At 44.3% G+C, this 144,179-nt stretch overlaps 3 protein-coding genes across 4 annotated transcripts; all 3 read left to right on the top strand.

Moving 5' to 3' along the window:
* Positions 1-33,251: 33,251 nt before the first annotated feature.
* On the top strand, positions 33,252-94,303 carry LOC146058470 (uncharacterized). The gene is made up of 5 exons (XM_083170761.1): positions 33,252-33,275; positions 35,376-35,450; positions 46,559-46,669; positions 80,293-80,383; positions 94,164-94,303. Exons 1-5 carry the CDS (start codon positions 33,252-33,254, stop codon positions 94,301-94,303), a joined length of 441 nt encoding a protein of 146 aa, XP_083026887.1.
* Positions 94,304-95,295: 992 nt separating this feature from the next.
* On the top strand, positions 95,296-103,882 carry LAPTM5 (lysosomal protein transmembrane 5). 2 transcript variants are annotated; one of them, XM_083171128.1, is made up of 5 exons: positions 95,296-95,420; positions 95,500-95,628; positions 96,296-96,388; positions 100,958-101,056; positions 102,701-103,882. In XM_083171128.1, exons 1-5 carry the CDS (start codon positions 95,319-95,321, stop codon positions 102,773-102,775), a joined length of 498 nt encoding a protein of 165 aa, XP_083027254.1. In that variant the 5' UTR covers positions 95,296-95,318; the 3' UTR covers positions 102,776-103,882. The 2 variants fall into 2 exon arrangements, with proteins under 2 accessions (XP_083027254.1, XP_083027255.1); XM_083171129.1 differs by lacking the exon at positions 100,958-101,056.
* A 14,488-nt stretch (positions 103,883-118,370) lies between these two features.
* Positions 118,371-137,807, top strand: MATN1 (matrilin 1). The gene is made up of 8 exons (XM_083171127.1): positions 118,371-118,461; positions 120,788-121,134; positions 130,880-131,102; positions 131,216-131,341; positions 131,496-131,900; positions 132,288-132,440; positions 132,556-132,636; positions 137,541-137,807. Exons 1-8 carry the CDS (start codon positions 118,371-118,373, stop codon positions 137,591-137,593), a joined length of 1,479 nt encoding a protein of 492 aa, XP_083027253.1. The 3' UTR covers positions 137,594-137,807.
* Positions 137,808-144,179: the final 6,372 nt, after the last annotated feature.

The following is a 144,179-nucleotide window of genomic DNA, read 5'->3' as shown; positions in this document are numbered from 1 at the left end:
CTCTCCCCCTCCCTGGGGAAGGGATGTGTGTTATTAGATGCTGCTGGGGGGGTATTTGTGAGTGGGGTTAAGGGGGAGTATATGCCTGGGTGCTGCTGGTATCTGGGTGTTGGTAGCAAATGCAAGCATCAGTTGTTCACTTCCCGGCTCCTGGTATGAACTTACGGCCCTGTACTGTATGTGTGTATTTTGGATATATTTCTTAGATATGTAACATGATTTGGATAAAGATTGAATGTGGGGAGTCCGGATGTTTAATGGGTAGGGCTTATTGCTGTGTTACTGCTGTGTTACAGTATAGGGATGTCAAATCAGTGGCTTCTGGCAATATTATCAATTCTATTTATGAAAGATTGAGTGGTCCATATACTAATGGGAGATAAGGGGGTCACGCGAAAAAGACAGAGAAAATAAATGTACATACAGTATGGCTTCTCAATATGCACTAAAGGTTCGTCTTCAACAGCGTCCCGGGTCCCAAGGATACATTGCATATGTGCGTGGGTGTGCCAGTGACATCACCAGCATACCCACGCAATGCATACTTGGGACCAGGGCATCCGCTGCGGATACCGGGGGATGAGGTAAGTATGAAAAAAGGTGCGTTGAAACAAACAAACACAAAAATAAATACTCTGAAAACCTTTTAAACAAAACATACTTTTTTGGCTGAGGGGTGGAAAATTTCAAGTTATGCCACTATAACTCTTACTCGAAACCTTCCGAAAACTCTTAAAAACAATAGACCAGGTTCAGATATATGTCATAATACATCTAAAAAAATATTCTAAATGCCATTTATACACAACTGCACCCCATAATTGCACACCCAATTCATCTTTGTGGGAGGAGCATAATTGGACTTTAAACAAATAAACCATTTTAGCACAGCTAAACCCCATTATTAACAATGCCACCCTTATTTCTACCCCACGCACAGCCATTGCACTTGTACACATTTTTACACTCTACCAATAAAGGTGATTCCGGATATGGGTGTTAAGTAATTGTAATTTTCATGGAAAACTTATATTGGACAAAAAGAAAAATAGTGTTGCCCTGCAAACTAAAGAAAATAACATACAGTATGTTTTATGGAGAAACTATACTACCATTACATAAATGCAATTGAGTTGTTTTTTTCTTGTATTAGTTAGTGATTTGTGCACTTAAAAATTGGCACATAGAAGAGGCAGCAACTGGATACAAAAACAGTGGTGGGCATTCTGTGCCAGTTGGCATGATTCATCTATTTGATTTAAGATGGGCACTGCAACAACACCTCTGGAGGTGGTTTGTTTGCTCTATGAAGTAGTAATGCACGTGAATATTTAGTGTGTATTAATTGTTAACAACATTTTTTTACCATTTTCTTTCAGGATTTTTAAAACCATATACAGTAGGACACGTATAAAATAAAAGGATATTTTGGAAAATGTCACCAAAATGATACATTTAATGCTGCGTGACATTACTATTGTTTGTCAACAGCACAGTAACACACATACAGTATACTCATTACAGTATTGCCTTTTTCTTTATTTTTAGGGCTTACCGGCATTGTCGTGATGTTGGAGTGATGGCCTCTTTTTTGACGTTGTCTTCCGGCTGACTGCGGCAGCTGCATTGTTTATGAAGGAAAAAATTACTGTACTATTTAAATGTAATATACGATAAACAATGTTATTACTAAACAAACCTACAAACCACATTTATATTTGCAAATATTATACATCTCACATATTGATCGTGTTTATCATACATTTACAGTATAGTCATGTTCTTCCTATTTTATGTTCTGGACTAGGACCAAATACAAAACTATACTTTTTAAAAAAAAGTGGCAACAACTCTGTAAAAGATGTGCAAAATTCCAGCATCGCTCACATTTATTATATACAGTATATTCAAATAAAAAATGTGCAAAAAAATATATTTTATATATATTTACTATTTAAGGTAAACTTACAGTTCATTATGATGAATATACATGTTTGCTTGGCAATTTTCACACCTATTTTGACAAATGCACTTGGCAATTAAAAGGAAGACAGGGAGCTGCTGTTCATTATTTACAGAAGCTCCCTGAATGAACTTCAAATACAAAAAGTGTTTTTGTTTTTAATTTTTTAGTTTAGATATGCTGTAGTTCCACAACATGATAAAACACAAAAAAGAAGGTATATACAGTAAAGGCGGAACAATTGATATAGGCTGGCGAGCCGAGAGCAGCTCTATCTGTAGACACAAATATTATGAGTATAAAAAGGAGTGGGCCAGTGTGTTTCGACAGTTGCAAATGCAGTCGGTACATGTTCCACCTTTGTCCAGCCAACCACATTGCTGGATCTCCCACCTACATTGGAGGAACCGGAATCCGAGGCCCGACCGTGATGTCCAAAATTTTTCGACCCCCTCTGTGCTCCTGTGCAGCCGCCGGAGGGGAGCTGACAAAAAAAAAGAGCTGCATGCAGCCAGAATGCACTTCCTGCTGGACCAGTGATCCAGACCGGCCAATCATTCACATTTCCATGTGCTGGCAGTCCTAGGGAAGAGAGCGCCAGATGAGGAGCTTTAGGGGAGCGGCAGTGTACTCACTGTCAGATTTGTGCCTGGTACTATAAGCATTATGTAAATAAGTGGCTCTGCTACTATAAGCAGTATGTGTATAAGCGGTGCTGCTACTGTGGGCAGTATGTGTATAAGCGACACTGCCAAGACGGACATTATGTGCATAAGTGGCACTACTACTGTGGACATTATTAGTATATGCGCACTGCTACTGTCGGCATTAGGTGTATAAGTGGCACTGCAACTGTAGGCTTATTTTGTATAAGTTGCAATGCAACTGTGGGCATTATATGTAAAGTGCACTACAGTGTGATGTAACGATAATGCGATTGTGCTACTGTGTGGCGTAATGTGAATTGGTGGTTACTACCATGAAATAAAGCCCCTTTCCTTGTGAGACCACACCCCTTTAAAGCACATGGCAGGTCAGGCCCAAATTAATAGTTTGCGGAAGGGTCCCTAACACCCCAGCACAAATGCTGGAGTCCCTTAATGGGAGATAGGGGGAGGGGGTTGGTGTGAGGCGGGGGACATTAGTTTTACCACCTCTCTTCAGGACCACTTTAAGCACTCTCAGAAACAAAGAAACAGAAAATTAGGATTAGGAAATGAGATTTGTGTATAAGGTTTTGAAGTAAATCCAGCTACACTAAGTTGACACAAGCTCAGAATTTGTTTATTGGTTTGAGAAAAGGATGTCGTCCATAGTAAATAAAAGGCAAGGCGTTGGCACCACTCCTACATTGAATGTGTTGTGCAACACCACAACACTGGAAGTTCTGCTCTGAGGTCATAATTAATGTGCTTCAGAAGCAGTTTAATTTTTTTTTGCATACAGAAATACACTTATTTTTTACACATTTGTATTTTCGGGATTTACTATCCCAAAAATACAGCAATTCGTATTCCTAAAGATGGGACATTCGTATTTGTATTTACAAATACTAATGTCTACACCATCGATAGAATACGACAGGAATCACCATTCAAAAGAATGGTGGTTCCTGATTTACTAAGCAGCCGTATTGATAATACGGCTGCAAATTGGCGTGAAAGAGCCACGAAAATATGGCAGGAAAATACACCTTGATTTCCCTGTCGTATTTGCTATAAAAATCAGGGAACCAGACAAATAGGGGTTCCCCAATTTTTTACAACCAGCCCTATGCTCCAGGTCTGGGGCTGGTACCCAAAATACGGGGGACAAAATGACTAGGGTTCCCCCGTATTTTAAGAAGCAGCCCCAGGCCAAACCAGCCAGCAGGGTAATGTCACAGCCGGGGGACACTTATTATATAAGGTCCCGTGGCCAAAACATTCACCCTATAGACCAGTCAGCCTGGCCAGGGGCCCTGGGGGAGTGGGGACCCCCCAATAAAGGGGTCCCCCCCCTCCAGGACTTACCTTACCAGGCTGAAGCCTGGTGCTGTCCCCAGCGGCCCTGTGTGGTGGCCACCGGGCTGATTCTGTGTAAAAGAATAGATGAAAACCTATTGTTTAAAACTGTGGAACTATGAGTCCCAGCAAGCCTCCCCCCGCAAGCTGGGACTTGGAGAACCACAAGTCCCAGCCTGCGGGGCATTAAAGGGCCCGCTGGCACTTGTAGTTCCACAGTAATAAAAATAGTACAATAAATACACACTGACACAATGAAAATAAAACTTTAATACATCCATTACACACATACTGATACTTACCTATCTTGAGCCCGTAGGTAGCCCCCTGGTCCTGTGTCGTCCTCCATGTCCATGTAGGCGGTCCGTGTCGTCCTCCAGGTCCCTGGCGGTGTCCGGGTCCAAAGTAATCCATGGTGAAGCTGTGCAAGGAAATCCTACTCACCTGGCCCTGTGGTGAAGATCTCTTCTCTTGATCCGCCGAGCGACCAATCAGGCGGCCAATAGAAATCATCCTGAGAAGAGGCGCAGAGTATGAAACATCTCTGCGTGTCTTCTCAGTCCGATGCGGAGAGTGCGGGGAGCGCCGGCAGCTTGAAGAATACCTGGACTACGGCGGATCAAGAGAAGAGATCTTCGCCACAGGACCAGGTGAGTAGGATTTCCTTCCACAGCTCCACCATGGATTACTTCGGACCCGGACACCGCCATGGACCTAAAGGACGACACGGACCGCCGACATGGACATGGGGGACGACACAGGACACCTGACACCAGGCCCGAGGGCTACCTACGGGCTCAAGATAGGTAAGTAGCAGTATGTGTGTAATGGAAGTATTAAAGTTTTATTTTCATTGTGTCAGTGTGTATTTATTGTACTATTTTTATTACTGTGGAACTACAAGTGCCAGCGGGCCCTTTAATGCCCCGCAGGCTGGGACTTGTGGTTCTCCAAGTCCCAGCTTGCGGGGGAGGCTTGCTGGGACTCATAGTTCCACAGTTTTAAACAATAGTTTTTCATCTATTTTTTACACTGAAATCAGCCCGGTGGCAACCGCACAGGGCCACCGGGGACAGCACCAGGCTTCAGCCTGGTCAGGTAAGTCCTGGAGGGGGGGACCCTTTTATTGGGGGGGTCCCCACTCCCCCAGGGCTCCTGGCCAGGCTGACTGGTCAGTAGGGTGAATGTTTTGGCCGCGGGACCTTATATAATAAGTGTCCCCCGGCTGTGACATTACCCTGCTGGCTGGTTTGGCCTGGGGCTGGTTCTTAAAATACCCCTAGTCTGGGGGTGGTTGTAAAAAATGGGGGAACCCCTATTTGTCGGGTTCCCTGATTTTTTATTACCGGCCCCGGCTCCAGCCTGATGCTGGTTACAGCTGTGGGGGGACCCCACGCCGTTTATTTATTTATTTATCTATTTTTAGGGTGACATTCTATGGATTGAGATAAATGCGCATGTTTTCATATCGCACAACTTCGCACTTTTGAAAATTGCAAGATTGGCCCGTATTTCGCATATTTAATGAGATGCGAAAAACGGGCCAAATAGTGCGAATAGGTGCGAGTTGGTGCGATTTCTTTAGTCCTGAAAATGTGCGATTTTCATGTCTGAAAATCGCACGTTTGCAGGAAATCGCATTTTAAATAAAAAAAAACCAGCACTGGGTCCCCCGCCAGAGCATAAGCAGCCCCGGGCTCATTGAGCCGGTGCTAGTGACATAAAATCAGGGTCCCCGACAAATAGGGGTCCCCTTGATTTAATGAAACCAGCACCAGGCTCAAGGTCCGGCGCTGGTTCCCAAAATACAGGGGAAAAAATGACTAGGGGTCCCCCGTATTTTAAGAACCAGCACCAGACCCAACCAGCCAGCAGGGTAATGCCACAGCCGGGGGACAATTATTATATAAGGTCCCGTGGCCAAAGCATTATCCCCGTGGCTGGTCAGCATGGGCAGGGGTCCTGGGGAAGTGGGGACCCCCCCAATGAAGGGGTCCCCCCCCCTCCAGGACTTTCCAGCCCATGCTGACCCTGGGCGGTGGGCATCGGGCTGTTGGAAAGTATAAAAAATAGAATCAAAACTATTGTTTTCTACTGTGGAACTATGAGTCCCAGCAAGCCTACCCCGCATGCTGGGACTTGGAGAACCACAAGTCCCAGCATGTGGGGCATTAAAGGGCCCGCTGGCACTTGTAGATCTACAGTACAAAAAATAGTTAAATAAAACACACTGACACCCTGAAAAATAAAAGTTTAATACACACATAACACACACACTGATACTTACCTACCTTGAGCCCGTAGGTCGGTCCCTGGATCCTGGGTCTGGGGTCCGGGGCTCCTGGACAGAAGAGTCCGGTTCCGGGGCCTTGGTCCTGGTTCCGGGGCTGGTCCGGGGTCCTGGGCTCCAGGGCTGATGTCTCCGGGGTCCAGGATCCGAAGTAGTCCAAAAGGGGTTCCTAAGGAAGGAAATCCTACTCACCTGGTCCCCGGCGACGACCTCGGCATCCTCTCCGGCAGACGCGGTGCTCCCGGCTGGTACCCGCTCACAGACTGGAGAGGCGCAGAGATGTTCATCTTCCGCGCCTTTCCTCCGAATAATTCTATTGGCCGCCTAGCGGCCAATCAGGAGCCGAGAAAGTCGGAAGGACGTCCAGTTGCGTTACTAGGGGGGGGAAGGGCTTACATTCCGGGTCCAGGAGGACCTGGACTAAGGTAAGTCAGAGGGAAGGGGAGAGGGGGATCGGCGGGTGGAGGCGTTGGGTGGTGACAAGAAGCCCATAGGCTTCTATAGGGTATCGCCACCCAAAGGTGGCAATACCCCACAATGCGGTGACGTGGCGTCTGGGTTTTAATACATAGGAAAATGTGGTAAAACGGCGGTATTATTATATGTTAATGTTTAACCATTGCTGTATTGTCAATCAATTTTTAGTAAACTGCAATTAGAATTACTATTGTGTCATTCATGATTATCCCACATGTATACAACCAAACCTTATTAGATTGAGCGCAGCACTATCCCAAATATATCTATTTTGGTTTCAACATTTTTATTGTTTTTTCAATGAATACAAGATATAAATCAACAATGGTATAATCTTAGTGAAGTTACAAGAAGAAAAGTATTGAGCGTCTTCATCTTTGGTAGTGAACAGCAAACCAAGACCTCCATCTCTATATATGTAAACAGTACGGAACATAATATTTATCTTCTAAAACATTTTGAAACAATTTGCAGGCATTTGTTTCGTAAACCCTACTATTCGTGTATCTTAGATATATCTAGTGTCTCATGGGCATAAACTAATGAAACATCTGACAAGATAAGACAGAGGGGGGTAGGGGGAAGATTGCATGGGAATATATTAACCTTGATATAGACTTTTCCATACTTTTGGTGTAAAGGGGGATTAGAAAGATATTTGGGAGTTGGAAAGGGGATGGAGGGGAATAGTAAGGGGGGGAGGAGCTGTAGGAGCGTTGTGTTGGGATAAATCTGTTTAGGTCAATATTTCGTCACCAGCTATTCGTCTCAAGTCTGCTAAGTCTTCTCAGGCAGGCTTAGTTGTTTCTTATACAAGTTTATATACTATGGATACCACAGTATATTATAGAATATTAAGGTTCAACGTGGGATGGTTTATTTATTAGTATTTTTTTTTTTGACATGTTCAGTTAGGCAATGAGGTGGAGGGATCCGGAAAGGATATCTGTGATCTAAGGGATGGATCCAGTGACTCAACATATATGTTCCATTTCTGGAATAGTTTAATTTGAGGATGTGTTGTGTCTAGAGACACTGTGCGGATATCATATAGCAGAAGCTGGAATAGTTTGTCCTTAAGTTCAGCAATGGTTGGGGCTGAGGATTAGATCCAGTGGATGAGTATCACCTTTTTCGCCATAGTCAATACTGTATAGAGTATTGGTGAGATTTGGGTAGGTCTGGGACCTAGGTTCCAGTTTTGAAAGTTCAAGCAAAGACAAGCCGCTGGATCTGGAGCAAATTCTATATTAGTAATACTCTTTAACATATTCAAAACCTTTCTCCAAAACCTGAGTATCTTGTTGCACGACCAGAAGCAATGATAGAATTTGGCATTCGACATCCCGCATTTGTGGCATTCACCCGTTGCCTCCCTATTCATATGTTTTGTTTGAGCAGGGGCATAATATAGATGGTGTATAATTTTAAAGTGGACTTCTTGAAGGTAGGTAGAGTGCAGTATTTTCATGATAGGAATATAGTTAGATAGAATCATGTTTGCGGATGTGGGGTGACATTCTATGGGATGATATTTCTGTTTTTTGGCGTTAATTAGTAAACAAAATGGCGACATCGCATTTTTCCGTCAAATCGCCTATTTAATAGGATGCGCTAAGGGACTGAAATCGCATATTATGTGTGTTAACGCATGCGGACCAAAAGTGCGTGATAAATTCGCATTTATATCGCATCCAGATGTTTTCGTACAGAAAAGTATACAAATCGCTTATTTAATGCAATGCTTTTTCGCAAATCGCACTTTTTAGGTGTCTAATAATCACACTTATTTCAGACCAGGTTCTGTTTGGCGATTTGGCCCAGAACTCACTTTGGTCAAGTGCACACATGGTTAATTTTAGCACAGGTGCCCTAATTTTCACTCAGAAACACCCCTACATAAACCCCAACATCATTAAGGACACCTGTGAGGGTTTGAGACATGGAGATTTTGCAGAGTGGTTTGGAGTTGCTTATTTGTGATCTGGCCCATTTGGAGGAGCTGCGCAGGAGGGAGGAAGCTGCGCGCCAGATCCAGGTAGCCCCCCGACTACTGCGTACCCCACGTATGTATCGTGCTCGGCTGTACCTGGACTCCCTCTCGGATCAACAGGTTGTGGGGATGTTTAGGCTGAACCGCATTAACCTGTTGGACTTATATGAGCAGGTGAGAGATGATTTGGACCCTTTTGGGGGAGGCAACTATGCAGTGTCTGGGCTGCACAAATTAATGTGTGCCCTCTACTATTTGGCCACAGGCTCCACTCAGTCTGTGACCTCATGGTCCTTGGGGGTATCACAGGCCACTTTCTCTAAGCATTTTACTCAAGTGTTACTTGCTTTAAAGAAGTTGTGGCGCACATACATCAGATTCCCCAGTTCTGAGTTGGAGTGGCAGGACCACAAGTTGGCTTTCTATAGACTCTCAGCATTCCCTCACGTGCTGGGAGCTATAGACTGCACACACATTGGGATTAGGGCACCGCACGTGCGGGGCCACATCTACGTCAATAGGCGTGGGCGGCACTCCCTGAACGTGCAGGTTGTTTCCAATGCTCACCTCAAAATCCTGAGTGTTGTTGCAGGCTTTCCTGGGAACTGCCATGACGCCTATATTCTGAGACACTCAGCCCTCTGGAACCGATTTACCGACCACCAAATGCCAGAGGGCTGGCTACTAGGTAAGTACCTTTTTACATATTACCCTGTCTGTCCTTATTTGTACCTGCTCTAATGTGTGTGTTTCCTGTTTCACAAGCATATTGTTCTTCTACCAGTGTCTCCTGTTTGCAATAAACACATACCTTACCATATAAGGCAATCACTTCATATCTGTGTTTTAGGTGACTCAGGATATGGGTGTGTTTCCTGGCTCATGACACCTTTGCACTCCCCAGAGGGCCCTGCACAGCAGTATAATGAAGCCCATATTGCAACCCGCAATGTGGTGGAGCGCACATTTGGGGTTTTGAAGAGTCGATTCCGGTGTTTGGACCGGTCATCGGGTACGCTGCTTTACCACCCTGCAAAAGTAGTGATGATCGTCCAGGCTTGCTGCATGTTGCACAACATAGCCCTGTCCCAACCTGCCTATGTGGAGGAGGAACATGCAGCAGTCGTGCAGGAAGCCCAACCTACCACACCTCGGGTAGTGAGGGGTACGCAGAGGGGGAATCTGGTGCGCACACTCATCATCAGCCGTTACTTTTCTGGTAAGCACATGTGCCCTGTATTCCAAAATGTACCTTTGCTGTAAGTGTACTCATAAACAAATTATTTACCAATACCATCTGTTTCCACTCACATTTAGCCTAATACACAGAACCCAACGGATGCAGCTGGTGGTGCTGACCTATCCCTTGCTGGTATCAAGCTTGTAAGTACATGTATGAATGAAGTTTGCTGTAAAACATGGCTCACTGGTGTTGTGGAACTACACGTGCCAGCATGCCCTGACACACTATAACCATTATAGTCCAAACCATGAGTGTCAGAGCTTGCTGGAATATGTAGTTCCACAACCTTTGACGGGCCAGGAGTTACCCAACACTACTTTACAGCAATCCCATTGTCATATACCATTACACTATGTCATAATTCACACAACAATTGGTTCATAAATAATACACTGACAAAATGGTATGCGGTTAGACATTTTTACTGCAGTAAACTATGTCAGAAGAAATCTGCATTTTTGTCAGTAAAAAATTAAAACTGTCGGGGGATGTAACAAGATGTATTGCATATTAGATGCAAATTACAAAAGTATCAAAAATATTACCTATCTTCTCCCACCATCAGGCCACCCTACACCACTTCTTAAACCTGCACCCAGGCCACCACGGGTCCTAATACTCCGACGGGGTGGGGAAGTGGGGGAGCCACTTATTGGGGTGCTAGGTACACTACTGAGAGTTGATGCTGCTGCACCTACAACATTGCCTTCCATCTGCTGTAGTTGGGCCTGCATACCTATTAAGACATTGGTCTGCGCTGTGCATGATTGGCTTAGTGCAGCTATACTTTGCGCAAGGCTGCCAATATGGCTATTCTGTTCCCTTACAGCAGAAGTTAGATCTGCAAAACGGGTGTCCATGCTATTAGCAATGCGCACATGAGTACCTACACCTACCCGTACACTACGTGCAATTTTTCGTAATTGAAGGAACGTGTCACGCATGTACCCCTGGATGTTACCTATTTGCAGGCTTTGGGAGGCCATAAATTATATTTGTTTGTCCTTGAAATTGACCAAGGAGTTAGCTACTTGGGAAGCAAAAGCTGCTGTATGGGGTGTGTTTGTGGGTGGGGGTGGGTTGGGAGACACCCCACTTGGGGGAAGATCACTCTGTGATGAGGTCTGTATTTCCTCCTCAGCCGCAAAGGTCTCCACGGGTTTGAGAATGATGTCCATTTCGTCCAACAGCATCATTGAAGAATCTGTTTGATGTGTTCCTAGTTGTATAGTACCTGTGGATACAGATGAGGAGGTAAGTACTGATGCATATATAGGCCAGACTCTCTTCAGTACTGTTTTAGAAAGGGCTTGAGATGCTGGACGCACATACCTAGGGGTCTTATGTACTTACACATGTACCCCGATACAGCATGTAACATTGACATTAATAATAAGTGAGATGGCTTGGTCAGATTACATTCATTTCCGTTGCAATGTAGCAGCAGGAGATGAATGTAGTGTGACATATTGTTGATGTGACATGGGTGTGTGTACTGTATGTGTAATGGCCTGTTTTTTGTTCATTAACCTGCTTCCACAGATTCTGCAGCAACGGGCCTTCTTGTCTTGGATGCGTAAGCACTTCGGGACGGACAATCTGTGAAAGGAAAGATGGGCAGCCATTATGTACCTTGCAGTGGATAAGCATTCACGGCAAACATGCATTGAAATTACATTAATGGACAATACTTCCTTTGGTTAAGGACTACATTATTTGGTCCCCACATTAATTGACATCTGTTTTTTACCTGATTATTTTGTTAGAGTATTATTAAACTATTGGACACATTACAACTGTTGGATAATCTGTGGTATGTAGCCATGGCAGCTAAACCACCAGTACACCTATGTGTTTTTGGCCACATACATGTTAGGCTGCTAGAAAGAATGTTACAGTGTTGATCAATATCAGCAGTTGTGGAACTACAAGGTCCAGCACTATGAGCAATTTGAAAATAGGAGCAGGCAATTTATTGTGCATGACCTTGCTGGGCTATGTAGTTCCACAGCAGCACTTTACATAGCATAACAATTCAAGTGAACATTACAGTTTGAAAACATTGGCATGTATGTTTAAGATTGCATGTGGTCACACTTACCAGCTCTGGATGGCATTTGCGGCCTATCGGTATCCGCGACGTGCATGCCAGGCAGGACCTCAGGGGGTATGATTCGCTTCAACTTGACCTCATAGGACGTGTAGCAGACAGTGGTGGGGCTTCCTCCGCCAGTCTTGGTGGCCTCCTCCAACTCCATGGCCATTTTACTTTTCAGCTGCCTTTTGATGTCATTGAATCTCTTCTTGACATTTCTGACCAGGCGCTTGTGCTGACTTACAGCGTTCACCGCCTGGGTGATGTCCTTCCACATAGCCCTTTTCCGCTGTGCAGTGGTCTTGTGGTGAGTTTTCCCAAGTAACCGGTCAAACACAGGCATGATAGCCCGGACAAGCGCAGCATTTTCCTCATAGGAAAATCTGACCTTTCGGCCACTTTTTGTGCGGCCAGCTTCTACCTCCTCCTCCTCATTTTCTACTCCAGCCATGTACCCCTCCTCCTCCATGCCAGTGTCTTCCTCCTCCACACCTCCATCTTCCTCCACCTCTGACATGTTGCCCTCCTGCAGCTGCTGTGGGGTATGGTCAAGGTCTTGGCTATAGGATGGGGATGCCAGCGGATCCTCCACCTCCTCCTGCTGGGGCTGGATGGCCAGGGCTTGGTCTGGGGCTGGCCTTGCTGTGGCCATGCTGCCTGCCACACTGCTGGCTCTCCCACTTGGCTGGCTGCTGCCACTGCTCCCTCTGCCACTTCTCACTCTGCCACTGCTCCCTCTGCCACTGCTCCCTCTGCCACTCCTCACTCTGCCACTGCTCCCTCTGCCACTCTTCACTCTGCCACCAACACCTCTTCCTCTGCTCACACTGCCACTGCTCCTCTCCATGGTCCTTACTTCCTATCAAAGAGTGAAATGGCGCCAGTGCCCCTTTATATAGGGGGTGTGATGCATAATGGAGGTGGGCCAATAGGTTGGGGGGTTCTTAGTCATGCGGAGACAGTTTTGTAAATCGCACTCCGGTTGGTCCAAAACTCGCACATGACCGGCGTAATAAATCGCACTTTTTTGTGACTTAAATTCGCACCTTTCAAAAAATGTGCATTTGAAAGATTATATTGGCATTTGAGAGACTCAAATGAAAAAATTTGGCCTCCAGGATCATAGAATTTGGATGCAAGATCCAGTCCTTTGCGTTTCCAGGATAGGAAAGTGGTGTTGTGTAGAGAGGGGGGGGGGGGGGGGGGAGTTTGGGTTGCCCCAGATAGGAATATACGGTGAGTTGTGGGGATTTCTGTTCAGTTCCTTGTTAATTTGTAGCCATGCATCATAAGTGCCTTTGAACAATACATGGTTAGTGATATGATTAGGGATGAGTCTAATTTGGGAGTAAAGAAGTGCACTGGGAGAGTAGGGGGAGAAGATAGCTTTGTCAAGTGCTACATCTGTGTAGAAAAATGTTTCCTGGAACCAGTCCGAAATGATTTTGAAATGGACTGACCATGAGTAGTGTTGTATGTTTGGGATTTTTAGGTCTCCGAGTGGTTTGGGTTGGGACAGTTAGGCTATTGCCATTCTGGGTTTCTTGCCGCACCAGAGAAATTTGGACATCAGTTTATGTATGTTATTGTTCGTTGAGTTATTTATGATGCAGGGGATGAACTGAAGTATGTAGAAGATTTTTGGGAAAATGCAGCTTTTAAGTACTGCGGCTCTACCTAGTAAGGAGATCGGGAGTTTGTTCCAGCAATCTAATTGCGATGTTATTTTGGCGATAAGTGGGTCAAAATTTACCGAGAAAAGTTTATGGGGGTCTCTAGTGATGTTTATACCTAAGTATTTGATATGGGATGTTTGGATTTAAATTGAGATAATAATGGGTTGGAAGATATGTTTGGGTTCAGGGGAGAGAGTGGGAGGAGTTCCGACTTGGTTATATTTATTTTATAGCCTGATATGGGGCCAAATGACTGTATGATATCCATTATAGCTGGGATGGATGTAAGGGGGTTAGAAACAAAAAGTAGCATGTCATCCGCGAAGAGGGATACTTTCAGCTCCACTCCGCGGATTGACAGGCCTGTGAAATTTGATGAAGATCTAAGGGCAATTGCAAGGGGTTCAATGGCCAGGGCAAATAATAGGGGGGAGAGGGGGCATCCCTGTCTTGTTCCCCTCGATATAGGGAAGGGAGGGGAGAGGAAGCCTTTACACGCAATTTGGGAAGAAGAGGAGTGGTATAGGGTTTTCAGGAAGGATGTGAATCGATCAGGAATACCAAATTTAGTCATGGTAGCGTAAAGGTGGGGCCAGAGCACTAGATCGAAAGCTTTTTCCGCATCTAGTGCTAGGATCATGTTGGGGTTATCCGTGTTGTTTCTGTTATCAAGATTGTGAGTTGCTGCCAGCACTTTCCTGATGTTTCTGACCGAGTGCCTGCCTTTGATAAAGCCTGACTGGTCCTGATGGATAATGAGTGGGAGGATGGGGTTTAATCGGTCGGCTAATATTTTTGTAAGTAGTTTGTAATCATTCTTCAGTAATGATATAGGGCGGTAGGAGCCAGGTTTAGATAAATCCCTACCAGGTTTGGGCAGGACTTTGATTATTGCTGAGTTGAACTGAGGAGGAATTGTGGCATTAATTAGTATGTGATTGAAAACTGAGACTACGATATCTGGAAACATGCGGTAGAAGTCACCTGAGAATCCATCAGGACCAGGGGCCATGGCTGTTTTCAGAGAAGCTATGGCTTTTTGAACTTCCTCTATGGTAACTGGAGAAGTCAGGGACTCAGCCAGGTCACCAGGGAGCTGGGGGAAGGATAGATCCGACCATATCGATTGGGTAAGTTGGGGCGATTGAGGCTGTGGTAGTGTGGTAGTGTTATGGCTATTTTCAGGGGATGCTGAATAAATTTCTGTGTAAAACGAAGTCATAATCTGGGAGATTTGGGCATTGGTTGAATTAAGGGAGCCATCAGGTAAGGATAAGGGGTTGATTAGCATAGGGGGGTGGGAGGAATTTAGAATATTTGAGAGTAGTTTTCCTGTTTTATTTCCGAATCTATGGAATTTATAACTCGAGTTAAATTGGGTTTTTGCGGCCATATTTTGTAGTGTGGCGTCAAAGAGATTTTTTGCTTGAAGATATGCGGATCTGTTATGGGGATCTGGGGATCTTGCAAAAACTGCGTAAGTGTCAGCCAGGTTTTGCTGCTGTTTCAGATAGGAAAGTAAGCAGTCTTTTTTAAGTTTTGCTTCATGTTTCATAATGGAACCCCTTAGAACAGATTTTGCTGTCATCCAGAATGGGGGGGGGGGGGTTGGTAGCTAGGTATGGGCTATTATGAGTGTAGAAGTCATCCCATGCTTCTTGTATTAGGCTGCGAAAGATAGTGGAATTTGTAAGATGGCCGGGGAATCTCCATGATTTGTAAGAGGATTTTTCGGGTGAGGTTCGGATTGTGCAGTGTATTAGTGCATGGTCAGAGAGAATGATAGGATTAATTTCTGCGTTTTGAATTTGTGGGAGAAGGGCCTGTGAGACACAGATGTAGTCAATATGGGATAAGGTGTGGTGGGCAGCTGAGAGGCACGTATATTCTCTTTGTGTGGGGTGAAGATTACGCCATATGTCTATTAATTGTAGGGATTTCAATAGGAAAGGGATACCTATCTTGGGTGGATGTCTGTGGGTCGGGGTATTATTGGATCTGTCTAGGGTTGGATGAGCTGTAAGATTAAAATCTCCACATAGTATCATAGGTAAAGAGGAGTGTGGGAGAAGGAGGTTATGTGTGTTTTTGTACAGTGCTTTGGAGTATGTGTTTGGGGCGTAAAAAGAGCACAGAACATATGTGGTGTTTGCTATTTTCAAGTGTACTATTAAGTACCTACCCTTAGGGTCCACCTGGGAAGATAACACCTCAATATTTAGAGATCTCGAGGCTAGTATCACTATTCCTCTAGCTTTGCTATTGTAAGGAGCCGAAGATATCAGTCTCCATTTTAGCATTTGGAGCTTGAGGATTTCGGGGGGCAAAAGGTGGGATTCTTGAATGCATAGGATGTCTATTGCTTGTTTCTGGGCGTACAACAATACATTTTGTCGCTTGGCTGGGGAGTGTAAACCACCTACGTTGAAGGATCCTATCTTGAGATCAGTCATTGGTGTCTGAGATGAGACGACAGAGGACCTGGAATCTGTAGCAACCTTGTTCAGGAACAGAATATTTCAACATCCTATCTAAGACACATGGGGGGAAGAGGGGGAGAAAAAGAAGTACAAGACAAGACATGGGGAATAGAAACATGCATAAACTTAGAAAAATTGAACAATAGACTTAAGTTAACGTATGTAAAAAGAAGTAACTATGTGTGCTATTATCAGCACACTGCTTTTAACTATGTAAGTTCGGGACATAACAGGTGCTCCAGGGACCCGATATATTAGGATATGGTGCATAAGGCAGGGGAGGGGGGTGTATGCCCGTACGGTTATGAGGGGTGGGGTGTAGGAGAAATGCATGAATATGGAGGGGGAGTAAAGGACATTTTCTGCTATCGGAGTAAATGTCAGGTATATGCTTCTTCAATGTCCTTTGGAGCGCAAGTTCTAGTTCAACGACATTTTGTGAAGCTTCAGTTGGAGTCCAGGGCTGAAAGCTAGGGTTCTGTGGGGTAGAAACTGGAGTTGGTGCGCTGTCAGCTTGTCAGGCGTATTGTAGTGCAGCATCTATGTCCTCTGGAGAACGATTTGCACATCATAAACATATTTGTAACACTGTATCTGGAATCCAAAGCTGGTAACAGGAGTTCTGTGGGGTGATGAGTACCGGGTTGTTGTCCGCAAGTGAAGGAGATTGTCAGGCTGGGATATCTGTGATGTCAGCAGCTGCGGCATTTTGCCTGTCTTGCAGAAAAGCCTGAGCATCCTCAGGGGTGGGACACAGCGTCTTACAGGGATTGCGGGTGTGTGTGAGGCCAGGGGAGGGCTCCCAAAATGCGGATGGGTCGGGTGTGGAGCGGAGCAGTGTGTTCAAGCTGCTGCCTGCATGAACCCGGAACCGGAAGTCTCCAAATATATCTATTTAAATTACACATATACTAACAGATTATTATTGACATAGATATTTGAAAAAATATGTAAAAAAAAAAATCATCAGTTTGTAAATTTGTAAAATAAGACCCTGAAACAAAGCATCAATGTTAATTTATTTTTTAAAAGAAATGAACCAGCATGTGCCCATTTTGCGCATGTGCAGAACAAGTTTTGTGACATCTCTATCAGCCCCCTGTCAAAGGACAATATGGAACACAATGCCCCATTTTGTAGGCCTGTATCATCGAATGCAGAATGTATGTAAAAGGCACCTATCTCCTAAAGACACCTCCTGCTGCATTATCATTTTAATTACATAGACTTACACCAGGGGCGTAACCAGATATTCGTAGACCCATAGCAAAAGTTTGTAAGGGCCCCCTATTTAGCGACTGATGGTGATAAATGTATGTAAAACATATTACTTAGACAGTAAAGATGGGCCCCCTTCAGCTCTGGGCCCCATAGCAGCTGCACCCCTTGCACCTATGGTAGTTACGCCCCTGACTTACACAGCAGCTTCATTAGGGCTGTGCAATTTCTTAAAAAAGGGTAAATTTACTAAGATGGCAGTTCTATTGAAAATGGAATGTTGCACATAGCCACCAATCAGATTCTACTTCTTATTTATTTAGCACCTTCTAGCAGATAATAGATCCAATCTGATTAGTTGCTATGAGCAACATTCCACCTTAGTAAATGTATCTCTTAGTTTTTAGAAACCCAGGGTGACATTTAATAGGATGTGAAAATTTGATTTTTGCGATTTTTACCCCAAAAACTGACAAAATCGCACTTTCCCAAATTCGCATATTTAATGAGATGCGAAAACCTTTTTTTTTTGCCGCAAAATCGCACATTCTGAATGTGCAATTTTTAGTCGTGCCTGGAACTCGCATCCAGATGTTTTCCTATTAAAAATATACAATTTGCATATTTAATGAGATGCGAAATCTGGAAAATGTGTCTAAAATTTGTCACGTACTGTATGTAGACCAGGTTCTGACAGGCGAATTGGCCAAAACCGTCCAGGTTACCCGTCCAAGGCTGACCAGCCACGGTGCTCATGTTTTAGCCGGGGGACCTTATGTAAAAAGTGTCCCCCGGCTGTGGCATGACACCGAGGGCTGTTGGAGCCCGGTGCTGGTTTCAAAATACTGGACCGCCAGATTTTTTGTACCCCATATTTTTGGAACCAGGACCGGTCCAAGAGTCCGGGGCTGGTTTCAGAAATATGGGGGACCCTATGCTTTTTGTCCCCTGTATTTTTGGAACCAGTTCCGGCTCAATGAGCTTGGGGCTGGTTATGCTCAGGAGGGGGGACCTCACAATTTATTTATTTTTTTAACACAAATTCGCACATTTCCTCAAATTCGCACATTTTCATGCCTAAAAATCGCACATTTTCATGACTAAAATTCGCCCATTATAGCACTTTATCGCACGTTTTTACCCAGGAATATGCACCTCATTAAATATGCGAATAAATGTAAAAGTGCGATAATTGGCAAATTTGAAAATGACTAAAAATCGCATTCTATTAAATGTCACCCCCAATCACTAAACCCCCTAAGCATTGTCTCTGTGTAGTGTTGGGTCCCTCAGAATTTTGATATTATACTCACTCTTGTTACACAGATGCATCCACAAACATCTAGCAACCTTCCACATTAAACAGCCCTTCTAGTTACTTCATGCCATGGAATGACTCTGTAGTGCCATCTTCTTTTTCCTTTACAATGGAAAACATTATGTATGTATGTATGTATGTATGTATGTATGTATGTATGTATGTATGTGCTAAGTGGTCAGCCCCTGCACTACATTGTTGGTGCTGCAGCCGCCATTGGGTACTACGGAAGTGTACTGTATAATATCTTATCTGTTGAGCAGAAATGTATTATACAGTGCATGTACTGGATGTACAAATTGATGTGAACTTTTTATGATTGTGAGTTATCTTTGTGAAGTAAAAAGATGTGTATATATTTTCTCATGAGAGAATTAGTAGCTTGCCTTCACTTACAATACAGTGTATTTAAGTTGATAATAGATGTGGTGTTCAGTATTTGATTGACACATAATGGTAATGGTGTATTACTTGACAGCTGTGTTAAGAGATGTGTGATATTTTTGTTCAAAAAAGAAAACAGCTTCAGTTAAACTCAAAGACTTTTCTTTGATGCAGTTTATATTGTAGTCAAGTGTACCATATTATTTGACATGACATAAACTTGTATTATGCAACAAAAATTTATTAAATTATTAATGGTCATAAAAAAATAAACTTTATTGTTATGTTTCTTACTTTATTAAGTCATTATGTGGGATGTAAATACTGTATATGCATTATAGAAATGTATTAATTTCTATACAGTAATTGTACCTCTGGGATGTAGTCAGCATCCGATTGTCAGGGATCTGGTACCCAGCCCTGCCAAAATGTGTCTAGAAGTAGATTAAAGCAAAACTTAAACTTGAGGCTCATTATACCTTGCAAGGTGGAATAGACAGAACAGAGACAAAGCATTGATTGGTACAGTGAAGACTTAATTAATAGGCTACATCTCCTAACCTATATAGATGGCCTCCAGCTCAAAATACTTTACTGTATTATGTCTATTCAATATTCTCTCTGTCGTATCCATTATGCTGCAGCAGAAAGGAAGATTCTACTTGGACTAATACATACAGTATGTAAACAATGGATGTTAGAGTATTTACATTTATTTATAATATGTATAGATCATGTGACTGTCACGTTTATTAATAGTATTTTCAACTTTATATTTTCTTCTGTATTGGATACATCATTATATCATATTGTTTACAAATAGAATAATGTGACCCTTGCATTTCTAACTAAATAATAATAAACCAAAACTATACGCTACAGTTGGGTATATAGGTTCATATACATTTGTGGGTACTTATATGTTATTTGGGTGCCCACTAAGCTATTTGCTTAGTTTTCCGCGTCCCCTCACGGGGCTCGCCACGCTTCGGGCACGGTGGCTCACTGCGCTCACCACACTATATAAAATCAACTCTATGCTGACATAGATAGTGGGGGTATGAGCGTAGTAACTATAGTGGGCGCCCAACTAACACATAAGTACCCATTTGTCCTTCTTACATACAAGGTAAGGCTATTAAATGACAAGACTATACTACTAAAAAATAAACCATACTACTTGAATTAAAAGAAAGTGCATTGACCTCGGATAATCCGAAACAGTTATGAACATTTCACCCTGCCGTACAGATAGTTCGCTGTCACACAGCAATCGAAGGAGTGGTGGTTTTTATGTACGTCGTAACAGTTAATTCAAAAGTAGAGCAGTGTTTTGACTTAACATTTTTGTTCAATTGAACTAAATGTCCACCAAATTATTTGTGGTGTGCTAAAAGATACTTATGGGGCAGCATGACATTTTTGTGTTTGAGTGGCACAAAAGTTTAAGTGACCCATGAAGATTGCAATGATGATGAACATTGTACATAAAAACTATAAAAATTTGTAAAATTGATCATCAATAATAGCAGAAAATATAAACATTGACAGAGAAACTGTTAGGCAGCTTTACATCAGGATCTTAAGATAACAAAAGTTTGAGTTAAGATGGTTCCACGGCTTCTCACTGCCGAGCAGGAAAAAAATAAAAAGTGAATTTGTACATAAATGTGGGAACAAATTCAAGCATTTTTTTAGTTTAGATAAAATTATTACCTATTATTAAAATTATTACCTATTATCAGTATTTTTAAGCAGGAACTCCGTTCCTGAACCTCTAACTAAATATGACACCATCAACTCCTGAACCTGTTCTGGGCCAAAATGTACTTTCCATAAGATAAGTTTTATTTGAAAGTCATCTGTGAGTGCCTTTGATTCTAAATACAAATATTAATCTCTCTCTCTCTCTTTCTTTCACTCTCTCGCTACTGTATCTATTTTTATGTAGTTGAGGCACCCCCTTTCCCCAGAAAAATAGTACTGTCTATTATGAAACATTATTGCTCTAGTCTAGTATGATCTTGAGACAAAACGCCAATGGAACCTGTTTTGAGTGAACCTGTTTTGAATCAGTTACCAAGGTAAGGATGAAAATGACAGAGTTGTTGAGACAGAAGACAGATAGTGAATTACAGCTCGACTTTGACCAGTGGAAAATAAAATGTATTTAATATAATTAAACATAAATTATGGAATCAGACAGCATTATTTAATACCCACACCTCATACAGTATGTCTGCCATAGACAATACTGCTGTGTATTGAGTTGATGCATCTTGACATTTAAGCAACTGAACATACACACTTACTGTACATCCACAATGTTTGTAATAGAATTGCTATAAATGAGTCCCTTTAGGTCCAATTTTCATGATAAACTTAAAGCAAGGGACCAGAGGTCCCAAAGGGAAGAGGAGGCATTACAAAGCACTAAAAAAGAGCTGCTACCTGGGTAGTGTTAGCAGGCACTGCCAGGGGTGTGTTGCAAAGAACAGCCACTTAGAGGTGGGATAGTCAGTCCCACACCAAAAGCAAGAAAATATCAATAGACAAGTGGTGTTTGGAAATTTATACAAACAATTTATTAAACATTGAATTGAATGATATAAAATAACTGATAAAAATTGAAATAAAATAAAGTGGACACAGATCGTAAAAATAAAAAACATCAATCAAAGTACAGCTTTATCAAAGTTTGCCCAATTTGGATTACAATTGTGCCTAGCCAGGCACCTTACCGCATCTATTGAGGACATCTGCTGCAATGTTATCCTATATGGATCACAAACCTCTAGCCATCGTCTTATACTGTAACTATTTATCGCCTGTGGGTAACCATTATACAAGACTTTATTACGCATTTGGCTTTCATTTGAACATACTGTATATGGCGGCAACATAGGAACGGGACTTTGATTGATGTTTTTAATTTTTACGGTCTTTGTCCATTTTATTTAATTTCACGTTTTATCAGAATATTTAAGATCATTCAATTCAATGTTTAATAAATTTTTGCATATATTTCCTAGCGCCACTTGTCTATTTATATTTTTTTGCCATTACAAAGGACTCACGTCTTCCAGGGGCTTGCAGCCAAACTCCAAGGTTGGCATGCCTCACCTATACCATTACCCAAAGATCTCCTAGTAACGATAGACAGTTGCTATGGTGCCCAGCACTTATGTTGCATATAAGGGCCCAGTGTAGCTGCTACTGGTACAGATCCAGCATCCAGCTCACTCCACAGTGTCTGCGGTCTGTAGGGAGCTTAATGAGTTCCCTGCTGTGTGGTTGCCAATACCACAAGTGATTTGAAGTCCAATGCTTTATGCGCATGCCAGCATTCTTTGGCTCAAAAATGTATTCTGTTCAGAGGGTAAGGTAACTATGGTGGTGGTAGAAGAAGCAGCTAGCGGTACGGTGAGAAGAGAAGAACGCGAGATGGATACCACTCCCTAATGACACCATCCAAACTGTCCAATACAGTTCTAGTAGTATCTATAGCTAAACAATTACAACTGTATGGATAGACTGTTTACTGAATGAAAGAGCACATCTGCATGGGACTATAGAGACTAGCCATAACAAAATAACACCGACAATCAAAATTGTTTCAGGTTAAGAGAAAGTTTCTAATTGATATTATCTTACATTATCTTTCTTCTTCTGTTGTCTTCTATACCTTGCACCAGTGGTGCAAGTAGAATTTTTTTCTTGGTGGTACTGATAGCCTCCACCAAAAATGGGCATGGTCATGTGTCATCAGGGGGCGTGGTCACACAAAGCTAGAGGAGTGACTAAATGACAATAGAGGCGTGGACACAGGAGACAGGGAATGAGAAACTGGGAATGACTGGGGGTGGGTTGGCTCTTGCTTGGGGTAGAGCCAGGCAGCTTGTGCTTACAATAGTGGAGCCTGCTCTTCATGCTGTCGGCGCTGCTGATGCCAGTCAGTGTGACAGGCTAAATCAGCAGTAGCCGGTAGCTGCATACAGCACCAATCATAACGCTGGGTGGGCGGGCTGCGGATGCATTATATTTAGACTTAAAATGAAAATAGAAATGACAGTGGATCAGGGGTAAGTGGTACTGGGTACCTGCAACATATTTCTTACAGGTACTCCGTACCACGCCGTACCCCCTTACTTGCAACACTGCCTTGCACCTAAATTCTTTTTAACAAACCGTAAATAAATTGAGATTACTGTATTAAAAATATCTGTATTTTCTTCTGGCTTACAGTATGTGCTACATTTGCAATGGCTAATTTATTTATACAAGGTGCCTGGACAATATCTCTCTGACAGCTAGAGAAACACCATCATGAGCCAAAAGAGAAATTAACTACTGGCAACCTCATGGGAAAATAACCGGTAAATATCAGTGCATTATAGTAATATAGGACTGTTCTCTCCTAGTCAGTGGTTTTATGAAGATTGTGTATGTTTACAATGCCAAAAACAAAGCAACAAGAAATAAGTGGTGTTGTAGATAATATATAAAATAACAAACAATGTAGATAAACAATATACATAATGTAAATATTCACAATCTTTGATGTATATCTAATACATAGTAGGCAGGGCTGCCGAGAGGTATGCTGGGCCCCGGTAAAATCCTTTTGTGGCCACACACCCCACAATTAGGCCACACTCCAAAAATGTTTAGTGGGTTAAAAAACACTCAAGGAGGGAGTGTTATGAAGAGCGAGTGCAAATAGCATGAGTGATTATAAACGTCTAGGTTGAGGGGTTGTGTGAGCTTTGCATAATTCAGTTAGGTAGTGAAACGTTTAACAGGCTAGACATGTAGGTAATTTAAATAAGGGGAGTGTCAGGGTTAATCAGACATTTCGTGAGATGCACTAGAAGATTCCATCTCTTTCTCTGGAATTTTTAAGTCACCTTTTTGTCCCCACCCGTTTTTTTTTTTTTTCTTTGCCGGTTGGGGTTTGTCAACCTATATTTGTGGCAGGAAAAAACAGTGGTTATTGCGCTGCTGTTTTTAGGGTGCGCTCTTTGCCCAATACATTGTATAAAGTGGCTTTCCTACCGGGGTCATTGGGGTTTGGCTGTCTGGCCGGCTCTATTATGGTGTATTGGGGAGAGAGTTGGAGACCCGGCATTTGTTGGCGTTGCCAATAAATTAAAGAATACCATGTCGTTTACATGAGTGTCGGTGTTAAGTCGTAGTGTCACTGTGGGTCTGGACGTTCTTTCTTATTGCCACCATATTTAGTTTAAAGATTTAAATAAATTCTGGTTGACCATATTTAAAAGGCACTTCAGTTGTCCGTGTCATTATTTCTAGTTATGATAGTTAATTAGTGATAAGATTATTAAGAAATGATGTCACACAACACACATCTACCAATAGAAAGTTTATTGTCCCCCTCAGCTGCAGCACACCTACAGCATGTGCTGTGCTGACAGCAGGCTCGGCATGAGCTCTCATGCTGTCAGTGAAACGCTTATGCTGAACCTGCTGTCAGCATAGCATATGCTTTAGAGGTGTGTGCTGCTGCTGCCCGGGAGGGAGGGAGAGGGAAGGGGGCGCAGAGGGGGGTCAGACCAGGGCCCCCGCCGGGCCCCTCCAGCAAGCCTGGGCCCGGGTAATTAGTACCCGCTCCCCCCGCCTCTCAGCGGCCCTAATAGTAGGGCAGATGTATTAAGCATGGTGAAGTGATGAAATGGTCGGTGATAATACACCAGCCAATTAGCTCCTAACCCTCTGTATCAAACCCATGCCTGTAACTTGACAGTTAGGGACTGATTGGGGCAGATGTACTAACCCCCCACCCCCCTTTGCGCTTCTGAAATAACGTCCCGCTTCTCCTGCATAACGAGGAGAAGCGGGCACTCGTTATGGGGAGATGTATTAACATCCCCCATGCCGATAAGGAGAGCCGTTATCCCCAGCGTTAACGGCTCTCCTTATCGGCTCCCTCGCCGCCCCGCACATGCGCACTCGCCGTCGCCCCCCCTGCCCGGCTTACTGGGCATGCGCGAGATCTCGCTAAAACCGCGAGATCTCCAGCGCAGCCCAAGCCAGACACAGGGCTAGCGTTGTCCCCATAGTGGGGGATAGGACAACGCTAGCCCTGAGCTGGCGAAGCGGCAGGGGCGATATTAACGCCTTGAAGGCTGTTAATACATCGCCCCGGCCGTTAATCCCTGGGGGGGATTGCAGGGACAGCCCCGCCGAGCGTAACTCGGCGGGCTGTCACTAGCGCACGTTAGGTGCGCTAGTAATACATAAGCAAAATCGTAATCCCCCACCCCCCCCAGTTAACCAGCGTTAAGTGCATTTTTGCACTTAACGCTGGTTGATACATCTGCCCCATTGACTGCTGCATTATTACCTTCCACTTAACTGGGTGCTATGGACATCTTCCCATTGGGGCAGATGTACTAAGCCTTAGGTGATAAACTGGACGGTGATAATGCACCAGCTAAACAGCTCCTAACTGTCAAATACAGTCTGGGTTTGGTAACTGGTACCTCTGCGCTATATAATTAAGCAAGACTGACATGGACAATTATTTCACAATATTAGCTGAACAAATACAAATATTTATTATACTGTAACATGAATACATTCAATATGTTAATAGTTTTATGTGCATAAATATAAAAATAATGGTGGATCTGTTTTTGATTATCTCAAATCAAGCATTAATGCGTAGTTGAAATAGATGGTAACCTCCTTTAAACAAGAATGTTAATTGTCCCTGTATTTGGACATGTTATATAGCACTTGGACAGTCCGAGCATAGGGCCCAATTCAGAACTCATTGGTGGGTTGCGAGTTTGCAGCCCGAGAGATTATCGAGCAAATGGGCATATACACGGTTAGTAGTGCGCATGCGCAAGGTCTCCCTGCGAGGTCTTCGCACAATTTGCTGCCAGCATCAGGCTGCCAGTTATCCAATCTCCTCTTGGATTAACTATAGGTTTAAAAAAAAAAAACTTTCAAATCATCAGTAAGTTTCTCAAAAGCAAATTTTTCTCTAATAGGCAAAACCATATTCACTGCAGGTGGGGAAAATGTAACATGTTCAGAGAGTTAGATTTGGGTGGGTTGCAGTGGCTTATCTATAATGGGTACAGTGTGCGCAGGGCACACTGGTTCCTGAGTCCCAGGGGAGCCGACACTGCACACACACTGCACCCATTCTGGTAATACCCTCCAGAGTCCAGCAGCTGCAGGAGCGCAGCAGAAATCAAAGGAAAAATGGCAATCTGCACCTGCCCAGTGGAGCAGTGGAGCACTACAATGCGGAGACCCTACTGCTTTCAGTGCCGCTCCTGGCAGCGAGGAGAGAGCCTGGCGGAGGAGGCTGCACATGGGCCTCTTCCTCTCTTAAGATACCCCTGGTGGGGTGTGTTCAAACTGAAATTGAAATGTAAAAAATAAAGCAGCCAGTATTTACCCTGCACAGAAACAATATAACTCACCCAAATCTAACTCTCATGTTACATCTGCCCCACCTGCAGTGCACATGGTTTTGCCCATTAGAAAAAGATTTTGCTTTTGAGATCCTTACTGAATAACCCCCTATGTCCCCCTATGTCCGAACAATTATATACATTTTCAAGTGCACTGCCAATATGCCAATCTTAATAAATAAACCACTAAGTAAGATCACAATTAATTACTAGTCCTTCAGCCTTTCAACACAGCTTCAACACTGGGGAACACAAGTAGAAATAGGAAAACAAGCATACAGAAAGGCAAATTGTGATTCAACCAGGATAGGATTGTGCCAAGGACATTATTGTGCCAATACACCCAATAATTTAGCACATTAATCAAGTAGCATGTAGCACTGATATAGTTACAGGAGTTACAAACAATCCAAGCTGGTAGGGAAGATAAGAAAGATAAAATCAGGGTGGGCGTAGATTTCATCAACTGTCAATTGTTAACTGAAAAGCAGAAGTAAAGAAACTGTGGCAGACTGATCTTGGCAGGGCATGATGGGACGTGTTGTTCCACTGCAGTAAAGTATGCTGAAAAGTCTGTTCAAGAAAGGTAATTGAAAAAAAGATTTTTCAAGATTCCGAAACTGAGCTTGCAGGCCATTTATTTTATTTACGACACTCACCAGCAAGAACATTGATAAATTATTAATTTATTGCCCCTGCAAATAGAATTACTGAATAGTTTCACCTTTTCCACTTATATTAAATGACCTATGTCTCAATTTTTGCTGAATTTTCCTTCATTTACAAAGGTGCAGTGAGTCCGATGTTTTGGCCCATGTAGATCAATTAATTAAGGTGGAATATCGTAAAGAAGAAACAAGGGGATCCTGTCTATGAATGTTGTTAATCTGCGTAGACTCTCGGATGTGCAGATGTACTGAGCTCAGTCTGTCACACCCAAGATGTTCTCATGCTTTTGCCTGCGCAGAGAGGTAGGTATGTTACCTATAAACCAGCCGCAGCAAGGGGATATGAGTCTCATTCAGATTTGGAGGACAAACCATTGATTGAGAAAGTCGTCCAAGACCTGATGGATGCTTTTTCCTAAACAAACAACTGTGCAGGTCTCTTGGGTCTAGCTATTTCCTACCACACTGATCAGCTATTACCCACCTCAGGGGCAGAGGAATGTGCAGATTCCGTTGACACAGAGAGCTCTCTCATCTGAACAAGTCATACTACAGCCTGAGCTATGTAACCTGAATACAAGAAGCTACTATGTGCAGCTGCGACAGAGGCAGAGGTGCCCACTTGGAATGTCATGATATACAGTAGGAGAGGAATCTGTATCAGACACAGAGTGCACACACTCATCATTACATGACAGTTTTTTTTATCTCTATACTACCATTTATTGATCTAATGTAGCTTTGACATACATTTTTACTACACATTTACATAGCAAACATGGTTGCTATGCTGTCATATTTCTGTTATCAATGACAAGATTTGTAAGTATCTGTCATATTCATTTTGTGTACTTTGTAACATTTTAAGGGACTCTCCCACAATCGGTGTTTTATTTTTACAGTTTGTTGCACATGACCCTTGTTACTTATTTTCAGGGCTGGTCCTAGACCATGTAGGGCCCATGGTGAAGTCCCTTTGGTGCGCCTCTAAAAAAACTCATACTCCCCAAGCTACTTCTCCCTGTCACTCCAGCCTTCTGCCTTTCTAGGCTTCTGTCCCCTGTCACTCCAGCCTACTGTGTTTCCTATCTCCTGCTCAATGTCTGTCCTACCTTCTGCTCCATGTCTTTCCAGCCTCCTGTCACTCCAGCATCCTTCCCTGTCACACCGGTATGCTTCCTCCTGTCACTCAAGTCACCCCAGCATTTTCTTCCCTTGCTATTGTAAACACCTGAAGAGGGGTTACCTTGGATGCGGTGGGGGTTGTGCTTCCCCGATCCCACGGGTTTAAGTCTGGAGTCTTCTCGTGATGCAGGACTGGACACAGGACAATGGACAACAGGATTAGGTTGACCTTTTATTCTAAAACCGGTCACTGCGACCGTCAACCTCTTTCACGTAATGACTTAACAATATTTTCACAACATCACAGTACAATAAAGGCAGTATACCTTAATCTATGCAAAAACAACATGAATATTCCCAGTATACTTAGATAATAACAATGTATCCTCCACCGACTATGGGGTCACTCAGTACCTGGCCTATCGCTGTGGCTTGGAGAGCCAGCACTAACCCCCGCTGGACGGGTCTACTATTTACGTTTGACTGCAGTGATAGGACCAAATGCGAGTGAACCTTACTACACACTGTACATTCACAATTTTATGTCAACAAATCATCATCAAATAAATACACAAGCTAACCCTGCGTACCCGGGTGCACCCTCTGTTACTTTAAGACCGGTCAGTCCTGTGATAGGGCCTATACATAGGACTTAAGGTAATTGATTACTTTTCTCGTGGATCCTATAGGGGGTCGCAATTTGGTGCTTGGCCCACCAGGTGGCGGTATTGGTCCACAGGCAGATCCTTCTCAGTCACTGGTAGGGGTAGTTGGCAATAAGGCAAGGAGGCCCGGGAGCCCTTATAGTCGCTTATGTTTCCTTGCGTAAATGAACGTGACAAGTGGGGCTTCAGTAAGGGTGCAGACTAAAACAGTTAGAGTCATCCTACAAATCTATAGTGGGTGCAGTTAAGTGGCTACACAGCCCAACAACTTACGCAGGTACTGTTGCAGTGGGCAGGTCTCTTCCTCTCTTCACAATATACGGGGGTGTCAGTATCACTTGCCCCAGGGGCAGACTTACGTTTGGGAGGCACTTCCTGTGCTGATTTGAAGTGAATCACTCCGGCGCTGTGCAGTCTTCAGGAGCCACACTCCTTGTGGTGTCCTGGCGGCAACTGGTTCCCATGATGACCTGCAAGGGCCACAGGCCTCTCCGATGGCCCGGAGCTGCTGGCTGCTGGGGGAAGGTCAGCGGGGGTCACGCAACACGCGCGCCCCGGCCTCCGGCTGTCTGTTGTGCAGGGGGGTCAGCGGGGGTCACGCAACACGCGCACCCCGTCTCTCTGCTGTGGCGTAGTGCTGGGGAGGTCAGCGGGGGTCACCTCCGTCCAGCCCGCTTCTCCGTGCCCGGCTGGAAGGTGTCAAGGCGCGCCGCGTCTTCTCTCGCTCTCCTCTCCTGGAGGTCGGCGGGGGTCACCCGACGCAGACGCGTCTCCGGGTGTTTTGTGCGGCTGCGGCAGGCACTTCACTCGGCCTGTCTCCTCCACGCTGCTGCTGGGCTGCCCTCTTGCTGCGCTTCCTCCCTCGCACGTGAGTCCACCCTGCCCCTTCCTCCTACCACGCTGCTCCTATATTCCGCCCCTTCCTCCTCTTCCCCTGCCAGTCACTCCGCCCGTCACTGGGGGTTAACCCCTTCACTGTCCTGGGGCTTACATCCGCCCATACTTTTTCGTGGTCGTGTCCTCACGCCACACTATCGGAGACACAAGTCCAAACCGTTCAAAAGTTCTGAATCAATAAAGTCTCTTTCATAGTCTACATACTTTCAGTAAGAAGGGCAACCTATTAACCGTTATCACAGCAAAATTATTAAGCGAACAACCTACACATACATATTTTGCATAACATTAGAACGGCATTATACATAACGGTAGGACACATTTAGATACAATGCTGATAGTGCCCTAGGGCATGGGACTTAAATTTTGCGACCATGCTGGTAGTGTACCCACAACACAGTTGGGCCTCGTCTGGTATTCCGCCTCCGTGGACTTCGACCACTGCCCTCGGTTTCTTGGTGACCATGTAGGGCTCGGCCTCCCAGGTATGGCGGACTCTACGCCGTGGACGTCTGTTAACCATAGGGGTGCGGTAATTCCACTCCTCTTCAGCGACCGGCTTCTGTCCTCTATTGGCGGGGACGAGGTTCACTTCTGAGAATGAATGTTGCGAGACTGGCCTGAGGGAAATCGACGCCGCCATCTGTCCACTTTGACGCCGATGAGCACGCCTGCGGAAGGGATACCTGTCGAGGTCCGGACGGTTTCTTCTCGCTGGCAGCCCACCTGGACCAGTCACGTCCACCGCCTTGGCACCCTTTTCCTCCTCTACCACGTCGAACTCCACCGTCTCGCCTTCTCTGAGACTGTACGAAGATCTCCGCGAGTGGCTCCTCCTAAGGGCTGTCCGGTGGACAAAAATGTCATCCCTCGTGTCGTTCCGGTTGATGAAGCCATACCCCCTTCGGACGTTAAACCACTTGACCGTCCCTTGGGTACGCGGGGCCAGCACTCTCTCGCCCACTTGGCTCCCCTGGACACAGATGATATGCTGTTGGGTGAACTCTCCAGCCTGGTCTTGGTTAACTGGTTCTTGCTTTAACGCTGCAATCAGCTCCTCAGGGCAATTCCTTAATATGTTCATGCCCAGGATGATGGGGGCGACTCTTCCTTCCCCACAGGTGATCACTAAATACCCCTGCCTGGGTAGCCATGTTCGTCCAATCTGTAAATCGGCTTCCCAGTACCCGTTGCAGATGACCTCGCGGCCATTGGCAGCGACCACCTTCACCTGAGTGGGGGGCTGTCTGAGCGGTACTTCTTTCCCCCAATACTTTTGGAGAGTGGGTAGCTGTATCATGGATACCTGTGACCCAGTGTCGATCGTGGCCACTGCCTCTATCCCATCGATCACCACTGGGATCCTCGGGCATTGTCCTACATATTGGGCCCACCATTCCTCCGGGTCTGAGTCTACTCCCGGCGTTCTCCCCGAGGTTCGGCCCTCTCCCTCGGGGCATTGGAGTTTAAATGGTCGGGTGAGATGCAGCTTCTCTCGACGTGCCCGGCCTCCTGACAGTGGCGACAGATGGGTCGACCTTGATGGTCAAATTGGTCCGAGGCTCGCCTCCCATATTCCCGAGGCGGGTCCCATCGCCTCCGGTTTGACGGCTGCCTTTCCGCCCTCCATCTGGCTTCCTCGTGGTCCGACGTGGTCTGTTGCACCAGCTGGCGTATGTCCCGCTGCATAGCTGCCATCCCGAGGGCCAGGTCTTCCACCTGACGTTGGAGGGCCTGCTTTGAATCATCCGCTGGTGATTGGCCACCCTGACTGGCTGGGCCCTTCAGTCGGCCGACTTGTTCCGAACTCGAGGCTACGGCTCCTCGGGCCCCCACCACCTCCGGGTATTCCACCTCGGGGTCCACGTGGTTCCCGACGGTCAAGATGGCGGCGTTCTTAAAATCAGCAAAGGACTTCCCCGACATCTGCATCCTTAGGAGTCGCAGTTGGGTCTTAATGTTGGAGTTCGACACCCCTTCCACGAATTGGAGTGTGAGCGCCTCATCACTGTTACGCACCTCATCCTTGTCGGCCGCTTGGATGAGCCTCAGGGTCTTTTGTAGACTTATGGCGAAGTCCCGGAGGGTTTCGCCTGGTCGCTGTTTCCGACCGTAGAGTTGCATCTTCAACTCTGGGAGGGTGGCAGTCTCGAAGATCGTGGCTAGCCGTTCCAAGATCTGGTCGGTGTCCTTCCTTTGGTCGTCCTCCCATGATTCGACCTCGCTGAGGGCCGAGCCCGTGAGTTGGCCGATGAGGATCTGTACCCTCTGCTCTTCTCTCGGGGTGTAGAGCTGGGCCATAGACTTCATCTGGTTCTTGAAGGCTGTGAATGTGGCACCCTTGTTGGGGTCCCCACTGTATGTCAACATCCATGGAGCCCCGAAGTAGTAGGGTAGTGTAATGGGAGCGTGAGATCCCGTCGCGGGTGCAGGTACTACCACTGGGGCGGCCACCTGTGGTTCGGCGTTGGGGGGCACAAGGGGTGCCTGCCCGCCCCCGGCCTGTGGGGTGTCCATCCTGGGATCGGATTATACTCCGCGTCGACTTAATCCTGTTCGTGACGCCAGAGAATTGTAAACACCTGAAGAGGGGTTACCTTGGATGCGGTGGGGGTTGTGCTTCCCCGATCCCACGGGTTTAAGTCTGGAGTCTTCTCGTGATGCAGGACTGGACACAGGACAATGGACAACAGGATTAGGTTGACCTTTTATTCTAAAACCGGTCACTGCGACCGTCAACCTCTTTCACGTAATGACTTAACAATATTTTCACAACATCACAGTACAATAAAGGCAGTATACCTTAATCTATGCAAAAACAACATGAATATTCCCAGTATACTTAGATAATAACAATGTATCCTCCACCGACTATGGGGTCACTCAGTACCTGGCCTATCGCTGTGGCTTGGAGAGCCAGCACTAACCCCCGCTGGACGGGTCTACTATTTACGTTTGACTGCAGTGATAGGACCAAATGCGAGTGAACCTTACTACACACTGTACATTCACAATTTTATGTCAACAAATCATCATCAAATAAATACACAAGCTAACCCTGCGTACCCGGGTGCACCCTCTGTTACTTTAAGACCGGTCAGTCCTGTGATAGGGCCTATGCATAGGACTTAAGGTAATTGATTACTTTTCTCGTGGATCCTATAGGGGGTCGCAATTTGGTGCTTGGCCCACCAGGTGGCGGTATTGGTCCACAGGCAGATCCTTCTCAGTCACTGGTAGGGGTAGTTGGCAATAAGGCAAGGAGGCCCGGGAGCCCTTATAGTCGCTTATGTTTCCTTGCGTAAATGAACGTGACAAGTGGGGCTTCAGTAAGGGTGCAGACTAAAACAGTTAGAGTCATCCTACAAATCTATAGTGGGTGCAGTTAAGTGGCTACACAGCCCAACAACTTACGCAGGTACTGTTGCAGTGGGCAGGTCTCTTCCTCTCTTCACAATATACGGGGGTGTCAGTATCACTTGCCCCAGGGGCAGACTTACGTTTGGGAGGCACTTCCTGTGCTGATTTGGAGTGAATCACTCCGGCGCTGTGCAGTCTTCAGGAGCCACACTCCTTGTGGTGTCCTGGCGGCAACTGGTTCCCATGATGACCTGCAAGGGCCACAGGCCTCTCCGATGGCCCGGAGCTGCTGGCTGCTGGGGGAAGGTCAGCGGGGGTCACGCAACACGCGCGCCCCGGCCTCCGGCTGTCTGTTGTACAGGGGGGTCAGCGGGGGTCACGCAACACGCGCGCCCCGTCTCTCTGCTGTGGCGTAGTGCTGGGGAGGTCAGCGGGGGTCACCTCCGTCCAGCCCGCTTCTCCGTGCCCGGCTGGAAGGTGTCAAGGCGCGCCGCGTCTTCTCTCGCTCTCCTCTCCTGGAGGTCGGCGGGGGTCACCCGACGCAGACGCGTCTCCGGGTGTTTTGTGCGGCTGCGGCAGGCACTTCACTCGGCCTGTCTCCTCCACGCTGCTGCTGGGCTGCCCTCTTGCTGCGCTTCCTCCCTCGCACGTGAGTCCACCCTGCCCCTTCCTCCTACCACGCTGCTCCTATATTCCGCCCCTTCCTCCTCTTCCCCTGCCAGTCACTCCGCCCGTCACTGGGGGTTAACCCCTTCACTGTCCTGGGGCTTACACTATCTTCCAGACTTTCTCTTTGACACCCTGCTGCATGCTTGTTTTCCCTGTGCCCATATGAGCCAGTATAAGCCTGGGACTAAGGGGCAGATTTATTAAGCTTGGAGAAGAGATAAACTGGAGATAAAGCGAAGAAAAGGTAAAAGGAGATAAAGCACCAGCCAATCAGCTGTGTTTGAAAAAGACAGTTGGGAGTTGATTGGCTGGTGCTTTATCTCCTTTTACCTTTTCTCCGCTTTATCTCCAGTTTATCTCTTCTCCAAGCTTAATAAATCTGCCCCTGAGTGTGCTACCTTGGCACCCTAGGTGCAATTTAAAGAGGGGGCTGTGGCAAAATCAAATACAATGTGTGACATGCTATCAATCTATATGTGCTTGTTAAACCCAAGTATCATCATTCTTGAGTAGGGACAAACTATATATCTGGAAACTCCCACCCCCCTACATACATACACACACACACACACACACACACACACACACACTACACACTTTAGCACTTTTACCTGGAACCTCCCCCTGTGTGGAATAATTATTGCCATAAAGTGCTTTATTATGCACGCCCAATATGCTATTATTTCCTCAACTGAATGTCCAACCCACCAGATTAGCTAAAATTCTAATTAGCTACTGACAGCTGTAAATGGTGGTATTAATCTCTTTTGTCTGAATCATTGTAAGTGGGTCTGAATATATTGTAATAGATTAGTATGGTGGCCTATCCATTATCAATTGTCCCCTTATCATTAAGATGAGTTGCGTCAGTGGATTCTAAAATAGGGCAATTCAATAATGCCATCTGAAGATGGGGGAAAATCAGCTATGTCTGTGCAGTGCCATTGCAATACCTTTGCAACATTTGGCCACTACCACTGCTATAGTCTCCGCAGACCCCATACAGGTCAGAGATGTGCAGTTTAGGTGAGGCAGAGCCTCACCTGTCATACTAAAATGAAAATAGCAAATGTTTCCACTGATTTGTGCTATGACCAGTTATACAATGTGCTACTATTATCAATGCAGTATGACAGGTGCCAACCGTGCAGCACTCCACTGCAAATAAAACAAAGGAGAGGCAGAAATGAGCTCTGCCTCCCATCAAAAATCTTATTACTGATACCCATTGGTGTCCTGGAGAAAATCGCCCTGTTTTTTTTTCTTGTTCTGTATTACAGCCCATTGCCCACCAGGTGATGATGCAGTCAAATAAATTACTACAACATTTGGTGTCTTTATTTATCTTGTTTTTATTGTAATGTCAGTCTAACCCATGGGTATCTTTGTGTCTGTTCTAGGTACTGTCCATACTTTTCTGCCAGGGTGCGGTAAACAAAGAGAGTATATCAGATGAGAAGCTGATAAAGAACCAGGTATGCCCAAGTTGTACTAGGCACACCCATTACACCTCACCACCCTGGTGTACCACATATTGCCAGCGGCTGCATCTTTGGACAAAGTATCACTGGCCCAGCAGCTTAGTTACTACAGTTATTCCAATCAACTATAAGTTAGTTCAGAGGCCTGGTGGTGACACTGACATGCATACAAAGCTGTATTGAGCAAAGCATCGAATTGCAAATGCCGGCAGGATGCATCTATTTAAAAGAGACGTCTCCTGCTACATTGGCATCGTTTCAGGACACTAACAAAGATGCAGCATTGATTTGAACTGCATCTATCTCTGAATCAGGCCCAACAAGTTTTTGGCAATCTAGCAGGACTGTAAATGATACAAACAGCATACCAGAGTTACAATGACATTGTGCAGTGTGACAGAAATAAAATGCAAAACTTAGATTAAATGAAAATAATCATAAAGTGGCAGCATAAAAACTGCACAGGCAAATGAGTACATACTGTAAGTGGTACAAATGAAGACTAGTATTTTTAGTTTATTGAACATAGATATGGATAACTTTATTTGCAATGGATGGGATGTGGAAATAATGTTATTTCTACGGTGAAACCGCGGAGTAGAGAGTTTTTTAAGAAATAACAAAACTTTTTTTCTCAATAAGAACTGTATTAGGCAGTAGTAAAAGGAAATCTGAAGAAAAACGCGTAGGCAGCAAAAATTTGGATTTTGTAATGATTTCTTATGTAAATTATGCAACATCTATGGACTGGGATGTAAAGGGAAAACGTCGGACAATATAATGTCACTGTATAAAGCCACTGTAATGGAGTGCGTCTTTTATACTCTGAATGCAAATCGAATCTGACTTCTTGTGAGATTTAGACCAGAAAGCGTCTGACTTTTTCAGACCAACTGAAATGCATTTTTTAGTATATCAGTTGTGCGGTGTGAGAGAAAGGTCAAGGCCATTCCTTCTCCCAATATATTTATGTTGCCCATTTGTATATGTACTATGTGTTTCCTGAAATTGTGTACTTGTAATTGACTACATCATTCGAGTTGTATGTTTAACATGGGGGAAACATCTTGATCCAAATTTTTACTGAGCTCTTGTTCTGAGTAGAAAACATTATTTTCATGAAATTGAATACTAATGTATTGGCAAAGTTTGCAAAATGTGCAAATTTTGTGGAAAAATCAGACATTTCACAAACTCTGTTCCCTTTACATCCTGGCCATGATCTCCAACAGCAGTGTGTAGATTATCATTGTGCAGCTAAACGAAGCCACTATAAATATAATTATCTGTCACAGTATATTGTTCCTCACATCACTAGTGAACTATGACTTGTGCTGTGTACACACAGTACAATCCAGCATGAGATTATGACTATATAGTCAAAATCGCATGCAGATTGCAAGCAGATTGTATACAGATCGCACAGGTTTTTTACCTTGCGATCACGATGCACGCTCCCGTGACAGCACAAATCAAAACCCAGGTAGACAGGGCAGCAATGACTATATAGTGCGAATCGAATGTAGATAGCATGAATTGTATGTAAAAAGTACAGAGTTAGCAAAGATTGTATAGCAGTCGAATCTTAATTCGTATAGCAAGGGAATCTCACAGTGTGTACACACCATTGGACAGCAGGACCCCCCTAGGCCATGAACAGCCAGAGTGACCTGGCAAGGGAGGGCCCATGCTCCAACTCCTAGCCCCCAGCCTCACTGACTCTTTCTGGTGTGTTCAAACTGATTGCAGCATTGCTATCAGGACTGAATTAGGCCCAATGTGTGTACAAGAAAAGACAGTATAAGGACCAGATCTCACTAGTGAGATTGGACCAGGGGCGCTTAACAGGGGTGGTCAGTCCTGTACAGTAGAACATAAAAAATAAGAAGAATAAGCAGCGCTAAAAACTTTATCAGACTGGGTGATCTATCACAAATACATGTATTAAGTATACGAAAGTTGACTGAATAGCCAGCATTTAATATGAACATAAAAACAGATAAAATAGATTATTGGTTTTTAATATTCCCCACCAACCGTTTTGTTATGGGTGTCCTGGAGAGTCCTTACTTATGGTCCCATAGATGGTGAAGTAAATCCCCAAGTGGTCATCCAAAGCGAGAACAAATAAGGTGCAGATTTTGCCAGGAGTGGCCCAGGATGGCACAAATAACCAGCTCCTACCATAGATCCTTTTGCAGGAAAAAAAGTCCTTGACCTCCAATGAAATAGAGTGGATGATTATTTGTATCCAAATTGTCCAAGGTATCCAAAGTATGTCCAGATGGGGAGGTTATGGTCTGCAATCCAGGAACACAAGGTTGGGGGAGATAGCAATGTCCTCCTTACGCATTTCACTAGGCCTGGTAGCTTTATCAAAGGTTCTTTGAGTAAAACTTTATTATGCACACACTAATTATACAACTATACTCACATATCCAGGCTCCAGCGTTGTCTCCGTCTATCCCCTCCGTCTCAAAATCACCTTATTTGTTCTCCCTCCGGATGCCCACTCTGGGATTTACTTCACCATCTATAGGCCCATAAGTAAGGACTCTCCAGGACACCCATAACAAAATGGTTGGTGGGGAATATTAAAAATCAGTAATCTATTTTATCTGTTTTAATTTCACATGTTCATATTATATGCTGGCTATTCAGTCAATTTTAGTATACTTAATACATGTACAGGTTGAGTATCCCGTATCCAAAATGCTCGGGACCAGGAGAATTTTGGATAACGGATTATTCTGTATTTTGGAATATTTTAATATTTCAATGATGTATTTTTAAGTATCTTGCATTTATGCTGTATAAACACATCAAACACATGAAATGCACACAAATATATTTTATTTGTTCAAAAAACAAGGTTTCAAAACATGAAACAAAATTTGTGTACTATCTCAGATATTGAATTTGAATGCCAAGCAATCATTGTCTTGTACATATATAGTGGCAGTTACATATCATGTCACCAGTAGTGCTGTTACAAATGTCCCCAGTGAGTTTTAGCAAAGAAAAAAAATTTTTGTCACTTTCTGGAATGTATGGTTTTTGGAATAATTCGGATAACGGATATTCGGATACGGGATACTCAACCTGTATTTGTGATAGATCACCCAGTCTGACAAAGTTTTTAGCGCTGCTTATTCTTGTACTTTTTTATGTTCCAATGTGTGTACAGGCTTGAGAATGTTTGAAGAGAATGAAGAGTTTTTGTGCACACCAGCGGAGACCCAGTATTTAACCAGAGGAGGGGTTTTATTGAATATAAAGAAGGTACAGCCTAACGATTATACACACTGATAGATGGAGAAGAGCTTGAGCAGAGCAGAGTGTCATACAACTGTATTTAAGCACTGAATAGCAGTACAGGATGCTCTAACTTTTTCTGCAACAGTAGGTAATCACAGATCTCACTTAAACTAAATGGAAAACTACTGTGGAACTCTCACACAGTCCCAAGATGACTCTGCATATACTCATCACTAGCATCAGTGTCCATCTTGATACCTGGAATGAAGCTTCCATTGAGGGACATCTAGCAACATGGAGTCTGTGCAGTATCAAACTCCACTTTCAATATTCACAGTCAAGTGCATGTACCTAAAGGCATACGTAACTATGTTGCATCTAAACTGAAGGAACTGAAGAGACACTACTTGCTAGAAATAGGATGTTGATTGAGGTGGTATCATCAGACAACTCTGCTTATTGGCAAATTCTTAAATTTTTCCCTGCACAATGTATGACCTTAGGGCTTAATTCATGATTATACACAATGTCTATGTTTTCACAATAGAGGTATTATCAGCAGACTCTGCTGCAATCATACTACTATGCATGTGTCAAGGTACTGTATCTTTGCAATTGCACACACACTGAGTGATTAATAGGCTAGGGATCATTAGGAGGAGCTAACGTAGGAGTGGTGGCACAAATTCTGGAAGATCATTTTGAGGCGTGTATCTGTCTTCAACTGTAACCATGTACTTAGAAACATAGCGTCAGTCTTGCTACTGCCACGGCCAGTCTGTGCAGTCAGGTCAACCCTAGGGGTGACATTTAATAGGATGCCTGAATTTGCATATTTAATGAGATGTGAATTTGTGGCAAAAAAATGCAATATGGTACGATAAGGTGTGATTTTTTTTCATGAAAATATGCAAATTTTAGTCTTGAAAATGTGCGAATTTTATTAGTGTACAGCAGATTTCTTATTCAGCCTGGGATAGTTTAATGTGACCAATAACTGTGGATAAAGTGTCTCAGATAATCAAAAAGTTAAAACCATTGAAGGCTTCGGGGACCGATGGGTTTTCAGGGGAATTTGACAAAATTTTGATAAGATTAGTAAACCCTTTGCGGAGGCATTTAATACTATATTGAAGGGTACCCCACTACCTTTATATTTTAACTCGGCCATTGTTAAGGTGTTACCGAAACCGGGTCATGACATGGAGGAGTCTGGATCATATAGGTCCATATCAATTCTCAATAATGTCTACAAACTATTGACAAAAATCATGTCAGAGAGACTTAAGTTTATTTTACCAAGGGTAGTCTCTGTTGATCAAACTTGTTTTATTTTTGTGCGCCACTCAGTGCGTAAAGTTTTGGCAGTGGTCCAGCACTTGGAGTAGATTAGTGGTTGCGGGGACCATGTGATAATGTCCATGGATGCTGAAAAAGCTTTTGATTTGGTCACCTGGGATCAACTGTTTGAATCCCTAAGTATCTTTGGATTTCCGCGTGAATTTGTGGAACTCCTACGTCTGCTTTACCATAACCCACAGACATTGGCGGATTCAGGGGGGGGGGCACCCAGACACGTTCCCCCTGTCATTTTGTAGCTGAGGACCAGGACTTTCCAATGAGCCCAGCCCTGTGTCACTATGCCCCGTGTCACTATCCCCCCCGAGAACCAAAGATATCGCCTGGCAAAGCAGTAAAGTTTTTCCCCATAGGATAATATTGGACCCGTTAATTCCGACCCCCACCTGGTTCCAACGGCTGCCATTCCCCTTCCCCCCTGGCATCACAGAAGCTTGTGGTTGTTCTCATTCGGTTCCAAATCACTGGGCCTTCAATATGAGATATAGTGGGTAAACCGATTTTTTTATTTTTGAAATGTAATTTAATGGCTGTTCATGTTCTTTGAAGGCAAATTACCCTTGAAACAAACATTCCAGTTTCTCTGGACCAACATCATTCAAAGCCCACTTAAAAGTTCTTCATTATGATACTTGTCTTATGTAAATGGGTCAGTTGGTTCCGGAGATATAGCTGGTTAAATTAGATAACTGGTTAAAGGGACTAGGCTAGTGTAAAAGGGGCCAACTTTGGGAATGCCTTTTCTGGTGTGAGAGGGGTATTATTTTAATACAGCCAGGCTCTGCCACTGTCAGTGGCTGTCACTTCTGCCTGGCGGCGGCTGTCCCCCATTTATCGTGAGCATGTATTCCCCCTTGGCAATGAGCATGTAATCCCACATGACAACGAGCATGGAACCTCTGGCAATGAGCATGGAACCCTTGGCAATGAGCATGTAGATAAGCAGCACTTATGTAGCATAATTTTTAATAGGCATTATGGTGTTTGGCATAATACATAATGGACATAATGATGTGTAACTTAACGTGAAATGGACATTATGGTGTAAATGTGTAATGTGCGCCTTTGGTGGACAATGTCCCTGTTTATGAAGCATATTGTGAATTTTGGCTTAATCTATGTGGCATTATGTGAATTCTGGCTCAATCCATTTGGCATTATGTGAATTTTGGCTCAATCCGTGTGGCATTATGTGAATTTTGGCTCAATCCGTGTGGCATTATGTGAATTTTGGCTCAATCCGTGTGGCATTATGTGAATTTTGGCTCAATCTGTGTGGCATTATGCGAATTTTGGCTCAATCCGTGTGGCATTATGCGAATTTTGGCTCAATCCGTGTGGCATTAGGTTTGACACAATCCATATGGCATCATGTGTATTGGGCAAGTATAATGGGGTCTAGTATTTTGTTGCATAATATGTAGAAGTTGTATATGGTGTGGTACACTACACTCAAGGACATGCCACCTGTTGAGTGGTCACACCCCCTTTCCCAGAATGGGCCTCCAGCGCACGCACAACTACATCCTTCACTTTTGTCGCCATGGTGGGCCTGCGTACTTTAAATGCCAGTGCCTTTTTTAAATCCCATTCCCACCCTCTCTCTGCCGCTCTCTTAGCATGTACACTGGCACCACTAACGCCGCCCCTCCCCCATCAGAACCCTCTTTTATCATGCCCCCCCCCCCCCTGTCATTTTATCCTGGATCCGCCCCTGCTCACAGACACAAGTAGCATGTAATGGCTATATATCCTCATACTTCCAGATCCAAAAGGGGACCAGACACGTTTCCCCTCTGCTATTTGCACTGGCACTGAAGCCACTAGCTATAGCAATCCGCTCACATCTGTCATATAGCCACTAGCTATAGAAATCCGCTCACATCTGTCATTCAGGGGAATTACGGTTGGCTCTACTACCCTTGAACTGTGTCTGTTTGCAGACAATATGCTATTGTTTGCATCACATTTGCCCTCCTCTCTCCCGACAGACTTGAATCTATTATAGGAATTTGGATCATTTGCAGGCTATAAAGTTAACCTCCATAATTCTGAGGTTCTTCTAGTATCTCCACCATCTGCGCTTGGGCCCTCATGTCACTTCTCTCACAATTTAAAATCAATACCCAATCCATAAAATACTTGGGAATTAATATCCAGAGTAAACTGTCTAAGTTATACAAGAGTAATTTTGGCACCATTATCACCGGCATTTTGAAACAACTCGAAGCATAAAGATTTCTCCCTCTGCCCCTGATGGGAAGAGCGACGGTACTGCAATGCATTTTATTCCCGAAACTTTCAGATTGCATTCAGATAATACCTATTAGATTATCTAAAATGGACGTAGAAAGGGTTACTGCTGCATTTTTTAGATTTATTTGGCTAGGAAAAAAACTTGTATCTGCAGGTTACAAGGGCTTGGGAATTCCCCTCCTGGTAGCTTTCACTCATTCAGTTTTCTTGAGGTATATCATGGATTTGCTACAGGGCACTGACAGCTATACCCATAAATCTCTTGATGCTGAATTGTTCCCTACATTTTCTACAGCTGCGCTACTGCATGTCCCTAAGACATCTCTACCTCCTCTGGCCATGCGTGATGTATTGTTCACTGACACATACAGTACCTGGTTTGGCTTGCTATAGATAAAAAATTGGTCCATAGACATAGTGTGATGCAATATACCATGTTTTGGGGTAATGCCAATTTTGTACCTGGCATTTCCATGTCACCATACCTCACAGGGAAGGAAAAGGGTCTCTCAGCTATAAGAAATGTATTTGACCCGGGCGGGGGTATGCTTTCATTTCAAGATCTGGTTTCCAAGTTTTCCACCAGTAATAGTTTTTTTATGTATTTACAAATTAGGCATTATATACGAACCATGCATCCTCCTATGGTGAGGGAGAGTACCCAGGACCTGTTGCACACTATTTTCATACTCTGTTCCATTGGTCCTTACAGAATTCGTTATATTTACTCAAATATCCTCCCGGTAGATCCTGATACTATATGGTTAAAGGCAATGGCCCTTTGGCAAACTGATATCCCATTGGTCCCCTCTCCTGATGTCTTACTTAGATAAAACAATGAAAATTCTACACTCTGCAATGCTACAAGAGGTGCATTTCAAAATCCTGCACCGAGCCTACATCTCACAGGTGCAGCGTAAACACTTTGTGCCTGGGGAGATGGGCCTATATTTGAAATGTAGAAGTATTCACTCATCATTTTATCACATTATGTGGGATTGTGGTAGATTAAGAAAATTCTGGGATAGAGTGATGGGATTTATTAATGTGATTTGCCATTAGCAATTGACAAAAGACCGGATTGCTATGCAATTTGCTAACTTCTCCCTCTGGAACCTGAGGGGCCATACGACGGAATTGGTCCCTTTTTTGACCATAGTGGTCACAGTTGCCAAAAACGTTATATTACGGTCCTGGACGTCATCCTCACCGCCGTTCCTGTCTTTAGTTAAGGCAGAGTTGATGAAACTGCTTTACTTTGATAGACAGGCAACCCTGCCTGATATTGAGAATGGGTTAAAAGTTTTCATAGGAAATGGGGAGTGTTTATCAACTCATTGGATATTTATATTAAGGCACAAAAAAAATAAAAAATTTGAGGGCACTACCTGATGTTTGCTTTGTTCAATAACCTGAGACATCCTGAAGGGACTTCTGCTGGGGAAGGGTGCTATTTGCACATGTACTTAATCTTTTCTTTCTTGTTATAATTTTGTATATTTATTTTGGAAAAATGGTAATGTGCCGACTGCTTTTGAGCTGGACTTGAAATTGTTTCTTGCACCAATGTATGCTATGAAACGCATACTTTGTCCATATTTTTGTACTACCGCGATTTCTCAATAAAAAATTGTGTTAAAAAAAAGATAACTGTGCAAATAATGACAGCACCCCTGTAATTTCAAACACACGTACAGTAATACATGGGGGAGCAGTGGTATTATCGCACATACCATGTCTCCCCCATAACAACCATATAATCCATCTTTCCATACTTGCTTACACTGCCAGAAAGGCTGGGAGGCTCACAAAAAATCAGGTGGCCCTGGAAAGGTGGGCAAGTCTCCTATATCCCTCCGCCCTCTGCACCCGGTCCTTGGGCACTAGTGAGCGGAACAATGGGGACCCAATGATGTAATTGGAGCTGAATTGCATCATTGTAGCCCTGCATCCGCTATTCAGTTTTTATGGTTCTGTATAGCGAGGGCGAGCCACGATGATGCATTCACGTGGAGGGAAAAAGTCACGGTAATGCATTAATGTGGTCACGCCCCAGTCAGCCCACCTTTCCACAGGCGACATCCCATTCAAACTGATCTGTCTTCCCCCTCCCAGGGGAAGGGGCAGAAAAGTAGGCAAGTATGCCTCTACCATACAGAGCTTTGCTAATCATTTTATGTCACACGACAATTATTGTGTAAATGTGCCCATACACTAGCCGATTCACATGCAATTTGTGATCTATTCATGTGATTGCGGCATCCAATCACATGAAAGGCATCCAAATCGTATGTGATTGAGAGGGGTGCCGGACGGGGTCTAGACAGTCGGGATCCCGACAGGTATTTACCCGACGCTGGGATCCCGACTGTCAAAACACCGTCAGCCGGGTTCCCGACGGCCGTCGGCTATTTTCCCTCGTGGGGGTCCACGACCCCCATAGAGGGAGAATTGCAAGCCACCGTGCCCGCGGCGTGGCGAGCGCAGCGAGCCCGCAAGGGGATTTGTTGCACTCGCCATGCTGTCTGGGTCCGGCCAGCCGGGATCCCGACGTCGGGATAATGACTGTCGGGATCCCGACTGTCGGACCCCTATACCACACCCAATTGAGAGCAGGTCCGATGTGATGCATGGCCCCATGCAGAAGTGATCTGTTGGATCGCATCTGAGCCTGGCAAGATTGGCAAGGATTGCATGCGATGTATTAATTGCGAAAGGACTGCATATGATATAAAGCATGCGATTCTGTCACCCAGGAAGGTCCTGGGTGGCTCAAGGGGGGATTGCAGTTGACTTTTCCACTCGATCTAGTGCAAGGGGCCATAAAGAGTACAATCATACCTAGGAAGTGTAAATACATTGAAAAAGATTACCAAAACCAAAAGAGTACCAACCAATCATCACCTAACTGTAATTTTTTAAGCACGGGCTGTAAAATTACAGCTAGAAGCTGGTTGGTTATTAGCAGGGCTCAAAGGTCCTTGAGATGTGGTGAAACTAATTTCTCCTGCCACTGCCCGCCCCCCCCCCCCCCCCCCCATCCCCCATAAGGTGGAGCCAGGGTTTATGGCACCCCTGCAAACTAAAAAAATGTGTGCCCTACCTACCATACTTTATAAAGAGTCAGTGGTCTCACAATAGTACATCCAATTCAAATAATGCCACACAGTAGCAAAATCATGTTCACATTACAACATATGTAGTGACCCCGTTTCACATTACACCACATGGTAGTGCCCCTTATTCACATTATGACACACATTAGTGTCATAATAAGTGTCCCTTATTAAATTGTCACATTAGTGTCATAATAAGTGTCCTTAGTAAAGTTACACTACATAGCAATACTCTTTATACATGTATGCCACATAGTAGTGTCACTTACAAATAATGCCCACAGTACAGATGGAGTCGCTGTCATTAGACCTGCTCCTGGCCATCTGCCGCCATTCGCCAGCCTCCAGAAGGGGGCATGCATGCACAAGACATTCGCACACCCTGTTTTCTGATGGAGCCCGCTGCTCCCTGCAACCCCCCCCCCCTATCCCTGCCCATCTCCCTGAAGCGCAGATGGGCAGGGATTCCGCCATCTTCTGCCAAATGAAGGAGATGCTCGTGCGTACCCGTCACATGCATCACCTCTCTGCCAGAGTTCGTCAGCTCAGGGAATATGGCGATTCTCTGGGCTGGCTGAGAGTCTATATCTGTAGTATTGCGTATACACATAATCCAAAAAGCAGTAGTACCAGTTACACATATATGTCTCTGTCCCTGCAGCAGCTTCATCTCCTCTTTTCTTCACTTCAGCAGTGGGGATGGTATGACATCACATATGACATGGGAGAATAGGTACAGGTACTGATACAGGATTTTCTGTTAGAATTATTGTGCATGGCTGTGGTGGAGGTGGAACTGAGTTCCCACTGCATTAGAGGGAACTCTATGGAACTCTATTAACCCCCACTTTAACCCCATACTTTATCTCTCTCCAAGATTTAATAAATCTCCCCATTGTCTTGTAAACAGCAAAAATCAGACCTTAGCATTATAGTATGCATAGTTTATTTTTATCATCTGCTTAATTGGCTCTTTCTTTGTATCAGGCAAATGCAATCTTGTTAGTTGTAACGTACTCTCTTACAATATGTAAAGGAGAATTAGCACAGGAAGGAAGCTGGGCAGAGTTTGTACATCTAACAGTTTTCTGCCTCTTCACTATTGTCTAACAGAGAGAAACACCAGCAAGATTAAACATGACACCAGATCCATCCAAAGAAGTCCTCAAGCCCAGTAATATCAAGGTTCGAGCTGTGGCACATATCTTGGCCATATACCATGGGGTGAGTCATATAAAGTACATGTCTATTGCTTCTATGTATATGTATATATATATATATATATATCTATATAAAAACATATATATATATAAAAGATATATAGATATCTCTATCTATATAGATAGTTAGATAGAGATATATATCTATATATGTATATACACAGTATATATATACAGTATATATATATATATATACTAGGTGATTCATCGCGCCCTACGGGCGCTCTTCACACCGTCGTAAGGGGCTGCGCCCCCTTAATTTGTGAACGTTTGTATATGAGAAATATGGTTAGAATTGTATTGCAACTTAGGTGTCCGTGATTTGCGGGAGGGGGGGTCGCGGAGGGTGCCGCGAATTGCAGGAGGGGGGGTCGCGGGGGGTGCCGCGAATTGCAGGAGGGGGGTTGTGGGGGGGTGGATGCTGCGAATCGCGGGAGGGATTGCAGAGAATCGCGGGAGGGGGGTCGCGGGGTGGGTTGCCGCAAATCGCGGGAGGGGGGTTACGGGGGCGGGGGTTGCGGCGAATCATGGTTGGGGGGGTCGCGGGGGGTGTGCCGTGAATCACGGGAGGGGGGGTCACGGGGTGGGGTGCCGAGAATCGCGGGGGTGTGTGTGTGTGCCGTGAATCGCGGGAGTGGGGGTTGCGGGGGGGGTGGGGGGGGGTGACGCGAATCGCCACAAGAAAAAATCAAGACAGAAAGGTCAACACATGTAAATGTTGACATAAGTGTGGCACTTCATTGGTGTCCATGTCGACACATGAGAATGAATATGAAAACATTCAAAAAATGAAAAAAAAAACTTCAAAAACTCATGTCAACCTTTTTCATTGTCGACCATAGCCATGTCAGTGTTTTCCATGTGCAATTTAATTCTGGAGCTGCCGCAAATCGCGGGGGGGTGCCGCGAATTGCGGGAGGGGGGGTCGCGGGGGTGTGGGTGCCGCGAATCGCGGGAGGGGGGGTTACGGGGCGGGGTTTGCGGCGAATCATGGGAGGGGGGGTCGCGGGGGTGTGCCGTGAATCACGGGAGGGGGGGTCACGGGGTGGGGTGCCGAGAATCGCGGGGGAGGTGTGTGTGTGTGTGCTGTGAATCGCGGGAGTGGGGGTTGTGGGGGGGGTGTGACGCAAATCGCCACAAGAAAAAATCAACACAGAAAGGTCAACATATGTAAATGTTGACATAAGTGTGGCACTTCATTGGTGTCCATGTCGACACATGAGAATGAATATGAAAATATTCAATAAATTAAAAAAAAAACTTCAAAAACTCATGTCAACCTTTTTCATTGTCGACCATAGCCATGTCAGTGTTTTCCATGTGCAATTTAATTCTGGAGCTGCCGCGAATCACGGGGGGTGCCGCGAATTGCGGGAGGGGGGGGGGCGCGGGGTTGGGTGCCGCGAATCGCGGGAGGGCGGGGTTCACAGGGGTTCCGGTGGGGGGTTGCCGCGAATTGCGGGAGGTGGGGGGTCACGGGGGTGCCGCGAATCGCGGGAGGGGGGGTTGCGGGCGGGTGTGACGCGAATCGCCACAAGAAAAAATCAACACAGAAAGGTCAGCACATGTAAATGTTGACATAAGTGTGCCACTTCATTGGTGTCCATGTTGACACATGACAATGAATATGAAAACATTCAAAAAATGAAATAAATCTTCAAAAACTCATGTCAACCTTTTTCATTGTCGACCATAGCCGTGCCAGTGTTTTGCATGTGCCATTTAATCCTGGGGCTGCTGCGAATCGCGGGGGGTGCCGCGATTTGCGGGAGGGGGGGTTGCGGGGGGTGGGTGCCGCGAATCGCGGGAGAGCGGGGTTCATGGGGGTTCCGGTGGGGGGTTGCCGCGAATTGCGGGAGGGGGGGGTCGCGGGGGGGTGCCGGGGTGCCGCGAATCGCCGGAGGGGGGGTTGCGGGGGGTGTGACACGAATCGCCACAAGAAAAAAATCAACACAGAAAGGTCAACACATGTAAATGTTGACATAAGTGTGGCACTTCATTGGTGTCCATGTCGACACATGAGAATGAATATGAAAATATTCAAAAAATTACAAAAAAACTTCAAAAACTCATGTCAACCTTTTTCATTGTCGACCATAGCCATGTCAGTGTTTTCCATGTGCAATTTAATTCTGGAGCTGCCGCGAATCACGGGGGGGTGCCGCGAATTGCGGGAAAGGGGGGTCGCGGGGGTGGGTGCCGCGAATCGCGGGGGGGCGGGGTTCACAGGGGTTCCGGTGGGGGGTTGCCGCGAATTGCGGGAGGTGGGGGGTCACGGGGGGTGCCGCGAATCGCGGGAGGGGGGGTTGCGGGGGGGTGTGACGCGAATCGCCACAAGTAAAAATCAACACAGAAAGGTCAACACATGTAAATGTTGACATAAGTGTGCCACTTCATTGGTGTCCATGTCGACACATGACAATGAATATGAAAAAATTAAAAAAATTAAAAATAAATCTTCAAAAACTCATGTCAACCTTTTTCATTGTCGACCATAGCCATGTCAGTGTTTTGCATGTGCCATTTAATCCTGGGGCTGCTGCGAATTGCGGGGGGGTTTGCCGCGAATCGCGGGAGGGGGGTCGCAGGGGGGGTGCCGCCAATCGTGCAAGGGGGGGTCGCGGGGGGGTTCTTTTTGCCGCGAATCGCGGGAGGGAGGTCGCGGGGGGGGTGTTTTTTCCGCGAATCGGGGGGGGGGTCACGGGGGAGGGTTTGCCGCGATTCGCGGGAGGGGGGGGGTCGCGGGGTGGTGGTTATGCTGCGAATTGCGGGAGGGGTCGTGGGGGGGTTCTTTTTGCAGCGAATCGCGGGAGGGGGGGTCGCGGGGGTGTTTTTGCTGCGAATCGCGGTAGGGGGGGTCGCGGGGGAGCGGGTGTTTTTGCCGCGAATCACGGGAGGGGGGGCGCGCGGGGGGGGGGAGGTTTTGCCGCAAATCGCGGGAGGGGGGCGCTCACCTGGTGGCTGTGGAGTAAGAGTGCTGGGCAACATGGGAAGGCAGTGGGTGTCTGGCACTGTCTGTGGGCTCACTGGGCTGGTTCTCTGTCACATACCTCCCAACATGACCCTCTCCAGGAGGGACACAATGCTCTTCTTTCTAGACTTCCCCTTAATGAATGATTGCCATCACCTGTTTTAAACAGGTTAATTTCTCAGAAAGGTGTTCAGCACAGATGAAGGCAATCACACATTAAGAGGAAAGTCCAGGAACAGAGCGTTATAGACACAGACACCCACTTTGAGTGACAGATGTAGCCAAATATATAGGAGATATATATATATATATATATATATATAATAGAGAAGAATAGGAGCGGCACTTCACAGACTGGTTACGTGATGATAAAAATCCTTTATTTAGCCCAACAGCGTTTCGGGGTATATCCCCCCATCTTCAGGGACTTGCAGTACATTTTTGTTTGGACCCGCAGTGGCCACGAGAAGGCACACACAGCAAGGCAGTAATTGGACAACCGGAGTGCCGGGCATCTCCCTGCTATATATATATATATATATATATATATATATATATATATATATATATATATATATATATATATATATATATATATATATATATATATATATATATATATATACATATATATATATATATATATATATATACATATATATATATATATATATATATATATATACAGGGTTATTCAAATGTAATGTTGCAGTACAAAAACTGTGCAGTAAATGGGATACTGAATAATCCAGTAAGGTATGGGTGAGGTGGGTTATCTTTTAGGGTATGTACTGAACATAGCTTAAGCTGCCCATACACGGTCCGTTTAACGACTTAATTAGTACACATCGCATCGCATTGCATGCCTTGTGTATGCAGTGTGCATGTGATGCAATGTGTAGCTAGTACAAAAAGTATGTGCAGCACATACTTTTTGTACCGTACTATGTAATGCGCGGGAGCGCGCATCACATAGTACAGAAGAACGGAGCCGGTCCACAACGGACCGTGTATGGGCAGCTTTACTGGAGTATCCAGTTATCCAATTTACTGCACAGTTTTTGACTTAAAAGGGTATACTGTGAATTTTGAATCACCCTGTGTGTATCTACATAAGTATAATTGAATCATGTTTGTGTGTAAGTATGGATGTTCCCCAATAACTCTAAAACACTTTTGTATTAATTGTCTTCAAACTTTGCACACTTCCTTATCATGTTAAGATGTAAGTTCAAAGATGGGTTTAATCAGACAACCCCTTAAGAGTGCTGTCATAAGGGTCCATGCTATTTCTGTTTTCATGCATTGTGATGTGTTGTTGGAAAGCTTAAGACTTTCTGAATACAACCAGGGGCCCCCCACCCTGTACAAATCAGAATCGTCCTGGATATCATAATGCTGTGTCCCGTATTGATTCCATATGGAATGTATTTTGTCCTGTATTAGGTCTGTGGATTTCAGAGGTGTAACAGGTGATGGACCGGCAACTGTGTGAGGTAAAACTCTGCAATAAGTCAGTCTCTACCAATGGTGGGTTGGCCAGGGGGGCAGGGTGCCTTGTGCCCCCCAGGCCACTACAATAATGCAGAACAAGGTCTGCTGCTGCATTGTCTACATACACCTGTCACCTGGGAAGGATCTTTTCCTGCCTTACAGCTGCCAGTATCAGTCAACTGCAGCTGCTACCAGTAGCTCACGCTCACCCCCAGGAGTCTAAAAGCTGAGGGTCACCTCTTTCCATGGGTACAAGAATTTTAAAAATCGGCCCTTGGGAACCGGAGATATCTGACTTCAAAGCAGTGGTCCCCATCCAAGCCTGTTAATTGCTCTTCCCAGTCAGATATTTCAGGTTCTGTCTGACTTAGCGTTTTTCTGAGGGTATACTCCAAAAGCTGGGACTCTCCCCATTTGAAGGACACTAGTAGCTTGTCTCTACTGTTCCCAGAACCATAGATATCAGCCTTCCAGCAGCTGGTTACTACTCCAGCTCCACACACCTGGTATGTAGTTTTATACACTCATTAGCAGATTGCTCTGACTTCTGAACTCTGATCCCCTAGTCCCCAATACCATTTGGTAGGTGGGATTCTCTAGTTTTTAATTCCATTAAAATCTTAGAAATCTATTTCCGGGAACTGGAGATATCTGCAGTCAAGCAAGCTGTCCTCCCACCAGAACATTATGAATAATAAGCCCACTCCACTATACACCCCTCCCCTGCATATTAAACATCCTCTACCACCCTGGAAGTTATGTATCAGGGCCCCTTCATTCAGCCCAATGCCTCTTATCCCACCCCATCTCCCACCATCTGTGCAGTAAAGGGGAAATTAGTGGAAATTACTGATCCAGGCCCTACATGCTGAGCGGCTGATATAATACCCCCTACCACCCGTGGGACATCAAAGCTTCCCCCACCCCTACCACTGGAGGATCGGTAGGGGCCCCAATACATTGCTATTCCCAGGGGCCTACACTGCTGTTGATGCCCCTGTATGTATATATATGTATGTATATGTATATATATATATATATATTTTTTTTTTTATTATTATTATTATTATTATTATTTATATACATTTGGTCTATCTATAATACTTTAACTGACCCGGCATATACTGGGTCACCTAAGTGTCCATCTGCGTGCTTTGCTCCGCCCCTCTGGAAACCCCCTTCTGAAAATCCTGCGTTTGCCACTGGCTACAGACTGCTGCTGACTGCTGTGTTAAGACCTTGGCAGGCATTTAGCACAGGAGCTCAGTGAGGGGTGAGGCTTATCAGGACTTAGGGCGGGATGTATTAATATACAGCGCATATGTACTAACATATGTGACTGGCATCGTGGTGCGGTGATGGAGGCCCCCGCGATACCTGTAATGTGCTGTGCGGGGGTCTCTGTCACCTCAGTGGCCGCCTCCTGGTCACCTCACGCCAGGGACAGCTAAGCAGGCTGTCCCTTGTGCCTCCTACTCCCCCGGCAGCCGGAAGGACACCCGGCTGCATTACTAGGGGAGGAAGGGTTTACCTTCCGTCAGGGCCGGATTTGTGCCTAGGCCCGTGAGGCACCGGCCTCAGGGCGGCACCAATTAAGGGCGGCAGGCTGGCTGACATTCTGTTAAATGGCACAGCGGGTGGGCAGCGGTGAGTGACGAGCGCCGCCGCCGCATAGATGAATTATATGTAGGCGGCAGCGCCACTAGTCACCCGCCACTGCCCACCCACTCTGCCATGCACATTACATCACCTCTGGTGGATGGGTCCGACGGTCCCCCTGCGCGTCCGGAAATGGCTCAGGCTCACTGCTGCCGGCTTCCACCCATTGGCTACTCTACACACACACACACAGTCTATTGGCTGCTGTGTATCCAGCAGCTGAGCTGAGCAGCGCGCAGATCCTCCCTGTGCTCATCACAGTGTGTGAGCCAGAGAGAGACTGACGGAGACACTGTGCTAATCACTGTACAAATAAGTGCCTCCCTCCAAGTCCTCCGTACAGTGAGCAGTCCAGAGTGCTTAAAAAAAATATTAAGGTGGGCTACAGTTAAATTTTTATGAAATATATATGTATAAATAACAATGTATATACATATATGATTACATTAAAATTGGGGGGGGGGGGGCGCACAAAAATGTTGTGCCTAGGGGCGGCCTGACCCCTAAATTCGCCCCTGCCTTCCGGGTCCATGAGGACCTGGACTAAGTTAAACCAGAGGGAGGGGGAGAGGGGGTTTGGCAGGTTTGCGGTGGAGGCGGCGGGGGGGGGGGGGGCGAAAAGAAGCCCATAGGCTTCTATAGAGTATCGCCACCCAAAGGTGGTGATACCCTACTATGCGGTAACATGGCGGTGGGGTTTTAATACATAGGAAAATGCAGTAAAATGGGGGTTTTACCGCATTTTCCCCTCAGTACATCCCGCCCTTAAATAGGGCGGAGCTGCCCAAAATGTATTTGAGCACAGGCAGGCTGGGTGCAGGCTGCAACTTTCATGAAGCTCACTCCATACTAATCTACCCTCCCGAAATGCATGGGAGGGTCCCAAAAATCAGGTCCCTCTGCCAGTCAAATACCAGCATTTGCGGCTCTTTGGGGAGGGGTTAAAATGATATCTTCATTTAGTACCACACTTTCCCCAAAGAGCTGCAAATCACAGCATTTACCGTAATGGGGCAGGTCTTAATGACAGCAAGCCCTGACCCCCGGAAAAGCTTTATAGAGTCTTGAGACAATTAAGGCAGGCAAGTATGGAGCACACCCTCCTCCCCAGGGCCGGTGCAAGGTTTCTCTGCACCCTAGGCAAATTGTCAGTCCAACTCCCCCCCCCCCTCCTCCTCCAAAATACAGAGCCCCTCAGGTGAAAAGTGCAGACACGGCATCTTGTAAGTTCCATAGCCTGATAATTTAGCTGTTTCTGGGTTAGGGTATGCAAGTTTGTTTGGTGGATTGGTTTAGGCGGGTATTAGGATAGAATAGATGCCATTTGCATGCCATCTATTCACATTAAGTTGAGAGCTTGTGGGAAGCTCAGCACCTCCAAAGGTGCCAGGCATGTCTCCATCTGTAATGGCGGCAGCCGGGATTGCCCAGTATGTATAATGATGCCGGGGAGTCTGTCCCGCTCAAATAGGGACGTCAGCAGAGCCATACCCCCTACACTTGTCAAGATCATGCATGCTACTCCTGCACCGCTGCACCCTGCCTACTTCCTAATAGAGTCAGCATCCCAGCGGTCTGGATTCTGCTGGCATCCTGACTACTGTTATAATATCGGCACGCGAAAGAATCAAGATGCTGATGCCTTAATACCATCAGCAAGTGATTGGTGCGTATGCGGAGAGCAGCAGTGGGCACCTGGGCACTTAGAATGTTGGATTAAGCAGGCTGCATGGTGGTGGGGTTAGGTTTAGGTGGTGGGGTATGGGGGTTAGGTTTATGCAATAGTAGGGATGGTTGGACAAGGACGAGATGGGTGATAGAAGAGAGGGGATAGAGGATTAGACTGGGGTGGGTGATAAGAGTACCAGAGGGGGGGGGGCTAACAGAAACAACAGGGGGAGAGAGGGGTGTGATAGAGGACCAGAGGGGGGGGGAAGGGTGAAAGATGGACCAGAGGGGGGTGGGTGAAAAGAGGACCAGAGGGAAGGGTGATAAGAGGATGGGGGGGGTGATAAGAAGAACAACATGGGGAGAGAGGGGGGTGATAAGAGGTCCAGAGGGGGGTTGGTTGATAAGAGGAACAACAGGGGGAGAAAGGGGGTGATAAAGGACCAGATGGGGAGGGGAAGGTTGGGCATGGGTTTGAGAGCAGGAGTTCTTAAAGCTTTGTGACAGCCATCACTTTGAATATATACCTTGTTCTGTCAGGGCTTCCTCTTCCTGTTGCCAGCAGCGCATGGTTCTACTCCAGGGCTCCGGGTCTCCCTCCCAGTCAGTGCAGGTTTCCTCTTCCTGGCACCAACTCTGCTTCACCACGGGGGAGGGGGGGTGTTCTCAGCGCTGGCGGATCAGTCCCCGGCAGCTGGCTCAGGGATGCTGCTGCTGCTCCTCCTCGAAGTCGGCCGAAGCTCAGCAATGATAAGAGCTAGGAAGGAGGCGGGACTGATAACAGCTGGTGTAAAAATGCGGGGATATGCCGGGTGTTGGGGGCGGGGAGGAGAGAGAGTGAAGGGCTTGTGATTTGGTGAATATGCAATGGGGGGCGGGTGCGGAGGTCAGCCTGTGAGCCTGATCAAATGCATGGTGTGTGAGCACAGCGCACTGTGCAATACAAATCAGGAGCTGGCTTACACGCAGCCCTGGTTATTTAAGTAACATTTAGGTAGCCGTGGCATCTCTGTTAATCGGGACATGGGGGAGCTGACCTAAGGGATAGCAAACACTAATTGGCAGCGTATGGAGCCGCCCTCTAGTGGCCGGCGCCCTAGTCAAATGCCTAAAGCTGCCTAGTGGTGGCGCCGGCCCTGCTCCTCCCCTACGTACCCACAGTCCACTCACTCCTGAGAGATAAGCCCTGCCACCAACAGACTTGGAGGAGCTAAAGATAGCAATGCTGCCAATGCTGCTGCCCTAGAAAGAGAGAGGCTTTCAACTGCAAGGACAGGAGACCCACTTTAAGCTGATGATTTTTACATTTAAAGATTCAGCTATTTGGATAAAAAGGATTTCCTCTATAATGTACAACTGCCTCATCTGCAGTTCACATGGTTTTGTCCATCTAAGAAATATTTTGTCTGAAAGAGTGAACTAGAATAAGGGCCTCAGTTCCTGCTGAAGCCTGCACAAAAATAGCCCTGTATATATATATATATATATATATATATATATATATATATATATATATATATATACACACAAACAAGATGAAAAAAGGCGCCCAATAGTGTAGTATTGTCAAATCAACAATATATTTATTGGTTAAAAATGTGATATATCACTAGTACATTCAGCGTACCATAAAAGTCCTCAGTGGTGGACTTAAAACCACATGGTGTAAAATAATCCACACTGGCAATATTGCAGGAACTATTTGTGCTTTTTAGCGGAACACTCACGGATACCACAGCAAGGTCTCCCCCGCTAGCGGCACTTCCAGAGGAATCCGGCGGTCAGCACATCGGCTTGTCGGCTCGCGTCACCTGCTTTCAGAATCGCGTCAGTTAGGCCATGCCCCTACGCGTTTCGTCTGAGACTTCGTCAGTGGGCAGCAAACTTGGTATACCTGATGACGGTTATTTAAATAACTGAAACTTTGAAGACTTTACAGTAGTCATTTTCTCTTTTCATCTAAGGAACGTGAGTGCCACTATCTGAAAATGTATATATATATATATATATATATATATATATATATATATATATATATATATATATATATATATATAGTCCAAAGAGCAAACGCACCCGCTAACTTGTAATGATAACCTGTGCCAGGTAATGATAATATAGAGGTATGGTCCTGTGAGCAACAAGACCACCGGCACCAGGAATGAGGAAGTCCAAAACAGGAGTACTTTAGTGCATATTTAATGCAAACATCTTCAAGCTCATATGAATCAAAGCATTTAAACAACACCCATAGGCATTAGAGACACATAATCAAATTCTCACGTCTCCTCGATGGCCGTTTCGGTGCATAGGCACCTTCTTCAAGAGGGGTTGACAAGATACTGAGCAAAAGATCAGTGCTATATAGGGCATGGAGGTACACTCACCTGCTGCCACCTGGATCAATCACGTGCGCCGAGCGTCTCCGCTCCATGTCACACCCGCACACATATATATATGTAGCGAGTAGTCGGCACTTACTCTCTGTTGCAGTGTGAAGGTGCCCTGAGGGGGTAATGTCATATGAAGTAGAACACCGGCACTCACTCCTTCCAAAAAATTTCAAGGACACTCAGAGGTGCATATTTGCAACGTTTCGGGCTTTTTTATTCAGCCCGTCGTCAGGCATTACAGAATATACATATAAATAGTGGTATTGTCGCAATCAAAAAAATAACCCTCCTAATGTCACTTAATTGTGAGTCCCAAGACACATTCGTACTCTAAAATTGTACACGTTTAAGCACTCTTCCTTCGTTCCAGGGCGGCAGCACCTCTCCAATGGGTTTCTGTTCGCGGAATACCCTTTACAATGATCTAAAAAACAAAAGTGAGATGGGCGCCTCCTTGTGCAGTATGTATGTAATAAAATGATGGTACTTGTGTATTATCACAGCGCTCAAATTTCTTACGTATGGCACCGGAGGAAAATTGCATCGCATGGGCAATTGTAACGGCCGTGCGATGCGTTGCGATCCGATTTTCCTATGTCATTTGTTCACTGCTCTCTTAGCCCCGGGAGATCACATTGCACCTGCCGCATATATAGGGTGTACGATGCCATTACATTAGCTATACAATTATATCATTGTATGACATACAATGAGGTTTTAGGCACCCCCCCCACACACACACTATCCACGCCACCCCGAAGCGACGCGAGCGCAGCATGCCACGCGTGGGGAGGCGGAACGCATCCTCCGACCTTTTGATACCCCTACTATCCACATCGGCGTGGAGTTGATTTTATATAGTGTGGCGAGCGCAGAGAGCCACCGAACCCTAAGCGAGCATGGATAGTAAGTGTATGAAAAGGGTAGGATGCGTTCCGCTGCCCCTCGCTTTGGGGTGGCGTGGATAGTGGGGGGGGTGCCTAAAACCTCATTGTATGTCATTATTGTATACCTAGTGGCATTGTGGACTCTATACAATATAAATAAAAGAGCACTGAATAAATTACATAGGAAAATCCCATCGCACAGCACTTACAATGGCCCATGCAATGCGATTTTCCTACGCAGAAGAGCCCACTTAGCAAATAGCTTAGTGGGCGCCGTGATAATACACAAGTACCAAAATGACTCCCTCCACCACATAGAGAGAGACAACAGCACCCCTAAAATTCAAGGAGTACCATTTCTGGTGGTATTCCACCACTGCTTGATACGTGATTCAATTATGGGTATCCACCGTCTATCCGGAAAACTTCTTTTAAAACTATTGTATTCCTCTCATTGGCAATGCACAAGGGAAACAAAAGCACAAGAAGAAAACACTAGTGTAATACCATTTACACAGTTTATTCGCACAACAAACACAATAAAATATCCGTACAATATAAAAAAAAAATTTCAGCTTATCTGATGTAAGATGAAGTCAGTCCATCACCAAGCAATATAACCTCGACGCGTTTCATCCTTGCCCTTCCTGCTGGACTTCCTCAGGAGTATATATATATATATTTATATATATATATATATATATATATATATATATATATATATATATATATTTGCAAAAGAAGAAGGAGAAAGCGCACAAGTGAGTATATATATAGGTGTAAAAACTTTACTAAATAATAAAAGCTCACATACATCGAGGTAAACAGTATCTTGCTTGCCAGCAGAAGATATACCAGCTCATCAGCGCAGGAGGACGGTGAACACTACGGGTAAGGACACCGCTGGATACGGCGCCCACACCAAGTAGTTCAGAAGCCGCACACCGCCATGCTCAGATGTAACACGCTAGTGAGCACGGACCAGCAGGGTACTTCAGGATGCACGCCCAACTAGTTTCGTCAACAAACTGACTTCGCCAGGGGGTGTGTCTCTACTCATACAAGGGTGATTTATATACATATTGACCGCCCATCACAGTTGCCGAAACTTACATCATAAATTAACGGAGGTAAATAAAAGTTCAAACAAGTATATATATATATATATATATATATATATATATAATGTGCTGCAATATTTCTGTGGAAGGCACCGTGGCATCTTTCAACTACGGCTATATCCAGAGTGCCAACCATTTCACATTTGTATATATATATATATATATATATATATATATATATATATATATATATATATATATATATATATATATATATATATATGTGTGTATCCCCAATATTCCAACTCGCGCTGAAGCCTATTTCACAAAAAATTTAAACAGTGTGTCACAATTATATGCTTGGCAGCCTCACCACTAAGTTCCCTGAGGGGTAGGGAATGAACAAAGCCCAATATTTTTACCCAATAGTGGTATGGCGCCTACAACAAAGTTCAATAGCAAACTTGCAATATCCACATCCAGTGAAGTAAAACAGGAGGTGTTTTTCCAATACTTTGTTTATTTTTCTTCACAGGATAGTCAGGTAAAAACACTTGTAGAAAATTCCAATGCGTTTCGTCTCACAGAGACTTCATCAGGGGAATAACGGTCTTGTGATTCCTTTCTTCTTTATATTGATGTTTTCCAGAATAATTTAGTGTGAGGACATGATAATCCTTAAACCTATAGTAGGTGTATATATCAAACTCAGTTGATATATTTGGAGTAAGTCAATTATTTTGGCCTATAGAAAAACAGGTCTTTGAATTTCTTGTCGGCCTCCTCTATTAAGAAGGTTACCTATAATGAAACAGGTCTGAGAGTGCCTGTCATCCTCCTCTGAGTCGGAGTTAAAGATTCCTATGATGTAACAGGTTAAAAAACTTCTATGAAGCATTAGTAGATTAGGATTCTTTGGAACCGCATGGATAAAAAGGGTTTATCCATGCGGTTCCAAAGAATCCTAATCTACTAATGCTTCATAGAAGTTTTTAAAATAAATGTTATTGAGAATGTTTGATTGTCTATTTGCCTAAATCTGAGCACATGACAAGGGGGTGGGAATCTCAATAGCGCCCTCTACATCTCTTCTTTGGTCTTTGTTTTCATCTCCCACTAACAGGGGAGATTTTGTAGAGGTAGTCGCTTTACACTATTGGAAGCGCTTTCAGGGTCAACCCCCCATTTGCATATATATATATATATATATATATGTATATATGTATATATATATATATATATATATATATATATATATATATATATATATATATATATATATATATATATAAAGAAGAAATACCCTTTCAGTGCGCTGGAAGTTATGGGCGGGTGGCAACTTATGTTAGTCCCCCCTGTTAGTGGGGGAATGAAGAGGAAATACAGATGTATGGCACAATATGGCACACCTTGGACTCTGCAAAAGTCACGCTTTGTGATTTTTCAAAAAATTTGCTTCTCTATTCTATTACTTTATACAAGTTCTACTGCTTCAGAAATTTTTTAGACTCTATCTAGTTGCTACATTTGGAAAAACAGCTAAGCCGTGTTTTACATGTTGTGACAATGTTAGGATCCGCCTCCAGCGGATCTGTGTTATGCGCAGATTTACATATTCTGTGTGTAGTGTCATGTTCTCCCTGGATTCTGCTCCCTGGGTTTTTCCCAGCCTGTGTGTGTGTGTTTACTCGCTAGTGGCATCCAGTGGTCAGCCTGGGGCATTGCAGGTTACTTTCAGTACTGTGTGTTCTGGACCTCAGGTGTCTTGATTAGGCTCCTAGCCTGCAGTGCACACCTTTAGGCAATGTGTAATCAGCACCACATTGTGCTCACTATAAAGACTCTCTGCTCACACACTCTGGTGCCAGTTATAGAATTCTGTTGCCCTGTTCAGTTCACTCTGTCCAGCTTCAGTCAGCTTTGGTAATACCTCAGTGTGCCTTGGTGTTCCTGGTTCCCAGTCTTCCTGCATGCTGCCGTTGTTTCCCAGCTGTGTCCTCCGTTCAGTCTCCTGTCCTCCCGGTGTCCGTGTGTCGTCCTTTATCCGTCTCCCGGTCCCTGCAGCTCCTGTTGGTCTGTGTGGGATCCCTTCTCCAGCGTGGTGCTCCCTTCGGCTGGTTCCCTGCCTTGTCCGCAGCATCTCAGCTCCAGCTAAGTTGATATCCCTATCTTTGGTACCATCATTGCGTGGGTTATCTTTTGTGTATTAGTACAGTCCTGCTTATTGAGTCATCTTTTGTGTATTGTTACATGCTTACTTAGTGAGTCATCTTATGTGTATTGTTACACCTGCGGTGTGGTCGCATCAGTACACTTTCACACCTGGCCCCCCGGGGTCACTGTTTCAGGAGCTCAGCTGGTATCCTCGCCAATAAGTGTCAGTTAGAGGTTCCCCTTGTTCATCACTGGCCTTGGCGTGTGTGTTGTCCTTAACATAAGACCAGGTGGCATCGAGGTGGGAGCCTGACTAACGGGCTCCCACGAACGCGGCTATTATTGGTGAAGCCTAGCACCCCGCACACACACGTCAATTCCATCTGAGTACAACGGAGGTAGGGCAGGCGAGGTTACCCCGCTCCTTACATTATAACCGGCCACAACAGAAACTCTGGAGCTGAGTTCTGCCCTCTCTCAGTCCAGCAGTTTTTTCTTGCCTTGTCACAGTTTTTTTTACCTTGTCACAGTCTTGTCTAGTCATAGTATTTTTGCCTTGTCTCTGTTGTTGTGTCGTAGTCTTTTTGCACAGTAACCTTGCACGTCCATATCATGCAGGCCATGCAAGAGTCATTAGCGGCCCTAAACCTGGCGTTCAATACCTTTAAATCTGGGCGGTTGGAGATTTTGCAGCAGTCCCTACTGCAGCTGCAAAAACTCCTCACTGAAATATTTCTGATCCTTCCCGAGGTCACTGGGGGTAATTCAGCCCCGGCTGAGACCCTGTCTAAGGAGTTATTAGGCAGCGAGTCCATAAACCCGGAGGTTCAGGAGAAGCATAAAAGTGTTCTACGGCCAAAACTTTCGCTGGAGGAGCGTCAGCGGCGTAGAGACCTGAATTTATGCTTGTACTGTGGAGCTTCAGGCCACTATCTCCAGGCTTGCGGATTGCGCAGGCCTGGTGGTGGCGATAGGGGGTCTCCTCTGGCCAAGTCAGGGCAGGTTGTCAGATCTATGCCTGTCTTCACTGTGGCAGAGGAGCGCTCTGAGTCTCCCAGTAAAAGCACTCTGTTTAATACCATTGGTCTAAGTGCTGGGAGACCTCATTTTGAGTTTAAGAATCAGCAGAGGAGGTGCTCCCCGCATGATGGTATTTCTGCTAACATTAAGCCAGAGTTACAAACCCTTAAGGGGAAAGCCCAGGTGATTGGCTCAGATGCCAGGGGCCCGCCGAGCCGGTCTGACGCCGGGGGCCCGCCGACCCGGTCTGACGCCGGGGGCCCGGAGGCCATAGCCCCAAGTGGGGGCCCGAAGCCTCAGTTTGTAGCCCCAAGTGGGGGCCCGAAGCCTCAGTTTGTAGCCCCAAGTGGGGGCCCACAGTCACAGTTTGTAGCCCCGAGTGGGGGCCCGAAGCCTCAGTTTGTCGCCCCGAGTGGGGTCCCGAAGTGTGCAGCCCCGAGTGGGGTTCAAGTTGGTGTCGCCCCAGAAGGGGTTCAAGTTGGTGTCGCCCCAGAAGGGGTTCAAGCCTGTGTCTCCCCAGAGGAGGTTCAAGCCTGTGTCGCCCCAGATGGGGACTCTGTCCATCTAGTCCCTAAGAGGGATTCTGATTGTCCTGTCTCTGAGCAGAGTTCCAGCCATGTCGGTAACATGGAGGGACCATCTGTTGGTCTTTTTGTCGCTGCCCAGCCAGAGTTTCACTATAGTGCTGCCCACTTAGAAGTACGTCACAGTGGTGATCAGCCAGAGACTCATCATAGTGCTGCCCAACCAGAAAGACCATCAGACTTGGAAGAGGTCATTACCTCTAAGGGGGTCCCTAAAGTCTCAGCCTCAAGGGCCATAATTCCAGCTATACAGTCCAGTCAGTTAGCTGATAATGAAGTTACTGTTGATTCTTTGAACGATATCTCTACATCTCTAGTCTTTGATGGGGACTTAGCCCAATTTGTTGCACTCGCTAACCACTATGTCTCCATTATGGAGTCCAGACCATTTTTAGGTATTACTTCTGATAATATTGTGTCCTATATGATCTACCGCTTCAGAGGTGAACCGTTCGAATGGGCATGCAAATTTTTTGAATCTGAGGATCCCATTCTTAAGAATCTCCCAGCATTCAGTGATGCTGTAGTGAAAAAATTTGGTCCCAATAGAAGTGGTTCAGATGCCTCTGGGCCGACCATCTTGTCTGCAGAGACTCCATGTTTAGGAGAGTCAATACAAAGGGCCCAGCCCATAGCTATTTCCGCTGGGTGTGCCTTTTTGTCTCCCTCTTACAAAGGTCTCCCTGAATTATTACCACCTAGAGCGCTGGTATCCAGGTTTGATGCTTTCTCAGATTCAGACTCAGAATTTGTGTCTGAGATTGATGGGTATCCGGTGTATACAGGCCCTATGGTTTATGAAGAAGCCTGTTTAAGACCAGGGACATCTTCTCGTACCAAACACTCTAAGAGAAGGAAAAAGAAGTATATGCACTGACCTTTTGCTTGTCCTGTTTGTCATATCTGTTTGTCTGGTCTTGTTGTGTCCGAAGGCCACCTTTGAGAGGGGGGCAGTGTTACAAGCTGCAGTCACAGCTTGTTCCTGTTTGTTGGTTAATACCCCCATTCCAGGGGTTGGTATTCTCCATGTAGTGGAGAACCTGGTATTGGGGTCCCTTGACCCCTCTTCAAGGGGGGGGTACTGTTAGGATCCGCCTCCAGCGGATCTGTGTTATGCGCAGATTTACATATTCTGTGTGTAGTGTCATGTTCTCCCTGGATTCTGCTCCCTGGGTTTTTCCCAGCCTGTGTGTGTGTGTTTACTCGCTAGTGGCATCCAGTGGTCAGCCTGGGGCATTGCAGGTTACTTTCAGTACTGTGTGTTCTGGACCTCAGGTGTCTTGATTAGGCTCCTAGCCTGCAGTGCACACCTTTAGGCAATGTGTAATCAGCACCACATTGTGCTCACTATAAAGACTCTCTGCTCACACACTCTGGTGCCAGTTATAGAATTCTGTTGCCCTGTTCAGTTCACTCTGTCCAGCTTCAGTCAGCTTTGGTAATACCTCAGTGTGCCTTGGTGTTCCTGGTTCCCAGTCTTCCTGCATGCTGCCGTTGTTTCCCAGCTGTGTCCTCCGTTCAGTCTCCTGTCCTCCCGGTGTCCGTGTGTCGTCCTTTATCCGTCTCCCGGTCCCTGCAGCTCCTGTTGGTCTGTGTGGGATCCCTTCTCCAGCGTGGTGCTCCCTTCGGCTGGTTCCCTGCCTTGTCCGCAGCATCTCAGCTCCAGCTAAGTTGATATCCCTATCTTTGGTACCATCATTGCGTGGGTTATCTTTTGTGTATTAGTACAGTCCTGCTTATTGAGTCATCTTTTGTGTATTGTTACATGCTTACTTAGTGAGTCATCTTATGTGTATTGTTACACCTGCGGTGTGGTCGCATCAGTACACTTTCACACCTGGCCCCCCGGGGTCACTGTTTCAGGAGCTCAGCTGGTATCCTCGCCAATAAGTGTCAGTTAGAGGTTCCCCTTGTTCATCACTGGCCTTGGCGTGTGTGTTGTCCTTAACATAAGACCAGGTGGCATCGAGGTGGGAGCCTGACTAACGGGCTCCCACGAACGCGGCTATTATTGGTGAAGCCTAGCACCCCGCACACACACGTCAATTCCATCTGAGTACAACGGAGGTAGGGCAGGCGAGGTTACCCCGCTCCTTACAGACAAATTGAGAAAAAAAGCCAAGATGTATGTGGACACATCTGTAGGTAGAAAGAAACAAAGTGCAGGTCACCTGCAGTTTGGTCTACCATATGCATGCTGAGCTCTGTTTTTGAGGAACCTATTGCTACTATAGGAAACGGTCCATTTGAATTCCTTCCGGAGTTTCCCCCTTTTTTCTAAAAGGGTCCCATTTGGAAATTGATTACGTTTTAGATGTGGTTACGGATCAAGATTAAGATCTTCAAAGGATCTTTTCTTATACGCTTTTTATATTGGGCCAGAAAACTTTTGACATCTGGAGCAAATTACACCTGTATTCAAGGTTAAGTTGCCTACGGAAAGTTACCCCTGAGGAAACGCGTTGGGTTTTTCCTTGCATTGACCGAATTGAATTAATGTCTCCACACAGATGAAAAAGTGTTTTATTGTCTTTTTTAACAAAATTGTATTAAACTGTTGTACAGTAATTTGGCTGCTGTTTTTGGTGGTGGATACTTCCAATTAGGGGCTCACTTTGTTTCTTGCTACATATATATATATATATATATATATATATATATATATATATATATATATATATATATATATATATATAGTATAAATCTATATAGTATAAATCTGTATAAATCTGCATGCCCAGAAAACGACACATGTAAATGTGCTGTGAAATGAGCTTTAAATAAGCTAAAAACCACTGGTGATTTTTAGCTTATTTAAAGCTCATTTCATAGCACATTTGGTTATCCTGACGAAGGGGACACGGGCCCCGAAACGTTGATCGGAATAAACACGTTTGTTATGCACTAAATCGACTAGTGCCACTGTTATTGATGATTGCTATATACAGTATAGATAGATAGACCTGCAGCCGGTGATAGATTAACCTGTTCTGACTCAATTTGCGGTATTTTTTGAAAAACCCCTTCAAGACCAATTGATTTTAAAATAACTTTTTTGGAAATTGATGCCGTTTAAGTAAGCATCATTATTAGGCTCTTCAAGAGGTCCACCTATGTTTACCCTTATCAGAAGGGAATATACCTGTAGTGAATTCTATATCCACTATATAACAGCTTACGGAAAGTTACTCCTGAAGAAGTCTTTATGACGAAACGCATTGGGTTTTCCTTGTCTTACCAAACTAAATGATTGACTACAAACAGATGAAAAAGTTTTTTAATTATTTTTTATGAATTTATATTAAATCATCCAATTGATATTTGTCTGTAATTATTACAGTGTCTCTATATTTGGTGGTGGAGCTATACAATAATGGCGCACTCTGTTTCTATTCTCTATCCAGAGATATATATATATATATAGATATATAAGTAATCCATAGAGATAGCACTCCTCAAAAATCATAGTCCAATATACTGGGGTGCTGGAAAACTTATGCTAGCATTAGATCCAATGTGCCAAATATAGTAGACAGAGCCAGGGTGCACTCACCATATTATCACCATGGTGCTTTGAGCTGCCTATGACTCTCCAGTGACCCAAAAGGTCAAGGATTGTTTTTATTGGTACTTATGTAGTATCTGGGCTGCCGATTTCTAAATCGGGTCGGATCGGGAGATCGCATCGCATCGCATGCGACCATGCGATTCGATGCGATGCGATGCGATGACCCGATTTTTCCATAGGAATCAATGTTAAAATGGACTGAGTCCATTTTAACATGGAATTCAATGGGAAAAATGGGTCCTTTTCATACCCCTACTATCCAAGTGGGCATGGAGTTGGATATAAACCTGTGGCGAGCGTAGCGAGCCACCGAGCCCGAAGCGTGGCGAGCGAAGCGAGCCCCGCGAGGGGATGAATACCGTCCCCTCGCGGGGCTCGCTTCGCTCGCCACGCTTCGGGCTCGGTGGCTCGCTACGCTCGCCACAGGTTTATATCCAACTCCATGCCCACTTGGATAGTAGGGGTATGAAAAGGACCCATTTTTCCATAGGAATCATTTTAACATTGATTCCTATGGAAAAATCGGGTCATCGCATCCGATATCGGATGCGATGCGATATCGCATCGCATCGCATCTGATTGTATGCCTTAACTTAAGGCATACAATCAAAAAATCGGCAGCCCAGATACTACATAAGTACCTTTTTATTCTACTGAAGATAATCTATACATACACAGACACAGACACACACACACACATTTGCTGTAAAGGGGGTGTGACTTTATAACTTTAAGCTTCATTCCCACGCCCATAAAGTGTTGATGAGCTCTCCTCTCCAGGCTTCATCCAGAGAGAAAAATAAAAAAGTAGGCAAGTATTGTATGCTTTGACTGTTCAGGAACGAGTTCAGAAACATCTCAAGAATATTTGGAAGCAGCACAGCTTGGTTTGGTAAATTATATTGATCATATTCATGGGAAGAAAAGATGTTTACCTGACCAAACTTGTTAAAAATATATCACGCAGAGCAGAATACTCTTAAAATTGTAAGAAATAATCGAACCAAAGCACACAGAATGTCCAGGGATTGGGAAAGGATTGTGCACTGTAAATACAGAGATCAGCTTCAGCTGGTAAACTCCCCTTTAACTTCTTCAAAGCATTCACTACAATCCTGTTCTTCATATTAGAGGTAAAAGAATCTCAGTGTAGTGCTAGCAAGTGCTCGTCCAATTGAAAAGCACAAGAAAGTGACCATGGGTACTTGCTGCAATGCAGTGACTTGCGGTGAGGTGAGGCATTTGCAGAATCTCTTATGCTATACTGCAATACACTCCTCAGTTTCGACTATAAAAATGATTTGGAAAATATAAATAATATAATATAAATATCTTTGTGTATTTTTCAACTCATTCGCCTCCCCTGCCATCATTGTCCACACATCTGTGATTAAAAATCGCCAAATTTCCAGCAGTATATACTTCTGCTCCTATGTATAATGTCCACATGCAGGGGCATAGGAAGGGTGGCTTTGGTGGAGTGCAAGCTTCCAGAGCTGAAAGCTTAAGAGGATGTCATGCATGTGCTGTCCCTTACCCCCTTCTCTGATCCCTGTCCCTTACCAAATTCTTTGTGATCCCTTTTCAATGCCCCCCTCCATGCCTCTTCTCTCTGATCCCTGCCCAGGATTCCTTGCTCTCATCCCTGCCCCCCACCAAATCCTCTGATCCCTGCCCCCACCAAATCCTCTGATCCCTGCCCCGACCAAATTCTCTGATCCCCTCCACCAACAAATTCTCTGATTCCTGCCCCAACCAAATTACCTGATCCCTGCCCCCCACCAAATCCTCTGATCCCTGCCCCCACCAAATCCTCTGATCCCTGCCCCCACCAAATCCTCTGATCCCTGCCCCCACCAAATTCTCTGATCCCCTCCCCCAACAAATTCTCTGATTCCTGCCCCAACCAAATTACCTGATCCCTGCCCCCAACCAAATTCTCTAATCCCCGCCACTAACAAATTCTCTGATCCCCGCCCCCAACAAATTTTCTGATCCCCGCCCCCAACAAATTCTCTGATCCCTGCCCAGCACCAAATTCTCTGATCCCTGCCCAGCACCAAATTCTCTGATCCCTGCCCCCCAAAAATTCTCTGATCCCTGTCCCCCACCAAATTCTCTGATCCTAGCCCAGCACCAAATTCTCTGATCCCTGCCCCCCCCCCCCCCCCCCAACTTCTCTGATCCCTGCCCAGCAGCAAATTCTCTGATCCCTGCCCCCCACCAAAGTCTCTGATCCCTGCCCCAAACCCCTTCCCTCTGACTTCAACCTTGTGACCATGTCAACCTAATGCATGTCGACCTTTTTCATGTGTGGACCTTTTTCAATTCGAACAATAGTGGTCAACTTTTTAACTGTCCACCTAGACACTGTTGACCTAACAATCGCGTACCTTAGTGCAGAGCTGTGTTTGGATAATCTTGCAGTCACAGCTGGAATTGTCTTACACATATCTTAAGGCGGATGCGATTTGAGCTTCCGATTTTGAATATATATAGTCGCAGAAAAGTTAGAACAAATCACACATTGTGTATACAGCTTGTGCTGCCGATGCATGTCCATGTGGGATCAGCATCACAAATATTGACTATATTTCAGTGGCATAACTTCCAGAAGCAATGGAGTCACCTGCCTCCTAGCTCCAAGCCCTGAAGGGGCATCTGCAAGTACAGCAGCACCTGTTCAGTTCACCTTGGACTCCAAATGTGGCCTCTGCTTTCCAATGAAGCTCTGTGGCGCACCTACTCTATCCCAGGAGCCATGCTAATATCTGCAATAGGGGACAGGCCAGCTCCCACCTGGTACCATTCAGCCTGCCCTGCAGCAAGTGACGATGCACCTGGCGAGATGGAACTCACTGGTGAATACTGGTTTCAAATGCTTGTGAGTCTGACCCACCGGTCATTCTAAAAAAACTGTAGCTGGAGCCCTGCAAATTCACTGTTAGCTCCGGTACACACACACACTCACACACACACACACACACACACACACATATTATATGGTTTTCCCTTTTTTTAGGAGGAGAGGCACTAAACTGCAACTTGACTTTGGGCGATTGGAATGAACTTAACGCCTCTGCTATATTGCATAGAGCAGTGTTCTTCAACCACTGTGCCCTGGCACACTGGTGTGCCTTGAGCTGTCCTCAAGTGTGCCCCCAGATCTAAGGATGTCCAAACCAGTTTATAGCCACCACCAGTTCAACTGTTATTTACTGGTCTCTTCTTTTCATGTAGCTGTGAGGACCAGTGTGATTTTTTTTTTTTTTTTTATATGGGGGCCAATAGTTTTGTTTGTTTTTTCCTGTGGGGGCCAATGTGTTTTGCCCTGTGGGAATCTCATGGTGTGCCTTGGCAGTTTTAAAATCTTATTTAGTGTCGCGCAAGGTAAAAAGGTTGGAAATCACTGGCATAGAGTATAGTGCTCTAGTATAGTCAAAATCGTCAGTAAATATAGTAAAGATTGTATTGGTTATGGGTTCTGGGGAGATTAAGTGAAATCCCATAGTCAAAATCGTACACAGCCAAAATCTCACCGTGTGTCTCATCTTTACCTGAAAGGGAGGATCTTGTTATAGAGCCTACAGTACACAGTTTGAATGTAGTGGCACAAAGGATAAAACCATACCACTGTCCATAACATTGAACTGTCAACGTACAGATGTAGCCAGCATCATATCCATAGTGCTGGCAGAGGCTGACAAAGTGTGTGGTCAGTGGAAGGGGACGCGTGAGCTTCTCACACTCTTGCGTGTCCCATTGCTGAGAATGGGACGCGCAAGCATCTTGTGCGCACTCCCCATTCTGGCAGATGGGGCAGGGGCGGCGCACACTGGCGGATGGCGATCAGATCGCCAGGTGCCACTCTAATGAGAGTGGCTCCGCCTCCATCTATAAGCTATTTTTACAATGTGGGAATGCTCTGCTCCTGATTTTCTTCACTTTTTTTATAGCTTGCAATACTGTACCTTGAGCTAAATGTTAATTGATACTACAATACTCTTTCAAACATCAATTAATTAGTTGAGGGTTTGCAACGGTAGAATAAGTAAAGAGAAACTGAATACTCTTACATGGTTAATATGGTTTATAATGGCAGTCTGGTGCAAAAAACAAAGTACAAAAAAATTCATGCAGGTGTAAGGTAGACGTATGAGTAAAACATAGAACTTAGGTAGTTTAAACCACTAGGATATGGGCTGGCATGAATAATCATCACATGACTTAGGGGGTTATTCAGAGCTGGTGGCTGGTGTGTAAATTCGCGTGATGATCAAGTATTGAATGAATGTGCATCCGCATGAATCATAGCGTGCATGTGCAAGGTCAAACAGTGACAAAATACTAATTACAGTCCCCTCAGCATTTGGATATGATAACACACCATTTTCTGGAAGTATCAGAAAAAATGCAGGCGTGCCCAGCCATTCTTAGCTAGGGTGTGTGACATCAGCTTCAGCCTTGGAGCCAGATGCACTAAGCTTCAAAAGTGATAAAACGGAGAGTGATAAACGACTAACCAATCAGCTCCTGCCTGACATTTTTCAAACACAGTCTGTGACATGGCAGGTAGGAGCTGATTGGCTGGCTGTTTATCACTCTCCATTTTTATCACTTTTAAAGCTTAGTGCATCTGGCCCTTGATCAGCCTGCCTCTGTCACCTTACCACACCGTTCCCTTAAATTTAAACTTACTGTAAATATAATCTTAAATAAGTAATAGCTAACTGTTTCTTCTCCCAAATGTATGTCTCTGTTACTTAATTTATTAGATATTTCTTATTATTATTATTGTTGTTACATTGTTGGCAAATTATTTGTATAAATAACACAAATCATCCGATAAATGGTTTAAGGATTTACACTTCAGTGCCACAACTGCTTAGCTAGGGTGGCGGTCAATGGGGTGTCACTTGGCATAAACACCCACAAACTTCTGGACAGCCCATTGCCACCCAACACCCAGAAACGATCACTAACCCCCCCCCCCCCGACCTTTCCACAACTCTGCGATAGGCCAGGCTAATTGAGGCCAGAGCAGAAGTCACACAGCTTTCCTGAAAACGCCTGTGCAGGCCTGCGTTTTCCCTGACACTCCCAGATAACCACCCTCAAATGGCTTCCTGTAAATCATACGGCTTGAGATAATAAATGCTGAATTTTGTCACGTCTGTCGTCGCGCTTGTGTAATGTGATCTGTATGCATGCACAGTCATTCAGTAATCGATCTCTGTGTGAATCCGCACAACAACAATCAGTTCTAAACCCTCTTGGTGTGAACTCCTGGACTAACTAAAGAGACTTCCCAATCTTTTGGGCCGGAATTGCAGCGTACATGATGTCATGATATACTGTAGGAACAAAACTGAGCAAGATTTTGCAGGGTGCCTAGAGCCCTAGATATGTCTCTGTCAGTGAATGAGAAAGAAAGAGCTCACAAGCTGATTTTTAACTTTATGCACAAAAGACAATGCAAGATACACATTTGTGTTACTCATAGGCATTTCTATAATACACCCATATATAATAGAGACCTTTTTAGGCACAGCAGTCTATAATTTGTGACTTTCCGCCAATAGGCATTCGGTGAGTGGTGGAATGCATTAAATGCAAAATGCAATGCTTGATGCATGCCGCCAGACATTAGAAAATGTGCAGAAGCCTATATATCAAAAACTATGGAGGGATGGAATGGTGACAACAAGGGATTGTCAGGAAAAATTATCATTAAATTAAAATAGAGCATTTCCCCAGATTATAATGCATAATAAATAACATTGGCCCTTATTCTGATCGGTGCGGCCGGATCCGAATATGCGGCCAGCACTGTGCGTCCTAAACCCCGCCTTCCATACGGATCGCCAACTCCGTCCGTACGCGGTAAGAAGCTGGCCGAATGGACCGCACGTGTATTTCTCATGAATACACCTCCTCCATCTCAGGGAACCTCCCCCATCATTCGATGGTCGCAGACCATCGAATGCAGGACCGAGCGGCCAGGCAGCTCAGACCACACGGGCATTTCTCCGTGCAAAAGTAGGGATCTGGGCGGGCAGCTGACATCCGGCAATGTCATATGTCCCCCCCCTACACGTGCGTCACGGCCGCATTACCATACGTACGCCCAGCGTTTGCATGGGAACGACCATGAAACGCGGGGTGTAAACATATGGTAATGAGCCCAAATAGCCCTTCACACCCCTCTCCACCCCCTGTTCGTAGTGTACACATTTCATGCGGAATGTGGCCGTGCGTCCCGCTCGCACATGCGCAGAGACGCCTCTGCACATGCGCAGACACAAAACATCAGCGGCACGAACGCACGTGGATATTACTGCACCAACCAGAATAAGGGCCATTGTTTTCCTGTTTCTTATGTATGCTATGAATGTAGACAAAATATATCACACCCATACAGTATATTATGTGGTTATTAGGCTGATTTTTCTGCAAGAGCTCTTCACTGACTAAAATCCAATGAATCCTATCATTGTGGCGGTTTGCTATACATCTGTCTTTGAATAGGAATATGTTATATATAGTGCTATAGACTAGTATTGCAAGGTGCGGGACTCTGTATGTATCAAAACGCAAAAAATATACTGCAGAAACAGCTGCGTAATTTAGAGGATTGTTATGCTGTAAAACAGGGGTTCTTAAACTCGGTCCTCGTGACCTCACACAGTTCATGTTTTCCAGGTAAGCTGGCAGGTCACAGGTGCATTCATTACTCATTGACACATTGTTTTCCTTGTGATTCTGTGAGGAGACCTGCAAAACATGCACTATATAGGGCGCTGAGGACCGAGTTTGAGAACCTGTGCTGTAAAATAATACTGTACATATGGATATTACTAGACGTGTAATAAATATAGCAGCTGGATCATGTGGTTACAATAGTCTAAGCAGGTGCAATCATGCTATGATCATCCTGTCTCAGACATTGCGTATTTATCTCTCAGGGGAGTATAAGCTTTACTGACAATGGAAATTGCTACCTCACCACTGAAACTGAAGGTGAAAATATTTCCAGTTAGTGGTGAGTCATGAGCATTAGAGTGTGAACTATACAGCTGCTCTTGGTGATATGTGACAGGTAGGGATAGTGCTAAAATGGCAGATATGTTTGGCTGTTTAAAACTAAGGGCCAGATGTACTAAGCTTGGAAAGTGATAAAATGGAGAGTGATAGTCATACTTACCTACTTTTGAAAACTAGTTTCAGAGAGATTATAGTTGGTAGTAGAATTTTGCACAGTGCCCCATTGAGGGGGTATGTCAAGCTCCACCCAAAGGGCGTGTCTAGTTCCATATATGGAGAGATTGTGAAAAGAGATTGTGAACGTGGCACCTAGAAGCATGGGAATCTCTTAAAATTACTTATATCCAAATGTAGATGAGCCCCAAAGCAGTTAGTAAGAGCTACTATACTTGCTAAAGTGCTTGGAATGGTGCTGATGATTCAATGTAAATGTCTTTCGTTCCTTTTTTCCAAAAAATGTAACAGTGTAATGTGGGCTAGGTGAAATGAGGGAGATTGCTAAGGCCCCTATACACTAGGCGATTTGGGCAAGATTTCACCCGATTCGGAGGAATCGGGCCGTGAAATTGGCCCAAATCACACATGTAGGGCCTAGGCAAACTGTCAGCCCCCCCCCCCCCCCCCCCCCAGTGCATCCTATGCAAACTGTCAGCCGCCCATCCCCCCTACCCCCCACTCCACTAGATGCAGCGTGGGAGTTCATAAATGCTGGCGGGTGAGCAGACAGGCAGGGAGCTGCAACCGCCAGTGTCCGTGCCTGGGAAGGGTGACACTGGCTAGAAGACAGCAGCAGCTGCCAGTGTCAGTGTCTGGGACACAGTCGGGCAAAGGCGGGTGGGGGCGGGTGTACAGGCGGGTGTGCGGGCAGCTAGGGAGCGGCAACCGTGTCCATGCCTGGGTCATTCGGCACAGGCGGGCAGGTGTCCGGGCGTCGGGCGGGCAGGTGTCCGGGCGTCGGACGGGCGGGCCGGTGTGCGGGCGGGCAGCAGCCGACGCTGACAGTGTCAGTGTAAGGCAGCTGCTGCACTCACCCACCAGGATAAGAACTGGGGGAGACCATGGTGGAGGTCAGAGCAGGACCTGTTGGTGAGGGCTTTTTGACTAGAGTCACGTAGGGGAAAGGCTACTTACTTCTAACTGACGTTATGGGCCCTACACACATGCCGATGTGTGCAGGGCTACCTAGCTATGCTAGGTCGGGCTGTGCTGCGCCGCTATAGCATAGCACACAGAGCTGACAGCCCACACACAGAGCGAGCTGTCAGCTCTGTGTGCTAAGCGAGCAGACAGCGCCAGTGTTCGCCGGTGGGAGAACACTGCCGATGCCGAGATTGATGGACACTGTCCATCAATCTCGGCTAGCGATAAAGACGCGCGGGGACGCGCACGGCTGCCGATACAGCCCCCATACATACACCGATGTGAGGGCATTTGCTAAGCGACTTTGCCAAACTAAGCAAAATCGCTTAGAAAATGCCTTAATATCGGCATGTGTGTAGGCCATATAAGTGTCCTCCTGGCTAGGCTGCTGTGTTTCTTTGCTGCACCTTGCCTCCTCAATACATTAACAGCATGTGGTGCCGCCCTCCAGTGACCCCCACCGCTGCCATCAGATTTAGCAAATCTTATGTGCAGCCAGGGCCGGCGCCACCACTAGGCAGCTTTAGGCAATTGCCTAGGGCGCCGGCTCTGGCTGCACATAAGATTTACTAAATCGTATGTGCAGCCTGGAGCCAGGCAGCGGGCGGGGGAAGCCGGGCAGAGGAGGAAGCTTCTGCCGCCAGGTACTAGAAATGCAAGCCGGGTGGAGGGAGCAACAGGGGCTGCGCAGGGAGCCACTGACTTCAGTGGGAGCAGGGAGCTGTGCAGGTAGCCGGGCAGGAGAAGACACTGCCCGGCTGCCGAACAGGGCGGGAGCAGAGCACTTAAAAAAATAAGCCCTTGAGCAAGCACTTAAAGCGAGCACTTTACTGTGGAGAGAAGCACTAGCACTTTAGTTATGTTACTGTAAATTTGTGCGGGCACATCGTGTGGAAGGACACGGAGAGCGGAGGCGGCCCTGCCCCATTGCAACTTTGCAAGCACTTTATGTGCACTGGGCTCTCACTCAGGGGCGTAACTAACTCTTTTGCGCCCCCCCTATTTTGCGCACGTTTTTCCGCCCCCCCCCCCGCACACACCTAACCTGCCTCCCCCCCCCCCTTCTTACCCGTACCTGTCCTGCGCCAGCGGTCTGCATCTCGCCCGGCTCTCTGCCGGGACCTGCCTGACCGTCATGTCACTCTTAGAAAATGGCTGCCCCATACTGCAGACAGAAAACTATCTACAGTATGGGGGCAGCCATTTTCTAATTGTCAGTTTTCATTGCAGCAGGAGCCGGCCAGGACCGTGACGTCAGGCAGGTCCCGGCAGAGAGCCGGGCGAGACACAGACCACGGGTAACTATAGCCCCGCAGCCCCCCCGGCGGCGCCCCCAATTTCTCTGCGCCCCCCCGCACCGCGGGGGCTGCGGAGCTATAGTTACGCCACTGCTCTCACTGCAGTAAAGCAGGGTTACAAAGTACTGAGGAGGTACTTAGAATTCCTTCCTGATTAGAAACTAAATAAGTATGTAATATTTATTTAAAAGTAAAAAGCCTGTATGCACTGAAAATATTGACTTAGTCAACTCCCAGTAATGCACTGCACACTAGTGCAGTCAGTGTGCCTTGGCACCCCATGCTCAGCACCATTAATCATTGTCACATTGGCAGATAGGTGAAGCTGCAGCACTACCCCACTCCCATGCACAAAACCTTTAACTTAGTTTTTATTAAAAACACATGCCAACCACAGGGGGGCCCTAGCTAGAGGGGGGCCCAGGGGTACTGACCCCTTTTGCCCCTTATTTAATCTGGCCCTGCAAGCACTACTGTATGAATACACCTACCAGCATTGGCATGCGCAGACCATTTTATTAGAGGTTTTACCATTGGAGGGGAGTGTTTATCACCACCTACTGGGCATGTCTATCTCCAAGCCGAACTATGATAGATGGCGACTGGCAGCATTAGAAAAAATAGGGGCGTGCTGAAGCTAGTGGCTGTATCCTTGGGCACTGCCTCACTGGCTTCAGTTGTATATTGATTGGATTTCAGGAGCCCTTTCATAAACTTTTATCAGTGTTAGGGGGGGGTTTCAATCTGGAATTCCAACTATCGGAACGTGCCAACAGTCGGAATCCCTGCCTGTTTTGGTATGATCCGACAGGAACACAACAGTCGGAATTCAATGTTCCGACTGCCGCGTGTCGGAAAGTCTGTGGATCAGCGAAAACAGCCGCGGATTGTTGAAAAGCAGCCATGAATTCGACAATCCGCTGCCGTTTCTGTCAAAACAGATACGACTTATCAGCAGCATTGAATAGGTGAGTTACCCATACAGTATTTCCCTTGTCAGAGAAATATTGGGCCTTATTCTAGTTCACTCTTTCTGACAAAATCCTTCTTAGATGGACAAAACCTTGTGCACTGCAGGTGGGGCAGATGTTACTTGTGCAGAGAGAATTAGATTTGGGTGGGGTTTTACTTCAAAGTGAGATCTATATTGCAGTGTAAATTTAAAGCAGTCAGTATTTACTCTGCACAGAAACAAAATAACTCACCCAAATCTAATTCTCTCTGCACATTTTACATCTGCCCCCCCCCCCCCCCCCAGTGCACATGGTTTTGTCCGTCTAAGAAGGAGTTTATCAGAAAGAGTGAACTAGAATAAGGCCCATTGGCACAGATTGATTCCAACATGAAGTCTTTCATTGCCAGATATACATGCCAATTAAAAGCACCCTTGGCTAGATTGGAGGGGTACTAATCCTAGCTGAAGGAGTCAACTGTACACATGGATACAGTATAGAAATATGGTGGGGGTGGGGAGAGGGGACTACACATGCTAATTCCAAACATAGGGGGTTATTCAGACCTGAGAACTACTCTGCTAATTTGCAGAGCCCTGCATGAAAGACCACCTTATCACTATGGCCCTTATTCTGAATCGGACGGTACGGCCCGCGTGCGGCCATACCGCCGATGTTTTTAGTCTGCACATGCGCAGAGGTCAATCTGCGCATGTGCAGCCCCATTCGCCGCAGACGTATTTCGTCCGCCGCAAAGGGGGCGTATAGGGGCGTGAGGGGCTTCATACCCTCATTTCCCTATGTATACGCCCCGCGTTTCATGGGCGTTCCCATGCAAACGCGGGGCGTATGCATGCTAATCAGGGTATGACGCCACTGATGGGGGCGGAAAGCTGACGTCGCCGGATGTCAGCTCTCAGCCCCCATACAAGCTATCACACGGACGATTGTCCGTGTGGTCTCAGCTTGCGGGAGCTGCTGTGGCGTGCGGCCCTGCCTTCGATGGTCGACGACCATCGAATGCAGGGGGCAGCTCCCACCATGGTGGAGGCGTACGCCCCACCATTTTTATGCGGATCGCCAGCCGTCCGTGTACGGACGGCCGTGGCGATCCGTCTCGTGGGCGGGGATTGGTTTGTGCGGCCGGAGCACCGTGTGCGGCTCCGGCCGCACCAACCAGAATAAGGGCCTATGAGAGGTTTGCAAAAATTTAGCAGATGGAAAATTAGCTGCAAATCCATTCACATCTCTCTCACCATTGAATGATTTTCCTACTGTGTGCAGTCTGCACAGAACCCAAAACCGCCTCAGCCAGTGCGATAGAAAGAGGCTGATCGGAGCCAGAGCTGACATCACATGCCCTTACTGAAAACGCATGGACGCGCCTGCATTTTCCTTGACACTCCCAGAAAAACATACGGTTACCATGCCCAAATGCCGGCTCCCTGTCAGTCAACTTGAGAACGGCTTGCAATTAAAAAAGACAATAGATTTAGCCACAGAATGGTCTTGCACATGTGTACAGTTGATCAATAATAGGCAGCCTGCAAATCCACAGCCCAATGATCAGGTCTAAATACAGTAAGAGGTGATATCAAACTGAGACTTCCTTTTAAATATATGTGACATGAGACAGAAGCAGAACAAAAATTACAACTCACCTACTGTATATATATTAAGCAGGGCTGGGCAACAGCGGCCCTCCAGATGTTGATGAACTACACATCCCAGCATGCCTTGCATCAGTTTCAGCATGGCCACATAGCAAAACTAATGCAAAGCATCCTGGGATGCGTAGTTCACTAACATCTGGAGGGCCGATGTTGCCCAGCCCTGATATTAAGTCATCAGTAGAGGGCCAACCTTGATGACGTTAACATGTTTAAAATGTCAACATCTTAAATGATGAGAGATAGAGTACCAGCCTATGAGCTACTTACTACCATGTTTGAAAAATACTGGCTGTGTTTGAAAAATAAGGAGCTTTTTGTTTCTTACTTTACCTCTCTCCACTATATCATCTTCCCAACTGAGCTACAGTATGGTTGCCGTTAAAGTAAGGGCAGACGGAAAAGTACTGTAAACCTACTTGACAGCATTGTAACATTGGGCCTTATTCAGGTTGGATGGAATATTCAATCCAACCTACAGTTTTCCAAAAATCACATATGCTAAACTAATTAGGACCATTTTCAAAATACCTTTGGTGTCGACATGCTGGTTGTCAACATGGTCACATGTCAACATGTAAATGTGAAATTATGAGTATTAAATATACTAAAGTTTCTAAAATGAAAAGAGGTGATGTTGCCCATATCAACCAATACAATTCTGTCTATCATTTCTCTATTGCATCCTAGAAAATGATAGCCATAATCTGATTTAGCTTTAATAAATTTACCCCTGACTCTCTATAATATGCCAATCCCATATTATGGGTTGGTTTCACAAACCCACACTCCATCATGTTGTGGACATAACAGATTGTGGGGGAGATGCTCTAAAGCGATAATGCAGTAGAAACCCCGTCATTGGTGTTTTTACTTCATTTTCGCATGCTCTAAAGCCCGCACACCAGGTCAGCGCTGCATAGGGAATCGCCAGCTTTTGATGGTGATATCCTATAGAAGCTTATGGGCTTCTCTCCACAGCACTGTGTGGCACGGATCCTTTCCAGCATGCCCCACGGCTGCAACACAAAGGACAGCTCTTAGAGTTATTCTTTGCTTTACTAATCGCATTTGTTAGAGCATATGAGAATGGTAGCCGGCGGAGGGGGGCAGTAAGGGGTGGCTGATGTTAGTACAGGTCGAGTATCCCGTATCCAAATATCCGTTATCCGAATTATTCCGAAATACGGACATTCCAGAAAGTGAAAAAAAATTATTTTTTTGCTAAAAACTCACTGGGGACATATGTAACAGCATCACTGGGGACATGATATGTAACTGGCACGGTATATGTGCAAGACAATGATTGCTTGGCATTCAAATTCAGTGCTGAGATAGTACACACATTTTGTTTCACGTTTTGAAACCTTGTTTTTTGAACAATTAAAATATGTTTGTGTGTATTTTATGTGGTAATAAAATATATTTGTGTGTATATTATGTGTTTATACAGCATAAATGCAAGATACTTCAAAATACATCATTGAAATATTAAAATATTCCGAAATACGGAATAATCCGTTATCCAAAATTCTCCTGGTCCCGAGCATTTTGGATACGGGATACTCAACCTGTATGAGATTAGTGGCAGTTTGGTAGCTGACAGAGGGGGGCAGCAGTAAGGGGCAGCTGATGTTAGAGCATATGAGATTAGTGGTGGTGTGGTAGCCGGCAGAGAAGGGGGGGGGCAGTAAGGGGTGGCTGATGTTAGTATACGATTAGTGGCGGTTTAGTAGCCGGCAGAGGGGGGCAGCAGTAAGGGGCGGCTGATGTTAGAGCATATGAGATTAGTGGTGGTGTGGTAGCCGACAGAGGGTGGGGGGGCAGTAAGGGGCGGCTGATGTTAGAGCATATGAGATTAGTGGTGATGTGGTAGTTGGCAGAGGGGTACAGTAAGGGGTGGGTGATGTTAGAGCACATGACATTAGTGGCGATGTTGTAGCCAACGGAGGGGGGGGGGGGGGGGCGGTAAGGGGCGGCTGATGTTAGAACATCCCACTCCGTAAATGTGCCACTTATATTCACTACTAAACTTGTCTTTTTTATTATTTGTTTTTTTACAGGCAATAAGCACATTTCTCTTTATTGCATATTCAGTTGAAATAAGCAAGAACAACAATTTCTGTTTTGAGATCAACAACTACAGCCGGATTGGTGAGCACAGGACTGTTACATTGTTCTGCTAATAGTATTTCTAACTTGTGTGGTGTCAGGGGCAGTGTTCCCTCTAAGCTGTGCACACGTGCGCGCGCACACAACTCGACGAGCGTGCGCACAGACATTACAACAGAGCGCACAAAGCAGCAGTGGTCCCTTTTTGCAGTTCTGGACTCAATTAATGTGTGTATCACCCATTAACTACATTGTGTGCTGTGTTTTGAATGTTTAAATGTTTAATATCATTTTGAAGTAAAGTTAACACAAATGCTGAACGTCATTTTCCAGTTATATATAAGTGAAGCACAAAATTTTTAATTTCCTTCCAAAGTTGCACAGCTAAATCTTTTGCCGCACACAGCCTTCGTAAAATTAGAGGGAACATTGGTCAGGGGGTAGGTGCAGTACAGGACGCAATGGCACCCAATTATGGGGCAGCATGTTGCACCCATATTGTGTGAGTGCCAAAGCCAGGATCTCCATCTTCCAACTGAGATTTCTTGCCATCAGCAATGGAGCTGCAATGTCAGTAACTTTATGGTTGCTCAACCAGCCAATGGTTGAATACAGTGTCACACAGTCAGTGCCATCACAAGAGGGGTGGAATGGGGGATGACACTAAAACTTTGGCTCCTGCTCAGTGACAGGAGCTCGGTGCTACACTGTAACAGTGCTACACTGCAGCATTTGTCTCTTGTCACTGTGTAGGAGCCGACACTGCAGCCTATGCCATCCCCGGGGGCAGCCCACATCTCTCAGACACCCCGAGTGGAAAAAAAAGCAGGTTAGGTCATGAGGTCACACCCTCCCGTCAAGGACACATCCCCTCTCAGTGACCCCATGCTCCCTTTTTCCAAGCCAGCACGTTTGGTGCACTATTTATTCCCTGTATCTAGACTGGGTATAATAGAAGTTAGTGCACAGAGTGATCCAATGCTGCATCCAAGAAGCTCAGGTGTCAGACAACCCATTCTACCCCAGCTCGAAAATCCCTAGAAACGGGGAGTTCTTGGACAGCTGCCCATTAAACCCATATTATAAGATGGCCCTGGGCATCTACTTATACTAGATACTAGATGCTTCTTGCTTACCATGTCTGAGCATCGCTGCTGATGCTTTCAAGTAAGCAGCAACTACTGTATGAGTTTTACAACTGCACTTGATTCAAGCCCGTAGTGTATAAATGTAGAAGAAGTATGACATTTGTCAGTGCAATTAAAGATACAGAGCTGCCACTATAAATTATGTATTAGGAAAACCTACCAATCAGTAAAAACAATTACTATCCAGACGGTGGTTGTCAGGGGTACAATACAGTAGTTCTCACTTTTAGTATGTATAATGGGGCATCAAAAATGTGGTATGATATTTTATGGAAGAGCAGCTAACTGACATTCCTTGACATGAAATTTATACCCCTTTTACACCGCCGCAAAAACACAAGGTTTTCCCTCGTGGACCCGGGTCAGTGGCAGTGTAAAAGGGGTTAACCCATGTCCCTTTACACAGGACTTCTACCCAGATCCTGACCAGGGTAGAACACGGGTAGGACCTGGGTAGAGGACAGTGTAAACGGGTACACCGGGTCATCCGACCCAGCTCCCGTTTACAGCAGTAGGGGAAGCCCAACCTCCGGACCGCAGCATCCTGCGGTTAAAATAGAGGTTGGCGGGGGGCACACACAGCCTCCGCTGCTGTCTGCTGTACTCTGCATACAGCAGCAGAGGCGGGCAGGAGATGAATGGATGCCTGTATGTGGCAACCATTCACCGCATGGATGGGGGCTGGGGGGTGCACAGGGGCAGGGGGCAGTCCAGCAGCTTACCTTGGTGCTGGGCTTGCCCCCAGTGCGACGATCGGCGGTCTCGTAGGGGTTATCGGCAGTCCTGGCACTTGGAGATTATGTCATCTCCAAGCGCTGCCCCTGTTTACACTGCGGGTCAGCATAATAGTGTAAACAGTGGAAATCCGATCTGGTCTGACCTGGCTTGGAACCTGAGTTTCAAATACCGGGTCGGATCCAGGATTTGGGTGTAAAAGGGGTATAATATTAAGTGTATAAATGTAACTGGATCTGGGGTGTGTGGAATGATACAGCAGCCACTACTAAAACATGCATTTTACATTGTAACTAGAGATGAGCGGTTCCGATTCCGTGGAATCCGAACCACTCCGAACAGCGCCCCTCGAGCGCGCCACGAGCCGCGTTCGTGAGTTTCCTGCTTTGCTCAGAAACCGGAGCACAGCCGAATGTCGTAATCTTGCGCCAGATCAGCTACTTGAGAATTCGGAGAATGCAGTGGGCATTTCTCTCCACGCTGCCCAAGCAGCGCACAGCTCTGCAGTGGGTGGGGGGGGGGGGTTGTTGTTTTGTAAAGATCTACTATATTCTACTACTTGTGCAAAGTTGTGCAGGGGTTACTTGTGCAGGGGGTTTGAGGCGTGCAGGGGGTTTGTGCAGGAGGGTAGTGAAGGAGATTTGGTTTGTGCACGGGGTTTGTGCAGGGGTTACTTTGTGCAGGGGGTTTGTAGCGTGCAGGGGGTTTGTGCGGGGGGTTTGCTGCTTTGTGCAGTGGGTTTATGCAGGCTGTGTCAGTGTACTGGTCATGTTAGGCAGGCTGTGTCAGTCAGTGTGTCAGTGCGGAAAGAGGGCAGTGGCTGACAACCAGTGTAGTCGGGTACAGTACACAGGCAGGCTGTAAGTCAGCTTTTCAATTATTTTACATTGTGGTGTTTGTGGTGTGCTGCACTGCATCCCAATACACCATACTGATACTGTCAGAAATTACGTGTGTTCTGCCTCCACGCAGTCTTGGACAAGCTGCGCATAAAAACAATTAATAAATAAAACCAAAAAATAATTTTGCTCTTCTTTATTGTTTCTGTGTACTGCACCCCAATACACCATATACTATACTGTCTGAAGTTCCGTGTGTGATTGTTCTGCCTCCACGCAGTGTTATACAAGCTTCGCATAAAAAAAAAAAAAAAAATTTTGCTCTACATTATTGTTTGTGTGTGCTGTACCCCAATACACCATACTGATACTGTCAGAAGTTCTGTGTGTTAATAACCAGTCAGTTTGCTGCAGACCTTGGCCTAAATTGAATGAAAACAACATTGTGAGCTGTAAAGTGGTCAAAACTATCTGGAAATGGCTGGAAATTTATGTTATTGAGGTTAATATTACACTAGGCATGACAGTGTCTTCTTCTGACTTGTACGCATAAGAAATGTTTGGTGACTAAGGGACCGACTTATTAAATTTATTTTTTTACAATTTTTTTGGGGGAAAAGGGTGTTTTCACGCAATTTTTCTAGTATCCCCTGAATGTAGTAAAGGGTTATTGAAGCAGTTTTTGTGAAAAATAGCTCTAAACCCTGTAATTTGCATTTATTTTAGTACTTATAACAGGAAATGCATTCTTTCTAAATATACTGAAAAAAGAAATGTGAAAAAAAATTGCAGTGAGCTCTGTTTTAATGATGCCAAATTCAGCTGTAGAATTCACATGGCTCATTGTGATTTCCTACGGAGGCACAGACTAGGGTGACCAACTTTCCATAGGGCCAACCCGGGACAGGGGGTTGCGGGCTCGACACCCCCCCTCTCCCTCCCCCCCTCCCCCTCACAGAGGCCCTTATTCAGATCGGTGCGGATATTCCCGCATTCTTACGGAGCGGTCCGCACGCCACGGTGTTTTGCCGCGTGCGGCCATCGTCCGTAGAAACGCCCACGTGTCCTCCGCATTCGGACGGACTCACTCTTTAAGAACAGGGCGTGTTTACGGTCGACATACAAACCATGCGTGTGCGGGAGAAACACTCCGATTCTGCACGGTATTACAGAGTATTACAGAGTATGCTCGGAAATACCGCATCCGACCGGGAGCCAAGCGGTGCTACCGCCCGTAAGCGGAGTATTTACGCCAAACAACCCACTATTAAGTATCTTCTGCAAGACATCACATGACCCACTTATTCAATTACCTATCCTCATAAAAAACTGCTTATTTGGAATTGGAATCAATTAGATGCCAATATATCCTTACAAGCATGCCTAACACATGCATTGCACACATTAACCCTTACAGCAATTTAAGTGCAATGGTTTGTATTAGACCCTGTGTAAAAGATTATAAACAATCTACACATATACTGTTTAATGTGCAAAGAAAACCAACAACTGTGAACTTGCATAAAGAATTTATTAGAAAAAACAATTAACATATAAATAAAAAAATATCAAAACATAAATTAAATAAGCAGATCTTTGAGGTCCTGCAGGTCGGCTAGCAGGAGCCTCAAGTGGTGCTCCGCCCGCAGGAGGGCCCCACGCACCCCCTCATCTGCCGGTGTGGTGTCATCTGTGGGCATGTCAAAGGGGCAAAAATTAGTCATGTTATTCATGCATACATTTCACATACTGCGACATAAATTCCACAAATGCTAGGTGACATGTGTGTGTATATATATATATATATATCTATCTATGTAGAGAGATAGAGACACACATAGATAAATAGATATGACACATACATATATACATACATGCAAACTTATTTACTACATACTGTCTTTTTTTCCCTCTACCCTTTACTCTGCAGAAGACATAACAGTCATAGTGTTTTTTCTCAGTCACAACCCACCCATGACTAACCAATGACAAGCATGTCATGGCCTCCGTCAATAAGAACTTGTCACAATCTGCTCAGTCTAAGTTCAGTGATGGTTCGTGGCATGGGAGTTATGCAAATGTCAGGAATGCACAGTACACATCCTCAAAATCATAATTCTGTCTAAACCAACCTACAATTCTGTGACGGCAAAAAAACAATCTGAACTACAGGGGGTGTTTAGGTAGAGGAGGCTCCTGGGACACTGGCAACTTCTGACTCCATTCCAAGGTAGGCCGGCCCATACTCCATTTATAGCATACATCCTAGAGTTTATAAATAACATTCACCAACAATATAGATTCCACTATTTGATGGGTCATAATCTACGATTGCAGCAGGTGAATTTAATCCACAAATGATCCACTCATCCCTTTACTCCAGGATCCTGTTTAACTACAACGGTTATGTGGCAGTCAAAATGGAGCTCCAACCCATCCCACAAACCTGTGTAATTGAGAGGTGTCCTGGATGAAAGGGATGCATTGGACACCCCATCTAACCCGTACCTGTATCTGTAGCTACCCACTTTGGGGTCTATATGAATAGTATTGGCACACAATTTTTAATCACCAGTGCTACATAACAAATACCAGTACAACTACTTCATGAATGATGCATTATGTAAACATACCGATCTGCTGGGACTCCGGGGCTTGGCACGCCTCCTCCCCCTCTGAATCAGACTCCTCTGGGGCAACCGTGGCCTCCTCAGCCCCCTCCTCCGCCAGCTCCTCTGCCACCATCACCACGTCCACCTCCTCCGCCACAAGCACCTCCTCCTCCACCTCCTCCTCCTCCACCTCCTCCTCCACCACCACCACCTCCTCCTCCTCCACCTCCTCCTCCGCCACCAACACCTCCTCCTCTTCCACCTCCTCCACCACCACCTCCTCAGGCACCTTCTCCTCCTCCACCACCTCCTCCACCATCTCCTCCACCATCTCCTCCTCCTCCACTTCCTCCTCCTCCACCCTTGCCGCCACCTCCTCCTCTGGGTGTTGGGCCTCGTCCTGGGCCAGGGCTGCCTCGGCCTCTTCACGGGCCTGTCGGCCTCGGGCTCGTGCTGTGTGGTAGAAAAAAAAATCATGGTCAATGTCGGGTCATTGGGGCACATGTATTAATCCATAACAAGACATACATGGAAGGGTGATAATGATGGCAAACGATGCAGGCAAGTAGCTCCTTACTGTTAATGGACTCAAAAATGAGACATTTAAATTATTATGTGATTGTTAGTAATTAGTTCAAACATTACAACCCTGGCATTTATCAATGTGTAACACATATTAGATCTGGCACATTGTATGCATCAGAATCATGAATGCTATGTCATTACATATAAAAGCCACATGACTGCATGTTAACCAGGAAGAAGCACACATAACAGTCTATGGACTTTTAAACCCATGGACACCCACTTATCATGAGACACATGTTATTGTTTATATATGCTATGTTGTAAGTGCGAAATTTCATAGCTAAAATACTCACATTCAGCAATTTCGCCCCTGATTTGCTGCAATAGCTGGGGCTGGCGCCTGCGGAGGTCCGACCACCGCCTCTCGAGCTGCCCGAGGGACCTCCGCACCCGAGTGCGGGCGTAAATACGGCGCCCTGCCGCAGCATATGCCCTCCGCTTATGGCGGTTAGTTATAAAGGGCCCCGCACGGCCCAGCCTTGTCTCCATGACGGAGACCAGAACCCTCAGCTCCGCATGTGTAAAGGGGTCTGCCCTTCGTGTCTCCGCCATGTTAACAATGGCATCTATCAACCAATCAGGTGGTGGCATTGGTTGATCACAGTTATTTGTGTTAATAACTTTATTGTTCATCTTTACATGAACAGCGTCTCTGCGCCAACACAAATGGTGACAAATTCGCATGCCTTAAAAACGGTAGTGCTGATGTATGGCAATGAACAAATCTGATATATATAAAACACAGTGTGTATGCACTTAGCAAATCCAATGACGCCTGGCTCCGCCAAGCAACGCGTGCTATAGCTTAGCAACGCATAGCTGTAGTTAGCATTACTTACTCTATGCATCTATGTGTATGCGTACATTTATGTGTCAAAGACACATACACATACTTGCAGGTATCCTGAGACCAGCATTATACACCAGCCCTGCCTGCCTGCTCCTTGAAATGTTGAAACATGTGAATAAATTCAAATATCATATATATATATATATATATATATATATATATATATATATATATATATATATATATATATATATATATATATATATATATATATCTGCAAACAAATCATACATCAACACAGGAAAAAATCCCCAACACATTAGAGAATAAATCAATGTACTCACCAGTCATCAGGGATAGTATCAACTACAATAATGAAGATATAACAAACACATAAGATCCCTTGTACAAGGTATAATAATTAGCACCTATATTGAACTTCCCCCAAAACTAAGCACATATGATAAATATCTCCTATTTCTTTGCCATTAGGAGGGCAGGCTGGCTAATTTTAGTTTTGTAACACTGACAACTAACACACTGTACTTATTTGAAGGGCTGATTTTGACTACAATTGGTGTGTTCTGTCAACTCGATAACATGTACCTGAAGTATCTTTGCGCCACAGAGTCCCGCAGCTGGTATCCCCTCCGGCATTCAGGGGCGCGGGATGGGCGCATGGGCGGATCTTGCGGCTCAGATGGTACCTCCCACTCATCAAAGGGTATCTCACGCCGCACAGCAATGTTGTGGAAAAATATACACAGGCCCACGATCCTCGACACCATTTGAGGCGCATATTGTAAGTCACCACCAGTGCGGTGGAGCACTCTAAATCGACCTTTTAAAAGGCCAATTGAGCGCTCCACCACTTGCCTGGTGGCAACATGCGCCCGATTGAATGCCTCCTGTGGGCCCGGTGCTGGGTAGCTGTACGGCGTAAGTAGCCAGGGCGTACATGGGTAACCGGAGTCACCCAGAACCCACGCATCACGGCCTTCCAGCTCTTGGAGTCTTTGCCATATCCCGGTTTGTCGGATGACATGAGAGTCATGGGCACTTCCGGGAAACTTCGAGTTGAAGGCGAGAATTTCCATGGATGGGCCACATACCACCATCACGTTCAGTGAGTGGAACAATTTGCGGTTCCTATATATCTTCTCACTTCGAGATGGAGGCACAAATGGTACATGGGTGCCATCCACAGCCCCTATCACATTAGGGAAGCCAGCAATTTGATGGAAGGCCTGCTGGCTTCTGCGCAGGGTCTCGGTGGCAAATGTCATGGCCATGAAGTGCCCCTTGCGCCTGAACATGGCCGACGTCACACGCCTCAGGATTCGGCAGAAGGCCAGCTGAGATATTCCAGCAAGTACTGCCACTACTTGTTGGAATGATCCTGAGGCGCAGAAATGCAACACCGCCAGCAGCTGTGTGTGAGGCGGAATTGCTGTCGTGATCCCGTGTAGAGGTTCCAGATCGCTCTGAATTAAGGTGAGCAGATCCAGAATGACATGTGGCGGTAACCGGTACCTAGTAAGTACCTCATCATCGGGCATAGCAAACAGAGTCACCCGTGTGCGATAGATTCTAGCACGTCCTGGCCTCCTTGGCCGACGAGTGGGGAGAGCCGCAAGTGCCCTTAGCCTCCTCTCCATGTAGCGCATCATTGCTTCAGCAACCTATCAAGAAATGAACATAAATACTGATGCACCTATGCACATAATGGCCATATCCCACTACAAATAGATTTGTAGCCTTCAATACGTACAATAGATGGCCGCCCCGTGAAATCCCTCAGATCCATTTGACTCTATAATGATGACACAATAATATGAACTCAATACACACCGTCCCAAACACTCAGATAAAGGTGTCAGCATTTTTTGCCGACATCATGTACTATGAGACATTTCATCTATTGCTGGGACATGTTGTCCTGCAATAGATGAACCCACACAGGTTTAAGACCTGTGAGTGAAATAGTGAACATGTGACATGTTGCAATAATGCTACACGCACTTTGCTGACCCAACAATCTGTAGTCAGTGAGGCAATGGTGCATACATTCATACACTTACATTGTTAATGGATATCATATCTACAAGGAGCATGGAAGAGCTTACCTTAGACCCTGACAAGTCCAGATCTGTAGACAAATGATTCTAGCAGCAAGTCACTATTTATAGGCCTCTCACATGTGTGGTCTATAATAGTAGAGATGAGTATTGCATGACTTGTGGGCTGGATTATCTAAGGGATTGGGCTACTTTTAGCTTGCAATCAAACGCAACAATACCACAGTAGTCATGACTCAAATGTCATGTCATGCTAGCAAATAGCATGTGTATTGTGCAATAGTCACAGGTGTATCAGAAGATTCTATGCAATGTTAGCATTGGTGCCCAGTATTTCATGTAGAACTTTCGCCAGGTTTTACACAATGGAATTTCCGCCACCGTATGCGGCGCGAAAAAACAGCGACGTACGCTCACGCACGGAACGCAGCTGCCGCTGATGTCCGCCAAACAGGATACACAAACAGTATATAAAGGTGTATTAGAAGGTGACCATGTTGTTGCTAACATGTCTGGATCACAACCAGAGCTGGACCCAGATCTGCAGCAACTATTTGACCAGATGGACTCCAGCACCACCTATGTGCCACTGCACATGCGGGCAGTGGGTAATGAGGAGGCTGCTGGCCCTTCTACAGCAGGGCAACCTGCACCTGACCATTCTACAGCAGGGCAACCTACACCTGGCCCTTCTGCAGCAGGCCAACCTGCAGCTGGCTCATATGCACCATCAGCAGAATTGATTGGAACACAACCGGGGACTTCACAAGGTAGTACCATGGCCAGCACTTCAAGTGCAGCGACACGTGACAGGGGGCGTGGCCAAGGACGTGGCAAGGGGAGAGCCAGGGCAACAGAGGAACCACCCAAAAAAAATAAGGCATATGAAGCACAGGAGCTTGCCATCCTGGTTCCCCGAGCACGTGATTGGATTGAGTGTCCATTGGAGAAGCTGACACACACACGCAGATGGAAGATTTGGGAACAGATAACGGCAGAGATTAATGAAGTAGCGCCACAAGTTCGTGAGACGGACCATGTGAAGAAGAGGCAAGTTGTTTTGTGATACATGTGCCCAGTAATAGCCAAGTAATGATTGAATTGATGCTTAGATGGATTTTGCAAATGGCCCGTGAGGTTGTTGCGATACACATACATTATTGCCATGTTATTTCGGTGAGAGGTAGAGTAGGGTGATTGTGAATGTGTATTGTAACGGTGGATATCATAGTTGCATGTAATATTATCTTTCGGACATTAATCACATGTCGTAATATGTAGCACAGAGCAATGGCTGCAACAGCTAACATCTGGAGTGACATGTATTAATATGTCAACTTACATTGCAGGTGGCAGGACTTCAAAACCAACCTGAAGAGGAAGATGACCAAGCGGTGGGAACACAGCCAGACATCTGGGGCCGGGCCCATGCCATCAGGGCTAGAGCTCACCCCCCTGGAGTTGCTGGCCGAGAGCTGTATATCAGTTGAGGAGATCAGGGGGGTGAGCACGATGGATAGCGAGGCCCCAGCTGAAGTGTTTGCGTCTTTTCTGGAAGGTAAATATTGGTCATGCCATAAACTTGTGCAAGTAATTATCTTAGAATGTCTCCTAATTGTGTTTATCTTTTTCCACAGACACCCCACCGCTTGGTGCCGACTCTGCTCAGGAGGTGGAGGAGTCCGTGCCACCTGGCCCCAGTGGTAGGCCTGTGCAGCAGCAGCCGCCATCGGCCCAAGCCGATTTGGCCGCCTTGGCCCAGATGCTTGGGGACATCAACCAGCAGGGAGACTTGGCATCAGAACGGATGCATAGGACCGAGGAGATCCTGGCGAGCTTGGTCAGCACCCAGCAGGCCATCGCTGCGAGCATGCAGGCCATGGCTGAGTCACATCAGGCCATGGCTGCAAGTGCTCAGGTGCTGGCCGAGCAAGCCACCCGCCAAAATGATCTCCTCCTCCACCATAATGAGCTTATGGTGGAGCTGGTTACCAGCAACAGGGTCCTAATGTCATCCGTTTCTGGTGCATTACCACCGGCAACACTCCCTGCTGGCAGGAGGGGTAGACCAGCCAACCCCTCAACATCATCTGCTCCACCTGCCCCAGCATCTGGCCGTCCCCGAAGAGCTGCTGCACAGGCCAAGGAGCCTACCAAGGCCAAACGTGGTCGCAAATGAACTTGTGGCTGCATTAATCTCCACCGTTATGTGGTCCCAAATCTTCCATTGTGCTGTGTGTGTCAGCTTCTTGTGTCCAATCACGTGCTGAGGGTAACCAGATGAGCCCTTGCTTCATATGTCCTTTTTGGTTCCCCTGTTGCCCTCTTTTGCCTGCCATTAGTGTCAGCTGTACTTGAAGTGATGGCCATGGTACTATCTTGTGAAGTCCCCGGTTGTGTTCCAAATGATTCTGCTGATGGTGCATATGAGCCAGCTGCAGGTTGGCCTGCTGCAGAAGGGCCAGGTGTAGGTTGCCCTGCTGTAGAATGGTCAGGTGCAGGTTGCCCTGCTGTAGAAGGGCCAGCAGCATCCTCATTTCCCACTGGCTGCATGTGCAGTGGCTCATAGGAGGTGCTGGAGTCCATCTGTGTGCAATTATATTTGTTTTGTATTATTATTTATTTTGCTACATTCCTGCCATGTTGTTTCTTTTTTGTATTTTGTATTTTTTGGTCATTGCATCACAGTGGCATTGACTGTGACATGTATACAAATAAATTTGTTTACTTTACCCAAAAATGTGTGGTTTCATGAGTACATGTCGAATACACATGTGTATTGATAGTAATAATATTTAGTCATGTCCATTGTTAGCAGTTTTTAAGTGTGGGACAAGTACAGCATATGTGGGGGATTACTAAGGTTTCCTTGAAGCAGCAATGGTTTCAATTAAAGCACTGACAAGCGGCCTATTAGTGAGTAATGAGTAAAGGAGTCGATTCTATTGGGTTCAGGTGTTAATGCTTGTAGTCATTAGGCGTACGTTCGCCTACCGCATGAACGAGTGGTGTCCGCTAAGCAATAGTACACTTGTGGACACCGCACATTTCTGCCCTTTTTGATCGCGTGCATTCGGAGTGCTATCCGAATGTACGCCCCCCAACATAAGTGTACTCCCCCGTATCCGCCCATGTTTCCGCCCCGTTTTGCCCACTTTGAAACTACGCCCATGTGTCATTCCGCATGACGCCCATAATACGCCCATATTTCCCGACTGATTGCGGGGAACAGTTTTGGACGGGATTTGGCCGAACTGGTACGGAGTCAAGGCGTGGCACATGCGCGTTGCGTTCTCCACGCATGCGCAGACGCCGAAAACACGCGATCCGAAAGTATGCGGTAAAGTCCGCGTCAATCAGAATAAGGGCCAGAGTGACTCACCCGGCCGCATATCACACTCAGCAGCACACCGTTGCAGACGCAGAGCAGACTGACGAGCGTCTCAGAGAGTCGCAGAGTCGACTCACTGGCTCCAGCCTCCAGCAGCCGTCGGGTCACTGCATTCACCTTTCTCCTTCAGTCAAGCCAGGGGCTCACCAGCACAGGCAGCAGCAGGTCATTAACGCAGCGCCGGCGCCACGCTCACAGTAATGCTGCATGACCGCAACCGCCCCTGGCTGGCTGCACAGCATTACTGGGAGAGTGGGAGGGGACGCGGTCACGCGGCGGCCGAACTAACCAATGATGGGGAGGCGGTGACGCACACCGCGTAACAGCTTCCCCTCCCACACTCTAAGTCTAATGCTGTGCAGCCAGATAGAGCAGTGAGCTGCCCAGCACGTCACCAGGCAACACCAACAATTTAACCCGGGATGTTTTTGGCCGGGACGCGGGATTTCGGAGGTCTAAATCAGGACAGTCCCGGCCAAACCGGGATGGTTGGTCACTCTAGCACAGACAGACAAAGCAGTGCCAGGACCAGGCAAGTGTGATCAGATATGTGTGTGTCCGATGGACACACAAGCTGCTCACTGTGAAAAGGGTCAGACAATCAGATGTAGCGCCTCTCAGCCAGCGCTGGGAATTGCCCGATTCCCAGCGCTGGCTAACGCTGGCGGAGGCACTGCATCTTACAGGGACGAGCGAGCGTCTCACACGCACGCGCCTCCCCTGCACCCGGTGGTAGGGAGCAGAAACCCTGCCCGTTCAGGGAGACAGGCAGGGTTAGTGCAGGGTGCAGGCAGCTACAGGGGTGCTGGAGGGTGCGGCAGGGAGGGTGCATGAGCATCTGGTGCATGCATGCGACCTTCTGGCAGATGGCGATAGAATTGTCAGAAGCAGCTCTGATGAGAGCTGCTCCATCCTTTACCTGTCATATTTGAAACCCAGCCTGTAAAATGGCAGTTAGGATCTGATTGGCTGGTGGTTTATCACTCTCCATTTTATCACCTTTTGAAGCTTGAAACTGTAGATCTGGCCCTAGATGTGGTAATTGTCTGCAGGTGAGAGTGGTCACATAAACCTTAAATTGTCACTCTAATATAAATGTTGAATGTGCTTTTAGGGTAGATAGATTGCGGTTATTGCAAGAAGCGTGAATGTGATATGCGCTACGCATAGCAGCCGACTCTAAATGCGTGTAGATATTTAACCTGGCGGTGATCCAGGGGAGAAGGAGAAGCTTTACTGGTCCATATTGCTGGCTAGAGGGAAGGGTTGTTTCCTATGTCTTTCTATTTATCTTTGACCCATCTGTCTAATGACCTATACGTATACATTGTATTAAAAACTACTTAATGAAATTTAAATAGCTTTCCTTGATTAATAGTTACAAATATATATATATATTAAATTTTACAGTATCATTTGACATCTAATATTCAAGACTAGTAAGCCCACTCGAAGCAAAAGCTTTGAAAGCTAGTCTGCTACCTCCTGTGTTTGTGCATGTGTGAGAAAGAGATGTAGTTTCACTCTCTCAGCCAGCAGTTGGCAGTGTTTCAGAGACTCACGGACACTAGACATTTATATAGATGATACTCTTTAACATGTACTGTACTGTACTTCTGATGTATCTCCTCTTGTTTCCAGCATATGTAAGCTCAGGCTACCTCCTTCTTGTGGTCCTTTTTCTGATCAGCATCCTATTTTTCCTCGGTGTTGTACAGGCAAGTGAATTACAGTCTTTCATTGATATCATTACAAAATTCTATGTGCTATATGCCAAATAACAAACCTTTGAGAGAGATAAAGGTGCCCATTAGCAACCAATCAGCTTCTACCTACAGTATCATTCATCTAGTCTATATAAAGCCAGCAGCTGATTGGGCAACTTCTCATTTGTATCTCTCTGGAAGGTTTGATACCTCTCCTCTGAGGCAGAATTCATATTTTATTTAAAAGATGACTGGATTGGTCTTTTCATTAGGCCAGACCTACTGTAAATGTTTAATAGTCAGTGGGTGTATAATTACTTCTGTTGTGCCTACAGTATACTGTGTTCCTGAAAAGTAAGTTTGGGGATTGTCCAGGCTGAATATTCTTTTACAGTACAGTAGATGCCAACATCATCTACAAATACTGAGATGTTGGCACTCCAGGATTGACATGACTTGATTTGTGCTTCTAAGGGAACATTGGGGCTGATTCAGCTTTATTCAAAATGAAGCGAATTCAGGCCATTACAGTGTTTTGAGGACTGCGCATGCGCGATTATGCGCTTGTGTAACCCCCCTGTGCGAACACCTTCACCGAGTATCACACTCGCTGCGGCGCTCACATGAGTAGGGGAGGGAAGGGGGTGGCATTAGGGGAATGTCCAGCATTTTATGGGCATCCTGGGGTTGGGCCAATGCCTGCCGGGCAGCGGGCGGCTAATGTCCCATGATGTCAGAGCCTGCCCTGTCTCCATTGGACTCAGATGGAAATATTATTCAGTTTAGATTGACTTTTATTTCCGAAGGGGAGAGAAATCATTAGATGGTTGTCGACTATCAAATGATTTCTCTCCCCTTTGGCCACATGCTGGGGGGATGTGTTCACGTACATCCCCTCGCATGTTACCCAGGGATTCAGGATTGGCGTTAAGCCGCTTGCTAAGCAGCAAACGACCGCTGCTTAGCAAGCGGTCCTGAATTACCCCAATTGTGCAATACCCCAGTCAAATAATATTGATACTTTACTCTTCTTTGCTTTATCTTTTCCTATCCCCTTATTTAGAATCGGGGGTATCTGGTTATACCATTTATGGCTGTACAGATAATGGATTTCATCCTGAGTTCTCTAATATTTTGTATCATTTACATGGAGACGCCCTCAAGAAAACAAATGATCTCAGAAGACTATATGGTACGTAAGCACTTCCTTCAGTCAGCTCTTATGTACTCCCATTAAATGCATCCCTATAAATAATGTCACTTTCTTACAGACAATGTCTAAGATTCCATCACGGTTCTCAGCTTGGGGGTATTTTGAAATGAGCCTCAGATTAATGGCTTTTTGTAGCTGCTATGCAGAGGTTCCAGCTTTCTTAAATCACGAGTCTATAAACTACATGGTGAGTGATGGCCAATGATATTTATAAATCCTAGATGTGAATACACACTTTCATATAAATAAGCAATGCAGAGCAGTACTACTACTAATGGTTAATGAATTCCTCTGAGTGTTTACTTTGAGGATGGATGGATAGATTTGATAGATAGATAGATAGATAGATAGATAGATAGATATGTAGATAGATAGATAGATAGATAGATAGATGCACCAGGTTTACATTATGCAAATGTCACATACTGTACACTTATACACATGGTTAAAACTGTTTGTGCGTCTTGCAAAATATGCATTGGCTATTAGGCGTAAGGAATAAAACCTCTTTATCTTGTATCCACATTGCTAGTGTAGAATATTATACATTACAACCAACAACATAGCAGTTACTTGTTGTAATTAGGTTGTATACACAATTTAAAATAAAAACAATAAACAAAAAACATATCACACCCCTCTGGAGTGACCTGCCGGCCCTTGTGCTGTATCATCCGGAACCCCCCCCCCCCCCATGGAGCGACCAGAAGGCCCATGCGGCATCACACACACACACTCATTATGCTATACTTATTATTTACTGTACATTTCATACTAAATCTGTTGTATAAACCATTGATTGCCAGTTTTCTTATGTGATATGAGACAGTAATTACCTATGCTCCTTATTTTAGAATTACTTTCAAGCGAATAAGTTGTCTTCTCAGAAAGACATCACCATGCACGTCATTCTCACCTTGCTTCACACTGCCGTGTTCCTATATAAGGTAAGATTTGTCTGAATATAAATGTTACAGTAAGCTGTTTAATCAAACTGAGCTACCGAGAGAAAGATGATTCAGCAAACGACTGCAATGCAATTAGCAAGAGCACTATATACCATGCCTGCTTCATAAACTCCATACTTAGCTCCATTTCAGCACTGAGGATGAGATGAAATAAACAAGGCATGATGCCCAATATTATGTTAATAAAAGGCCAATAGCAGTTGCATAAAGTTTTTTGAACATAATAAATCTGAGGAAACGACAAGATCTCCCAACAGCACTTTTGCGGTAGAAAACTTACAATATTTGATATTTACCATAATTTATGTTTTCTCTAAATACATATGAGCATACTGCATATAATATAGCGCATGCCTGTATATAAATATCAGCGTTATAGTCTACAGTATATTGGCAAGGTTGCTCCTAATTTCACTGCAAAATGCTTTTAAGTTGAATGGACCATTTAGGGGGAATCCAATTGGAAACCCCGGCTCTGAACTGTTTCTGATACTTACCACTGGTCAGAGCTGGGTCTTCCTATGTACTTATCCTTTCAGACTGGAACCAGCACCAGTTTTTTTCCAATCAGCAGCCTTTTAGACATAACTCATGTCATGCCTTCACACACTGCAGCCAACCCAGATTTGACACGCATCATGCCGGCTTGCCTTGGCAATAACCTGGGTTCTCTGTTTAATGTGAATGGAGCCATGCCTCTTCTCAGTGACTCCCCCTGAGTTGCATTGTATCTTTGTGGTAGTACATTTTGGCAAGGTTTATGACTAGCTGACCTCTGTATAAATAACTGGCGAGGCACACACTATGTAAGTGGAAAAAGCCACATGGCACTTTTATTAAATAACCTAGAGGTTAGTAGTCTAAAAATAATGGTATCATTATTTTGTCTTTGAAAAAGAAAAATTGATAGAATTGATTGATTGATTGATTGATTGATAGTAGTTACTACTGTATACATTATAAATAAAGTGAAAAGGCCAAAAATGACATTTTGGTGCACAAGATTAGCTTGCTAATAATACAATGCATTCAGTACTGTAACTGCATTCATTAATGGCATTTGGCAATAACACTCAATAGAAGGATCAGCCACAACATCAGCGATGAGAATAATCAGCAATAACAGATGATTTTAAGCAGTAAAATAGCATAAAATCAACAATGACAGTAATAACCAATTAAGGCATTTCCCCATGTGTCATGTTAAATGTCTGTTCAGTTTTCATATAACGACTCCATTTGTTAATGGTAAGGAGAAAATGATACACAGTGTATAAGTGTACAAGATGAATGAAGGAGTATTCCTGGCAGTGTCAGACAATTAAAGGTCAGACCGGTAGCTCTTGTAAGTTGCAATACAGATCATCAGGGATGCCAAGACTTCCAGGGGCGAAAGGGGCATTGGCACATAAGGGGTATTGCTACACTCCTCATTTATAGTGCAAACATTTGGCACTGAAAAAAGTGGTCACACCTTTCCTGTATTCTCGGGTTGCTAAATAGACCCAGGCCTGAGTAATCTGTACCAGCTGTCTCTGCACCCCAGTGCGAACAGGCCTGAATTACCCCAGTATCTAAAGCAAGTGCGAGCAGTCAATACATACTGTACAAAACCATAATTGGGGCCCGAAGCGTGGTGAGCGCAGCGTGCCCCACGAGGGGACTCGTATTACTTCAAATGTAATTCGCGTGCGCTCGCCACACTTCGGGCTCGGTGGCTCGCTGCGCTCACCACACTATATAAAAACAACTCCACGCCGACGTGGATAGTGGGGGTGTGAAAAGGTCGGAGGACGTGTACCACCGCCCTCGCGGGCTCGCTGCGCTCCCCATGCTTCGGGTTGGCGTTGATAGTTAGGTGGCGTTAACAATGGGGGGCATTTAGCCATCAGGGTGGGTATACAATTAAAAATGGGGTCTGGGATGCCATTTCACATATGAAACAGGCATCTGGGTGCCTTTACATATAAAAATCGCATCAAATCGCGTTGCATCGCATTGCCTGCAATATGATTGTATGCGATGCGATACAACACGATTTTTAGGTGCGATGAAGAAATTCGGGCGCCCAGATAATACAGAAGTACCCATAATTCGGTACTTGTGTAATATATGGGCGCCCAATTTTGTCATTGTATTCCATCGCATCGCATTGCATGCAATATAGTGGCATACAATTCATGCAATGCGATTTTTCATTGTAAAGACCAGATTTTTAATTGTATAGTCACCCATGGGTGATTTCATACTCCCAGTATCCAACTATGCATAGAGTTCATTTTATATAATGTGGCGATCGCAGCGAGCCACCTAGCCCGAAGCGTGGCGAGCGTATGCAGAATACATGTAAAGTAATCCGCGGCCCCTCGCTGCGCTTGCCACGCATCGGGTTCGGTGGCTCGCTGCGCTCACCACACTATATAAAATCAACTCCATGCCTAGTTGGATACTGGGGGTATGAAATCACCCATGGTTGACTATACAATTAAAAATTGGGTCTTTACGATGAAAAATTGCATCAAATTGCATCAAATTGCATTGCATCGCATCACATGCCTTAAGTAGTGGCATGCAATGAAAAAATGGGCGCCCAAATAATACACAAGCACCCATAATTCAATTAGATGTGATTAGATCAAATTATATAATTAATCCCCTGAGGCTATCCAATCAGCCCCAAAGCTTGAGTTTAGTTAAAAAAAAATCCCTGATAGCTCAGAAGTTATTGGGTGTTGCTTTTCACAGAATCTAAACATTAACGCCCATTAACAAGCTACGTAACGGTTGTTAACAAGGCTATAAGGGAGAAATTGGGAGTGGAATTGCATAGCCTTGGGTTTTAGAGCATGTGGCTACTTCCCATTTTTACCCACGGTAATTTACAGCAGGTAATTTAATCCCCCCCCCCCCCCTAAGAGGGCTATTTATTATTTTTAGTATCATCATAGATATCTCCAGCATTAACTATGGGAACGCAATGTAGTCCAATTTACTATCTATGAAAACTGTAGCCTTTTCGAAGCTTGGCCTGATAGCTAATGCCATTGTGGTCTATGCGCTAACTTTTCACCATAGAGTGATATTTATGCCAGGATTTTTATTCTTTGCCATAATGAGCTCGTATTGGAGCCACTGCCGGATTTCAATAAACTGGCACTGTATTTAATAGTTTATATGGCTCCAATTATGATAAATAGGTTCCTAGGACACTGATGTGGAAATAGACCGTTTTGATAGCTAACTCTGGGCTCAATTGAGTACTAGGCGCAGAAAAGGAAAATTCGGTAAATTTTCACACTTCTACCCATGCGCTGTGCACACAGTACACATGCGCAAGCACCCATGCCATGGCAGTTTGAGTGACAGCAGGGGGCAGCGACTTGGGAGGGGGCACAGTCTAGGTAATACAGACATATCCATACCATTTTCGGGGCGGTTTGGGGTGGCTGCTACTGTGAGCCAGAAACTGGCAGCGCTGTTCCTACCTTCACAGCTCGGCTGCAGGGGACTATTTTAGAAATGCAATTGCATCTCATGTCTGCAATGCAATCACAACTTTAAGATGTTAGTGCAATCAGTTTACGATCACATTGTGGGGAAGGACCCTACATGCTAGACAGCCTTGCCCTGGGCTGGACGGTATTCAGCATGAGAGGGACAGCAGTCGCTATTCTGCTTTTTAAGCAAAACGCCAACTGCTACTGAATAACACTCTTTGTCTTTAAAAAAGGATATATTCATGATTTTAAAGAAGTTTTTTATTGTTATCTTTTATCTTTATATCAATTGACACTTTCAAGTCAAATTTTTATATTGCGTGTGAGTGTATAAAAATTGTGCAAGTTTGCATTTACAAATGGGATGCGGTCATTTGGTCTACAGCATGATGGTCGACAGTCATTTGGTCTACACCAATAGGTCGACATGGGTCTAGGTCGACATGGGAAAAGGTCAACATGGTTCTAGGTCGAAAGGTAATTAGTTAGACAGGTCGTTATTTGGACAGGTCATTAGTTCAAGAGTGTCTAGGTCGACAGTCAAAAGGTCAACATGGGGTTTTTCACTGTTTTTTGAGCCGACATGTGCCAACAGGCGGTATTTCATACCCTACTATCCACTAGGGCGTGATGGGAGAATAAAGTAGTGTACCGAGGGCAGGGAGGCACCGTGCCCGACACATTGCGAGCGCAGCCAGCGATGCGAGGGGATGCGGTGCACTTTAAACTGTGTCCATGTCAACTGTGTTGACATTTAGGTAAAAAACAGTGAAAAACCCCACGTCGACCTTTTGACTGTCGACCTAGACATTGTCGAACTAATGACCTGTCGAACTAACGACCTATCGAACTAATGACCTTTCGACCTAGAACCATGTCGACCTTTTCCCATGTCGACCTAGACCCATGTCGACCTTTTCCCATGTTGACCTAATGGTGTCGACCTAATGACTGTCGACCATCATGTTGTAGACCAAATGATCACAACCCTTACAAATATGTTGTCATATAATATGTATAGACATATTCTACTTTCTTTCATGGTCTACAGGGAGTTATGATCTGGTGCATGTGGACATTCTTCAAGTCATTAAATACCTCAAAACAGAAAAAATCAAAGGGTGCACCTCAGTTACAGGATTTCTCAAAGGTACACACATGTTGATAAAAGTTTATAGTTGGTAGGTATAAACCCCAAAAATTAGGTTTACAGGATTCCCCATATTATTATTATTATTATTATTATTATTATTATTATTTATGTATAAGGCGCCAAAAGTGTTTTGCAGCACTGTACAAAGGAACAGTACAGGGAGAAAAACGTAACATTTCAGTAGGTTAATAACATAAATAGAGTACAGGTAAACAGAGCACCACAATTCAATACACATTACAGCTTAAATGTAAGTAGTGAGGACATGATCAACTTACTACTGTACTAACGGCTGGTGGCCAAAGATGGAGATGAGTATGCGTACGAAGATGGTCGCTGAGTGTTTAAGTATCTCTGAGCACTGTGAGTGAAATGTGAAGAGAAAAGGGCTTTGACAAAATGTGAACTGAGGAGCTTACAATATGCACTAAAGAGGTCCGCAGCAGATATTGTTGATATCCACTGCAAAGTACAATTGTTAACTTTAAATGCATTACAATTTCAAGAGCTTAATACAGAAAGACAACTTTATCTATAGATGGCATTGGAAGAGTTGTTCTTTGCTGTTTTAATCACACTTGTGCTGTCCTATAAATGGCATTGCTTATTGTGTCCACAATCCAGAAAGTTTTGCCTTCCAGAGCTGGTGATTGTGGTAAAACCTTTGCAAATTGCATTTTTTGAAGGTTTGAACATATTATTTTACATTGATACATCTTGATCTATCACTTCACATTTTCCAGTGTTAAACTCTAATATTAATCAATTATTTATGAAGTCAATATGCCCTAAAATTCTTAGCTACAGTATTTTTTTGTTCAATTGATTTACAACTAAAAATATCTTCAAAAGCAGGGAGAATCTTATGATTCATTTTGGTATGTCACCTTTAAAAGCGTCTGTAAAGATTTATTATAAGCAATATTCTCCATAAATAAATAAAAAAAATGATGAAAAATTGAGGAGCAGTAATAAGCACTTAATTTTGCTGTGAAACATGACACCATTGCTTATTGACTCTAACAAATTTCTCGCTATGGGCATACCTCCCAACTTTTCTTACCAGGAAGGAGGGGCACGATGAAAACAGGGTACGTGGCTTACCGGCAAAGGGGCGTAATTCTCATGCGGCCACACCCCTGTCTTTGCCGTTCTGGGGGCCTGACCAGCGGCTCTGTAAGCTGCTGGCCAGTCCCCAGCCTCTCTGCTGCGGGAATAGACACTATGCACACAGCATCTATTCACCGAATTGCAGGGGGGACTCCCAACTGCACCCAAAAACCGGGACGTTCCCATGGTTTGCGGGACAGTTGGGAGGTATGCTATGGGTGGATGTAATAAGCCATGAAAAAGGGGAGAGAGATAATTTAGCCATACAGACATAACCAGTCAGATCCTACAGGCTGTTAGTTGACTGGTACTTTATCGCTTTCCACTGTATCACTCTCCAAGACTTCAGCACATACCCTCCTATATCAGGCATGTCCAAACTATGGACCTCCGGCTGTTGTGAAACTACAAGTCCCATCATGCCATGCCCCAGTTTTGCTAGTAGGGAATGCTAAATCTATGGCAAGACATGCTGGGATGCCTGCCCTATATGTTCCTACCATCTTATTTGTTGCTATTTTTTTGTTACAGGTTGCACTGCCATCATATGAGGAGGCTGCTAATACAGAATTCAAAGATTGCCCACCTCCCTATTCCACTGTTTAACCTACTTATTTGCAACAGCTCCAGCTTCTAACCTGAGTACAAATATTATGTATTGAAATGCCTTCATCTTCCAAGCGATAAAAACAGTAGGAGTAATTGAAAATGGTGTATATCCATCTATAGATCTAAACAATGTCAGAAAATGTAATAGCCTGCAATTTAAGAAAACAGCAGGTTTCTGGGGATTTCTATTGATTTAAAAACTGTTAAATGCAATAGAGGTAAACATTGGTGGGAACAAATAATATGCAGGTATGTGGATCTAACCGATGTGAAAAACAATATACTGTAGAAAAAAGAAGCCCCATCCCCACACCTATTCGTATAATGCCAGCCCATTGAGTCTGTACCTCTGGGGGATAAGCATATGACCATAGAAACCCTCCAACCTACAGAAAACATATAATAATGTTTACTTTCCCCCCTTATAAAATGAATGTCATTTTATTGTGGCCTTTAATATTAATAAATTAGTGCCCTTGTACATAATTGTTAATAAAATATTATCCCCTTATAATGTAAAATGTAAAAATCACTGTCATCAAATTGATTATATAAAAAAGCATTGGCAATCTTGCCCTCTCTCCCCCCCAAAATGTTTATCATTAACAGAAGAAAAAATTAATTCTTTAAAGTAAAATTTACTTTTTCCCATGTTCTTGGCCTGAAAGGAAGTAGCGAATTAGAATTTTTTTTTTTTTTATAAGAACAACCTAACATACCCTGAAGGGGCCTTCTGTAAGGAGCCACAGCAGTGCAGTGAGCCAATCTTATCTTTAAAGTTAGATACAACCATCTCTTCCTTCCCTAATTATTTTGTCAGTGGAACCCTCCCATTATGAGGATGTCCCTCTGCACCCACATTCATCAAAGTTTTAAAACTATTTTCTGGTATGAGATAAAATCTCATTCAGATCCTTTACAGCCACCCCAGTGCTCAACCTGCTTCTTTGTGAATTTCTGTATTGTCTGGACCACACCCAGTGTATCATTGTCCTGTTCTGTTCTTTTCTTACTATTAACAGATTGCCTAACTTTTTTTGCATATTTTTTTTCCATTGTACTTATGTACAGTATGTACTGTTTCCCTTGCTTGATCAAATTACATATACCACTGTACAAATTATTGTATTTGTCGTTTTTACTTGTCTTTTTTGCATTCTATTTAAAAAAAACCTGTAATACAGCCATTAATGAACACTGAATGCCTTGATTGGCTGTGCCTTATCTTGAATAAAAGACAAAGAGCCAGATGCTGTAAGCTTCAAAAGTGATAAAATGGAGAGTGGTAAACAGCCAGCCAATCAGCTCCTACATGCCATGTCACAGACTGTGTTTGAAAAATGTCAGGCAGAAGCTGATTGGCTGGCTGTTTATCACTCTCCATTTTTTCACTTTTGAAGATTAAAGAATCTGGCCCATATACCCTGATTGGCTGTCTGGCTATTAATTAGCTGGACTGACTAATTTTAATTCATTGTGTTGCTGGTGCTCTTGCTAATGCTCTTCAAAGCAAGTTATATACCCGCCATGGGTACATTTACCAAAGTGCAGGTTTTCAGAAGTAGAGATGTTGCCCGCAGTAAAAAATCTTAAACCCACTGAATATGACTGTCAGCTTTCTTACTCCATCTAGTGATTTGGAGGCCAAATTCCCCAAACATTCCTTGTTATTTGCAGGGTGTAATCTGCAGACTATTACAAGAGACCGGAGCAAGAAAGCTAAGTGAGAGTGGTGATCTGGAGAGAGAGTGCTTCATGGAAATAGAGGGATTGAGTGAAAGAGAGAGAGAGAGAGAGATAGAGAGAGAGAGAGGGGGGGGGGGACTTTGGGCCAGATTCTCTAAGCTTTAAAAGTGATAAAATGGAGAGTGATAAACAGCCAACCAATCAGCTCCTAAATTTTGAAAAATGTCAGGCAGGAGCTGATTGGCTGGTTGATTATCACTCTCCATTTTATCACTTTTGAAGCTTAGAGATTCTGGCCCCTAGAGAGAGAAAGGGTGGGGTGTGAGCAGGAGTGTGAGAGTGAGTGTCAGGGAGGGAGAAAGAAAGAGGCAAGCAAGATAGCATGAGAATGCCAGGGATAGAGACAGAGAGAGAAAGGGGTTGTCATTTAGAGAGGGATGGAGAGAGCAAGAGGGAGATTCATAGATTAAGAGCGGATGCCAGGGAGAGATAAAGATGGGGAGGGAGATGAAAGAAAGAGGGGAAGCATGGGGAAAGAGGTGGGGAGCAGAGAGCTGGATGAGAAAAAGAGACTAGCAGCAGAGAGGTGAGAGATGGGAGGGGAGTGAGGAATTGTTATGAGAAAGACAGGAGAAAAAATAGGATAGAGAGAGAGGGAGTGGGGGAGCACAGGAGAGAGAAAAAATAGAAAGAGGTGGTAGAGAAATAGGGGGGAGAGATAGAGGGGAGAAAGAGGGAATGAGAGAGGGGGAGGAGAAAAAGAGGATAGGCAGGGGTAGAGAAAGGAAAAGAGGAGTGAGGGTGGCTGGGGGAGGGAGATAGATGAGGAGACAGGGAGGTGGGGGAGAGAAAAAGAGAAGAAAGAGGAAGTGTAACGCTCTGACAGGCATCACTTTGTAATCCCTCCAATGTGTACCTCGCTCTGTCCCCTTCCCATCCAGTTAAAGCTGTGTACCGGCTGTGTTGAGTCTCATCAGTGCCAGATCTCTTGCCCCCCCCCCCCCCTGCTGGGTCTCATGCTCCTTCACTCAACCCTACTGGGTCTCTTGCTCCCCCACTGGGTCACCTGCTCCTATGCTCACCCCCACTGGGTCTTCTGCTCCTCTGCTCACCCCCACGGGTCTCCTTCTCCTCTGCTTGCCCACACCAAGTCTTTTGCTGCCCTGCTTTCCACCACTGGGTCTCCTGCTCCTTACTCATCCCTACTGGGTTTCCTTCTCCCCTGCTATGCACCTCCGGGTCTACTGGCCACCACCACCAATGCTGCCAAGTCTTATGCTCCTCCGCTCACCACTGGGGAGCATTAGACTTGGCATTGTATTGTAATAGATTATCTAAATTATATCACATTTATATTAAATGTAAACATTGAGTATTGATTGCTATTAGGTTAAATGACATCACAGCTGCCGAACTAGAAGGCTATTACATTTTGAAGCACATATGCTGTGAAAGTTCACATCAAATTCTCTTGTGAAATGGGGTCAGCAAGCAGAAAATCCATTATGATGACTCTTTAGACATGTGCAGTTGCTCATGCATAATCTTACACAAACTTCTTTTTTTTGAGGACTGTCAAGATCATTTGTGATGGAAGGTCTCCTTGATCAAGGTTAAAAGTTCCATTTCCACCTCAGAACAGTGTCATATAATGGACTTTCATCACCATAAAGATAAACCATTTCAACATAAATTTGGTGGATGCAGTTGCCCTGCAAATCTTGGCACTTAATAATTCTGCAGGATTCCAAATTTTCTATCATGCAGGTTACTGACATCTGCCAGATCCTGATATGAAACAATTGAAATAAGTAGCTGTAATTTACAACAACATGGACATAAGGTTTCACGATTATGCTGCTCATATTACATCTAGTTATATCAATAGCTTCATGGTCAGAATTAAAACTTCATGATCCCTCTAGATTTACGTCAATATTATAATAAAACCTTGGTGCTTTAAAACATTTAGAGAAATAGAAAGCCCCAATTCCTAGATGGAGGATATCAGGGGTGCATCTACCCCTGGACAGGATGGCACTCACCAAGGGGGAACCATTTGTGGGCAGGGGGTAGTAGTCTTCCCGCTAAGCTGTTTTAGAATTTCATGATGATCCTCTAGTCTGGAGATAACAGCCAGGTGTTGACTACAACCCAGTCCCTAAGAGTTGGACTCCACACCGTTCAAAAAAGATGGAGGTCTTTAGTAATCCCATACAATATAGCTGGCATGGCGAATGACCTGCCACCTCTGGCTCTCACAAGCCAGCAGTATGGGCACAGCTAGAATGAGCCTAAAAGAAGAAGCTGGCTCACACCCAGTCCCCATCACTGTACAGAACCCAAGGAAGCAATATATATACAGCAGAACTGAGCCCACGGTAAGCCTGTGTTGGGGTCGAGAGGATCCCCAGCAGCACAGTACATGGATGTGCCTGTCCCCCTCCCCTAGGGCACACCTGTAATAATTTTTCAGAGGTAGAGCCAGCTTCTGCCTCAACTTAACCTGTACTGCCAATCAGTAATCAGGAACCCACACTCTGCCATGGTGTTTCTGATTACATATGAACATCTCCAGGATGGCAGCACAAAGGTGGACTGGAGCAAGGACAACTAAAAATTGTCCCATCTATAGCAAAGTTTGACAATATGGTCATTATCTGCTATTGCCAATGCCCTATTCTAACCTTCTCCTGGTCACATACTACCAGACTACAACACATACAGTATATTGTGTGTATAAAAGGTATTTAGAGGGGCAGTGATGGGGCATCTCCGTAGGCATAATTGGTGTGACCTGAGGAGGCATATTTAGGGTGATCTGAGGGGGTATATATCTGGTGGTAAGGGTCATGTGGAGTGGCAAAATGTTGGACACACACACAAAGTAATAGAGACGGGTTGTATAACATTACAACACCCCGTCCAGGAACCCACATGCATATCATTTCACGTTGGTGTGCCCTCCTCAGTCATCAGTGATCTGCCCTAAATAAATTCTAAAATGAACACTATTGCAGTAACTTGTGCACACGGCATGCATATTAGTAGCAGTGGGACCTGCTCCTCTCCTGAGCGTACTGCTACTAATATATTGTACATTGCAGGGGAAGTTACTGTCCTGTGCTCTGCCTTCCATTGCTCTGCAGGATCTACAGGAATAGACATCATCAGACTTCAGCCCAAAGAGTCCTGCCGCAAAGCCATTCCATTGGTCAAACAGGTACTACTACTACTAATGTGTGTGCATAATGCGTAAGGGGCACTAATACTATGCAGCGTAATGGTAATAAGGGGCAGTATTTTGTGGCATAATTTTAATTATGGGTACTATTATGTGGCAACACTAGACTATGCTGCTTTTGGTGTGTTCTGTCCCTATTTAGTTTTTTTGTGTTCATGTGTGTGTGTGTGTGTGGGGGGGGGGGGTCTGCACGATTATATCTCCTACCTACCTTCTAGTGTTGACATTCTGATTGGAGACATCATTACTGTTCAACCAATAACTCCCAACCAATAGCTGGTCTCCCAATAGTATTAATTACATAACCATTAACACATTTCTAGGTTTTTTTGCAGCGTTATATATTTTACATACAGTAGTAGTACTGTAACTGCCACATGGTTTTTTTTGCTCTCTGATAAGTGCATGCAGTGCCGGAGTCATTTAGTTTCTTTTCAAACATAAGAAAATTATGCCAAGATTTTGTCTAAGCATTTGTCAGATAGTTATTTAACCTCATACAAAATATAACAAATTCACTAGTGCAAGATCATTAATATCCTTATGAACTTTTATAGGATTAATAGATCTTCCCTACACTTTAAATCAAGTACTTAATTCTGTGAAATAACTTTAGCCATTTTATAGGCATGCCCAGCGATGTAACTACCGTGGGTTCAGTTGGGTCAACAGCTATGGGGCCTAAAGTGCCTCCAGAGCCCGCAGTTCCCCGGGCCCCCAGTCATGAGCTGAATCCAAGGCCCGTTGCTCCCTCTTCTCCCCTGCATGAGAGACAAAAATGGCATCTGCAATAGAACCCACTTGTCACATACAAACCCCCCCCCCCCCCCCTTTCTTCCACACTGCAGCAAAGTTTGTCCCAGTCTGGCCAGCTCCTGACAACAGAGCAGTGTTGTGATAGGTGGGCTCTGTCCTCATCAGAAATTCTCTTTCTCACCCTCACACACAGTCTTTCTCCCTTACACTGACTCTCTTACTGGCACTGTCTATCTCCCTACACTGTCTTTCCCCCCTGACATTGTTAAGCTCCCTCTCTCCCTGACACTGTCTCTCTCTGACACTGTCTCTCTCTGTGGCTGTGTGTCTCTATCCCTAACACCCTCTCTTGCTCTCTCTCTCTCTCTCTCTCTCTCTCTCTCTCTCTCTCTCTCTCTCTCTCTCTCTCTGATACCCTCTCTTTCTTTTCCTATTTCTTTATTTTTTTTCCTCTGTCTCTCTGGCACTCTCTCTCTCTCTCTCTCTCTCTCTCTCTCTCTCTCTCTCTCTCTCTCTTTCACCTCCCCCTTTTCTTTCTCCGACACCCTCTCTTTCTTTCTGATAATTTCTGTCTCTCTCCCCTCATCCCTTCTTTCAGTTCCTCTTTTTAATTCAACTCTGTCTCATTCTTTCTCCGTCCCATGATTTGGGTTGAACTCAGTCAAACACTTGTTGAAAAGTTGTAAAATGTACATACTGTATACTGTATAAAAAATATATATATTTCTTTGCTGTCCTATAGTGACTTCTTCTTGCACTGGGGGTATGGGCCTAATACCCATTCACCTGGTGGACTGGGGGGGTTTAATGGTAGGTGAAAAAACTTAGAAGTAACTTTCCTGTATGAAGGGAGATGCTCTGATGTGGAACTTTGTTAAGCTCTTTTGCCTGCCACCACCTCCCCAGTTCTCAGCTTGTTTTATTGTCAGGAGTTTCTGAAATCGTCATGGATCACCTGTTGGCCGACAGCTTTCTCCTGCTATACTGGAAGTCTTCTTTTTTGAGCAGAGCATATTCTGGCCTCTTCCATGATCATTATTCCTAGGGGGCCTAAAATATTTGATCGTCTCTCTCTCTTTCCTTTACAAACATAATGGGCGAGATTCACCAAACTGAAAATGCCGTAAAAACCCAGTTTTCGGGGTTTTTACCGCATTTTCATATGCAGCAACGCCGCCGGGGCTTCACTGCGGGGGGTTACGCCAGTTCTATATGGCGTAACCCCATGGATGCCCTCCATGGATGCCCTCCCTTCGCGCCCCCCCCCCCCCCCCCCGATCTGCGATGCCCTCCCTCACCTGGGTCCGGGCAGCCTCCTGCTGTGCTGCCCGGACCAGTGATCTCCTCCTCCCTGCACAGCTTCCTGGTGCAGGGAGGAGGAAGCGGTGCCCTCTCACAACCGTGTGAGGGTTCCCGGAGGGAGGGGGGACCTGCTGCACATCGCCGGTCCTCGCTTTTGTGTTAATATTCGCATATGTTACTGCATATGCGATTATTAAAACTGCGAGTGCCGGCGATGTGCTGCGGGAGGTATTAGAGAATCCCGCCCATTGTAGTATTTTCATATGTGGACAGCTTTCTAGAAAGTACTGCTTTTTCCTCATTATATAACTTTTATAAAGACTGGACCATTGCATGACAAGAATGATGTATACTTCTTATATAACTTCATTAACTGTTCTTTAGGCATGAAATTGCATTTCCTCAAAACTGACAGTAAGGGGGAAATTTACTAAGATGAGACTTCTATTTCACATGGGATTTTTCACATGGGATGTTGCTATGGGCAACCAATCAGAACAGCACACATTTAATAGGGTGCGAATTGTGGTAAAAAATGCAATTTTTGCCACAAAATTCGCACATTTTGCGATTTTTGGTCACACTTAAATTCACATCTCGATGTTTTCCCAGTCCTGGTTCCATAAATACGTTAGCCAAAAAAAAACTAGGGGTCCCCTGTATTTTGTAACCATAGTGGGGGACACTTTTACATAAGGTCCCCTGGGCGTACCATGTTCACCGTGGCTGGTCAGCCCTGGACAGGGTACCTGGTGTAGTGGGGAACGCCTCAATAAAGGGGTCCCCCAGGTTTCACCCATCCAGGGCTGAAGCCCGGGCTGTTCCCGGAGTCCCTAGGCGGTGGACACCGGGCTGAAACGTGTAAAATAAAATAAAAAAAAACATTGCTTTTTATAGTCGAGCTACAAGTCCCAGCAGGCCTCCTTTGCATTCTGGGACTTGGAGAACCACCAGTCCCAGCATAAAGGTTATTAATGAGCCCCCTTGGACTTGTAGTTTACCTGTAAAAAGAATGTTCAAATAAAAACATACACACAGAGAAAAGTATAACTTTAATATACATACACTAATTTTACACCGGTATACTGTACATACTGTACCAATCCAGGCTCCAGCGGTGTCTCTCTGCTGCCGCTTTGACAGTGGAGGTGAGCCAGCTCCTATCCCAATGGCTGCTGTGAGAGCCGGCTCCCCTCCCACTGACTGCGGGTGAGCTGGCTTACTCCTCACTAACAACAGCAGGGATCCCCGCTGTCACATTGCTATAGAACCACTCAGCCCTGGTTGGCTGAAAACATCTCCATTGAGATGCATAGAGCCAACCAGGGCTTAGTGCTTCTATAGCACTGTGACAGTGGGGATCCCCACTGTCATTAGTGAGGAGGAAGCAGGCTCACCCTGCAGTCAGTGGGGGGGGCTCACCAAGCAGTCAGTGTGAGGGGAGCATGCATTAGTTTGGTGCGAAGGGGGCGGAGCTTAGCCCTAGTATGCATGGTTTGTATGAGAGCTGCCCAGCTGAACCTGCTAGACAGTCTGCCACCAGGGAGACTTACCAGCAGCTGTGGCAGCAGCAGCGGAGCCCTCCACGCTTCCACTCATCCCCTCAGCTGGGTGCTGCATGCTGGAGACACAGAGGGGGAGTGACGGGGAACAAGAACAGAGAACAGCTGTGAAGAGATAGCTGGGAGTGCAGGGAGCGGGCTGCTTAGCTGCTAGGTAAGCACTGGGCACACCCCGAAAAATAACAAAGATGGGGTCTGCATCGCTAGGCCATGCCCTTCTACTGAGGCCACACCCTCCTGACCGGTAGCCCTACTCACCTTTACGGACCACCCACGTCTTCGGCACAGCAGGTCCTGATTTCACAGTTGCAAATGTTGGGAGGTATGGGGATGGATGGTGAAATCTGCCACCAGTTCACTACTGCAACACTCTGAGCATCCTAAGGATGCTCAGAAAGGCTGTACAGCCAGCAGGGTATGTGGCCAAACCGTACAAGGGACACAACGGCCTGCACCCTGGTAGACAGATGCATGGTCAGCAAGGGTGCTTCCCACAGGCACGCTGCACTGTGCAAGGTCATCGGCCACACCACCCACCGCCCAGCCAATACCCAAACCAATAAGCACAAAGCATTTAGGGGCCAGCACACATTTCAGGTCATGAGAAAAAACACAACTTGCTTAAAAATGAACTACTTCTATGGAACTTTATTTTGATATATAACAGTATGATTATTACATAAAAAAGGTTGTATACAGCATGTAACAGAGACACCACTTACTGCTACCATGGGTGCAGCGTCCAAGTAGTACTTCTGCCAATGTAAGTGTTCATACTGGACTAACAGGGCCCCAGCTGCCAAAAGAAATATGACCAAAATAAAAATGTCAGAACTGATATTATAAGTAATCCCCAATTTTGTAACCAAGGAAGACGTGTCGAAACATTTCAAGATACAGAACATTACCTTCAACTCAGGTTGTATATTTGTGTTCACTATATTAAGCTCTGCCTCATGTTTTCTGCAATGACAGGTATTCTATTTTATTTTCCTGTCTATTCCATTGGTTCATAGAGTTCTTCTGAAAGTTCCTCATTCCCAGGTTGCATCACTGAACCAATGTATTCCTCTGCTTTGAGTATTCACTTTTGAGATGTCATCTATATTTTAAGACTTAATCCTTCACCTTCATTATGGGAAGGAAAATTACAGATTTATCTCAGGCAGGGCCAGATTCAGTAAAGCAAAGGAGTAGGTCATTTTGTGACTGGAAAAAAATAAAGGTCTGTTCGCTAGGCAACATATAATCGCTGCCTAACAAACATGTAAACGTCACTGGTCAGTTGCTCACCATCGAATGGATTTTCTCCCATTAGTAGATAGAAGTCAGTCTAAACTGATTATTATCCTGGCCGCAGTTGGACGAATTTGGGGTGGATGGTGACGTTGTGTGATGTCTGCTACCCGCTCCAAGTAGGCATCGACACATTTGTGTATGCAGGGATGTGAACTCCCATAAAACCCTGGGTGTTCTCCTGCTCCAGCACCATGTCTGCCCCAATTCCGCCCACTATGGTGCGAATGCCCCTTCGAGTATGAAGCTCGCCAAAGGCGCTTTCTCTAGGGGTGCATATTTGTGTATGCACAGACCCCCACCATCAGCCGGGGGACCGAATTTGGCCTGCTATGAGCTCTGAATCACCCCCTATGTTGCTATGCAAGGGGAGCAAATACAGTTATATTAGTTCTGTGCAGGGTAAATACTGGCTGCTTTTGCATGTAGCCCACAGATGTTATACAGAATTATTTTTACACCGCAGTTTAGATTTGAACACACTCCACCCAAATCTAAATCTCTCTGCACATTTCATCTGCCCCACCCACAGAGTAACATATAATAGGCAAATTGCCTTCTGTGATGATTATAATATTGCTTAGGTAATGGATTTTGGCCTATAAATATTTGTATACCTTGAGGAGATCCTTTATTATTCTATGTGTCACTAATATGGTTGTAGACATGAAAGTGTACATTTTTCTTGATTTGTAGAGACCAGGAAATAAGTAATACCTGTCTGGATATAAAGGTCTTGATTTGTCAAGGAATTAGCTGATCTTGTTTTCTGAATACTGATATCACAAATCTTGTATTAATTCCATTAAATATGAATTAATCATTGGTCCTCCCTCTTGCCAGAATTCCCTTGGTTGGCACTTGACTGTCCATTCTACAATGACCAGTGCCTCTCATTACTAGTGTGTGCACATTACTGCAGTGATTATTGTCCACAGTAGCTTCCACACATGAACATAACCACAATTCTACCATCTAGTCTGCTATGTGACACCCAGATTGTTTATTAACTGCTTTCTTACCCCAGCTTAGTAATTTACTGTGTTCATTTTAGGTACCTGACCAAGTTTTTGTTTCACGTTGTTTTAAGCTTGCTCCATTTTGACTAGTCCTTAATCTGTTATTTTATTCATTAGTGCACACCCCCACATCAGCATGTTCCGTTCTTTAGTTTGCGGAGTTGGATAGAGCTGTATATAGTTGGAAACATACTAACAAAGTAAATAAACACATGAACATACAAGAAACCAGTGGATTACAAAATGAGAAAAAGCAAAAACAAGTACATAATATATAAAAATTGGGTACTTGTTTCCTAGCACGGCGCCCACGATATTAAGTTGTATGACATCGCATCGCATCGCATCGCATGCCATATGCCCGCATGCAATGCGATTTTAAATTGTATAAGCCCCTATACCATTTTTAATTGTATAAGCACCCTAATGGGTGCTTACAATGTTAAATGCACCCCCACGCCACCCCCACTATCAATGCCAACCCGAAGCGTGGCAAGCGCAGCGCGCCCGCAAGGGGCAGCGTTACGCGTCCTCCGACCTTTTCATACCCCCACTATCCACGTCGGCATGGAGTTGATCTTATATAGTGTGGCGAGCGCAGCGAGCTACCGAGCCCCTCGCAGGCTTGCTACGCTCGCCACACTTCGGGTTGGCGTTGATAGTGGGGGTGGCGTGGGGGAGCTTTTAACATTGAAAACACCCATTACATACATTACAATTTTAAATCGTATACCATTGTGTATGGCATACAATGGCATACAATGCAATGGTATACAATTTAAAATTGTATAACATCGGCTGCCATCCCGTAACATCGCATCGCATACCATCGTATGCCTTATGGTATGCAATGCGATGGGAGCCGTGCTAGGAAACAAGTACCAACAATTGCTACATTGGTAATCATAGAACTCAAATAAGCAGCAAGCTGGCAGAAAAAAGTTAGGTGTCATTGAAGGGGACATGGAGCAGATGTAGGGAAGACAAAGCACATGAGGGAAGAGGGCCATGTTCAGCAAACAGGCAGGGATTATATAATAGGGGATTCCCAAAATATGGGGGACAAAATGAGTGGGGGTCCCCTGTATTTTAGGGACCAGCACCAGGCTCCACTAGCAGGGGGTGTAATGACATAGCCAAGGGACACGCTTGATCTTGCCTTGATAAAGAGATGCACATCTCGAAACGCGTCGGAAGGAGGACTTGCTATTGATTTTTTTTGGATATACACTCTCTGTTGGAAGGTTTGTGGTACCTAATCGCCCCCTTAAGAAAAAGGTAGGACAGAGAATTTTTTCTCAAATTTACAGAGTCTACAGTACCGGCCAGTAGCTCAGTACTAGTCCTGCCCCACTCCAAAAGTGGACGATAGTGCCTCCCCACCAGCAGATGGTGCAAGTTATACGGATAACATTGTATTTCCATTTTTTAAAAGAATTCTATACTGTAAAATAAAACTTTTTTTATCAATTGAAAAGAAGCCAGCCTGGAGTGATTAAAGATACCTTGATGTTCGTGTACATACACAATAAATCGTGAGTACCGGTACGCAGCTTTAAGAAAGATACCCTGATGCGAGTTTCCATGCGTGTTAATGTGTAAGTGAGGTACGCCTCCCACAGATCATCTTTAAAAAGATACCCAGATAAGCTTACCCTCACTACATTCGTATATAAGTGAGGTAAGAAGGATTATAAACCTAGGACAAAACACCATAATCTTGAAAACTGAACCCAACCCCCGTTCCAACCTAAACCCTTCCATATCTTTGTCTTTCTCTTCAACATAAAAATCAATGAGAGAACATCTAAAGGAGGAAGAAATCAAGGAAAGATCAAGGACCAGAAATACTTAAGTTAAGTATCCCCATTCCCACACATCGTACTTGACCCAGTGTATCGCCATACCCCACATCCAAAAAACCCCTTTTCTACAACGATAATTGGGTTACTTAGGAATAACCCTTTAGGGTGAGGGATAGGCAGCAAAACATTGAGAATTACAGCACCCAGGTGATTGTCTTACCATTTTTTACCATTATTACCAAATAGTACATCACCATCAGAGTAGAGATGCCTTGTTGTGACTGGTGCCATGTTTGCAAATGTATGTAACTGAGATCTCTGTATTTCTATTATCATGTAGGGATGCAATTCTCTTTTGCCGTCCTATTGTAGTGTGCTAGGAGAATTCATTTGATTTTTCTTGTCTAGATTAACAGTTTCAAGCACCGGTTATAGGCCTATAAAGTGATTTGAGCAACTTCCATTTGGTGTATCACTATCAACACAATTATCAAACTACCCTACATCATTTATTCACTAGATCCTTTGCTCTTCTTTGTCTATTATTTAACATTTAGAGCACTTGCGGCCTTTCCTGGTATCAGGATGTTTTCCAGTTACACTCATTCTGGTGAATTATTTCTGTTATGCAATAAGACTTTACCTTAGCCTCCAAACCTTTAAGCTTTCCCTGAAGACTTCTCTCATTAGACAAGCATTAACATTAATATCCTCAAAAGGTTATTTTACCAGATGGCCAACCTCATTCACCTTCTACTGCATATGCAAACAACATTATATTCCCCAAACCAACATAACAGTACTGTAATGGGATCATACCTTCCTACTAAACACTTTTCTCTCCCCGTTGTAATCATGTTGCAATAATTGATGCTATTATCATTGCATAAAGCCATATCCTATGGACTGCGGCTAGGGTGTGCAACAACTAGGTGGTGAATGTAACCCAGTGATGCACTGGGCATTAGCACTATATCATCCATGTTCTGTATTGAGGACACTATAGAGAGAACAGAAAAACGTGGCCCTATATTAATTTGAATATATGGCTTGTCAATGGCACAGTTCTGAACATGATTGCAGAGATCAGAAATCAATAGGAAGTTATCTATGACAGCAGTGCAGAGGAAGAATAAGAAAGGAGGGGAACCCTGTGCTGTCGCTATTCCCCGCCCCCACTCACTCACCAACATATGCACTGAGTAGACTATGTCACTATGCCACAATCTATTAAGTGTGTGCCGATATCCGGGAACATGGTGCGAGTGCCATATTGCTTCTGATTGGTATACTGTGGTGTTGATGGACAGGTAAGTATCATCTATGGATGAAGGGTGTACAGTATGGGTCCCGCTGGACTCAGGGGCATGTGTTCACTACACATCCTTCATACATTGTAGATACATCCATGCTGCATTGGGTCATTCGCATTGAGAACTCAACCATTGTAGAAGTAGGATTATAATCAGGCAGAGTATACAGGTTGTTACTGTGAGGTTAGGTGGCAAAGGGAGTATATGAGGCAAATAAGGGACTACACACATAGGAGCTCATTATGTTAAATGATTGGGGTTATGGATACACGAGACACTGTATTACTAGTATATATACAGTATGTCAGCATCATGAAATTATAGGGTGAAATGATGTGATCCTGTATATTAGTAATGAGTTTATACAATGGCATTAGTAAGTTATGTTGGGCTATTATGGGCATGGAATGGATTGAACTTAGTAGACATCTGGGTGTATAAGGCAGACGGCTGGATTTTATGTGCACAGTATTTGTTGGGAGTTTTTTCTCACCTACCACTGAGATTTCCCCATACCTAAACTGAAAGAAGTACTGCTAATATATCATTCAGCACACTAAGTATATCCTTCTGCTGTATTGCGGCACGCCACAGTACATTAAACCTTTATTTTGAAAGTACAGCTTACTTACAAGGATTACACTGTGAAAAATAGCTGTTATGAGGAGGGCAGACGTTCTATATAGGCAGTAGTTATATGAAGAAGAAAAAAGGAAGAAAGGTAAATGTGTACAGACTGATTTAAGGTACTGATTGACTTAACTGCTAGTGGAGTTGAAAGGAAGTCTTGTAAGCAAAGTATATACATATGAACAGTTGGTGTTTTGTTTGGATTGTCGAGCAAGGTAAAGTACTACACTGCGTCTATTCAGTAAAATAATGTGTTTCCGAACTAATTTTTAACTCGTTATGTTCCACCTCGTAGCAGATGCTTTATACTAATTTGCTGTAGGACTTGCTGGCAGTGGTTTATTGTACGGTAAAACTGCAGAAATGAATTGTGGCGCAGATTGCTAGGCAGATACTTTGTGTGTATATCCTGGAATTAGCTGTACTGTTGAACAGAGAACTGTATGTCCTCCCTGCAGTTACAGGCCTTCTTTTATAAGTCACATTGAAAGGATCTCATTTAGGTAGCTTTCACCTGATTAACCCGTTACTAGGAGAAACACATTACATTCCATGTCTAAATTTACCTCTCTTAGATTAGTGGTGGCCAGCATCCACAGCTGGTCCCTAGGGTGCCCTAACCGGTCCTGCTTTTCAACATAAGATTCAGCACTGGACAGATGAACAGCCACCACTTTAAGTCTGTGTGTGTATCGTGTAAAGTTACTTGCAGGTTAGCTCCAATTGTAAAGTAGCTCCAATTCCAACAGCAAAAGAGTTAAGTGAAGTATTTTTAAAAACAATATTATAAAAAGGATAAATATCCTTCCACTAATCACCCTCCCCTAATATACCTCCTTCAAGCCAATCTCCACCCATTCCACCCCCTTCTCTGTCACTAAACTGGGAGGGACGCCTGGAGGGTGTAGGTAAGATACCTTTAGCACAAATTACCCATTCCATCATTCTCACTCTACTTTCTGACTCCTGTCCTGACATCATGAAGACCTCTCTGTGTCTACTCTCCACTCTACTGTTCTTCAGTTCCTATAGTTATGTTGCAGTGGGGGCACCTCCACCGCAGCAAAGGGGTAAGTGCTTTCCTCTTTTGAACATGCTCCACAAACTCCCCTAATTTACACACTTCATCCATCCTTACTTTAGCCATCTGAAATTCATTACACATTTTGCGTAATCACTGACAGGTACAAATCTATGAACATTTGCAGATTTCAGTAAGGAGTTGACATTTTACTGTAATAAATAGTTAGTGTTGCTTAAAATGACACAAATGAATCTAGAAATGGGTAAGAGGACAAGAAGTAAGAGATTTGTGATGTATAAATTAATATGTAGCCTAGATAAATATGGTGTGCTACATTTTCTGGGAAAAGCATATAGTATTTTCTGTTTCTGTCACAGACCCAACAAAAAACAAGATCTTAGTTTTATTGGACTGACAGGAATATATAATATTGGTTAGATGGAGAAATAGATATAGATACATTTGAAAGATTTTACTATAACCTGTGTTACACTGACTTTACCCACAAATCCGTTGATAATGATCATTTCATTGTACAGCATGAGCGAATTGAGGTTTGACTGGAAGGATAGTTCTGGGGTCTTGATCTGTAACCCTGTTTGGTGTGTCCTGTATATTTCCTGAAAAAAACAATTTTAACCATATAATTAAAAATCTTAGATTATACTTCTGATACAGGTTGAGTATCCCTTATTCAAAATGCTCCGGACCAGAAGAATTTTGGATAACGGATTATTCCATATTTTGGAATATTTTTATATTTCAATGATGTATCTTGAGGCATCTTGCATTTATGTTGTATCTACAAACACATGAAATACACACAAATACATTTTATTTGTGCATGAAACATAGTTTTAAAACATGATACAAAGTTTGTGTACTTTCTCAGGCACTGAATTTTAAGGCCAAGCAATCATTTTCTTACACATAGTGCCAATTACATGTTATGTCCCCAGAAGTACCTGCTACAGATGTAGCCAGTAGCTTTTTAGCAAAAAGTAAATTTTGTAGACTATGGTTTTCGGAATAATTTGGATAACGGATATTTGGATAAGGGATACTCTACCTGTACATGTGATCTTATCTTCAACATATCACCACAGAAATCTTTGCACATTGTTTCAATTATGAAGCATTCAAGGAACATTCAGGGACATTCAGTGACATGGAAAGTCTATAAGTATAATTTTCTGACACTTGTTAAAGTATAATAAAATGCATTTAACAAGATTTTAGAGCATTTATAATAACGATAATGCAAATTGGATGACATTAGGAATAAACTGTAGTAATATGTTAATGGCGAATTTGAATGTCTATTTTCTATACATCAGTTCCTAGTCCTACCATACATGTGCATCATCTGTGTATCAGAGCTATGGATGTTGGACAGTGAAGGGTCTCGAATTCTCAAATGTTCCTACTGAATCTCCAACACATCCTGCCTGAACTCTCTATAACTCTTTTAAGTCATAATTTAATTCACAATAACTCGATAATATACAATCAAGAACTCGATAATGTTTTATTACAACAATGTTAAGGTATTTTATTGCCAGCACAGCTGGTATTATTTAACTATTACTTTAATCACACAACAAAACCTAAAATTATTCCTGCACAACAGCTATAGCAGTACCTGGTACATAAAATCCACATTTCAAACCAAGTGATTGTTTTCCACTACCATCCTGAAACATTGCCCATTTTAAAATTGTATTATGATTAGAAATCACAGACATTTCTCCTACTAGGGACTGAAATTACATTGTCAAGACTGTTGCATAGAAGCTAAATTCAAGATTTCCACAATGTGCCTATAATGTTTTGTATATAATAGAAGTCAATGATGCAAACCACTGAAGAAATAGTCACTATTAAATCTCATAAGGGCTGCAACTACTCTATTTATGATGGACTATTACACTCATAGAGTACATATCTTAGTGACACTGTTATAATATACAGGAGGCTTTTATTCCTACAGTGTAGGAAACCCACACAGATTTGGCATTCACCATATATCCACATAAAAAGAGAATATTTTATTGACAGTAGTTGACTCCGCTGAACTATCCATCTGTCCACATCCTATTGTTCTTAGCATTGTAATAATTGTCATGTTACTTACTAACACAGTACATGTAACTACTTGGTATAGTGGCTTGGCTTGATGATTACAAACTACTGACTAGTAACTTACATGACCTTAGTGCTGATAACAACATATATTGTATGTTTAGTAACTCTAATAATTAGTAACATAAATTCTACAGACTATTGTGAAATGTACTCACTTAAAGGTTTCAAAATACAATGGAGAGTCTTACACAGGCTTGTAATTCATCTCCCTTTTTCTCCCAACTAAGGCCCAAATTGCAAGACTCATCCCACTGACCTGGTATTCATCATAGACAGCTCACGTAGTGTACGACCTTCTGAATTTGAACAGGTCAAGCACTTTTTGTCTCAAGTCATCGAGTCTCTGGATGTTGGTGTAAATGCCACAAGAGTTGGCCTCATCAATTATGCCAGCTCCGTCAAAAATGAATTTTCCCTCAAAACACACAGGACAAAGGCTGCTCTCCTTCAGGCAGTCAAAAAGGTCCAACCTCTGTCTACTGGAACAATGACAGGCCTTGCCATTCAATATGCAATCAACCAAGCCTTCAGTGAGGCTGAAGGGGCACGGCTAAAATCTCCAGGAGTGAAGAAGGTGAGTGGTATAAATGACGATGCTAGTACAAAGTTTCACCGATCTTAGCAAGTCTCTGCTCTGTGAGTGGCTACAAACACAGCAATAGGAATACAGTGTTTAAATGTTAGTGCTACTTTGGGATGGGTATACATCTCTCGAATTAAAGGGTGCATTCCATATAAAAGCAGCTCATGTGATATCAAAATAGACAATATGAATATAGACAAATTTCGAATACTTTTATTAGTGGTAGTGAATTAATGCTAATTTCTGATTGTTTACTAAAGATTAATGTATATTTTGCACTCATGGCCGTGAGTCACACATTTCCTGCATATATAAATGGTTGGATAGAACCAGAAAGTCTGTGAATCAAATCAGCGCTAAAATGGATACTTGTAGAACACCAGTGAAAGGTCCAGTAAGGCAGCGCTTATAGGGACAAGTACACCAAAGTCCAATTCTCGGGACTGCAGCTCCTTCTTTAGTAAAACCCCGGACTCATGGGGGATAAGGGAGATCTGTTCAAAAAAGAATAAAGGAGGAGCGCTCCATAGTGTAAAACAGTACAATTTATTGAGCAATAATAGCAGGATACCGAGACATATGACAAGACTCGTACCAAGGATAAAACGGCAGTGGACTGGTTACCACGTGATATGTATCAAATAGCCTGGCACACTCCTACCGCCGTCCGGGGCTCTGAGGTGAACACACGATCTCCCGCTGCAGACGCAGCGTGTCGGACCCACAAGCAGGAACAGACGCAGGATGGAGAGGCACAGGTGAGCAGCGGCAACAGCGTCACCAAGGCACGCCCTAACGCGTTTCGTCAGGAGACTTCGTCAGAGGGCGTGCCTGGTGACGCAAGGCCGCTCGTATATATGGGGGAAAGCACATTAAGATCCAGCCCCTTGGCGACCAAGTGTCCAATGGATCAAGTACACACATCAACGGTTGCCAAGGCAGCATACCGCCCATATAGCAAAGCATACAGAATGAACAGGACGGAGTAAATTACAACATAATATGGCGAAAGCACTTTGCCAGAAAAAACGAGACTAATTATGCTGCATAAGCAAAGCATAATCCAGGATGCATAATGCAGATCCAAATATAGTTTGAACACAAATGATACATATCAAGAAACAACAATAATAATGAATACATACATAATAGAAATATAATGAAGATTTCTCCAAAAAATATATCATAAAAATATTTCATAAAAACATATACATAAAAAACACATACATAAGAGAGCGTATCATAAAAAATATTGCACAGTAATTCATAAAAATATTGCACAGTAATACATATTAAAAATACTGATAAAAATGAGACTTTTATGCAAGATATATATAGAAAAATTCATCCATTTGCTTTAGGAAATTAATTCATGAAAATTATATAAGAACTAATGTAATGTAATAAAAAAGATAAAAAGAGGAGGACAGCAGCAATTTTATCGATTTATAAAGGGTGTAATTTCATACCCCTCATTAAGGCCATTAGGGGTTTGTGTGTTGAGGGTTAGGATCCAGAAGGTTTCCCTCCTCAGAAGGGCACGATCTCTATCGCCACCTCTTTTGCCCACTGGAACAATTTCAATGCCAATAACTTTCAACCCAGAAGGATCACAATTATGTGCAGACTTGAAGTGTCGGGGTACACTATGATTCTGAATGCCGTGTTTGATGTTTCTGATATGTTCGAGGATGCGCACTTTTAAAGTGCGTTTAGTCTTTCCAATGTACCTAGAACCACACGGACAAATTAACAAATATATTACATACACTGAGTTGCAGTTAATAAAGTGCTTAATATTAAAACTAGTAGTAGTCGATGAACTAAAAATCTGGGATTTAGATACAAACGGACAGATTTTACAATGGCCGCAAGAATAACAACCTTTCAAACTCAGGAATGATGAGACAATAGGAGGATTAGCAGCAACAGGTTCTAATTGACTTTTTGAAACCCAAGCATTAATTGTTTTAGCTCTTTTGTAGACCACCTTTGGCCGATCCCCAATATGAGGGCCCAAAATTGGGTCACATTTAAGAATATGCCAGTGTTTAGAGAGCATACTTGCAATTTTCTTTTCACCTGTATTATACTTGGTTATAAACAGACAATCAGTATTATTTTCAGATGGTATATCTAATTTTTTATCCTTATATTGTAGGATAGTTTCTCTATCAGACATTCTGGCTCTGTTAAGAGCTGAGTCGATAATTTTTAATGGATATCCCCGTTCCTTAAATCTCTCGACATAAATGTCAGACTGACTGTCAAATATCTCTAAATCAGTACAATTACGGCGTAAGCGTAAAAATTGCGAGAATGGAATATTATCCTTCCATGCTTTATAATGACAGCTCTCATAGCTCAAATAGCTATTGCTATCTACATTTTTAAAATAAGTACGGGTTTGAACATGGGGAACCTCAGGAAAATTCTCAACGCTGAGTATCAAATCCAGAAATTCAATTTTTCTAGAGTTAAAATTAGAAGTGAATTTCAAATTAAAAGAATTTGTATTAATATCTTGCATAAAACAATCAAAAGAGCTCTCATCACCTCTCCAAATAACGATAATATCGTCTATGTAGCGACGAAAAAATTGGATATTAGGGCACCAAGGGCCTTTCAGTAAGTCTATTTCCCACTCCCCCATATACAAATTGGCGAGGCTTGGGGCACAGATCGTGCCCATCGCCGTGCCCCACACTTGTAAGAACCATTCGCCCAGGAACTCAAAATAATTGTGAGACAGTACAAACTCCAAACAGTCACAAATAAAATTTCTTGTAGTTTCTGATATAAGACTATCTCTGGCTAAGACTGTATTAATAGTAGAGATGGCTCCACTGTGAGGGATAGCCGTATACAGGGATTGGACATCAATAGTGGCCCAATTGCAATCCAAATCCCATTTTATATCTTTAACCATTTGGAGCATGTGGGTGGAGTCTCGCACATGAGATTCCAATTTTGGTACATAGTTTTTTATAACAGAATCCACAAATTCAGAGACCCTAGATGTTAAAGAGCCAACCCCTGCCACAATTGGGCGGCCGGGGGGTTTATCCAAACCTTTGTGGATTTTTGGCAGATGATAGAAAGTTGCCAAATTAGGGGATGAATTATTCAGGTATCTATATTCATCCAAAGAAATAACCTTGAGGTCCAGGCCTCTTTTAAGGAGCTTTTGCAGATTTAATAGAAAGGGGGAAGTGGGATCACCATCCAAACGGCGGTAAGACACCGTATCACCAAGAAGTCTATGAGCCTCTGCCACATAGTCCTGGCGATCCATTATGACGATCCCACCCCCCTTATCAGCATTTTTTATAACAATATCTGTATCAACAGACAGATTTTTTAACGCCTCAAACTCACTTCTAGATAAGTTATTTTTAGAATGTTTTTTTAATTTCAGAGCATCTATCTCTTTCTTAGCTAGCTCAGAGAAAAGATCTAGAAAGGGGCCTTTAGATTCAATGGGGTAATATGTAGATTTTAGTTTAAGGTTACTTAGTGGTACATTTTGAGGGGCACTTTGTGAACCTTCCCAATTTTTTACAAGGGCATCAGATTTTTTAATAAAGTGACGTTTTAAAGTCAATTTACGTATATATAAGTTTAAGTCAATATAAAGATCAAACTTTGAGGGGCCTGAAGATGGTGCAAAGGACAACCCCTTTTTAAGGACAGCACTTTCAATGGGGGAGAGGATTTTTTTTGAAAGATTAAAGATACCATGCGTGTCAGATGTTACCGCAGGGATCTCATTTTTGGTTCTCTTTCGTTTAAGTCCTGCTCCTCTCTTTCCCCTCGTCTTCTTTTTTGACTGACAGGGGTATGGTCGACTCGCTGACTGGGTCGATGACCGTGTGTAGACGGACCTTGATCTAAAAAATTACTATTAGTATTTCCAGAATTAGTCTCATCAGAGACTGAGCGGAGTCTCTCAAATCTATTGTTATGGACAAAGCCTCTATTCTCTCTGGCGGGTCTTTGATTAGTATGCTGATTATTTCTGCCATTTCTAGATCTATAAGGAGTTCTATAGGGGACTTGTTTCCAATTATATTCGTTCTGATTTTGCCATCTAGGACGAATGTCAAACTGTTGTGTCTGACTATTACTAGGGTCACGAGTTTTGGGTCTAGGTTTTGAAATTTTATTGAGATTCCAGGTCCTTACCTGATCTGTCTCATAGTCAAGCTTATCACGGTGATACTTTTTTTGTTTGGTGTCAATCACCTTATTCTCAATATTAGATATTTTTATATCAATCTCGCTTTTTCTCTTTTTAAAGTTATCATCATCTTTAATTTTATCTAGATCTGTTTTTAATTCATCTAGTTGCTTCTCAATATCTTTCAGAGTTTTTTTCTTCTCTGACACAAGAAACCGCATAAGTTGGAAAGAACTATCATCTAATATGCGATTCCATTCTTTCATAAAACGATCGTCATCCTGGCCAAAAGATGGTGGTTTGTAGAGCCGAAGCCCACGTGGGACACGCCCACAAGCCAGGTAATTATCTAGGCTTTTTATGTCCCACCAGGTTTTGGTTTCACGGCTCTACAAACCACCATCTTTTGGCCAGGATGACGATCGTTTTATGAAAGAATGGAATCGCATATTAGATGATAGTTCTTTCCAACTTATGCGGTTTCTTGTGTCAGAGAAGAAAAAAACTCTGAAAGATATTGAGAAGCAACTAGATGAATTAAAAACAGATCTAGATAAAATTAAAGATGATGATAACTTTAAAAAGAGAAAAAGCGAGATTGATATAAAAATATCTAATATTGAGAATAAGGTGATTGACACCAAACAAAAAAAGTATCACCGTGATAAGCTTGACTATGAGACAGATCAGGTAAGGACCTGGAATCTCAATAAAATTTCAAAACCTAGACCCAAAACTCGTGACCCTAGTAATAGTCAGACACAACAGTTTGACATTCGTCCTAGATGGCAAAATCAGAACGAATATAATTGGAAACAAGTCCCCTATAGAACTCCTTATAGATCTAGAAATGGCAGAAATAATCAGCATACTAATCAAAGACCCGCCAGAGAGAATAGAGGCTTTGTCCATAACAATAGATTTGAGAGACTCCGCTCAGTCTCTGATGAGACTAATTCTGGAAATACTAATAGTAATTTTTTAGATCAAGGTCCGTCTACACACGGTCATCGACCCAGTCAGCGAGTCGACCATACCCCTGTCAGTCAAAAAAGAAGACGAGGGGAAAGAGAGGAGCAGGACTTAAACGAAAGAGAACCAAAAATGAGATCCCTGCGGTAACATCTGACACGCATGGTATCTTTAATCTTTCAAAAAAAATCCTCTCCCCCATTGAAAGTGCTGTCCTTAAAAAGGGGTTGTCCTTTGCACCATCTTCAGGCCCCTCAAAGTTTGATCTTTATATTGACTTAAACTTATATATACGTAAATTGACTTTAAAACGTCACTTTATTAAAAAATCTGATGCCCTTGTAAAAAATTGGGAAGGTTCACAAAGTGCCCCTCAAAATGTACCACTAAGTAACCTTAAACTAAAATCTACATATTACCCCATTGAATCTAAAGGCCCCTTTCTAGATCTTTTCTCTGAGCTAGCTAAGAAAGAGATAGATGCTCTGAAATTAAAAAAACATTCTAAAAATAACTTATCTAGAAGTGAGTTTGAGGCGTTAAAAAATCTGTCTGTTGATACAGATATTGTTATAAAAAATGCTGATAAGGGGGGTGGGATCGTCATAATGGATCGCCAGGACTATGTGGCAGAGGCTCATAGACTTCTTGGTGATACGGTGTCTTACCGCCGTTTGGATGGTGATCCCACTTCCCCCTTTCTATTAAATCTGCAAAAGCTCCTTAAAAGAGGCCTGGACCTCAAGGTTATTTCTTTGGATGAATATAGATACCTGAATAATTCATCCCCTAATTTGGCAACTTTCTATCATCTGCCAAAAATCCACAAAGGTTTGGATAAACCCCCCGGCCGCCCAATTGTGGCAGGGGTTGGCTCTTTAACATCTAGGGTCTCTGAATTTGTGGATTCTGTTATAAAAAACTATGTACCAAAATTGGAATCTCATGTGCGAGACTCCACCCACATGCTCCAAATGGTTAAAGATATAAAATGGGATTTGGATTGCAATTGGGCCACTATTGATGTCCAATCCCTGTATACGGCTATCCCTCACAGTGGAGCCATCTCTACTATTAATACAGTCTTAGCCAGAGATAGTCTTATATCAGAAACTACAAGAAATTTTATTTGTGACTGTTTGGAGTTTGTACTGTCTCACAATTATTTTGAGTTCCTGGGCGAATGGTTCTTACAAGTGTGGGGCACGGCGATGGGCACGATCTGTGCCCCAAGCCTCGCCAATTTGTATATGGGGGAGTGGGAAATAGACTTACTGAAAGGCCCTTGGTGCCCTAATATCCAATTTTTTCGTCGCTACATAGACGATATTATCGTTATTTGGAGAGGTGATGAGAGCTCTTTTGATTGTTTTATGCAAGATATTAATACAAATTCTTTTAATTTGAAATTCACTTCTAATTTTAACTCTAGAAAAATTGAATTTCTGGATTTGATACTCAGCGTTGAGAATTTTCCTGAGGTTCCCCATGTTCAAACCCGTACTTATTTTAAAAATGTAGATAGCAATAGCTATTTGAGCTATGAGAGCTGTCATTTCAAAGCATGGAAGGATAATATTCCATTCTCGCAATTTTTACGCTTACGCCGTAATTGTACTGATTTAGAGATATTTGACAGTCAGTCTGACATTTATGTCGAGAGATTTAAGGAACGGGGATATCCATTAAAAATTATCGACTCAGCTCTTAACAGAGCCAGAATGTCTGATAGAGAAACTATCCTACAATATAAGGATAAAAAATTAGATATACCATCTGAAAATAATACTGATTGTCTGTTTATAACCAAGTATAATACAGGTGAAAAGAAAATTGCAAGTATGCTCTCTAAACACTGGCATATTCTTAAATGTGACCCAATTTTGGGCCCTTATATTGGGGATCGGCCAAAGGTGGTCTACAAAAGAGCTAAAACAATTAATGCTTGGGTTTCAAAAAGTCAATTAGAACCTGTTGCTGCTAATCCTCCTATTGTCTCATCATTCCTGAGTTTGAAAGGTTGTTATTCTTGCGGCCATTGTAAAATCTGTCCGTTTGTATCTAAATCCCAGATTTTTAGTTCATCGACTACTACTAGTTTTAATATTAAGCACTTTATTAACTGCAACTCAGTGTATGTAATATATTTGTTAATTTGTCCGTGTGGTTCTAGGTACATTGGAAAGACTAAACGCACTTTAAAAGTGCGCATCCTCGAACATATCAGAAACATCAAACACGGCATTCAGAATCATAGTGTACCCCGACACTTCAAGTCTGCACATAATTGTGATCCTTCTGGGTTGAAAGTTATTGGCATTGAAATTGTTCCAGTGGGCAAAAGAGGTGGCGATAGAGATCGTGCCCTTCTGAGGAGGGAAACCTTCTGGATCCTAACCCTCAACACACAAACCCCTAATGGCCTTAATGAGGGGTATGAAATTACACCCTTTATAAATCGATAAAATTGCTGCTGTCCTCCTCTTTTTATCTTTTTTATTACATTACATTAGTTCTTATATAATTTTCATGAATTAATTTCCTAAAGCAAATGGATGAATTTTTCTATATATATCTTGCATAAAAGTCTCATTTTTATCAGTATTTTTAATATGTATTACTGTGCAATATTTTTATGAATTACTGTGCAATATTTTTTATGATACGCTCTCTTATGTATGTGTTTTTTATGTATATGTTTTTATGAAATATTTTTATGATATATTTTTTGGAGAAATCTTCATTATATTTCTATTATGTATGTATTCATTATTATTGTTGTTTCTTGATATGTATCATTTGTGTTCAAACTATATTTGGATCTGCATTATGCATCCTGGATTATGCTTTGCTTATGCAGCATAATTAGTCTCGTTTTTTCTGGCAAAGTGCTTTCGCCATATTATGTTGTAATTTACTCCGTCCTGTTCATTCTGTATGCTTTGCTATATGGGCGGTATGCTGCCTTGGCAACCGTTGATGTGTGTACTTGATCCATTGGACACTTGGTCGCCAAGGGGCTGGATCTTAATGTGCTTTCCCCCATATATACGAGCGGCCTTGCGTCACCAGGCACGCCCTCTGACGAAGTCTCCTGACGAAACGCGTTAGGGCGTGCCTTGGTGACGCTGTTGCCGCTGCTCACCTGTGCCTCTCCATCCTGCGTCTGTTCCTGCTTGTGGGTCCGACACGCTGCGTCTGCAGCGGGAGATCGTGTGTTCACCTCAGAGCCCCGGACGGCGGTAGGAGTGTGCCAGGCTATTTGATACATATCACGTGGTAACCAGTCCACTGCCGTTTTATCCTTGGTACGAGTCTTGTCATATGTCTCGGTATCCTGCTATTATTGCTCAATAAATTGTACTGTTTTACACTATGGAGCGCTCCTCCTTTATTCTTTTTTGAACATATATAAATGGTTGCCTGACATCGCAACATGGCTTGTTTAGGTGCAAATTTGCATTTTTTACCTAGATTTGCTCCCAACGTTAATTCAGAACAAATAAATGTAACTTTATGGACTAACAATGAGTGATATTCTTGTTATCACCCATGACAAATGAAAATACTGCTCCAACCAATCAGCTCCTGTCATTTTTCAAACAAATTATTTTTAGGAGCTGAATTACTGAAGCACCATCGATTTGTTATTAGGGATAACAAGAATATCACTTATTATTAAATATGAAACTGCCACTAGTTTAACATAATCATGTTATTAATAAAATGTAATTATGTCCATGTGCTGTATGTTTATGCTAATTCACATTTCAGTAACAAGCAGTGATATATTTTGTGATTGAGACTCACCAGACTAGACAGGAACCTACCAGAGGTGTTATCAGTTAGACCAGTAAAGGAATGGGAAGTGGACCCACTTAAGGTGTAGCGTAACTGAATTTGTAAACACAGTAGCATAATTTCAAGCAGTACCTGTCATTAAGTTGGAATGTCTAAAATAAGTGCAGTTACAAGGTCAGCATGTAAAAACAGATGGCACAGCATGCAATTCAGCCTCTTCCGAAAACATTGTTAGTCCTGCACAACGCATGAACTGATATTTGGCTGTGAGAGACTGGTGATTAAATCAGCTACAGGGTGATGGACTGAAGCATTACCTTCCTTGGTAAGAAGCTTTAAACATACATAAATGTGTTTAATGATTGTTTCATAGCCTTTGCTGATATTTTCCATGAGATATTACTATACCATTGGCAAATATTTCTAAAAACATAAGAGTTCATTACAACCATATCTGATATTTGAATTAACAATATTTTGTGGACCTTGTAAGCCACAAGGTGGGAGAGTTGCTATTGCAATGGAGTGGATATGCCAGCAAGGAGCCTCAGTCTCAAAGTTTTTTGTATGCAGCCCCATGGGACTGCATCAGGGAGTGCAGAGCTGCTTCAAGTGTAGGACCAGTTTAATTAAATCGATCCCTTAGTTTAACCTATACAATGTTGTTTTTTTGTCATTTATTCACAATATTTGCATTGTAAACTGTCAGTACAAATAGTTGAAATGCAATCTTCACTAAGTCAATTAACATTTATTAATGATCATTTTACAATAAATTTTCAGGTGGCTATTGTGGTAACTGATGGCCGTCCTCAGGATGGTGTAAAGGATATTTCTGCTAGGGCACGACAAAGTGATTTGGAGTTGTTTGCTATTGGTGTTGGACGTGTTGATATGGCCACACTGCGTCAGATTGCCAGTGAGCCCCTAGATGAACATGTAGACTATGTGGAGAGCTACAGTGTGATCGAGAAGCTCAGCAATAAGTTCCAAGAAGCACTCTGTGGTAGGTTATTATGTTTTTTTTTTGTTAATTCTTAAGTCATACATTTACAAGAATATAGTTTTTGAATTTAATATGTTCATAAATTTATTTTAAGATTAATTGTTTTTGCCCAGAACTGACGGACCTATGCTCTACTGGAGATCATGACTGTCAACAGATCTGTGTTAGCGCGCCTGGGTCCTACACCTGTGCCTGCAAGGACGGATTTACATTAAATGAAGATGGAAAGACCTGCAATGGTGGGGAAAAAAAATATGACAGATACATAAAGGAATTTAAAGAATCACAGCTTTGTAGTCACCTAACCAATATCATGGCTATGCAAAATATATAGCTTTGTGGCTAGATCTGACTCATGGTCATAACATATTTTGCTTTCTCTTTCCTACTTAGCATGTGGTGCCTCAGCTATTGATCTGGTGTTCCTAATCGATGGTTCCAAGAGCGTACGTCCAGAGAATTTTGACCTCGTCAAGCAATTCATCAACCAGATAGTGGAGTCTGTAGATGTTGGCGATAACAAGGCACATGTTGGTCTTGTCCAGTACTCAAGCTCAGTAAGGCAAGAATTCCCCTTGGGGAGGTATAGCAGCAAGAAGGATATTAAGTCGGCTGTAAAGAAGATGTCTTACATGGAGAAAGGCACCATGACTGGTCAAGCCATTAAGTATTTAATTGACAACACCTTTACCATCTCTAATGGAGGAAGACCAGGTGTATCTAAAGTTGGCATTGTCTTTACTGATGGTCGTTCCCAGGACTACATTAATGATGCTGCATTGAAAGCCAAGGAACTGGGTAAGACAATGCCATTGTCTGTTTTAATGAATACTTTATATCAATCTGTATGTTGCATCATAATAAAAATTAAAGGTTTACATAAAATGAATGTATACCTTCACTGGCAATATTACAAAAAACAAAAGGTATTTAAAAAATTACTTTTACCTTGTTCCCCCCCCCCCCCCCAAAAAAAAAAGAGTTGACTCTATAATGAGAATAATGGTGGAAATTAGTACATGCCCAGCAAAGACTATGATAATGGCGACGGGTGAGGACCAACTAGAATCTGCAGCTATGGGCATTGGTTGTTCATCACTTTAGGTGTCAATGAAGCTGTATAGACTATATATAACAAAGAATACATACATGAATCTTAAAGTAAATGTTCTTGATGCTATACAGGTTACAAGATGTATGCAGTTGGTGTGGGCAACGCTGTGGAGGATGAACTCAGGATGATTGCCTCTGAACCTACAGCTGAGCACTATTTCTACACAGCTGATTTCAAGGCCATGAAGGAAATTGGCAAGAAACTTCAGATGAAAATCTGTGTGGGTGAGTTTCAGAAAAGAAAACTATGCTGAAGACAGGCAATATGCAGACATTTGTACGTTGTAATGGTAGACAGTGATTGAAATAACCAATTGTTTTTCTCTTTATACATCCGCAGAAGAGAACCCCTGTGAATGTGAATCTATTGTCAAGTTCCAGACCAAGGTGGAAGAGCTCATCCAAGCATTAACAAGGAAAAATATCCTTTTTATAATTTAGCTACAACTACCGCATTCACAACGCTTACATTTCAACACTATAGCAATGGTACATTCTTTGAGACTAAACATATTTCTAGTTTTTACTGGGAAATAAAAGGGTGTGGTCCTATAGAAAAAAGGGAGTGGCATGAGCAGGTAAAGAGGGCATCTGGGTGGATCTGGAATATAAGGATTGGGGCTTGGCCGCCTTAGTAGTCCAAACTTTCTGTGTTAGTATGCTAAGGAAGCAGCCAATTACTTAGCATTTCATGGACCAGAAAAAGGTCCAAAAAGTATCTTATAAGTTTGTGTGTGGTGTTATATGTTATGGGACCTGATTCAGAATGTGCCACAGAAGTGCAGAAATCATTATTCGGCTATTTCCAGAATATCTGCGCATATGTGCGCACTGAAATGCCCATGAGCGGAACCTGAAACTGTGATTACAGAAGATCTCAGTTTCAATGCTGGTGGTTCACAGTGACGGGGGCTGCATTGTACGGCAAGACGCAGGCGTTCTGTGGTAGTGGTCTGGACACTGCATGCGTATATGGAACACTTGAGGGAGGGCATCACACGCAGCCATTGCGACCTGCAGCATGGGCATTCGTAGTAAGTTAGGGCCAGTAAGTAATGTGCTGTATTGCAAAGTGCTCGCACTTTAGCGATGTGCCTGTAAAATTTTGTGGCAATCATCGCAGGAAGGGACCTGGCAAGAGGGGTGGCCTTGCCCTGTGCTGGGCAGCCCCAAGTAGCCTAGCACCGGCAGTTGCAGTTTTGCCAAGCTTCACAAAAGTGCAACTGAGTCTGAATCAGGCCCATAGTGCGGTGTATTTTGAGTATGCAAAGCATTTTATTAAAAAATGTTGGTCATGCTCACATGTGGTGTGGCAGTATAGCGTAAATAGTTTTGTAACATCTATGCTAGGCAGATTTTCCAAAAGTTTTACTCAAGGGTGTAACTACCATAGGTGCAAGGAGTGCAATTGCTATGGGGCCCAGAACTGAAGGAGGCCCATCTTTATTGTCTAAGTAATATGTTTTACATACATTTATCACCATCAGTTGCTAAATAGGGGGCCCTTAAAAACTTTTGCTATGAGGCCTATGAATATCTAGTTACACCCCTGGTTTTACTAGAAAAAAACAGAATAATTAAACCAGAATAGTGCAAAAGGAAGGAAAGTTCATTCAAGCAGGGCAGCATTATGTATGCACAGTATGCAACTAGCCTTTTTTGCCAATTAATTTGCTAGCTAGTTTGCAACAATATAGTCACTTCCCACTTTGTCTCACGAGTCACCATCAATCAATGCCCATCGCCATGTGTCTCTCACAGATTACAGTGAACAGAAATAAAGGGAGGTGCTTGCATTTGTAAGAAGAAAGTGCAAGCCATCTACAGTGGCTCATCCCATCTTCTCATCTCTTACCCTCTTAAACACATCCACATACCCACACCATCATCTCACCCACTGTCTGTGCCTGAAGTCGATCTCCCCAACCACCACAGGTGAAAATAAGACAGAAACATGGGGTAAATTGGAAGTTCTATTGAAGATGGAATGTTGCCCATAACAACCAATCAGATTCTACTCCTTATTTATTTTGCACCTTCTAGAAGATAATAGATAGAATCTGATTGATTCCTATGACAACATCCTATCTTCAATAGAACTCCCATCTTAGTAAATTTACCCCATGTTTCTCTCTTATTTTCATCTGTGGTGGTTGGGGACATCGACTGCAGTCACTGACAGTGGGTGAGAAGTAACTGTGGCTGTATGTAGCCAGCAGTGCGGGGAGGGAGGGAATGGGCCCAGTATTATATAAATGCCATCTGCATGGGAATTATTTTTCTTCATACTTCCCATCACGTCTCTTTATCTTGTGTCCCCGTTTCTTTGGACTGTTCACTGTCCCACTACTTTATTTAATCTCTCTCTCTATTTTCACACTTCTGTACATCTATCTATCTCCCTTATATTCAGTTTCTCTCAACTTCTCTTTGTGAACAAGGAAAAGCTTTCAATAAGAGTGAACCCAAGACCAAACCCATACTTCCCGAAATTAGACCCTCCTCTGTCTGACACCCATATACATCCCTTTTGATTGAAACACTACCTGTTTTGGAGTAAACTCCAAATCATTTGAAGTATGTGATTCAGATGGGAGGTGTGCAAGAGCATTTACATAATCTTCTATCATGAGTGTGCTACAGAAATAATGAGGAAGGAAAAAGCCAAACACAATGAGTGTACACAGTGGCATACCTATAATTCGTTTAGGGTGTGCTTTGCACATGGGAAAATATCTTCAATACTTTCCTGATGCTTTGCTCATGTGGATTATAAAATCACCAGGAAAATGGCTGCCTTGCCATTGCCCCAGAGCCCTTCGCAAGGCGCCCTAGACTCTAGCACAGTGCTAGGATCTACTACTATAGTGTTGCCAAAACTCTGAAAACTGCAGTTTTGAAGGTTTGGTAGCATTTCACATATGTACCCAGCTGCAGAATGTTATGCTTTAAAGGAGCTTAAACCAGATGTGTTGCCTAACAGAAGCCTAAAGGAAGTCCAGTGGCACGGTATAGAATATACCTTAATGTGTCTCCCCTCTCCCTAAAGTATAGATTAAAATGTGAGGAGAGCAGGGATGTATCAAGAGACAAATTTACAAAAAAGAGAAAGGTGTGTCGCTGGGTGATGCACCTGAAGAATGATTCATTTAAAATGTAACCTTTATTAGTTATATTGTTAAAAATGTAGCGAAGTATTAGACACACAAATCACACAACACAAAGTGAATTAAAAGGGATAATATACCCCAACTCTGTATTCTCCCCTTTCTGATCTCCCACTAATATCAGTATGGTGTTTGATTGTGTCATGCACCCACTACTATATTTAATAATAATTGTTAGTGACAGGTGTGGGAGCAGACTCAGCTGTCAGCCTGGCCGTATATATCCAATGTAGGGATTATACCCTTATCAGTGGGGTATTGGATATTTTAATAATCTGCAAATATAACAATGGCGGGTAGCGAGTGGGTGCGCAGTTCAAACCTGTGCCCGGGTACGGTATCAGGCTTCTGACATGACATATTTGCCCTAGCCCCACACCTTTCCTTCCCCACACAATTCCTGCATTACCTGGACACCAACCTGATCCTTCCTTGCTCCAGCTTTTGTCTCACCCTCTGGCTAGAGTCAATAAAAGCTGCTATTGTTCCCGAGCCTCTCTCCCCTGAGCCCCTCTTTCTTTGGTCACCAGGTTCCTGCTTTTCAACTCAGCATTCCCCAGCATGACAGCGGGATGGAGCACTCTCAGTGGGGCCATGGGTGATGGCTCCAGAGCAATGGCAGGTGAAGGTGGCCTTGTGCTCTGGGCGAGCACCAGCTGCTCACTAGAAGGCTGCCCCAGGCCATAGGCGAACGCAGGGGGGTTTTCTGGTTGCCCGGAAACCCCCCTCCTCTTGGCAAGTGTCTTAAATTGTTACAACAATAGCTGGTATATATTATGATCAATAGAGCTGCTACCACATCATGCAGTGTAGGGACAGAGCAGAGCTGCTGCACATGACCAGTGTACCAGCTTATTCTACCACATTTACTGTATGTGTGGATCTGAGATCCCAAACATCGCAATGGACCAGAGAGTAGTTTCCAGGAGGAAGAGACCGGAGCCTTACCATGAAGTGGGAGATTGTGAGCTTAGAAAGTGCAGTACTGGTTCTATTATGTTTGTTTGTTTATTTATTATATGTTTAACCTTTTCCTCACCACTTATATTATTTAAATGTTTGAAACAGCCTATACTATATATATATATATATATATATATATATATATATATATATATAAATATATATATATATATATATATACACACAGATACTATAGACCAGGCATGTCCAAACTGTGGCCCTCCAGCTGTTGTGAAACTGCACATCCCAGCATGCCTTGCCATAGTTTTAGCAGTCCCTATAGCAAAATTATGGAAAGGCATGATGGTACTTATAGTTTAACAACAGCTGGAGGGCCATAATTTGGACATACCTGCTTATAAACCATCTGTACTGTTAAATATCAATACTGTATTCCATACAGTGGGCGGGATGTTCTTACATCCGCACCCCAGCTCCGCCGCACATCGCCACCCATTGCATACATAATTATCGCATATGCTCTAACATATGCGATAATTATGGCAAAGGACAGCTCTTGCGTTAAGAGCTGTCCTCTACGGTGAGTCAGCGGACCCCTCGTGACCCGGCGGCTGCCCCCATCCCTCCCTTAACCGGCACTGTGCTGCTGCTGCTGCGGGGGGGGGGGGCTGGCTCTCCTCCTCCCTGCACCCGGAAGAGGATCATAGTGCAGGGAGGAGGAGGTCACAGGTCCGGGCAGCACAGCTCTGTGCTGCCCGGACACAGGTGAGGGGGGGGTTGATGCCGGAAGGCGGGGGTCGGTGCGGGGTGGCGGGGGGGTCGCGTTAGAAGCCCATAGGCTTCTATGGGGGGCGATGCCCCCCCACCATGTTAACTCGGCAGGGGATGCTTAGAGCATCCCAAAATGCGGTAAAGACTGATAACTGGGTTTTTACCGCATTTTTAGTTTAGAGAATCTACCCCAGTATCTGGTTTATGTGAACAATTTTCAGGGCAGTTACCACTCCCCCCAAACTCGTGTACTTACTCTATTGCCTTGCAGAGTGGGAGATTTTGGATTACAGGAATCCCCGCTCTGAAAATCCTACATTTGCCACTGTAGGCACATGCCTCACTTGCCTAGAGGGAGACCAGTGAGATATTTTTCAATTCAAATATCCTGCATTGTATGAATGATTGAGTTTGCAGTGCTGTGAATAATATTTAGTCTATATTTCTTTAACTCCTTCCTCACTTGAAGCTGTGTCCAAGAGAATCACTGCTCTAGAGAATAAAATCACTGTGTGAAGAACTCCTGCACTTTCCTTCTCTAATCCATTCAAGGACTCCCAACTCTTCATCTCCTCAAGGTCAAAGATTATTCCCCACCTCTCGCCTCTATACCAGGAATGTCACATGGATGATAAAACACTGTGGTTGCTGGCGACAAATGTACCATCTTCATTGCTAAAGTGATGTCCCTAGTGGTGAGGGGCATAGTGCATCCTGTGAAAGATAGTGTTCAGATACCACCTGTACTGGTTTCATTGTAAAAAGTGCACACATGTATATACACTTCTATATATAAAGATAAATATGTTTACATATACATCTATTGAAACATATATATATATATATATATATATGTATATATATATATATATATATGTATAGATATATAGATATATAATAAATATTTATATACATGTATGTCATATCATCTTACATGCATAAGTTTATATAAAATAATCCATATATTAGTCAGTGTGTATATATATATATATATATACATATAATTACAGAAAAATGAACGATTCTAGTGCCATGAATAGCACAAAGACTACTCCCAACCAAACTCTTGGACTAATTTATGCTACATATATTGGTTGGAAAGTAAATAGCTTCCAATGGCCTACTAAAAGATGCACATTTTGAAGAATACAGAGTTAAAAATACCCACTTATGCAGCCTCAATGCCTATAAAGTATATATTACATAATTACATTCATTAGTACATCTCGTTTACTTCATTTTATGACTCAATAGGTTGCTAAGCAGGAGCAAGAAATATACAGCATTTCTGACATCTATTAATACCTTTAAGGCAAAGGAATTGTTCTTTAAACATTATATTTATAAATAAATATATATACATACATTCATAAATGTTTGTATATATACATATATTTGGTTTGGTATCTGAATGGAATATTTGCTTTACCACCTTAAAAATTTAATATATAAAATGTATATAAATATATATAATATAAATATTTGATCGTATTGTTTTTTAAAAAAAAAACATCCAGTTTCCTATACGTAGAAATTGTACTTTCTGCTTGTTGAAAAAAAGCTAATTTAAGATGTTAAACTGAGTTCACTGCCAAAATAAAATTTAAATAAAAACAGATGTTCTGTTATTTGAAGTTTAATAGAGTTTTTCTTTAAAAAATAAAAATGTAAAATGAAATCTCTAAATCTGAAGAACATACATTGATTTCTAGGTGTCCTTGATAATGTCATATCATATGTATGAGTCTAATTGAGCTTTTTTTTGACAGATAAATCAATATTTCAGCCCCACTCATGTGAAAAAATGCAAATTAAACTTCCACTTTCTGTCAGAATAAGATAAACCCCTATTACACAATGAGACTGATGCTATAATTTACATTTTATTATTTTAAGTACATTTTAACTCTGTTCCCATTCTATGTACTCCCCTTCTGCATCCACACACCACTGTACCTGCATTCTTATTTTCCATACGTCAAAGTTGTGCTGTAACTCATTATCTGTGAACTGTCTCAACACCTCCATAATTTTCTATGGGATGTAGTCAGCATCCCGAATGCCAGGATACCAGTGATCACAATACCAACAGCAGCATCCTAAATGTTAGAACCCCGAAACATTTGGCCGGTAAGTATTAGGATTGTGGTTAGGCTGTGCGCCAGTGGGGTAGGGCTATTAGGGTTAGGATGTGGGAGGGGCAGTTACTGTTAGGCTAGGATTACAGTACTGGTTCTTTAAGTACAAATTTGACATTAGGGGAAAAAAGGACAGTGTTCTAGCACAGCAAGCTGTTTCTCAGGGAAAAATAGGTTTCACAAAGAGAGCTGTATGGGCTGGTGCATTGTCCTGTTGGAGGATGAAACCACTTTTCCACAACTCTATCCACTTTCTTTTGATTCTTTTCTGATTCACTATTGCACCTTCTGGTTCCCAGTCTTCCAAAATAACACCCATGATATCAAAGAAACAATTAACATGGCAATACATTTGGATTTACTTTGGTGTGCATGATCTGACGTTTTGTCTCAGTATCACAATGGAAGATCCATGTGTCATCATAGATAATGGGGGGAATTTACTAAAATGTGTATTCTACTTCACAGGTCATGTTGCTATGGGCAACCAATCAGAATCTACTTCTTATTTATTTAGCACCCTCTAGAAGATAGTAGACAGGATCTGATTGGTTGCCCATAGCAACATCATGTTAAGGTTTCGGGGCGTCCACGCTGACCCTAACTCCGTTGTCTCGGACTAGCGGTTGACGGGCACGTGCGGTGCTAGGCTTCGCCTATAATAGCCGCGTCCGAAAGAGCCAGTTAATCCGGCTCTAACCCCGATGCCACCAGGTCTTGTGTGTGACAACGTGTCTGCCAAGGCTAGCCGACAACAAGGGGAACCTCTAACTAGTACGGAGCTAAGCGAGGAGCCCCGAACCTCCTAAGGGGGGTGACTCTTCCGAGATGGCAATAAGGACGTATACAGTCAATGGCAACAATGCTCTGAGGTGGTATATAATAATCAATGGCAACAATGCTCTGAGGTGGTATATAACAATCAATGGCAACAATGCTCTGAGGTGGTATATAACAATCAATGGCAACAATGCTCTGAGGTGGTATATAACAATCAATGGCAACAATGCTCGGAGGTGGTATATAACAATCAAAGATAATATCAGCGGCAATTCCTGCAACCTTCAACTACACACGGCTGAGATGGCAAACAGCGATCGTAGTAAGAGAGGAAGATATGGGAAACGTTCCCACTTATCTGGTAGGAGAACAGGAATGCTGCTGAGCACAAGGACAAGGCAGGATCTGGGCTGGAGAGCTGGAGGAAAACTCCCGCAGGACAGGTAACCAACAGCTGACAGACAGGACTGGCCTCTGGAACCGGGAACACTCTAGACAGGACGTCAGAACTATATCCGGCGTCTGCCTAGTGGCTAGTGGGTGTTTAAATACCCCTGACAACCAATGCCTGTCTGCAGCAAGCTGTGGGTCAGCTGTTAATTACACCCCTTCCTCCCCGCGGCTGCCTGGCGTCCCCCGTCGCCTAGGCAACCGCTGCGGCCGGGGAGGAAGTGGTGAACTGTTCCCTGCCTTGCTAGCCCCGCCCGCCGGCGTCGTTATGCAGCGGCGTCCCTGTTGCCTAGCAACAGCCGGGACGCGCTGCTGAGGGATTCCCGGGCGGAGGCGGAAGCCGCTAGTGCGGCTGATCACCTCACCCCCGCCCGCCGGCGTCGTCACGCAGCGGCGTCCCTGTTGCTTAGCAACAGGCAGGACGCGCTGCCGGGAGACCGACGGGCGGCAGCGAGAGCCGCTAGCGCGGCTCGTAACAGTACCCCCCCCTTGAGGAGGGGTCACCGAACCCTTGGCCCCAGGTTTCTCAGGGAACTGCTTGAAGAACAAAGCCTTTAACTTGGGGGCATGCAGGAATTTCTCCGATACCCATGACCTTTCTTCTATCCCGTAATTTTTCCAATGTACAAGGAATTTAAGGTGTCCCCGAACCCTCTTGGAATCTAAAATCCTTTCCACCACAAACTCTTCATTTCCTTGGACCAGAACGGGTCTGGTTTTACGGATCTGAGAGGTTCCAAAACGGGTAGAGGAAAACACTGGCTTAAGGAGAGAACAGTGAAACACGTTGTTAATCTTTAAGGACCTGGGTAACAACAATTGGAAGGCTACAGGATTGACTTTCTTTAGAATTAGAAAAGGCCCAATAAACTTTGGACCCAACTTCGCTGTGGCCTGGTGGAGTTTAATATTGCGAGTGGATACCCACACCCTTTGTCCCACTCTGAACCGGCAAGGTCTTCTATGTCTGTCGACAGAACGTTTAGAAGCAAGGGATGCCTTTTCAAGGGCTTCATGAATCTTCTTCCAAGACTTCCTTAAATGAGCTACCACAGACGAGGAGGAAGTGTCCTGTGACTGAATGTCAAAAGCATTGGCTTTAGGATGTATGCCCGTATTACAATAAAATGGAGATTTCCCAGAGGCCGTGTGACACGAATTATTGTAAGAGAACTCCGCTACTGGAAGTAACTCAGCCCAGTCATTTTGGCATTTAGAGACAAAGCACCTTAAGTACTGTTCCAGACTTTGATTGGTTCTTTCGGTCTGTCCGTTAGATTGAGGATGATACCCCGAAGAGAGACTCACATGGATGTCCAGGCTTCTACAGAAGGATCTCCAGAATCTGGCCACAAACTGAGATCCCCTATCAGACACGATATCCACCGGTAGCCCGTGTAATTTAAAAATATGTTGGATGAACAGACGAGCCAAGTCTTGGGCGCTGGGAATTTTCCGTAAAGGAACAAAGTGGGCCATCTTGCTGAAGCGGTCTACGGTTACCCAGATGGTGTTGTAGGAACCGGATAAGGGCAGCTCCACAATGAAATCCATGGAGATGTGAGACCATGGTTTGTGAGGGATGGACAATGGATATAAATGGCCAATGGGTGATCTTCTGGAGGATTTATTTCGGGCACAGACCTCGCAAGACAAGACAAACTGATAAGTGTCCGACCGAATAGTGGGCCACCACACTGCTCGGGACAGTGACTCCACTGTCTTCTTTACTCCGGGATGGCCAGAAACTTTAGTGGAGTGAAATTCTTTAAGAACCAACATCCGGAGGTTTTTTGGCACAAAAAGACGACCTTCCGGAGTACCTTTGGGAGCCAGAACCTGGGATGCCAAGACCTGAGAGGCTAGATCTTGCGTCAGACCGGCCATAATGATAGATGCTGGCACAATGGCAATCTCCGGAGACTTGGGTTCTTGAAGCGGCTGAAAACTACGGGATAAGGCATCCGCTTTAACGTTCTTAGGACCCGGTCTGAAGGTTATAATGAAATTGAATCTGGTAAAAAATAAGGCCCATCTGGCCTGTCGGGGATTCAGACGCTTGGCCGACTCAATATAGGCTAAATTTTTATGATCAGTGATAACCGTGACCACATGTTTGGCTCCCTCCAACCAGTGGCGCCATTCCTGGAGTGCCCATTTGATGGCCAGAAGCTCACGATTCCCGACATCATAATTTTTTTCTGCAGAAGAGAATTTGCGAGAAAGGTATGCGCAAGGATGGATCTTTTTATCAAAGGGATCCTTTTGTGATAATACAGCACCAGCCCCGATTTCAGATGCGTCCACTTCTACCAGGAAGGGCACTCTAGGATCCGGGTGTCTCAGAATAGGTGCCGAACAGAAGGCTTCCTTAAGTCTCTCAAAGGCCGCAATAGCTTGAGTGGACCAAATCTGAGGATCAGCTCCCTTCTTGGTTAGTTCGACAATAGGGGCTACGATGTCTGAAAAAGAGCGAATGAACCGGCGATAATAATTCGCAAAACCCAAGAACCTCTGGACGGCCTTCAAACTGGTGGGGCGGTTCCATGAGAGAACAGCCTGAACCTTACTTGGGTCCATAGAGAACCCCCTGGGGGAAATAATGTATCCAAGAAATGCAATTTGATCTACCTCGAACTCGCATTTTTCCAATTTGGCGTACAGGCTATTCTCACGGAGTTTCTGAAGGACCAGTTTGACGTGCTGACGATGTTCCGGAAGGCTTTTGGAATAAATAAGTATGTCATCAAGATATACTACGGTGAAAACTCCAAGATATTCTCGGAGAACCTCATTGATGAAGTCCTGAAAGACTGCAGGGGCATTAGACAGGCCAAACGGCATCACGAGATACTCATAATGGCCAGTATGAGTGTTAAAGGCCGTTTTCCACTCATCCCCTTCACGTATTCTGATGAGGTTGTATGCCCCTCTTAAATCAATTTTGGAAAAAATGACAGCTTCCCGGACTTGATCGAATAAAACTGAAATTAACGGTAACGGATAAGAATTTTTTACCGTAATCTTATTCAATGCCCGATAATCGATACAAGGCCGCAGGGAGCCATCTTTTTTCTCTACAAAAAAGAATCCTGCCCCGACAGGAGATTTGGATGGCCGAATAAACCCCTTTAAAATATTTTCTTGGATATATGAATCCATGGCCTGAGTTTCAGGAATCGAGAGAGCATATAAACGACCCTTCGGTAACGAAGCCCCAGGGACCAGGTTGATGGCACAATCGAACGGGCGATGAGGAGGTAGAATGTCTGCTTCCTTCTCGTCTTGAACATTTACCCGGAGGGTAAGGTCCTGGAGTTTCTGAGTCAAGTTATGTACCTGACCGGCCAGGATCTGAGCTGCGGACTGTTGCGTGGGATCCATCTACTTAAATGAAATGAGTCAGATATTAAATATCTTATGGCCGGATATAATGTTAAGGTTTCGGGGCGTCCACGCTGACCCTAACTCCGTTGTCTCGGACTAGCGGTTGACGGGCACGTGCGGTGCTAGGCTTCGCCTATAATAGCCGCGTCCGAAAGAGCCAGTTAATCCGGCTCTAACCCCGATGCCACCAGGTCTTGTGTGTGACAACGTGTCTGCCAAGGCTAGCCGACAACAAGGGGAACCTCTAACTAGTACGGAGCTAAGCGAGGAGCCCCGAACCTCCTAAGGGGGGTGACTCTTCCGAGATGGCAATAAGGACGTATACAGTCAATGGCAACAATGCTCTG

Source organism: Crinia signifera, chromosome 2 (assembly GCF_055691185.1).
Source record: "Crinia signifera chromosome 2, ASM5569118v1, whole genome shotgun sequence".
Classification (NCBI taxonomy): Eukaryota; Metazoa; Chordata; class Amphibia; order Anura; family Myobatrachidae; genus Crinia; species Crinia signifera.
The sequence above is the reverse complement of the archived record's forward strand: the minus strand, read 5'-3'. Positions and strand labels throughout refer to the sequence as shown.

What these genes read in the sequence shown, in the direction of transcription:
- LOC146058470 (XM_083170761.1), top strand. Translation starts at nt 33,252, where the DNA reads ATGAACGTGACAAGTGGGGCTTCA. An exon ending in TCTTGGCCATATACCATGGG is followed by an intron (nt 46,670 to 80,292) that starts GTGAGTCATATA and finishes GTTTTTTTACAG; the next exon opens with GCAATAAGCACATTTCTCTT. An exon ending in CAACAACTACAGCCGGATTG is followed by an intron (nt 80,384 to 94,163) that starts GTGAGCACAGGA and finishes TCTTGTTTCCAG; the next exon opens with CATATGTAAGCTCAGGCTAC.
- LAPTM5 (XM_083171128.1), top strand. Translation starts at nt 95,319, where the DNA reads ATGGCTGTACAGATAATGGATTTCATCCTGAGTTCTCTAATATTTTGT. An exon ending in CTGCCGTGTTCCTATATAAG is followed by an intron (nt 96,389 to 100,957) that starts GTAAGATTTGTC and finishes CATGGTCTACAG; the next exon opens with GGAGTTATGATCTGGTGCAT. An exon ending in AGTTACAGGATTTCTCAAAG is followed by an intron (nt 101,057 to 102,700) that starts GTACACACATGT and finishes TTTTTGTTACAG; the next exon opens with GTTGCACTGCCATCATATGA.
- MATN1 (XM_083171127.1), top strand. Translation starts at nt 118,371, where the DNA reads ATGAAGACCTCTCTGTGTCTACTCTCCACTCTACTGTTCTTCAGTTCC. An exon ending in AATCTCCAGGAGTGAAGAAG is followed by an intron (nt 121,135 to 130,879) that starts GTGAGTGGTATA and finishes ATAAATTTTCAG; the next exon opens with GTGGCTATTGTGGTAACTGA. An exon ending in ATTGAAAGCCAAGGAACTGG is followed by an intron (nt 131,901 to 132,287) that starts GTAAGACAATGC and finishes GATGCTATACAG; the next exon opens with GTTACAAGATGTATGCAGTT.